At 37.5% G+C, this 136,947-nt stretch overlaps 2 long non-coding RNA genes across 3 annotated transcripts; one reads left to right on the top strand and one right to left on the bottom strand.

Annotated features, from left to right (window-relative positions):
• Positions 1–36,990: 36,990 nt before the first annotated feature.
• On the bottom strand, positions 36,991–122,968 carry LOC134484758 (uncharacterized). 2 transcript variants are annotated; one of them, XR_010062511.1, is made up of 3 exons: positions 122,835–122,968; positions 37,625–37,726; positions 36,991–37,380 (listed from the first exon to the last, which is right to left on the bottom strand). It is a non-coding gene; the product is annotated as an uncharacterized LOC134484758 (long non-coding RNA). The 2 variants fall into 2 exon arrangements; XR_010062510.1 differs by lacking the exon at positions 122,835–122,968 and adding an exon at positions 38,184–38,634.
• On the top strand, positions 79,015–93,236 carry LOC134484754 (uncharacterized). The gene is made up of 3 exons (XR_010062506.1): positions 79,015–79,147; positions 89,965–90,091; positions 93,130–93,236. It is a non-coding gene; the product is annotated as an uncharacterized LOC134484754 (long non-coding RNA).
• Positions 122,969–136,947: the final 13,979 nt, after the last annotated feature.

The raw sequence follows: 136,947 nt of genomic DNA, 5'->3' as shown, positions 1-136,947 counted from the left end.
TTATGCCTTCCTTGTAGAGCTGGTACATAGATAAATACAAGTAAGCAAAGGCTTTGGAAAGATCCACAGAGAAGTACAGTTTAGTTGAGGGAGTAAAAAAATTGGAATAATTATGTAAATTCAGACAAAAACATTGTTCAGAGCCTCAAAAATAACATGTTTTAGTCATGGGGTTCTTTATGATGTGAGCAGCAGTTCACAGATCAGGCTACAGGTGCATTGCTTAACATAGGTGCAATTTGAGACCTCAAAAACAGAGGAAGCATGATGAGTCAACCTTGGAATGCAATTAAGAAGTCATGCTGTACTATGGAGAGGTATCCTGCGGAGGAAAGAGACAGACAGAGACAAAGACAGACAGACAGACAGACACAGACACACACACACACACACTCACACACACACACCCCAAAACAAAGCATCAGTCATGGGGACAAGTATGTTGTAGATCAATCATAAGGAGCTTCACCCATAGAATAAAAGTCAAATTCTTCTGTTGGGTGCCACATGTGACAACGTCTATACTCTTGAAAGGGTGTCACTACTACATTTCTGGAAAGCATCTATTAGAAACATACAGACAGGGAATGGTAAAGTAGGGTAGAGTCTAGGTATTATTAAACTATACATGTTTATTAAAGCCCCATGTAACCTTTGTCATGATGCTGGCAGTCTCAGCAAAGAGAAGCCAACCTATGGTCAGCCTGACATGCATTTCTTGAATATCTAAAAATTTTCTTTTTATACATGCGTATTGGGCTCTATGCTTGTTGGGGGTTGTTGAATATTCTGCATCTTCACAGTTGTTCTTGTCTAGTAGATTTGGATGTCAACTCTATTTCTAATTGTGGTTCTCCAGAGGACTCCAAGTTCAGATTACCCTGGGGTTTATGAGATAAGGAAGGGTATAAACTGGAAAGAAATACATTAACATTAGTAAAGACTGTTGTAGGATAGAGGAAAAAAATATAACAGAGAGGCAGAGAGAGAGACACATAGAGAGAATGAAAGAATATGCCTTAAGTACATGAAGCCAGAAAAGAATTTGTGAATCTAGAAAACAAGGTATGATAGACTGCCTGTAAATCCCAGTAACTAAGAAAGGACCTTGGATCCAGTTTTGATATTGAGGCTTCATACAGCTTGGCCTTTGCCAATGTGAGACACACGATTTCAATGAGCAAATCCATAGACTGGAAAATGTAGTTATGGTGGTCCAGAAAAAAAAAACACAGAATTGTCCCCTCTGTCTGCTTCTCATTACTCTGGTCTCCCATGTCACAGGATGCTGAATGGTCTTCCACATACCTTCAGATGCTGCTCACAAGGAAGAGCAAATTTCTTCAACAGTACTTCATCTGAGCCTACCCTTTGCTTGTGGATGGTACTCAGGAAGTGAACTGATAGGTTATACTTTTCCTAGCTGGGTGTTAAAGTTCAGACTTGAGCATCCCACTCTGTGATATTTCAACAGTTACATGTATCCATTGGGATGGCAGTGTCACAATGACTGCAACTGTCTTGTCACGCCTTTCACATGCTTCATGTGACTGAGTTGAAAGTCTGTCTTAGCTTATTTACAGATCCACGGGATGCAGCTTGGCTTCAAAGGCCACAAGTGTGACCACAGAAAACAAGAAAACAATGACACAGTACACAGTTATAATGTAGACATGTCGGGGTATTTCCTCCAAATTTTGTTTAAAAGCAGATTTTTTTTCTTTATTATCTTGAGTATTTCTTATTTACATTTCAATTGTTATTCCCTTTCCCGGTTTACTGGCCAACATTCCCCTAACCCTGCTTTCTTACCCCAAAACCCCTTTGTATATGGGTGTTTCCATCCCTATCCTCCCCCCATTACCGCACTCCCCCCAACAATCACGTTCACTGGGGTTTCAGTGTTAGTAGGACCAAGGGTTTGCCCTTCCACTGGTGCTCATACAAGGTTATTCATTGCTCCCTATGAGGTGGGAGCCCAGGATCAGTCCACGTATAGTCTTTAGGTAGTGGCATAGTACCTGGAAGCTCTGGTTCCTTGGCATTGTTGTTCATATGGGGTCTCAAGCCCCTTCAAGCCTTTCCAATCCTGTCTCTCATTCCTTCAACAGGATTCTCGTTCTCAGTTTAGTGGTTTGCTGCTGGCATTTGCCTGTGTATTTGCTGTATTTCGCCTGTGTCTCTCAGGAGAGATCTACATCAAGTTCCTGTCTGTCTGCACTTCTTTGTCAAGCATATTCTTTTACTGAAGCTTATGCTACTCTTTCTAGAAGGCCACTTTATGGCAGAACATTTGTATTATGCCCCATCCACACTTTATAGATTTCTTACATAGACTTCTTTCAGTGACAAGGTTTCTGTAAATTGCATACAAACTAACCATTTAAGGACACAAACACAAACACATACACACAAAAGATACACAGGTACACAATGACACACACACACACACAGTGTGCAGGGATAATAGAGATGTGCATGTTTAAAAAGTTAGGACAGTGGATCTAGAATATAAAATGTTAAGGGTTCCACTAAAATCTAAGACCATAGGATGGAGGATGGGAAAAATTGTGAGGTGTGCTTTCCCTACAACTTGAATACATTAGCAATGAAATATGAGGCATCAGAACTGCATGGTCAAACAAAGACCAGAAATATACACAGTCAAAAGAATGCAAATACAGCTCATCTCTCTGATCTCTAATGGAAGAGTTCAGGTGTTTCCCACACATCTCCTGCATAGTATTTATTTGCAGTCCAATTCTAGAACACCAAAGGATATTCAAGAACATATAAAGAGCTGAAGCCAGAATGTCAGCATTCCCAGAGATCAGAAGAGAAGGGAGTTCTGTTTTCCTCTGCTTCCCTTAACTATGCTTCAGAAAACCAAGGAGACAGCCTCCTCAGGCATATGCACATCTGCAGAGGTTGTAATTTGGCTTTAGAACATCTTAGCCTGTAATTACACAAGCCAGGATGAAAACTACAAACTCCATCAGCATACAGTTGATGTGCCCAGGATCACTCCTAAGTCTCTCTAGACCTACAAGTGTAGATAAACATGCCTTATAGGAATAGAACATGGTTGTTTAGTTCCCTCAATTACTGTTCAGGACAGGTACAGAAGACAGGAAGGAGCCAGTCCCTCTTCTATTTCTCTAATTGATATTTCTTCAATGTAGTATAAAACTGCCTGCCAAGGAGACTGTCTTTAGGACAAAACAGCAGGGAAAAGATTGGGAAAAGTTCTACACCAGTCCTACATCTGACAGAGGGCTATTACCTAATAAAAACAAAGAACTAAAGAAATAATGATTCAGAGAGAAAATAATCCTATTAAAATTGTGCTACAGGACTAAGCAAAGATTTCTCAACTGAGGAATTTCAAATATCTGAGATGGATCTAAAGAAATGTTCATCATATTTAGTCATTAAGGAAATGTAAATGAAAACAACTCTGAGATTCCACCACATACATGTAAGTATTGCTGAAATAAAAATTCAGGAGACAGCAGAAGTTGATAAGGATCTCAAGTGAGAGGAATGCTCCTTTTTTTGGTGGCACAAAGAACTGGTTCAACCACTCCTGAAATCAGTCTGGAGATTCCTCAAAAAATTGGAAATTGCAGTGCTTGAGGAACCAGATATACATCTTTTGGCATATAACCAAAAGATGCTCCAACATACAAAAAGACACATCCTCAATTATGTTCATAGCTGCCTTATTTATAATACCCAGAAGCTAGAAGAAACCCTAATGGCATTCATCAGAGGAATTGTTATGGAAAATGTGGTACATTTACACAATGGTGTACTATTCGGCTATCAAAACCAATTATCTCAAGAAAGTCATAGACAAATGGAATGATCTAGAAAATATCATACTGATTGAGGTTACCCAATCACAGAATGGTATGAAATCACACATGTTATGAAATCACCGAAAGTGAATATTGGCACAAAAGCTCAAATTACCCAAGATGCGGTCCTCAGACAACTGGAAGCTCAAGAGAGGACATACAAAATGTGCATGCTCTACTCCTTTTTAAAAGGTGGAACAATAATATATATAAATTTAGAGCAGAGACTGAGGGAATCCCATTCAGAGCATGCCATACATGTGGAAAAATATATACACATCAGTCACCAAAACTAGAAAAGATTGATAGAGCTAAGAAGTGCATGCTGCCAGGGACTGTATATAGATCTTCCCTGTGAGACACAGCTAGAGTATATCAAATACAGAAGTGAATTCTAGAGGCAAATATGTGAACTGAAAACGGATAGTAAGGGGAGTTATAGAAAAAGAGGAGTGGGGCCGGTTAGGGATCATATGGGCAAGTAATAGGGAAAGGAAATAACATTTGAAATGTAAATATAGAAATACCCAAATAAAAAGGAATAAAATTTGCTAAAACTAAAAAAATTAAAGAAATTAAAGAAAATAACAGTGCCAGGTATTCACAGCTATTGACTCAGAAATGTAAAGCTCATTGTCACGGAATGATAGCAGAGTAATACTAGTGGAAAGACAGAGATGATGAAGACTCAAGTAGAAACACTTCTCTCTCCCAGATATCAGTGTCAGACACAAACTGCACTATAGGGATCCAAAGCATGGAAGAGTATACTCTGAGTGGAGTACACAATACTTGTCTTTCCCTTCTTTGTTAGGACCTTATTCTTCTTGACATAAAGAATAAAGGTTATGAGCTATCAGGAAATCAACTATGCTCTGCCCATCACTTGGTTTTGGAATACAAAAAAAAAAAAAAAAGGATATAAACACTCTGACTCCCAGGAACGATAAGAACAGGTAAGTCCAGATGCTTTTGAGCTCCCAGCTCCTGATTCCCATATGTGTAAGGCTCACATCAAGGCAAACTCTTTAAATATCCCACTCAATTACTACTAAGGACTCTCTGAGCTATCCCAAGTATAACATACTTCTTCCTTTTTTTATACAAAGACAGAAGGCCAGCTTCCTTCTCCCCTTCACTGTTGTCATTATCCTCTTTGTTCTCCCTCCCATATGGGTGTTTACTCTGAATTACAGGTCAATTAGTAAACCCTAGAGGTACTGCAGGAATATCTGAGAGGCAGTTGCAGCCACAACAACACTTGTGACATCGCAGAAGAAGTTAGGGGAGTCCAGGTTACAAGATATACTTGAGGGAGAGCCTAATAATGATGTCACTGTGAACTGCCATGTCCTACCTGCTAAACAGATTTCCTTACATTGATCAGATTTGGCGTGCCCTCTCCAGGTATCTCTCTTGTGACTCTGTGGAAACCTTTATGTTGTCCATCTCTCTAAAGCTATAGAAATCTCTTTGCTTCATTAGTGGTTACATGTTTTGAATGGAGAAAGTTATCCAGGGGCTTGGCATGGGTGTAAAAGATTTAGGAAGATGGAGTGGGGGAGATTCTTCTAGATAATAATTTTTCTCAGGATCATTCCTATGACATACAGAAAAATTTTGTAGGTTTTCTGTTTCCCAAAGGCCAGTATTCTCCCTACAGACATTTAATTGAATGAATATTGTGTTTCACTTTCTTACTGTACATTCCTTGATAGGGGACTTTATAAATATTCCAGAATGTGTACTCAAAAATTCTGTTTTACGATTCCATTTTTTTGCAATGATTTTGGCAACAAAGAGGGCCAAACATTAGAGTGAATATAACAGTGTAAATATTGTGTACCTACCTCAAATGATAAACTCCCAAATCCTTATTTTATCCAAAAATTAAGAGACATCAGTAAAGGAAAGGACAACATCTACTCTAAAATGTGGTTCTGTAGTCCCAAAAGATAATCAGTTCTCTGATATCTACATTCCTTATTTCCAAGGTACAGACTTGAGGGTTGAGAGTGTTTTGCCATGATTCTTTATTCAGGCCATACGTAATATTCAGGAGGATGGGCAGGGAGAGGAATGTCTTGAGGTCCAGGGAAAGCTTATCTTCAATAGTTTCATAAGTACAGAATGGAATCTTTTTGGCATTGTCAATTGTAGATTCTACATTCTTGACCTAGTTGTGTATAATCCATGTTAAAATTCCACCTAACCTCATAGGTGTAGGAGACACGAAAACTACATAAGATTGGTGAAGCTAAGAGGTGCATGCTGCCAAGAACTGGAGAAAGATCGTTCCAGAGAGACACAGTTAGAGCATGTTAAATACAGAAGTGAGTGCTAGTGGAAAACCAGATGTTCATGATGCTTCCCCACTTTTCGTCTATTAGTTTGAGTGTATCTGGTTTAATGTGGTGGTACTTGATCCAGTTGGACTAAAGGTTTCTACAAGGCAGTAAGAATGGATCAATTTGCCTTCTTCTACATAATGACCTCCAGTTGAACCAGCACCATATGCTGAAAATGCTATCTTTTTTTCCATTGGATGGTTTTGTCTCCTTTCTCAAAAATTAAGTGACCATGGGTGTATGGGTTCATTTCTGGTCTTTAGTTCAGTTTCACTGTTTTATTTGCCTGCCTCTGTCTCAATGCCACACAGTTTTTATCACTGTTGCTCTATAATACTGCTTAAGTTCAGGGATAGTGATTCCCAAGGAAGTCCTTTTATTGTTGAGGAGAGTTTTAGCTATTCTGTGTTTTTCTTATTCCAGATGAATTTATGAATTGTTCTGTCTAACTCTATGAAGAATTGGATTGGAAATTTGATGGGGATAGGAATGAATCCGTAGGTTGCTTTTGGTATTATGGCCATTTATACTGTATTAATCCTGCCAGTCCATGAGCATGGGAGATCTTTCCATCTTCTGAAATCTCCTTCAGTTTCTTCAGAGACTTGAAGTTCTGATCATATGCTCATATCTTTTACTTGCTTGGATAAAGTCACCCGAGTTATTTTGTATTATTTAGGGGTATTGTGAAGGGCGTCGTATCCCTAGTTTCTTTCTCCACTTGTTTAGCTTTTGTTCAGTGTTATATTTATACCCAGCAACTTTGCTGATATTGTTTATCAGGCTTAGTAATTCTCTGGTGGTACTTTTGAGGTCTCTAAGTATACTTTAATATCATCTAAAACAGTGCTATTTTGAATTCCTCCTTTCCAATCCAATCTAAGCAGACTCCTTTAGTGTATGCTTGCTCTGGCTAAGATGTCTAGAACCATATTGAATAAGTTGTGAGAGAGTGGGCAGCCTGTCTACTCCATGATTTCAGCGTGATTGCTTTAAGTTTCTCTCCACTTAGTTTAATGTTAGCTATGGATTTGCTGTATATGTTTAGGAATGGGCCTTAAATTCCTGTAATTTCCAGGACCTTTATCATGAAGGGGTGTTGAATTTTATCAAATGCCTTCTCAGCATCTAATGAAACGATCATTGGGTTTTTATCTTTGAGTGTGATTACATAATGGATTATGTTGATGGTTTCCATATACAAAATCATCCCTGCATGCCAGGGATAAAACATACTTGATCATGATGGATGATTATTTTGATGTGTTCTTGGATTCGGTTTGCAAGACTTATATAGTATTTTTGCATCGATATTCATAAGGGAAATTGGTCTGAAGTTTTCTTTCTTTGCTGGGTCTTTGTGTGGTTTAGGTATAAGAGTAATTGTGGCTTCATGAAAGGAATTAGGTAGTGCACTGTCCCATTTTTGTGGAATAGTTTGCAAAGTACTAGTATGAAATTTTCTATGAATTTTGGATAGATTTCTTCACTAAATCCATCTGATCCTGGACTCTTTTTGATTGGGAGGCATTTATTGATTTCTTCTATTTCTATAGAAGTTACTGGTTGTTTAAATGGTTTTTCTGTTCCTGGTTTAGCTTTGGTACCTGACATTCATCAAGAAAATTGTCATTTTCTCCAGATTTTCAAATTTTGTTGAAATTAGGATTTTGTAGGATGATCTGATGACTTTTTTAATTTGTTCTAATTCTGCTGTTCTGTCTCCCTTTTCATTTCTTATTTTGTTAATTTGGACAAACTCTGTGTGCCCTCTGATTAGTCTGGCTATGGGTTAATGTAATCAGTTGATTTTCTTAAAGATCCAGCTTTTAGTTCTGTTAATTCTTTGTATGATCCCCATTTTTCTACTTGGTTGATTTCACCTCTGAGTTTGATTATTTCCTGCCTTCTACTACTCCTGCATGTATTTGGATCTTTTTGTTCTAAAGGATTTAGGTGTACTGTCAAGCTGCTCTTGTATGCTCTCTCCAGTTTCTTTCTGCAGGCATTCAGAGGTATGAGTTTTCCTTTTAGCACAGCTTTCATTGTGTTCCAAAATTTTGGGTATATTGTACTTTCATTTTCATTAAATTCTAAGAAGTCTTTAATTTCTTTCTTCATTTCTTCCTTGACAAAGTTATCATTGAGTAGAGCATTGTTCAACTTTCATGTATATGTGGGTGTGCTCTCCTCATTGTTATTGAAGAACAGACTTAGCCCATGGTGGTCTCATAGAATGCATTGGATTATTTCTATCGTTCTGTATCATTTGAGGCCTGCTTTTTGACTGATTATATGATAAAATTTGGAGAAAATGCCATGAAGTGGTGAGAAGAAGTTATATCCTTTTGTTTTATGATAGAATTTTCTAAAGTATCTGTTAAGACCATTTGGTTTATAACTTCTGTTAGTCTGACTATGTCTCTGTTTAATTTCTCTTTCCATGATCTGTCTCGTGATGAGAGTAGGGAGTTGAAATCCCCTGCTATTATTATTTCCGGTGCCATATGTTCTTTGAGCTTTAGTAAGGTTTCTATGTAGGTGCCCTTGTATTTGGCGCATAGATATTTTAGTTTTTGAGCTCATCTTTGTGGATTTTTGCTTTGATGAATATGAAGTGTCCTTCCTTATGGTTTTGATGACATTTCATTGAAAGTCGATTTTATATGATATTAGAATGGCTACTCCAGCTTGTTTCTTGCGAAATTTTGCTTGGAAATTATTTTTCCATCCTTTTACTCTGAGGTAGTGTCTCTTTTTGTCTCTGAAGTGTGTTTCCTGTAGTGCAAAATGCTGTGTCCGCATTACATATCCAGTGTGTCAATCTGTGTATTTTTAGTGGGGAATTGAGTCCATTGATGTTGAGAGATATTAAGGAATAGCGATGATCACTTTCTCTTATTTTCATAATTGGAGGATAGTTAATGTTTGTGTCCTTCCCTTCTCTTTATTTTGTTGTGAAAAGATTAATTCTTGCTTTATGATTTTACTTGCCTCCTTTTTGGGGATTTTCCAGTTAGTGTCCTTGGAATTACTGGATATTTAGAAAGATATTGTGTAAATTTGGGTTTGTCATGGAATATCTTGGTTTCTCCATCTATGTTAATTGAGAATTTTGCTGGGTAAAGTAGCCTAGGAAGGCGTTTCTGTTCTCTTAGGGTCTGTATGATATCTGTCCAGGATCTTCCAGCTTTCATAGTCTCTAGTGAAAATTCTGGCGTAATTCTGATAGGTTTGCCTTTATATGTTATTTATACATATACTTACTGCTTTTAATATTTTTATTTGTTTTGTGTATTTACTGTTTTTACTATTATGTGATGGGAGGGTTTCCTTTTCTGGTCCAGTCTATTTGTAGTTCTGTAGGCTTTGTGTATGTTTATGGGCATCTCTTTCTTCGGATTAGGGAAGTTTTATTCTATAATTTTGTTGAAGATATTACTGTCCCTTGATGTTAGCAGTCTTCACCCTCTTCTATACCTGTTATCCTTAGGTTTGATCTTCTTGCTGTATCCTTGATTTCCTGTATGTTTTGGGCTAGGAGTTTTTTTTTTTTTTTCTTTTTTACATTATCTTTGACAGTTGTGTCAATGTTTTCTAAGGAATCTTCTGCAACTTAGATTATGTCTTCCATCTCTTTTATCCTGTTGGTGACGCTCACATCTATGACTCCTGGTCTCTTTTTTAGGTTTTCCATCTCCAGGGTTGTCTTCCTTTGTGCTTACCTTATAGTTTCTTTTCCATTTTTAACTCCTGGATTTTTTGTTCATTTTCTTCTCCTGTTTTTTTTTTTTCATTAGTTCTTTAAGGTAATTTTGTGTTCCCTCTTTCTGGGATTCTACTTGTTTACTTCTGAATTTTCTGTTGTCCTGCATTTTCTTAAGGGAGTTAATTATGACCTCCTTAACATCCTCCATGATCATGATAAAATGTGAACTTAAATCTAGATCTTGCTTTTCTGGTGTGTTTGGATATCCAGTGTTTGCATTGTTGGGAGATTTGGACTCTGATGAGCCCAAGTATTCTTGATTTCTGTTGTTTGAATTCCTGTTATTGCCTCTAGCCATCAGGTTGTCTCTGGAGTTAGCGTGTCTTACTCTTTCTGACAGTGGCTTGACCGTCCTGTAGGCTCATGTGTCAGGACTGCTGTAGACATGTTTTCCTATTTTGTTTTTACCCAGTTATGGGAACAGAGTATTCTTACCTCATGCATGCAGTTTTTCCTGTCCACTGGCTTCCAGCTGTCCCTGTGGGCTGGAACCAGAAGGAACTTCACATATTTCTCTTATATCCTTCTGTGGGGGGTAGGGAGGACAGAAGGCACAAGGTTTTTTCCTATTGAGTCAGGAATCTGGGCAGAGAGTAGTCTCCTCTGGTTTCCCAGGAATGCCTGCTCCTCTGAAGTTCTAGTTCTTCCACCTTCAGGATTTGTGTGCAGGGAGCTGTTTAATCAGTTCTGTTCAGATCCAAGCACAGTCTGGAACATGGTGCTCCTGCAGTTTTACTCCTCCTATATTCCTGGGTCCAGAGGCACTATGCTGTTTTGCCTTGGGCCAGAGATATGGGTAATGGTGGGCAGAAGTTGCGGTCTCTGTGCCTTGTATGCTCAGTATTGCCCAGACTCCTGGGTGATCAGCTCTCTCTCCCACATCGTCTAGGAGCAGGGAGCTCTGGGCCAGGATCAGCAAGGTTCAGGAGCCAGCTAGAAACTGGAAGTGCCTGGTCCCAGAGGAGTTTGCTTTTGCATGTCCTGAATCCACTAGTCAGGTCACTTAGTGCAGAATAGTTGTATTCACCTCTGGTCTCAGACCTGAACTTGCTTCTTGGGCAGCCATTCAGCTCTCAATGAGAGTTGCAACCAGAAATGTCTACTAGGTCACTATGAACAGGAGGCCCAGATGGAGCTAGGTGTTTTTTTTTTTTGTTTTTTTTTTGTTTTTGTTTTTTGTCAGGAATGTGAGCAGAGTTCTCAGGAGTTTCTGCCCTTCTGATGGTCTAAGTGTTCCCCACCCCACAGAAGATTTGTGTGTAGGATATTGTTTGGACCAGTTCCGATCCATATGCCATTTGTACTGCGGGACTCCTACAGCTTGACTGCTCCTATATTCATGTGTCCAGCGGCACTATGCTGTTTCCTCTTGGGCTAGGGATGTGGGCACAGGTGGGCAGAAGTGGCAGTCTCTCCATCCCAGAAGTCTAAGTACAGCACAGTCTTCTGGGTGATCAGCTATCTGTCCGACAGAGTTTCCAAAGGAGTTTCAAATGTTCATTCCCTATCCTACAGGTTTCCAGTCTTTTCAATTCTCCTCCAAATGTTTTGGAGAAGACATCTATTGTCAAGGCGAGGTACAACAGGCCCCATCAGACAAAGAGGGCTGTAAAATTTCTACTTTTAAAGGTAATCTCAATGATTTCTCATATTCCACAAATAGATTAAGTCCTGCCCCCTCTCCACATGTGACTTTAATACCTTCGCCAGCTGCAAAACATGGGAGAAAGCTATGTCCACTCACAAAGACAGACAAAGATGTCCCCCATCTCCACCAAAGTGCCTTATGCAAACTGCTTCACCAACAAAACTAGATAAAAATGATGAAGCATAGAATTGCATGATTAGAAGAAAGGGATATAAGTCTTTCCTGAGAGACACAGCTAGAGCATGTCAAATACAGAAGTGAATAGTAGTGGCAAACCAGTGAACTGAAAAACAGATCTCTTGTTGGTAGATTTTGAGAAAGAATAACAAGAGCTGAAGGAGCTTTCAATCTGATAAGAAAAACAATGCCAACGAACCAGAGTTCCCTGGTACTATACGAATATTCAAAGATTGTTCTTGGATAGACCTATGGCTACAACTGCATGTGTAGCAGAGAATGGCCTTTTGGCCACCAATGGAAGGAGATTCCCTTGGTCTAAACTAGGTTTCATTACCAAATCAAGGGAATGTCAAAGGGCAGTAAGGGGGATTATACAAGAAAGGTAGAGGGACTGTTTAGGGATCTTATAGGCAGGAAACTGGGAAAGGCAAAAATATTTGAAATGTAAATATGGAAAAATCAAACTAATAAAGCAAAAAAATTGCTAAAAAGCAAAAAAAAAAAATAAGGTAAAGATAAGACTGCCATCTATTCACACACATTGACTGAGAAATATTAAGGGTCACTATCAGGCAAAGGGAGTCAGAGTACTACTAGTGGAAAGACTGATATGATGAGGTGATGAGATGATGGAGGTGATTTATTACTCTGGTTTGTGGGTTATAGGGAGTGTCTGTTTTTTTTTTTTTTTTTTTTTTTGGTTCTTTTTTTCGGAGCTGGGGACCGAACCCAGGGCCTTGTGCTTCCTATGTAAGCGCTCTACCACTGAGCTAAATCCCCAGTTCCGGGGTTGGGAATAGCTCAGTGGTAGAGCGCTTGCCTAGCAAGCACAAGGCCCTGGGTTCAGTCCCCTGCTCCGAAAAAAAAGAGAAAAAAAAAGATCAGTTCCCAGAAAACAAATAATGTCTCACATCCATCTATCCTGGGACTCAGTGACTTCTTCTTGCATGCAGGTGTTCATGCAAATAGAGAACTCATTTATATAAAATAAATACATCTTTTAAAAAAGGAAAAAAAAGAAAAAATGACTCCATAAGTTCTGGCTATAAGATTTTTTTATTCTTTTCTGAGACAGGATTTCTAATAAATGCAAACTCTTTGAATGGGTAAGCTGACTGCCTAGCTAACTCTGTGGATCTAGATGTTTCTACTCTATTGACACTGAGGTTGCAAATGTGCACTCTGAGCCTAGCTTTTTCATCATTGATGGAAATAAAAAAAAAGTTATGTGGTTTTTCGAGACACCAAATTCAGAATGTCTCTTCTCTGAAAGTCTTTGTGATTTTCTTATTTAGATCTGAATAAACTCAATGAAATACTTCCACCAGGAGTGGTGGAACATGAAATGCAAACACTAGTGGCTGTAGCATCCTTGATATCTGAGGAAATTGATTCCTTGTTTTCCATTTGTGCAAAAGAATGCATATGACCTCTGCAGGTTTCACAGGGGACTATTTGAACTTCCTTATCTCCTCAAGATCAGGCCATCTTCCCCAAATACAGAAGATGCTACGCACTCTTCCAAATATGAACAAATGGTTGCCAGTCCTTTTTTATACCCAAAATCGGGCCCAAAACATCTGCAAAGTACATCAAAGACTTTGGATTTTACCTTATATTCTGAAGGGGCCTTGGACCCTGTTTTGCCTACCAGTCAGGCTTTGGAATCTGCCACTTCTACACAGAACTCTATTTCCACTTCTCCAGCAGAAGAAATTTTTTTGGAACTTCCTCAATTACACAAAAATATCTAGAAACATCCTTATCTGATCATGAGGCTCTCAACCCTCTCACATATGTCCATGATGCTCTAGGAGAGGTCACATCTTCTGAGGTAGTTCTAATACCTACCCCCCATTCTGATATCACAGTCAGCATTTCTAAACATATACACAGTACATTAAGACCTTCCTCATCTGAGAAGGATGTCTTAGGATCTACTGCATCTGAAAACCATGCTTTACAACTATCTCCATCTACCCAAGTAGATTTATTTCACATGTCCACTCTGGGGAGAAATAGTCAACATTCTCCCTCTACCAAAATGGACCACAGGCATCCAGTTTCTAGAAACAAAGGGTTAAGATTTGAACCTTCTGATGGACTCTTGAGAAATTTCTCCTCTAAGGAAGACAGTTTCAACATTACCCCTTCTGCCAAAAGGGATCCTTTGCCATCTTCTGCTGCCAAAGAGACACCAAAAGCTAGAATATTCCTCCCGTGAGTCCCACCCGTTCTCCATCTGTCCAAAGGGTCTTGAAATTTTCCAAAAATGATGAAGGAATTGTGGAAAGCTGCCAATCCTTACAAGGGCATGCTGGATATACCATATTGTCCCAGGATGCTCAAGTACCTCCGCCTTATACCAAAAAGGCGTGTTCACCAATCTGCCCTAGGGTTTCAGGGAATTTCTTCACCCCTCTCTAGGGTTCCAGAAAGTGTTCTCCGTCCTCAAAGTAATTTGTCATTGTGAAAATTATACTCCAAAATACAATAACACTTTTTATATTTCCAAAGGAATGATGGAAAGTCCACATCGAAAAAAAATCATTTAGACCTTGTGCCATTAGCCCAAGTATATCAGAAAAATTCCATGTCCTCTAAAGCATCAAAAAAATCAATCTGGTTCTATGACTCTTCCTGGGAAACATTTACCATCAGCAATAGAATCCCCAGGACCATCAAAATCTAAAAAGGGGTATCTAGAATATTTATCATCTGCCCAAAGGTCTTTAGGATGTTCAGCAACTTCTCCATGAGCTTGGTTAACCCATAGAACAAAAGAACTAAAGCCATCATCCCAGGGTGTTTTCACAAGAACCACATAGTTTTTCTTTTCTTTTATGCCAAGACATAAGGCCAGCTTCCTTCTCCCCATCTCTGTTCTCTTTACCCTCTTTCTTCTCCCTCCCAAATGGCTGTTTACTCTAAATTAGAGGCCAATTAGTAAACCCTAGAGGTACTGAAGGAATATCCGAGAGACAGTTGCTGTCAGGACAATGCTAGAAACATCACAGAACCAGTTAGGGCTCTCCAGGATACAAGAATATTTCAGGCAGGACCCAGTGATGATGTCAGTGAGAACTTCCATTGCCTACCTGTTAAACAGCTTTCCTTACATTGACCAATTTCGAGGGTGTCTTTTCCATGACTGTCTCCTGTGACACAGTGGAAACCTTTACATACTACATCTCTCCAATGCTAAGTACTTCAATTGTTTCATTAGGGGTTACATTCTCTGAATGGAGAAAGTTAGTTAGGGGATTGGCATGGGAAGAAAAGATCTAGGAACATGGAGTGGAGGAGATTCTTCTGGATAATAATTTTATTCCCAGGTCCATTCCTGTGACATACACTTCAATTTCCTAGGTTTTCTCTGTATCTCCAAAGCAAGTATTTTACCTACAGACCTTCAATTGAATAAATATTGTATTAACTATTTTGTCTACATTCCTTGAGAGGGGACGTTATACATATTCCTGAATGTGTACTCAAAAATTCTGTTTTCCAATTCAATATTGGCAATGACTTTGTCAACAAAGGGGGCACAGCTAGAGAGTGAGTATAAGAGTGTAAATACTGTGTACCTTCTTCAAATGATAAACTCCCAAAAACTTATTTTATCCAAATTTACCAGACATCATTAAAGCAAAGGAAAGCATGGACTATAGAATTTGGTTCCCTTGTCCCATTTGATCTCAGTTCTGCATTATCTACCTTACTATGTTCCCATGACAAGACTTGAAGGTTTTTGATGTTTTACCCTGATCCTTTCTTCAGGCCAAACATAAGATTCAGGAGGATGTGCAGGATGAGGAATAGAGTGTGGTCCAGTGAAACCTCAGCTTCATTAGGTTCATAAGAACAGGAGAGAGTCTATATAGAACTGTCATTTGTGGATTCTACTTTCTTGATCTTGTATCCCAGAATCCATGTTAAAATTCCATCTAACTTCGTAGCTATAATTTACATATATATATATATATATATATATATGTGTGTGTGTGTGTGTGTGTGTATACATATACATGTGTGTATATAGATGATATAGATATATATTTGTATATATAGATGATATGTAGATATATAGATATATAGATAAACAGATATACCGATATAGATATATAGATATATAGTTATATAGATATATGGATATATAGATATATAGATATATAGATATACAGATCATAGATATGGATATAGATATAGATATAGATAGATATATTAGCCACCAAAATAGATAAGATGGATGAATCTTAGAATTGCATGATTAGAAGAAACAGATATAGGTCTTTCCTGAGAGACACAGTTAGAGCATGTCAAATACAGAAGTGAATGTTAGTGGCAAACCAGTAAACTGAAAACGCATTTGTTGTTGGTAGATTTTGTGAAGGGTTACAACAGCTGAAGGGCCTTTTAATCCTATAAGGAAAACCATGCCATCGAACCAGAGTTTTCTGGTTGTATACAAATATTCAAAGATTGTACATGGATAGAACTATGGCTCCCACTTCATATGTAGCGGAGAATGGTTTTGTTGTGCACCAATGGAAGGAGATGCCCTTGGTCTAAACTAGGTTTTATTACCAATTCAAGGGAATTTCAAAGAGCAATAAGAGGGATTATACAAGAAGGGTAGGGGGACTGGTTAGGGATCTTATGGACAGGAAACTGGGAAAGGCAAACATATTTGAAATGTAAATATGGAAAATCAAATTAAAAAAGCAAAAAAATCTTGCTAAAAATAATAAATATTAAATAAGTTAAAGATAAGGAAACTGCCTTCTAATCATACATATTGAATGAGAAATCTAAAGGGTCACAATCAGGCAATGGCAGTCAGAGTAATCCTAGTGGAAAGACTGATATGATGTACTATAAACATGTCTAACTCCCAAATACCAGTATCAGACACAAACTGCACCATAGGTAATCCAATAATTAAGGAGTTTACTCTGAGCTGAGGACACAATAATTTTCTTTCACTTCTTCCTTAGGACCCTTTTCTTTTGGGCAAAAATATAAAAGGCATGAGCACTAAGGAAAAGGACAGTGCCCTACTCAACACCTGGCTTTTGTGATAAATATATTAATGATATAAACTCTCTGAGTTCAAGGAATCACTAGAAGCAGGGAAGTCCAGTTAGTTTTGACAGGTTCTAAGCTCCTGAACCCATGTGTGGAAGGATCACATCAGGTGTATCTCTTCAACGTACCTACTCAACTCCTACCAAAGACTCAGTGAGATTTCCCAGGGTCGACATATTTCTTCCTTTTTCTTATACCAAGACAGAAGGCCATATTCTTTCTCCCCATCTCTGAGCTTTTCATCCTCTTTGTTCTCACTACCAAAATGCTGTTTGCTCTGAACTAGAGGCCAATTACTAAATCCTATAGGTACTGAAGGAATATATGAGAGGCATTGCAGAAATGACAACATGATATTACAGGAGAAACTAGGGATCTCCAGGATACAAGAGATTTTTTCATGGAGGGCCTAATGATGATGTAACTGAGAATTTCCATGGCCTACCTCTAAACAGCTTTCTTTACATTGAGCAGTTTCGAGAGTGCCATTTCCAGGTATGTCTCCTGTGACACAGGGGAAAACTTTATTACTCCATCTCTATAAAGCTAGAGACTTCTCTTTTCTTCCATAGTGGTTACATGCTCTGAATGGAGAAAGTTAGTCAGGGTCCTGGTATTGGTAGAAATGATCTGGGAACTTGGAGAGGAGGACTTAATTCCAGGTCCATTCCTGTGATATACTGTTCAATTTTCTAGTTTTCTCTGCCTTGTATAGCCCAGTATATTCCCTACAGACCTTTAGGTGATTGAATATTGTATTTCACTTATCATTTGTACATTCCTTGATAGGGGACTTTATAAATATTCCTGAATGTGTACTCAAAAATCCTGTTTTACTATGCCATTTTCTGCAATGATTTTGGCAATGACGTGGGCCCAGCTATAGAGTGAGTATAACAGTGCAAATACTGTGTACCTATTTCAAATGATAAAGTCCCAAATCCTTATTTTATCCAAAGAGTACCAGACAACAATAAAGCAAATGTGCACATGGACTATACATTTCTGTTCTCTAGTCATATTTGATATCGGTACTACACGATCTACCTTACTGTGTTCCCATGGCCAGACTTGAAGGCTGTAGATGTGTTATCATGATTCTTTCTTAAGGCAAAATATAAGAAACAGGAGCATGGAGGAGTTTACTCTGAGCAAGAGACACAATACTTTTCCTTCCTTTCTTCCTTAGGTCCTTTTTCTTCTTGTGAAAAAGAATAAAGGTCATTTGCTCTCAGGAAAACAACAGTGCCCTTCCCATCACTTGGCTTTTCCAATAAAGAAATGAATGATATAAACTCTCTGAATTCCAGGAACCATAAGAACAGAGAAGTCCGGATGCTTCTGAGAGGACCCCAGTTCCTGATTCCCATATGTGGGAGGCTCAGATCGATGCTATCTGTTAAGCAATACCATTCAAAACCTACCGTGGCATCAATGGGCTTTCCCAAGCACACATATTTCTTTCTTTTTTTTTTTTTGAACAAGACAGAAGGGCAGCTTTCTTCTCCCCATTTCTGATCTCTTCATCCTCTTTGTTCTAACTCCCAGATGGCTGTTTACTTTGAATTAGATGCCAATTACTAAACCCTAGAGGTACTGAAGGAATACCTGAGAGGCAGATGCAGACTTGACAACACTAGAGACATCAAAGAAGAAGATAAAGCTCTCCAGGTTACAAGAGATTTTTCAGGCAGGGCCTAATGATGATGTCTCTGAGAACTGCCATGGCCTACCTGCTAAACAGCTTTCCTTACATTGATCAGATTTGAGGGTGCCCTTTCCTGTTATGTCTCCTGAGATTCAGTGGAAATCTTTATGTACTCCATCTCTCTAAAGCTAGACACTTCTCTTTGCTTTATTAGTGGATACATGCTCTGAATGGAAAAAGTTAGTCAAGGGCTTGGAATGGGTAGAAAAGATTTTGTAACATGGAGTGGAGGAGATTCTTCTGGATATTAACTTTATTCCCAGGTACAATCTTTGAAATACAGTACAATTTTGTAGGTTTTCTCTATTTCCCAAAGGCCAGTATTTTCCCTACAGACCTTCAATTGAATGAATATTGTATTTCACTTTCTTAATGTACATTTATCGATATGGGACTTAATAAATATTGCTGAATGTGTACTCAAAAATTGTTTTCCAATTCCATTTTCTGCAAAGATTTCGGCAAGAAAGGTGGCCCAGTTATAGAATGAGTATAACAGTGTAAATATTGTGTAGCTACTTGAAATGATCAACTCCCAAGTCCTTATTTTATCCCAAAATTACCAGATATCAGTAAAGCGAAGGCCAACATGGACTATAGAATTAGGTTCTCAAGTCCCATTTGATATCTGTTCTGTATTATCTACCCCACTGTTTTCCCATGGCCAGACTAGAGGGTTGTGGATGTTTTACCATGATTTTTTCTTGAGGAATAATAAGATAGAAGAGGAAGGACTGTGAGAGGAATGGCTTGAGGTCCAGTGAAACCTCAAATTCAATAGGTTCATAAGAACAGGAGGGAATCTATTTGGCATTGTCCTTTGTGGATTCTACATTCTTGACTTAGTTACACAGAATCCATATGAAAATTCCCCCTACCCAAGCAGCAGAAAGAGCCATCTACATATATATCACCAAAACCTGATAAGATTGATGAATCTAAGAAGTGCTTTCTGCCAGGAAACAAATATAGATTTTTCCTCAGAAACACAGCTAGAGCATATTATATACGGAAGTGACTGTATTCTTGTAAAACTATAAAAATAAAAAGTAAATATTTGTTTTATCCTGCTAACTCTGGCACCGAAGTGTCTGAAATTCTCTGCTAGATATCTTGGCATAAACACCTTCCCACTCCTCAGCTACACAGTGTTTCATGCCGTCACACACTCTCCCATACTCAAACCCTCACATAAAAAACACACAGCACAATAATCTTTGATTTAGTTGATTAGATATAATTGCCCACTTAAACACACCACGTAGGGTACTACCCATCCCTTATGAATATTAAAAACGACTTGTAAATACACAGAGCAGAATCTTAAATTCACCTGCCATGGCTTCTCACTCTGTCATATTACAATCCTCTTTTTTCCTCTAGTGTCCTCCCCTTCCTTCAAACATCTCTACTGACCATTCTTCCTTCTCCTCACAAATTAACCCTCCTTCTGTCCTGTTCCTGCCACTCACTTATACTTTACACATTCAATGGGGAGGTAGTTCTTGTGAAGTAACCTGAGTTCTGAGTACAGGACTATGCACCTGACTTTGAGGCAGTTGAATTAGCATCAAACACAGAAAACTGCAGGGAGAACTACAAAATGAACCCTAGTGGCAAACCAGTGAACTGAAAACGAACTTCTTGTTGGTAGATTTTGAGAAAGGATTAGAAGAGTTGAAGGTGCTTTCAAACCCATAAGAACAACAATGCCAATGAAACAGAGCTTTCTGGTAGTAGACCAATATTTAAAGAATGAACATGAACAATCCTATGGCTCTTACTGCATATGTTGCAGAGGATGGCCTTGTTGGGTGATAATGGAAGGAGAACCCGTGGTTCTGCCTAGTTTTGACTCCCAGTTCAAGGGAATATCCAGGGGCAGTAAGGGTGGTTATAAGAGAAGTGTAGGAGGACCGGTAAGGGATCTTTCAGTCAGAAAACTGGGAATGGAAATATTTTAAATGAAAATTTAGATATATCCAATTAAAAAAGCAATAAAATTAGTTAAAAATTTAAAAAAAAATGAAAGACATGAAAGAAAAGAAATCTTCCAGCTATTCACACCTATTGACTCAGAATTTTAAGGGGTCACTGTCAGGGAATGATAGTCAGAGTATTACTAGTTGAAAGACTTATATGATGAAGTCTCATCTAGAAGCACTTCTCCCTTCCAGCTATTAGTGCCAGACACAAACTGCATTATTAGAATACAATGCATGGAGGAATTTACTCTGTGCAGAAGACAAAATACTTGCCTTACCTTTTCTGTTAGGATCTTTTCCTTTTTGACAAAAGGATAAAAGCTATGAGCTCTCAGGAAAAACTAGAGTGCCCTTCCCAAAACCTGGCTTTGGGGATAAAGAAATGAATTATATAAACTAACTGACTACCAAGAAAAATAACAAGCAGGGAAGTCCAGATGCTTCTGAGGGGCTCCCAGCTCCTGATTCCCATATGTGGAAAGCTCAGATCAAGGCTATCTCTTCAGTGAACCTATTCAACACCTACCCAAGACTCAAGGATCTTTCCCATTGACCACGTGTTTCTTCCCTTTATACCTAGACAGAAGGTCACCTTCTACACCCCATGTCTGATCACTTCATCCTCTATGTTTGCCCTCCCAAATGGCTATTTACAATGCATTAGATGCCAATTTGAAGACCCAAAGGTACTGAAGCAATATCTGATAGGCAGTTGCAGTCAGTACAACAATGGTGACATCACAGAAGAAGCGAGGTCTCTCCAGGATACAAGAGATTTTTCTGGGAGTCCTAATGATGATGTCACTGAGAACTGCCATGGCCTACCTGCTAAACAGCTTTCCCTACATTGAACAGATTTGGAGTGCAATTTCCAGGAGTTTTTCCTGTCTAACAGTGGAAACCTTTACATACTCCATCTCTTTAAAACTAGAGATTTCTCTTTGCTTCATTAGAGGTTATATATTCTGAATGGACAAAGTTAGTCAGGGGCTTAGCATGGCTTGAAACGAATTAGGAATATAGAGTGGAGGAGATACTTCTAGATAATTTTTGTTTCCCAGGTTCATTCCTGTGATACACAGTTCATATCCCAGGATTTCTCTATTTCCCAAAGGCCAGAATTTTGCCTACAGACCTTAACTGAATGAATATTGTATTTCTTTTTCTCATTGTACATTCAATGATAAGATACTTTATTAATATTCCTGTATGTGTACTCAAAACTTCTGTGTCCAATTTAATTTTCAAAAAAGCAAAGGACAAAACAACTATGGAATTCAGTTTCTAGTACTTTTTAATATCGGTACTACACGATCTACCTTTTTGTGTTCCCATTGCTAGACTTGAGGGTCATACATTTTACCATTATTTCTCTGAAGGCCAAACATAAGATACTGGAGGATGGGCAGAAAGAAGAATGGCTTGAGAGCAAGTGAAACCTCAACTTCAATTGGTTCATAAGAACAGGAGGGAGTTTATTTGGCACTGTCGTTTCTGAACTCTATATTCTTGACCTAGTTGCTCAGAATCCATGTTGCCTCCACCCAACCACATAGTTCTTGGAGCCACCTAAAAGAGGATATATGTATATGTATATATCCTCCAAAACTAGATAAGATTGATGTCGCTAAAAAGTGCAATCTGCCAGCAACTGGACATAGATATTTCCTGAGAGACACAGGTAGATCATGTCACCTACAGAAGTTAATGCTAGAGCAAACCAGTGAACTGAAACAGACTTCTTGCTGGCCGATTTTGAGAAAGGATTACAAGAGGTGAAAGAGCTTAAAATCCCGTAAGAACAACAATGTCAATGAACCAGAGCTTTCTGATACTAGACCAACATTCAGTGAATGTACACAGACAGATCTATGGATCAAACTGCATGTGGCAGAGGATGACTTTGTTCATCATGAATGGAAGCCGAAGCTATTGGTCCTCTCTAGGTTTGTCTCCAAGTTCAAGGGAATGTGAAGGCACAGTTGGGGGGGGGGTTAGAGAAGAAAGGGGAAGGACACGGGTAGGAACCTTTTGGGTAGGAAAATGGGAAATGAAATAACATTAAATGTAAATATAGAAATATCAAGTAAAAAAAGCAATAAAATTGCTAAAACATAAAAAAAATGAAAGAAATAAAAGAAGAAAAAACTGACAGCTAATCATACCTATTGACTCAGAAAAGTAAAGTGGTGGTCAGTGGAAATATTAGTGGGAAGACTGAGATGATGATGTGTCACCTAATAGCAATGCTGCTTCTCAGACTGCACTATAGATATGCAAACATGGAGGTGTTTATTCTGAGCTAGAGACACTATATCTGTCTCTACATTTTTCCTTAGGACTTTTTTCTTCTTGTCAAAAAGAGTAAAGGCCATGAGCTGTCAGGAAAACAACTGTGCCCTTCACAACACTTGGCCTATTGAATAAAGAAATTAATGATATAAACTCTCTGACTTCCAGGAACAATAAAAACAGGCAAGTCCAGATGCTTCTGAGAGGCTCCCAACTCCTGATTCCCATAGGTGGGAGGCTCAGATCAAGGCAGTCTCTTTCTCAATCCCACTAAATTCCTACCAAGTACTCACTGAGCTGTTCCAAGGACCACTTATTTCTTTTCTTTTTTTTATACCAAGACAGAAGGCCAGCTTCCTTTTTTCTTCCCATATCAGATCTTTTCATCCTCTTTGTTCTCCCTCCCAAAAGGCTGTTTACTCTGAATTAGAGGCCAATTAGTAAACCCTAGAGGTACTGAAGGAATATCTGAGAGGCAGTTGCAGACACAACAACACTTGTGACATCACAGGAGAAGATAGGGATCTCCTGGTTACAAGAGATTTTGGAGGGAGGGATTAATGATGATGTCACTGAGAACTGCCGTGGCGTACCTGCTAAACAGCTTTCTAACACTGACCAGTTTTGAGAGTGCCTTTTCCAGAAGTGTCTCCTATGACACAGGGGAATGTTTTATGTACTCTATCTCTTTAAAGCTACAGACTTCTTTTTCCTACATTAGTGTTTTCATGCTTTGAATGGAGAAAGTTAGTCAGGCACATGGCATGGGTAGAAATGATCTAGGAACATGGGGTGGAGGAGTTTATTCTGGATAAGAATTCTATTTCCAGGTCCATTCCTGTGACATACACTCAATTTCCTAGGATTTCTCTGTTTCCCAAAGGCCATTATTTTCCCTACAGACCTTTAATTGATTGAGCATTGTATTTTATTTTCGTATTGTACTTTCCTTTATAGGAGAATTTATATATACATACATACATATATATATATATATATATATATATATATATATATATATATATATACACACACATAGTTGTAGAAGACACCATATATATATATATATATATATATATATATATATATATATATATATATATATATATATATATATATATTCCTGAATGTGTACTCAATAATTCCGTTTTGCAATTTCATTTTTTGCAATAAATTAGCAACAAAGCTTGATAAGTTATAGAGTGAATATAACTGTCAATATTGTGTTCCTACTTCAAATAATACTCCCAAATCCTTATTTTATCCAAAAACGATGAGACATCAGTAAAGCACAGGCCATCATGTACTATAGAAGGCAGATCTCTACTCCTATTAGATATCAGTTCTATAACATGTACCTTCCTGTGTTCCCAGGGCCAGACAAAAGGGTATAGGAGGTTTTACCACTATTCTTTCTCAGGTGAAACACAAGACTCAGAAGGAATGACAGAAAGAGGAAAGGCTTGATGTCCAGAGAAACCTCAACTTCAATAGGTCCATAATAACAGAAAGGAATTTGATTGGCATTTCTACATTTTTGACCTAGTTCTACAGAATCCATCCTAAAATTCCACCAAACCACATAGCTGTAGGAGCCACCAAATATATACATATATACATATATACATATATATATATACATACATACATACATATATTTATATATATTTAGATAGTTATATATATATTTAGATATATAGATATATATAGATATAGATATAGATATGGATATATATAGATAAAGATATATAAATATAAATATAGATAAAGATATACATAAAGATATAGATATAGATAACAAGAGACAGATATAGAGGTAGATAGATAGATAGATGATAGATAGATAGATAGATAGATAGATAGATAGATAGATAGATAGATAGATCTGCCACAAAACTACATAAGATTGATGACGCTAAGAAGTGCATGCTGCCAGGAAATGGATATAGATCTTTCCTGAGAGACCCAGTAGACCATGCCAATTACAGATGTGAAGGTTATTGGCACACCAGTGGAATGCAAACAAACCTCTTGTTTGTAAATTTGGAGAAAGGATTACCAGGACTGAATGGGCTTTCAAGCCCATAACAACAATGCCAACGACCCATAGCTTTCTGGTACTAAACCAATATTCAAAGACTGTACATGGACAGAACTATGGCTTCAAATGTATATGTAGTAGAGGATGGCTTTGTTGGATATCAATGGAAGGAGAGGCTCTTAGGCCTACCAAAGCTGGAACCCCCAGTGTAGGGGAATGTCACGGGTGCTGGGAAAGTGAGTGGTTGGTGAGGGGAACACCTTTATAGAAGAACTGGTTTGGGAAAGGATAGGAGTCTTATGACTGGAAAACTAGAAAAGTGAATAATATTTGAAATTAAACAAAATATTCCATTTTTATAAAAGGAAAAATAAAATTTTAACCAACTGAACAGCCAAAGAGGAATCTCAATCCCACTTGAAAGGGAGAAGAAATGAACCTCAGGAGGGAAGAGTGAGGGGCCTGTGTGAGAAAGGAGTCAGTAAGGGAGAGGGGAACATGTTCAAGTGTTGGTGGGGAGTTTGACTGAAGTCTTGAGTGCCAGCAGAATGAATGAAAAGAGTCAACCTCATGAACTAAAAGTTTGGAGGTGGGGGTGGCTCTAGAATATTCCAGAGACCTGAGATGTAAGAGACTATCAGGACTCAGTGAAATGTCCAGGAGTAGGTAGAGGGAACTTGTAGAGGCTAACTCCATGACGAAGAGAGAGCATCAAGTGAGGGATAAGGTTGCCATCCACAAATCAAAACTCTGACCCATATTTGTTGCTGTCTGAAAGAATTTAAGGGACAAAACCAGAGAGGAGCCTGAGTAAAAGGAATTCCAGTGTCCCGCGATATCTGGGAACCAGATTAAGTAGAGGCCCCCAAGGCCTGACACAATTACTCATGCTTTGTCATGTTCACAAAACGGACCTGACATGACTGCATTAGCAAAGAAAAAACAAGCAGCTGAAAGAGTCAGATGCAGACATTTACACTCAGCCAATGAACAGAAGCTGCTAAGCCCTGTGGTTGAATTGGGGAAAAGCTGAGGAAGCTGAGTAGGGGAGCAACGCAGTCGGAGGACCAGCAGTGTTAACTAACCTGGACCTCAGTGATTTTTCAGACACTGAGCCATCAATGCGGCATCATGCACCAGCTAATATGAGGCCTCTAAGATTGGAGTGCTGGTTCTGGACACAACAAGAGAAGATGCACTTAACCCTCAAGACACTTGAGTTCCCAGGTAGTGGAGAGGTCTGGTAGACTGAGGGTGGAGTGGGAGACAGCTTCATTCAGTTGGGAATGTGGGGAGAAGGTATGGGATGTAGAACAGAATATGGGCTTTGAGAGGAATGAAATCTGAACTCTAAAATTTTATTAAGTAAAATTTTAAAAGAGAAAATATAAACTATAATAAACACTTTCTTCCCCAACTTGCTTTTTTTCCTCCTTCGTCATGGTATTTCATAAAAGTAATGGAAACTCTGGCTAAGACACAGTATTATGGGCAAAATTGTGCAAATGCTAGTTAGAGAAGTATGACATCTCTGTGGAGTCAAGTTAGTTTATCTGATTCAAACTTCCTTATTCAGAGATAGCAACTAACAGAGAATTTCTAAGACTAAGTTTATTATCATGCCGTAGTGAACATTTTTAACCAAACCATTATGGGATCTGTGATATCCAAAAAGAAATCAAGAGACTAGGAATACTAAAAGGAATGAATCTTGTTTAAACATTCTTGGAAGAAATGAAATTCATATCTATTAGATTACCATAAAGGGATTGATGCTTTGGATTGTGGCCTGCTACCAAACACAATCCATATTCTCTTTTATTACTTTCAAAGTAATAATAGTTTAATTAAAAGATGTGAACTTAACTCCAAAGATATTACTGTATGTATGGGTGTATTTTGTTTACTACATTTATTATAAAAATAATTTGTGTAAGAATGTCAATTGGAATTGCTTGGAAAAGTTCCTTGAGTTTACAGATATGGTTTTACTTAAATGAGATTTTCTCTAGCAGTGAATTCCATTTGTTTATATCATGGTTCCTTCTACATATACTGATGGAAAAGACAATAGTTAGATTATTTCAGAAACACCTGGATAAAATTTCACTTACCTAAGGAAATGATTATTGAAGAAGTGCAGCAATTTTCTTTCTCACTACTGATGTACTTTCTTCATGTACATTGCTATTGGCTTCTGGAAAAAGAAAGCAAAATTCATTTTTTAATGTCTCAAGTTACCAAAGTACTTTAGAAAAAAGTCTATCTTGTCTTATAAAGGAGATATTTATCTAATGCTAAATAAGATTAAAAAGAATAGCTTTTGGGTTCTTTTTTAACTGTCCTACAAGAAATAAAATAAAATGCTTTTAATATACCATTTTTTATATTGCTCAGCATCTCTGGTGTGTGTCTCTCACTCCCTCTCTTATCCAGATCTCTTTTAGTTTATGGAGCTGAGATGCCATACATAGTAAACATCTTCATTCTCTCTCCCACCAGGCTCCAAACCTCCTGCTTATTACCAGTGTTGAAAAAAACTTTATATTCACTGATATATGCAGGACCAGAAAATACCTGTCTTTTTGCGGTTAACTTGGCATTCTCAGGGTCCTTCCATGCAGGATACACCAAATGCTTGAGTGATATTACACCCCAAGGAGAGCCCACAGCTGATATCTCTTCAAACTAAAACTTTGTTTTTTCCAAATATCAATATTTGCTGATGCCTCTTAAAAGCTTTAACATCCTTTGTAGCCCTCCTCCCACCCAAGGTAAAAAAAGAAGGATGGAAGCATTGGGTTTAGTGGTGGTGGCCCTGTTTAAAAAGGTTCATTGGAGCAACACCCATCTGTGTTGTCTGGATAGCAGAATTACATTACACAGTTTAGCAGTGGCAGCTTGTTCCATTAGCAAACAAGTCATGAATACACTAGTAGTTCAATTTTGCAGAGTTGTCATAACAAACAGGAAACAGCAGCAGTGGCAGAACCTAGTAGAACAGCCAGGCTCCTGTAAGTAGCCTGGACAGAAAGAAGTTCTATGCTGTGATTCTCTCAGGGAATTGAAATCAGCAGAGACTCAAGATCCACAAACATTGTTGCTGCTGCTTCATTTGTTTGCCATAGTCTGTGTAGCCAACTTTCCCTTGGAAAAAATAGCATATGTTTGAAATGTTTGCTGCTGCTACAAATACATTACTGTAGCTGAGTAATCCTGTACATTATTTTATCTTCAGAGTGATTAACACTATCCAAATCCTTTACAGTTATTGCTGCTAATTTTGAAACGGGTAATCCAATATGTGATCAGTTGAGAAAATTCAAAACAGTGTACCTGCTTTGACCATGTTTCCAATATAAAAATTTAAAAACACTTACAACCTATGAGCTGTAATGGTACTGGAAACCCTTAACAACCATCTCAATAGCAGTTACATATTCTTACTCTTGTACAAAAAATAGAATTAATTGTCAAAAGGTGATAACAATTTGTTTTTGAATGGGCTAGCCTGTCGGTGATTTTGGTCAAGATGATAATTATCAAAAGCATGATTTCAAGCAAGTTTATAAAATAATGTGTTTAAGATATGGAGCTCATTTTGCAAATTTTCCTATCCTGTTTGGCCAAATGCACATGCCATCTAGTTGTAGGGATTAATCTGGTTTATATTGTAGAAACTCAACCTAAATATAAATGTTTTTTCATGCATCTACCAGCAGGGTCACAAACCCACAGTTTTATTTCAATTGTCATCTATAAAATTCCATCCGTTACAAACAACTGTCCCATGGTTGTTGGGAATCGGTGGTAGAGTTTGTTTTTTTTTAGTTCTATGTTAAATGTAAAGATATGAAAGGTAATAAGTGTGTGGAAAAACAATTTGGAATTGTATCTAAATAATATATTTCCCTTCGATTTTACTTTGTTTTATGTTTTATTAAGAAAATTATTGAACTTGGTGACTCAAGACAGCAAGTATAATACATTTTTTTTCTATTTTCTTTTTTTCGGAGCTGGGGACCGAACCAAGGGCCTTCCGCTTGCTAGGCAAGTGCTCTACTACTGAGCTAAATTCCCAACCCCATATAATACATTTATAAAAATAATTTTAAGCAATATATTATGTGAATTTGAATTTTAACTCCAGTACTCCTGATTCTCAAGGGGACTTTTTCACACTTTTCTTTCTTGAATTTGAAAAATGAAGTGTACTTATACCTAAATCGAGTTTTAGAGGAGCAAAATGATATAATTTGAAGGAAATACTTAGAGTAGATTATAGGATTAATAAATAATGATATTTGACTATATCCTCCCTAGATGGTGAAGCCCTTGAAGGAAAGCAGAAACTTCATTTTTTTATAATCCTATTTTCTAGACATGTACTGGAAACATAATAAGTAATCACTTATTTTTGGAGTAAGAGTTTGAATGAGTTAGAGTAGTACATATAATCTCCAATTACAAAAAGTCAGATTTGTAGAACCATCATCATGTTAAAAAAGAAGAAATGAATACTCAAACAGAGTCATTTGACAATAACATCATTTTTCTCTTATTTGACTAAACCATATACATTATGCCTAGGCAATTTCTTTCAAGAGCAAAGTTTTTGGTTAGTAAAGAATGTATGTATGTATATATGTATATGTGTATACATTTGTATATGTGTATGTGTACATAGGGACACACAAACACACACACACACACACACACATATATATATGTATATATATATATAATTGTGTATGTATAAGGGCATATGTATATATGTTTATATGTATATATGTATATACGTGTAGGTGGACACATTTATATATATATATATATATATATATATATATTTGTTTGTATGTGTATATGTGTTTATATATATATTTATGTAACATAAAATGCACTCTACTTTCTAACTTTATGAAACTTTTCACAGCTATACATTAGTACTCAAGATTTTTAAAAGCTGTTTCATAAATTTTGATTCATTGTAAAGTTACAGTTCAGAAAAGAGATTCAAGGTAGGTAATTAATTTTTATAATATCAAATTTCCTCATCTATTTCATAAAACACAAAGATTTAGTTTGGTAATGTGACTGTATATGGGTTTTAGCATGAGACATATCTAATTAACTTTTCCATCATGTGATGTAATTTCAGGATACTAAAGGACCTATGTGAGTTAGAAAATATAACAAATGGACTGCTATATGTGATAGATCAGAATGATAGAAAGATACATACATACATACATATTTACATACATGAAAGATCACAGATAATAAGTAGATTAATATCACATACTCAGAATCATCAATCATGAAATAATTATTAAATGTGAAATATCTTCTTATATGAAGCACAATTTTAAATGTGAATTATGTTCATATCTTAATACCTAAAGGAACTTTATCAGCCGTAATTTTAAAATAAAATGTCTATTTAACACTTCCACTCAGGTAATTAACAGAGATGAAATACTTAGATTCCTTTACATTAATCTGTCAAATTCTCCCATCATCTCGTCTTTGTTACTTAAAGGCATAACATCATACTTTGTCTCTATTTGCAAATCTTCAGCTACTTTCCACCCTGCTCTGCATTCTACCTCAAATCTTATCACTATATTTAAGTCTCTAAGAGATCCTCATGTGCTATCATGAAATTTAATCATGATCCATCATTTTTTATCTTTACTAACATTGCTCTCATATAGGTAATTATTATTCTCTGTCACAAATGAGATCACTACCGCTTCCGTGTTTTCAGTACTATTTTCAACATCAACCATTTTATAATTGCTCTTTAAATGAGATAATAAAATGATCTATTTTCCCCCAATAAATGTTCCACCAACAGTTTGTTCCATTGAATCTTTAGACAAGAAAAACAAAGTTGTTACAAAGTTCTAGTTCTACTCAGATTTAAAACAGAAAGCTGGCTATGTGACAAGAATCATAGGAAGAATACTTCTGGAAGAGAAAGCAGAGCTTGGAGAAGACCTCATGCAGAGAAGTGCTTCATGCAATTTTAAACAAAAAGTGTGAAAGACCTGAACTTGCATATTGAATATTATTGTTGAAGAATATTTACAAGTGATTCTGAGTGGACTACATAAGCATGTTTATTTATAAATCCATGGTAAATGCTAAAAAAAAAATGACATCGACGTGTAATAGAGCAGAAAAGGAAATAAAGTGGAAATTTGGTACAGGTTACATTATGGATGTTATCAGTTTAAACATGCTGATTTCATGTGATGAATATCACAGATATACTAACAGTATTGCATGACTCTATAGTGAAATTACACAGAGTGAGAACACTAACAATAACCTGTGACAAAAATGGCTATATTCTTTAATATTTCTTTTTGAAAACATTCATTTCAATTAAGAAAATTCAATAAAGGAACCAAAGATAACTCTTTTCATCTTTTGCATATCCAATCTTTAAACAGACAGGAGTATACTGGATGAATTTTCTTCAAGCATTTTGCTACTCCAGTTATTATTAATTTAAAACAATATGCAGATCAGGGTGTCATACTTGTGGGTATTGGTTACTAAGACCCAATAATCTCCTCAGAAGGACATCCATATAAAGGAATCTAAAATAATTTCCATTTAAATATTAAAAATCTTAAATATGAAGACTGCTTATCATTTTCACAATACATACACCATTTGTAATTACTTCATTTTTACGTATCAGTATCAGTCACTCTACCTCTCTTATTTTGATATATGACAAGCTTAACAAAGAGCAGAACCTATGTTTCTCAGCATGCCTCACATTTCACCCATTTTCCACTGCATCTGGGCCATATTACAATCAATATAATTAATATTTTCAAGTAAATGATAATGGGATACAAATGCATATTTTGATATTTCCTACAGTAAAACAAGTAAAAAGATCCAATAAAAGAATAGGTACAGAATTTGTTTATATGAAAACAGTAGGTTAATAATACCTTATAATATCCACCCTAATTCATATTGAGTCAGTGCTGAAGTATATGTGTCAATGTTTATGAAAAGATTAAATATCTTTTATGTATCTTTCTAAAAACAATTGGACATAGTCAATAAAAAAGTGTCAGGCTCAGATAAGGTTTAGAAATAATTAAAATAAGTTCCAAAAAATATTCTAAAAGACAGTTATACAACATATAAGTTTAATTCTCAGGCTCCATAACTAGATAATATAGTACTGAGCAATTGTATTCAATTTGCACATACAATTTTAATTTACATAGGAAATAAATGTTTAAAATCTCAAAAGCTATATTTATTCAACAGTAAGATTTCAGAAGTGTAAGTTTATTCTTTTTTTTCATTTTCATTAAATAGGGTATTTCTCATTTGTATTTCAAATGTTTTTATCTTTCCTGGGTTCCTCTTCATCACCCCTAGTCTCTCCCACTCCCTCATTTTAGTGATTGTCTCCTCCACATGGACACTCCCTTCCTTACTGTCCCAGACAACCAAATATCCAAACTTTTAAAATGGTTTAGAGAGCTAAACCAAGAATCCTTAACTGATGTAACTCAATATCTGAGAAACATATCAAGAAATGTTCAACATCCAGAGTTATGAGAAAAAAGGAAATCAAAATGAACCAGAGATTCTACATTACACCAATCAGAATGACTAAGATAAAAAACTGATGCAGTAGCAGAGTGGTCTAGGATGTAGACAAAGTGGAACACTACTCCACTGCTGGTGGGATTAGTAGCTCTATAGCCACTTTGGATATCAAGGTGGAGGGTCAGAGAAAATTGCAAATAGCTTTACTGAAGACCCAGCTTTACCACTCACTTCAACACATATACCCACACTTGATCCACATATAACAAGGACATGTGCTTGAACATGTTCAAAGCAGTCTTACTCATATTAGTCAAATGCTGGAACCAATCGTGAAATATGTCATCCCCACTGAGGAATAAATAGAGAACGTGTGCTATAATAAAACAAAGGAACACGACTCAGGTATTAAAAATGAGGACACCAAGAACACTGTACACAAAGGGAAGAAACTGGAAAATAGTGAAGTAACAGAGTACAAAAAGGTCATATCATGGAATGTACTTAGGGACAATTGGATGTTAGCCACAAAGTTAAGAATACCCAGTATTCAAATCCTTTATCACATGGAGGGTAACATGAAAGAAATCCAATTATGGATGCTTGCAACAAACTTAGAAGGCAGAGGGATGAAGGGACCTAGGTAGAGGTAGAGGATAGACAAAGTGGGGAGGGGGATAGCAACAATGAAAAGAGACAAGAGAGAAATCCAGAGAAAAAGTTGAATAAATAACAATAATCATCAATGGTGGGTGGTGAACTTGGGTATCCCCAGGAAAGTCCCAGGTTTCAAAAATGCAAAAGGCTCCTATACACCTACTGGGATGATAGTAGTTTAAATACTAAGCAGCAAAGAGATAGAACAACTAGAGACTGCCTCTTGTAGCTACAAATGACCTAAGTGAAGGGATGGTGCTACCCATGCAGCTCAAAATTTTTAACCTATAAATATGCAAGGCCTAAAAAAAGTAAAAGAAAAGAGCAGAGAATGAAGAAAGCCCCTTCAGAGACTACCTCACCATAAGAATCATTTCATCCACAGACCTTAAATCCTCTAACTATTCCTGATGTCAAGATGTGCTTGCAGATAAGACCCTAATATGTCTGTCCTCTGAGGGGCTCTGCCATCATATGACTGAGACAGATGCTGATACAGCTAAACATTTGACAGAAAACTGACAGCCACATAGGATGAGTTAGTCTAATGCCTAAAAAATCTTAAGGGGATTGGAAACAAATATGAAACACAAGAGTATCAATTAAGTTTATCCTTCAGAGTCTCAGGAAATTTACCAACGAGAGTATACTTGGCCAGTACATGGTTACTGCTATATAGATAGCAAAGCATATGGAGAAGACAACTGTCCAATCTTTAATCTCTGGAAAGGAAGGCAATCGGTCTTGTGGAAATGTCATATCCCAGAGAAGGGGGATGTTAGATGGCTAAAGTGAAGTGGGCATGTAGATGGAGGAGCACCATCATAGAAATAAACAGCATCGGAAAGGCTTGGGGGATTCAAGAAAGAAAGAAGAGTTTGGGAAATGACTTTGAAATGTAAACAAATACATAGATTATTTTGCACTTCCAATGTTTATAATATAAGATATGTATGTTTCCAACAGAGATGTTCACATCTCTCTCCTTAATAAATATACAGTCAGTATTTGTAACATAGGTTTACTGAAAGTTGAAATGCAAAATTGTTGTGACTTACTTATTATTCGAATTTCACATAGATAAACCCATTCAATATTTTATCTTCTGCCCATGTAACTATAGCAAATATTTAGTTACTTGATAGAAAATTTAAAAAAAAATTGTCTTTCTACTCCATTAGTTTTCCATTCAATGCCTCAAATGTCTCTCAATTTAACTGTATGTACTACATTCCCTTCATTGTTGCTCTTTTCCCTGTCTCTTCACAGTTGATATTCCTGTTCCTGACTGTGTCCTTCAGCAATACATAAGTACACTTGCACTTCTCAAAATATATACAGTCTGTTTCACTAGACTCTTACACAAAATGATCATACAGATACACAGTTTAGAGAATTAACATTCAGATTAAAGTGAATATGTAACTCATTTTTTACTTTTTGATCTGGATTAACTCATCTAGGATGGCATTCACAAGAGGAATTCTGATTTATTTTCATTGATATTGGGTTTAAAATACTTGTGCATTATATACTTCCTACCTTGGATTAGTCCGGCATACCACACACAGAACAGAACAAATCAATTAATTGTAGGATATGTGCATGTATGTGTCTAGGTCTTTCCACAGTAACTCATGCTAAATGTTTGAGAAGCAAATCTGTTCAAAGATAGAATGACCTCCCTTTTTTGCATGTTTCTTAAACATACCAAATCACCTCACATTGCACCAATTATTTATACCTCTGGGCTACAGATTAAATTCATTATATCTACCATTAATCTCTCCATAGGGATTAAGAGCTTATTGATAAATAATTTTGTAGTCTTTAGATTAGAATTTTGTCCCAAAACTCATTAAGTATTTATTGTTCTGTAAATTCAAACCTAAGTGGTATTTCAGAAATTTGAGTTTCATGGTCAGACTTCGTCAGCTAAATGCACTCTGTCCATTGTTGGCAAGTTCAAGCTATGCTTCCTGAATATCATGTTTGCTGTGACTACCTAGTTGTACAGTCATGGGGTACGCAAGTGAGTTCTCATATAGTTTTCTCAATACTAAATTGATCTGATCAGAATCTGTGAAGTGACGAATCAATCTCTTTGTGCTGAATGTAGGTTGCCAAACTCCCTCTGGATAATTTTTGAATAGCATCTTGTACTTATGCATATGCTTTTTAGGTGGTTTCTCATTATCTATTAACACTCCACATAGATCTGGAGCATTATATTATTGTAAGTTTCCAAGCCAAGTGATTACCTGTCCTGGATTAGAATCGTCTGTGAGTTTCTAGATCAATGTGTGTAATCCTAAGGGATTCTTCTTGATATATTATCATCTATGGATGGTGTAATATCTACAACGTTTGATACACAGACTTTGATACACCTTCCTTCTGCTGTGTAAAATAAAATTATTTACAGCAATGGGATCCTGTAATATTTAGGCTACTACATGAATCCTTTAGTAAAATATATCTATGCATGTTTATTCATGCCCAAAAAGATCCATGGGGAGACCAACCTGGCTAAAAATGTCAATTGCTACTCAGATGTCCACTATGTATACAGTCTGAGGAAGAGTCAGTTCAGTTCAGGTGTGGAACTGAAGAATACTCAGCCATTTTCCAAACGAAAAAAAAAATCAAGTGACTAAGATAAGGATTGTGGGAATGCTTTCATCTATGTAGAACATTAATTTTAGACTCACATACAAATGTGTGATGTGCAGTATTATCAACACTTTATTTCAGTAGGAATTATATACTTTTGGGTATGGTCTCTCTGGACTATTGTATGATATCAATATAGTTTGCTGTGACAGATTTTCAAGTAAATATGAAATATGAGGACTCCAGCAGAGTAACTCTTGCTCAAGTAATACCCTTCATGTTATTTGTGACCCTCACTGGGAACACTTACTGCTATGTATCAGAGTTGCGATTCAATTTTAAGTCTTTTTTTTGTTCTCATGCTAACTTTTGATGTTTCCTTTCTCCAATAGAATAGTTAGTCAATGAGCCTGTATACCAGACATCAGATGCAATATCAAGCATTGGTTGCAGCTTGCCCCTCTGCTGAATTCACAGCTATAAGGAAGTGTTTCTTATGAGAAGTAATTGATCTCTACAATGTAGATTATTGTGTCTGTGTTTTCTCTGACTTCCTCAGTACTCTTAAGGGTCATATGAGGGAAGAAATCACAATGAGAGTGAGAAGCGATCTTTCTGGATCCCAGGATAGACAAAATACACCAAAGTTTCCTTGCAAGATATAAGAACATAGTGGACAGGGTTTGTATTCAACTTAGTCAATGAAATGCTCTCCCTTTATACCCTGTATATGTACAAATATTTACACAATTGGATTGGCTTGTTAGCTATGCCTACTTACCCAGCCTGCCCAGTTGTCAGGCTGTGAAGAGGAGACTTTGTTCTCAGCAAGGGATCAGGTGGTGGACAAACATCTTACTCTTGCTCACAGTTTCCCTGTTCCTCCAAGTTAAGCAGCTTCTTTCAAATGGATCTCCATTGTCCATATTATCCCTGACTTCAGGTCTGAAGCTATGAGCCCAGTCAACAAGAAAATCTCCATAGCTAAGAAAAAGTAAAATTTTTCATTTTTTAATGCTGAGGTCGAGGGGCAGATATTATGGTGACTTTCTTTATTCTAAGATCTTCTTCAAACAGGGAAGGGGGAAGAGCATTAGAGGAGGGTAAGTTTTGATCTATCTAGGGTTGCTTAACAATAATAGTAATAATAATAATAATAATAATAATAATAATAATAATAATAATAAGTAGTAGTAGTAGTAGTAGTAGTAGTAGTAGTAGTAGTAGTAGTAGTGGTAGTAGTAGTAGTTTAGACTAGGAAGTTTATTCAGCATTTAAGAACACTGCCTGTCTTTCCAAATGTCATGAGTTCAATTCCAAGTGTACTCATCGTGGCATCCAACCATTCATAATGACAGGTGAGTCTGGTGAGTCTGACAGGTACAGTATACTCATAAAAATCAAATAAAATAAATCTTTAAAATAAATAAAAAAACAAAAGTTTACTTATCTAAGTTTAAGTTACTGTGCTTCTGTAGCTGACCAACTTTCTGTGTTCCTCTGAGGACAGAAAATGCATCTCTCTCTATTAAAATCCAGGATGAGAGCTCACACACTGCTTGCCATATCTCGTCTGTTATTCAAACACAGCTTCTGCTTTTCTGAGAAATGAAATAGCTTCCATTACACTCCTATCCTACCTTCAAGTTCTACTTTTGAGAGGCACATCAGAAAAGTGTGTTTGTGCATGAGGACGTTGGAGTTGCAGTTTCTTCTGATGTGAGAATTCTGGGTTTAACACAGAGGGGTCAAGACGATCAAGGAATGACTGGGTGTAATAACTATCTTTTGTTCAAATTCTGCTGATGCCATGGGTCAGTATTCCTGGAAGATTACCCAACTCACAGGTTTTCTTCTTGAGCTCAATAGTCAATTTCTCCTACTTCTTAATCTGCTGAACTTGCTCATTGATGGTGGAAGGTTGGCATGATGCCTTCCCAGCAGACCCTGTAGATAAACACAAGGGAACATGCATATTAATGGCCCAGTCACAGGAGAGACCATTCTGAGTCCCCCAACAAAGCATGAGGAAAGGGGAAATCTACAGACACTTTGAAGCACTGAGAGAGTAAGAAAGCTCTTTTCAAGTTGGACCTATTAGCTACTCTCCTGCCTCCAACGATGATTGCTAGACATATGCAGGTAAGTTCTGTAGTCCATAGTTCTTAGGACAACCAAGCCCTAATCATGTATGTTCAAGAAAAATGAGTCTGAAATCTTGATACATTTCCAGGGGAGTATCCCTCTCTCTCTCTTCTTGTCACAACATGTCAATGACTTGTACAATAATTGTCTGTAGATGAAGTCCTATACTCTACCCTGAGAGTAGAAGATTTATCTGTGTGGCTCCTATTGGATATCTTTCTCATTCAGAGTGAAATTAAGGAACTCATAGCAAACTAACTGCATGCTTGTCAATTTCTGGCTGTCTGCCAAATATTCATCAGATATTCTTGACGCTTGGTCCCTTCTTTAAAAGTCCAGATGTTTCAGACCATAAGTCCTGCTCCTAGAAGGTCTGACCCAAGCACAGCTTCTCCAGGAAGTTCCCCAGTACTGGCTCAGGGCTTACTCTCTCTGCTTTACACCAGATTATTTATTTTGCATATTTATAACAAGAAAGAAGTCCTAATATCATTTTTTCTCTCTCATCTCTCAATGCACTCTGTTTTTCCTGTAAATAACTCGATAATCCTAGAAAACATGTCTGTGTCTAAAACAATAAGCATTAACAAAATACCACAAGGGCAGCTTCTGTTTCCATAACACTAGTGACATCACAAAGAATACCATGGAATTCCAGGCATGCAATAGTGTACCAGAGGAGTGTCCCCTTCAACAGTACATAACTATCCATTAACCAGATATTCTGCAAATCAACAAGCCAAGTTGGCCTTTCCAGTACCTTTGCTGAGACACAAGGGAAGACTTTCCATCACTCTACCTTCTAAAAATGGAGATATGACTGATTAATTGAATTTTTTCCTACCTTCATGTACAGATACTGAAGCCTAAACTTGCAAACAAAGCTCAGAAATTGTTCATCCCGACCTTACTATGCACACTGAAAATGACAATGAAGAAAGGAAGTTGAGAACTTAGGTCAGTATGATTGTCATTTATGCAACGATTCTAAACAGTTAATCACTCTAAGCGGACATCTTCTTTAGCTAAATGATCATTTTACCCAATTTCCTCATCCATTGCTCCTCCTAACTAATTCTGGAGAGTTGGGATTATGCCTTCCTTGTAGAGCTGGTACATAGATAAATACAAGTAAGCAAAGACTTTGGAAAGATCCACAGAAAAGTACAGTTTAGTTGAGGGAGTAAAAAAATTGGAATAATTATGTAAATGCAGGCAAAAACATTGTTCAGAGCCTCAAAAATAACATGTTTAGTCATGGGGTTCTTTATGATGTGAGCAGCAGTTCACAGATCAGGCTACAGGTGCATTGCTTAACATAGGTGCAATTTGAGACCTCAAAAACAGAGGAAGCATGATGAGTCAACCTTGGAATGCAATTAAGAAGTCATGCTGTACTATGGAGAGGTATCCTGCGGAGGAAAGAGACAGACAGAGACAAAGACAGACAGACAGACAGACACAGACACAGACACAGACACACACACACACTCACAAACACACACACACACACACACACAAAAACAAAGCATCAGTCATGGGGACAAGTATGTTGTAGATCAATCATAAGGAGCTTCACCCATAGAATAAAAGTCAAATTCTTCTGTTGGGTGCCACATGTGACAACGTCTATACTCTTGAAAGGGTGTAACTACTACATTTCTGGAAAGCATCTATTAGAAACATACAGACAGGGAATGGTAAAGTAGGGTAGAGTCTAGGTATTATTAAACTATACATGTTTATTAAAGCCCCATGTAACCTTTGTCATGATGCTGGCAGTCTCAGCAAAGAGAAGCCTGACATGCATTTCTTGAATATCTAAAAATTTTCTTTTTATACATGTGTATTGGACTCTATGCTTGTTGGGGGTTGTTGAATATTCTGCATCTTCACAGTTGTTCTTTTCTAGTAGATTTGGATGTCAACTCTATTTCTAATTGTGGTTCTCCAGAGGACTCCAAGTTCAGATTACCCTGGGGTTTATGAGATAAGGAAGGGCATAAACTGTCAAGAAATACATTAACATTAGTAAAGACTGTTGTAGGATAGAGGAAAAAATTATGACAGAGAGGAAGAGAGAGAGAGACACACAGAGAGAATGAAAGAATATGCCTTATGTACATGAAGCCAGAAAAGAATTTGTGAATCTAGAAGACAAGGTATGATAGACTGCCTGTAAATCCCAGTAACTAAGAAAGGACCTTGGATCCAGTTTTGATATTGAGGCTTCATACAGCTTGGCCTTTGCCAATGTGAGACACACGATTTCAATGAGCAAATCCATAACCTGGAAAATGTAGTTATGGTGGTCCAGAAAAAAAAAACAACACAGAATTGTCCCCTCTGTCTGCTTCTCATTACTCTGGTCTCCCGTGTCACAGGAGGCTTAATGGTCTTCCACATACCCTCAGATGCTGCTCACAAGGAAGAGCAAATTTCTTCAACAGTACTTCATCTGAGCCTACCCTTTACTTGTGGATGGTACTCAGGAAGTGAACTGATAAGTTATACTTTTCCTAGCTGGGTGTTACAGTTCAGACTTGAGCATCCCACTCTGTGATTTTTCAACAGTTACATGTATCCATTGGGATGGCAGTGTCACAATGACTGCAACTGTCTTGTCACGCCTTTCACATGCTTCATGTGACCGAGTTGAAAGTCTGTCTTAGCTTATTTACAGATCCACGGGATGCAGCTTGGCTTCAAAGGCCACAAGTCTGACCACAGAAAACAAGAAAACAATGTCACAGTTCACAGTTATAATGTAGACATGTCGGGGTATTTCCTCCAAATTTTGTTTAAAAGCGGATTTTTTTTCTTTATTATCTTGAGCATTTCTTATTTACATTTCAATTGTTATTCCCTTTCCCGGTTTCCTGGCCAACATTCCCCTATCCCTGCTTTTTTACCCCTAAACCCCTTTGTATATGGGTGTTCCCATCCCTATCCTCCCCCCATTACCGCCCTCCCCCCAACAATCACGTTCACTGGGGGTTCAGTGTTAGCAGGAACAAGGGTTTGCCTTTCCACTGGTGCTCATACAAGGTTATTCATTGCTCCCTATGAGGTGGCAGCCCAGGATCAGTCCACGTATTGTCTTTAGGGAGTGGCTTAGTACCTGGAAGCTATGGTTCCTTGGCATTGTTGTTCATATAGGGTCTCAAGCCCCTTCAAGCCTTTCCAAGCCTGTCTCTCATTCCTTCAACGGGATTCTCGTTCTCAGTTTAGTGGTTTGCTGCTGGCATTCGCCTATGTATTTGCTGTATTTTGGCTGTGTCTCTCAGGAGAGATCTACATCAAGTTCCTTTCAGTCTGCACTTCTTTGTCAAGCATATTCTTTTACTGAAGATTATGCTACTCTTTCTAGAAGGCCACTTTATGGCAGAACATTTGGATTATGCCCCATCCACACTTTATAGATTTCTTACATAGACTTCTTTCAGTGACAAGGTTTCTGTAAATTGCATACAAACTAACCATTTAAGGACACAAACACAAACACATACACACAAAAGATACAGAGGTACACAATGACACACACACACACAGTGTGCAGGAATAATAGAGATGTGCTTGTTTAAAAAGTTAGGACAGTGGATCTAGAATATAAAATGTGAAGGGTTCCACTAAAATCTAAGACCATAGGATGGAGGATGGGAAAAAATTGTGAGGTGTGCTTTCCCTACAACTTGAATACATTAGCAATGAAATATGAGGCATCAGAACTGCATGGTCAAACAAAGACCAGAAATATACACAGTCAAATGAATGCAAATACAGCTCATCTCTCTGATCTCTAATGGAAGAGTTCAGGTGTTTCCCACACATCTCCTGCATAGTATTTATTTGCAGTCCAATTCTAGACCACCAAAGGATATTCAAGAACATATAAAGAGCTGAAGCCAGAATGTCAGCATTCCCAGAGATCAGAAGAGAAGGGAGTACTGTTTTCCTCTGCTTCCCTTAACTATGCTTCAGAAAACCAAGGAGACAGCCTCCTCAGGCATATGCACATCTGCAGAGGTTGTAATTTGGCTTTAGAACATCTTAGCCTGTAGTTACACAAGCCAGGATGAAAACTACAAACTCCATCAGCATACAGTTGATGTGCCCAGGATCACTCCTAAGTCTCTCTAGACCTACAAGTGTAGATAAACATGCCTTATAGGAATAGAACATGGTTGTTTAGTTCCCTCAATTACTGTTCAGGACAGGTACAGAAGACAGGAAGGAGCCAGTCCCTCTTCTATTTCTCTAATTGATATTTCTTCAATGTAGTATAAAACTGCCTGCCATGGAGACTGTCTTTAGGACAAAACAGCAGGAAACAGATGGGGAAAAGTTCTACACCAATCCTACATCTGACAGAGGGCTATTACCTAATAAAAACAAAGAACTAAAGAAATAATGATTCAGAGAGAAAATAATCCTATTAAAATTGTGCTACAGGACTAAGCAAAGATTTCTCAACTGAGGAATATCAAATATCTGAGAAGGATCTAAAGAAATGTTCATCATATTTAGTCATTAAGGAAATGTAAATGAAAACAACTCTGAGATTCCACCACATACATGTAAGTATTGCTGAAATAAAAATTCAGGAGACAGCAGAAGTTGATAAGGATCTCAAGTGAGAGGAATGCTCCTTTTTTTGGTGGCACAAAGAACTGGTTCAACCACTTCTGAAATCAGTCTGGAGATTCCTCAAAAAATTGGAAATTGCAGTGCTTGAGGAACAGATATACATCTTTTGGCATATAACCAAAAGATGCTCCAACATACAAAAAGACACATCCTCAATTATGTTCATAGCTGCCTTATTTATAATACCCAGAAGCTAGAAGAAATCCTAATGGCATTCATCAGAGTAATTGTTATGGAAAATGTGGTACATTTACACCATGGTGTACTACTCGGCTATCAAAACCAATTATCTCAAGAAAGTCATAGACAAATGGAATGATCTAGAAAATATCATACTGATTGAGGTTACCCAATCACAGAATGGTATGAAATCACACATGGTCTGAAATCACCGAAAGTGAATATAGGCACAAAAGCTCAAATTACCCAAGATGCGGTCCTCAGACAACTGGAAGCTCAAGAGAGGACATACAAAATGTGCATGCTCTACTCCTTTTTAAAAGGTGGAACAATAATATATATAAATTTAGAGCAGAGACTGAGGGAATCCCATTCAGAGCATGCCATACATGTGGAAAAATATATACACATCAGTCACCAAAACTAGAAAAGATTGATAGAGCTAAGAAGTGCATGCCGCCAGGGACTGTATATAGATCTTCCCTGTGAGACACAGCTAGAGTATATCAAATACAGAAGTGAATTCTAGAGGCAAATATGTGAACTGAAAACGGATAGTAAGGGGAGTTATAGAAAAAGAGGAGTGGGGCCGGTTAGGGATCATATGGGCAAGTAATAGGGAAAGGAAATAACATTTGAAATGTAAATATAGAAATACCCAAATAAAAAGGAATAAAATTTGCTAAAACTAAAAAAATTAAAGAAATTAAAGAAAATAACACTGCCAGGTATTCACAGCTATTGACTCAGAAATGTAAAGCTCATTGTCAGGGAATGATAGCAGAGTAATACTAGTGGAAAGACAGAGATGATGAAGACTCAAGTAGAAACACTTCTCTCTCCCAGATATCAGTGTCAGACACAAACTGCACTATAGGGATCCAAAGCATGGAAGAGTATACTCTGAGTGGAGTACACAATACTTGTCTTTCCCTTCTTTGTTAGGACCTTATTCTTCTTGACATAAAGAATAAAGGTTATGAGCTATCAGGAAATCAACTATGCTCTGCCCATCACTTGGTTTTGGAATACAAAAAAAAAAAAAAAAAGGATATAAACACTCTGACTCCCAGGAACGATAAGAACAGGGAAGTCCAGATGCTTTTGAGCTCCCAGCTCCTGATTCCCATATGTGTAAGGCTCACATCAAGGCAAACTCTTTAAATATCCCACTCAATTCCTACTAAGGACTCTCTGAGCTATCCCAAGTATAACATACTTCTTCCTTTTTTTATACAAAGACAGAAGGCCAGCTTCCTTCTCCCCTTCACTGTTGTCATTATCCTCTTTGTTCTCCCTCCCATATGGGTGTTTACTCTGAATTACAGGTCAATTAGTAAACCCTAGAGGTACTGCAGGAATATCTGAGAGGCAGTTGCAGCCACAACAACACTTGTGACATCGCAGAAGAAGTTAGGGGAGTCCAGGTTACAAGATATACTTGAGGGAGAGCCTAATAATGATGTCACTGTGAACTGCCATATCCTACCTGCTAAACAGATTTCATTACATTGATCAGATTTGGCGTGCCCTCTCCAGGTATCTCTCTTGTGACTCTGTGGAAACCTTTATGTTGTCCATCTCTCTAAAGCTATAGAAATCTCTTTGCTTCATTAGTGGTTACATGCTTTGAATGGAGAAAGTTAGCCAGGGGCTTGGCATGGGTATAAAAGATTTAGGAAGATGGAGTGGGGGAGATTCTTCTAGATAATAATTTTTCCCAGGATCATTCCTGTGACATACAGAAAAATTTTGTAGGTTTTCTGTTTCCCAAAGGCCAGTATTCTCCCTACAGGCATTTAATTGAATGAATATTGTGTTTCACTTTCTTACTGTACATTCCTTGATAGGGGACTTTATAAATATTCCAGAATGTGTACTCAAAAATTCTGTTTTACGATTCCATTTATTTGCAATGATTTTGGCAACAAAGAGGGCCCAACATTAGAGTGAATATAACAGTGTAAATATTGTGTACCTACCTCAAATGATAAACTCCCAAATCCTTATTTTATCCAAAAATTAAGAGACATCAGTAAAGGAAAGGACAACATCTACTCTAGAATGTGGTTCTGTAGTCCCAAAAGATAATCAGTTCTCTGATATCTACATTCCTTATTTCCAAGGTTCAGACTTGAGGGTTGAGAGTGTTTTGCCATGATTCTTTATTCAGGCCATACGTAATATTCAGGAGGATGGGCAGGGAGAGGAATGTCTTGAGGTCCAGGGAAAGCTTATCTTCAATAGTTTCATAAGTACAGAATGGAATCTTTTTGGCATTGTCAATTTTAGATTCTACATTCTTGACCTAGTTGTGTATAATCCATGTTAAAATTCCACCTAACCTCATAGGTGTAGGAGACACGAAAACTACATAAGATTGGTGAAGCTAAGAGGTGCATGCTGCCAAGAACTGGAGAAAGATCGTTCCAGAGAGACACAGTTAAAGCATGTTAAATACAGAAGTGAGTGCTAGTGGAAAACCAGATGTTCATGATGCTTCCCCACTTTTCGTCTATTAGTTTGAGTGTATCTGGTTTAATGTGGTGATACTTGATCCAGTTGGACTAAAGGTTTCTACAAGGCAGTAAGAATGGATCAATTTGCCTTCTTCTACATAATGACCTCCAGTTGAACCAGCACCATATGCCGAAAATGCTATCTTTTTTTCCATTTGATGGTTTTGTCTTTTTTCTCAAAAATTAAGTGACCATGGGTGTATGGGTTCATTTCTGGTCTTTAGTTCAGTTTCACTGTTTTATTTGCCTGCCTCTGTCTCAATGCCACACAGTTTTTATCACTGTTGCTCTGTAATACTCCTTAAGTTCAGGGATAGTGATTCCCAAGGAAGTCCTTTTATTGTTGAGGAGAGTTTTAGCTATTCTGAGTTTTTCTTATTCCAGATGAATTTATGAATTGTTCTGTCTAACTCTATGAAGAATTGGATTGGAAATTTGATGGGGATAGGAATGAATCCGTAGGTTGCTTTTGGTATTATGGCCATTTTTACTGTATTAATCCTGCCAGTCCATGAGCATGGAAGATCTTTCCATCTTCTGAAATCTCCTTCAGTTTCTTCAGAGACTTGAAGTTCTGCTCATATGCTCATATCTTTTACTTGCTTGGATAAAGTCACCCGAGTTATTTTGTATTATTTAGGGGTATTGTGAAGGGCGTTGTATCCCTAGTTTCTTTCTCCACTTGTTTAGCTTTTGTTCAGTGTTATATTTATACCCAGCCACTTTGCTGATATTGTTTATCAGGCTTAGTAATTCTCTGGTGGTACTTTTGAGGTCTCTAAGTATACTTTCACATCGTCTAAAACAGTGCTATTTTGAATTCCTCCTTTCCAATCCAATCTAAGCAGACTCCTTTAGTGTATGCTTGCTCTGGCTAAGATGTCTAGAACCATATTGAATAAGTTGTGAGAGAGTGGGCAGCCTGTCTACTCCATGGTTTCAGTGTGATTGCTTTAAGTTTCTCTCCACTTAGTTTAATGTTAGCTATGGATTTGCTGTATATGTTTAGGAATGGGCCTTTAATTCCTGTACTTTCCAGGACCTTTATCATGAAGGGGTGTTGAATTTTATCAAATGCCTTCTCAGCATCTAATGAAACGATCATTGGGTTTTTATCTTTGAGTGTGATTACATAATGGATTACGTTGATGGTTTCCATATACAAAATCATCCCTGCATGCCTGGGATAAAACATATTTGATCATGATGGATGATTATTTTGATGTGTTCTTGGATTCAGTTTGCAAGACTTATATAGTATTTTTGCATCGATATTCATAAGGGAAATTGGTCTGAAGTTTTCTTTCTTTGCTGGGTCTTTGTGTGGTTTAGGTATAAGAGTAATTGTGGCTTCATGAAAGGAATTAGGTAGTGCACTGTCTCATTTTTGTGGAATAGTTTGCAAAGTACTAGTATGAAATTTTCTATGAATTTTGGATAGATTTCTTCACTAAATCCATCTGATCCTGGACTCTTTTTGATTGGGAGGCGTTTATTGATTTCTTCTATTTCTATAGAAGTTACTGGTTGTTTAAATGGTTTTTCTGTTCCTGGTTTAGCTTTGGTACCTGACATTCATCAAGAAAATTGTCCTTTTCTCCAGATTTTCAAATTTTGTTGAAATTAGGATTTTGTAGGATGATCTGATGACTTTTTTAATTTGTTCTAATTCTGCTGTTCTGTCTCCCTTTTCATTTCTTATTTTGTTAATTTGGACAAACTCTGTGTGCCCTCTGATTAGTCTGGCTATGGGTTAATGTAATCAGTTGATTTTCTTAAAGATCCAACTTTTAGTTCTGTTCATTCTTTGTATGATCCCCATTTTTCTACTTGGTTGATTTCACCTCTGAGTTTGATTATTTCCTGCCTTCTACTACTCCTGCATGTATTTGGTTCTTTTTGTTCTAAAGGATTTAGGTGTACTGTCAATCTGCTCTTGTATGCTCTCTCCAGTTTCTTTCTGCAGGCATTCAGAGGTATGAGTTTTCCTTTTAGCACAGCTTTCATTGTGTTCCAAAATTTTGGGTATATTGTACTTTCATTTTCATTAAATTCTAAGAAGTCTTTAATTTCTTTCTTCATTTCTTCCTTGACAAAGTTATCATTGAGTAGAGCATTGTTCAACTTTCATGTATATGTGGGTGTGCTCTCCTCATTGTTATTGAAGAACAGACTTAGCCCATGGTGGTCTCATAGAATGCATTGGATTATTTCTATCGTTCTGTATCATTTGAGGCCTGCTTTTTGACTGATTATATGATAAAATTTGGAGAAAATGCCATGAAGTGGTGAGAAGAAGTTATATCCTTTTGTTTTATGATAGAATTTTCTAAAGTATCTGTTAAGACCATTTGGTTTATAACTTCTGTTAGTCTGACTATGTCTCTGTTTAATTTCTCTTTCCATGATCTGTCTCGTGATGAGAGTAGGGAGTTGAAATCCCCTGCTATTATTATTTCCGGTGCCATATGTTCTTTGAGCTTTAGTAAGGTTTCTATGTAGGTGCCCTTGTATTTGGCGCATAGATATTTTAGTTTCGAGCTCATCTTTGTGGATTTTTGCTTTGATGAATATGAAGTGTCCTTCCTTATGGTTTTTGATGACATTTCATTGAAAGTCGATTTTATATGATATTAGAATGGCTACTCCAGCTTGTTACTTGCGAAATTTTGCTTGGAAATTATTTTTCCATCCTTTTACTCTGAGGTAGTGTCTCTTTTTGTCTCTGAAGTGTGTTTCCTGTAGTGCAAAATGCTGTGTCCGCATTACATATCCAGTGTGTCAATCTGTGTATTTTTAGTGGGGAATTGAGTCCATTGATGTTGAGAGATATTAAGGAATAGCGATGATCACTTTCTCTTATTTTCATAATTGGAGGATAGTTAATGTTTGTGTGCTTCCCTTCTCTTTATTTTGTTGTGAAAAGATTAATTCTTGCTTTATGATTTTACTTGCCTCCTTTTTGGGGATTTTCCAGTTAGTGTCCTTGGAATTACTGGATATTTAGAAAGATATTGTGTAAATTTGGGTTTGTCATGGAATATCTTGGTTTCTCCATCTACGTTAATTGAGAATTTTGCTGGATAAAGTAGCCTAGGAAGGCGTTTCTGTTCTCTTAGGGTCTGTATGATATCTGTCCAGGATCTTCCAGCTTTCATAGTCTCTAGTGAAAATTCTGGCGTAATTCTGATAGGTTTGCCTTTATATGTTATTTATACATATACTTACTGCTTTTAATATTTTTATTTGTTTTGTGTATTTACTGTTTTTACTATTATGTGATGGGAGGGTTTCCTTTTCTGGTCCAGTCTATTTGTAGTTCTGTAGGCTTTGTGTATGTTTATGGGCATCTCTTTCTTCGGATTAGGGAAGTTTTATTCTATAATTTTGTTGAAGATATTACTGTCCCTTGATGTTAGCAGTCTTCACCCTCTTCTATACCTGTTATCCTTAGGTTTGATCTTCTTGCTGTATCCTTGATTTCCTGTATGTTTTGGGCTAGGAGTTTTTTTTTTTCTTTTTTACATTACCTTTGACAGTTGTTTCAATGTTTTCTAAGGAATCTTCTGCTCCTTAGATTATGTCTTCCATCTCTTTTATCCTGAGGTGACGCTCACATCTATGACTCCTGGTTTCTTTTTTAGGTTTTCCATCTCCATCGTTGTCTTCCTTTGTGCTTACCTTATAGTTACTTTTCCATTTTTAACTCCTGGATTTTTTGTTCACTTTCTTCTCCTGCTTTTTTTTTTCATTAGTTCTTTAAGGTACTTTTGTGTTCCCTCTTTCTGGGATTCTACTTGTTTACTTCTGAATTTTCTGTTGTCCTGTATTTTCTTATGGGAGTTACTTATGACCTCCTTAACATCCTCCATGATCATGATAAAATGTGAACTTAAATCTATATCTTGCTTTTCTGGTGTGTTTGGATATCCAGTGTTTGCATTGTTGGGAGATTTGGACTCTGATGAGCCCAAATAGTCTTGATTTCTGTTGTTTGAATTCCTGTTTTTGCCTCTAGCCATCAGGTTGTCTCTGGAGTTAGCGTGTCTTACTCTTTCTGACAGTGGCTTGACCGTCCTGTAGGCTCATGTGTCAGGACTGCTGTAGACATGTTTTCCTATTTTGTTTTTACCCAGTTATGGGAACAGAGTATTCTTACCTCATGCATGCAGTTTTTCCTGTCCACTGGCTTCCAGCTGTCCCTGTGGGCTGGAACCAGAAGGAACTTCACATATTTCTCTTATATCCTTCTGTGGGGGGGGGGAGGGAGGACAGAAGGCACAAGGTGTTTTCCTATTGAGTCAGGAATCTGGGCAGAGAGTAGTCTCCTCTGGTTTCCCAGGAATGCCCGCTCCTCTGAAATTCTAGTTCTTCCACCTTCAGGATTTGTGTGCAGGGAGCTGTTTAATCAGTTCTGTTCAGATCCAGGCACAGTCTGGAACATGGTGCTCCTGCAGTTTTAATCCTCCTATATTCCTGGGTCCAGAGGCACTATGCTGTTTTGCCTTGGGCCAGAGATATGGGTAATGGTGGGCAGAAGTTGCGGTCTCTGTGCCTTGTATGCTCAGTATTGCCCAGACCCTTGGGTGATCAGCTCTCTCTCCCACATCGTCTAGGAGCAGGGAGCTCTGGGCCAGGATCAGCAAGGTTCAGGAGCCAGCTAAAAACTGGAAGTGCCTGGTCCCAGAGGAGTTCTGCTTTTGTATGTCCTGAATCCACTAGTCAGGTCACTTAGTGCAGAATAGTTGTATTCACCTCTGGTCTCAGACCTGAAGTTGCTTCTTGGGCAGCCATTCAGCTCTCAATGAGAGTTGCAACCAGAAATGTCTACTAGGTCACTATGAACAGGAGGCCCAGATGGAGCTAGTTGTTTTTTTTTTTTGTTTTGTTTTTTTTGTTTTTTTTTGTCAGGAATGTGAGCAGAGTTCTCAGGAGTTTCTGCCCTTCTGATGGTCTAAGTGTTCCCCACCCCACAGAAGATTTGTGTGTAGGATATTGTTTGGACCAGTTCCGATCCATATGCCATTTGTACTGCAGGACTCCTACAGCTTGACTGCCCCTATATTCATGTGTCCAGCGGCACTATGCAGTTTCCTCTTGGGCTAGGGATGTGGGCACAGGTGGGCAGAAGTGGCAGTCTCTCCATCCCTGAAGTCTAAGTACAGCCCAGTCTTCTGGGTGATCAGCTATCTGTCCGACAGAGTTTCCAAAGGAGTTTCAAATGTTCATTCCCTATCCTACAGGTTTCCAGTCTTTTCAATTCTCCTCCAAATGTTTTGGAGAAGACATCTATTGTCAAGGTGAGGTACAACAGGCCCCATCAGACAATGAGGGCTGTAAAATTTCTACTTTTAAAGGTAATCACAATGATTTCTCATATTCCACAAATAGATTAAGTCCTGCCCCCTCTCCACATGTGACTTTAATACCTTCGCCAGCTGCAAAACATGGGAGAAAGCTATGTCCACTCACAAAGACAGACAAAGATGTCCCCCATCTCCACCAAAGTGCCTTATGCAAACTGCTTCACCAACAAAACTAGATAAAAATGATGAAGCATAGAATTGCATGATTAGAAGAAAGGGATATAAGTCTTTCCTGAGAGACACAGCTAGAGCATGTCAAATACAGAAGTGAATAGTAGTGGCAAACCAGTGAACTGAAAAACAGATGTCTTGTTGGTAGATTTTGAGAAAGAATGACAAGAGCTGAAGGAGCTTTCAATCTGATAAGAAAAACAATGCCAACGAACCAGAGTTCCCTGGTACTATACGAATATTCAAAGATTGTTCTTGGATAGACCTATGGCTACATCTGCATATGTAGCAGAGAACGGCCTTATTGGCCACCAATGGAAGGAGATTCCCTTGGTCTAAACTAGGTTTCATTACCAAATCAAGGGAATGTCAAAGGGCAGTAAGGAGGATTATACAAGAAAGGTAGGGGGATTGTTTAGGGATCTTATAGGCAGGAAACTGGGAAAGGCAAAAATATTTGAAATGTAAATATGGAAAAATCAAATTAATAAAGCAAAAAAATTGCTAAAAACAAAAAAATAAGGTAAATATAAGACTGCCATCTATTCACACACATTGACTGAGAAATATTAAGGGTCACTATCAGGCAAAGGGAGTCAGAGTACTACTAGTGGAAAGACTGATATGATGAAATAAAAACATGTCTCTCTCCTAAACACTGGTATCAGACACAAACTGTACGATAGGTATCTAAATAATCAAGGAGTTTATTCTGAGCTGTGGACACAATACTTGTCATTAACTTCTTCCTTAGGACCTATTTCTTCTGGGCAAAAAAAAATAAAAGCCATGAGCTCTAAGGAAAGAACAGTGCCCTTCCAAACACCTGCACTTTGGGATAAAGATATTAATGATATAAACTCTCTGACTTACAGGATCCACTAGAAGCAGGGAAGTCCAGATGCTTCTGACAGGCTCTGAGCTCCTGATTCCAGGTGTGGAAGGTTCAGATCAATTCTATCTCTTCAACTTACCTACTCAACACCTACCAAGGACTCAATGACATTCCCTAGGGTTGCCATATTTCTTCCTTTTTTTTTTTTACGAAGACAGAAGGCCATCTTCGTTCTCAACATCTTTGAGCTTTACATTCTCTTTGGTCTCAATCCCAAATTGATGTTTCCTCTGAACTAGAGGCCAATTAGTAAACCCTATATTATACTGAATGAATATACAAGAGGCATTTGCAGACACGACAACATTTGTGACAACACAGGAGAAAATAGGGCTCTCCAGGATACAAGAGATTTTTCATGGAAGGCCTAATGATGATATCACTGAGAACCGCCATGGCCTACCTACAAACAGCTTTCTTTACACTGACCAGATGTGAGAGTGCCTTTTCCAGGTATGTCTCCTGTGACACAGGAAAACCTTTATGTACTCCATCTCTCGAAAAATAGAGACTTCTCTTCGCTTCAACAGTGTTTACATGCTCTGAATGGAGAAAGTTATTCAGGGTCCTGGCATGGGTAGAAATGATCTAGGACGTGGAGAAGAGAAGATTCTTCTGGATAATATTTTTATTCCCAGGTCCAATCCTGTGACATACCGTTCAATTTTCTAGGTTTTCTCTCTCTTGTAAAGGCCAGTATTTTCCTTTCAGACCTTTAGATGAAGGAATATTGTATTTCTCTGTTTTATTGTACATTCTTTGATAGGTGACTTTATAAATATTCCTGAATATGTACTCAAAAATTATGTTTCGAATTCTATTTTCTGCTATGTTTTTGGCAACAAATGGGCCCCAGCTATAGAGAGAGTATAACAGTGTAAATACTGTGTACCTACTTCAAATGATAAACTCCCAAATCCTTATTTTATCCAAAGATTACCAGACATCAATAAAGCAAAGGACACATGACTATACATTTCAGTAATCTAGTCTTATTTGATATCTGTACGACACTATCCTCCTTCCTGAATTCTCATGACCTGACTTAAAGATTTAGATGTGTTTCTGTGATTGTTTCTTAAGGCCAAATATAAGAAACAGGAGGATGGGCAGGGAGAAGAAAGACTTGAGGAATGGTGAATCCTCAACTTCAATACCTTTATAAGTACAGGGGGGAATCTATTTGACATTGTCATTTCTAAATTCTACATTCTTGACCTATTTGTGCAGAATCCATGTTAACATTCAACCTAACCACCTAAGCAAATAGTTGTGGGAGCTACCAAAATACATTATATATATATATATATATATATATATATATATATATATATGTTCATATATATATGTTCATATATATATGTTCATACACACACACACACACACACACACACACACACACACACACACACATCAGCCGCCAAAACTAGATAAGTGTGATGAAGCTAAGAAGTGCATTCTGCCAGGAATCAGATATAGGTATATCCTGAGAGACACACCTAGATCATGTCAAATAAAGAAGTGTATGTTAGTGGCAATCCAGTGAACTGTAAAGGACCTCTTGTTTGTAGATTCTGAGAAAGGATAACAAGAGCAGAAGGGGCTTTTAACCCCATAAGAACAACAGTCAATGAACCAGAGCTTTCTGGTACTAAACCAATATTCAAAGACTGTACTTTGACAGACCTATGCATCCAACTGCATATATAGCAGAGGAAGGCCTTGTTGGTCATTAATGGAAGTAGAAGCCCTTGGTTTGACTCCCAGTTAACGAAAATGTGAAGGCAGAGAAGAAATGGAGAGGGATCAGTTCGGAATCTTATGGGAGGAAACTCTTAAAGGAAATAATATTTTAATATGAATATAGAAATTAGTTTGTTTAATAAAACAAATAAAATTTGTAATATATATATATGTATATATATATATATATATGTATATATATGAAGTAAATTAAAAAAATGCCAGCTAAAAACAGCTGTTTACTCAGTAATGTAATGTGTCACTGTCAGAAAATGGTAGTCAGAGATATAATAGTGGAAACAGTGAGATGGTGATGTCTCAACTAGAAGCACTTCTCACTTGCAGATATCACTGTCAGACACAAACTGCACAATAGATATCTAAAGCATGGAGGAGTTTACTCTGAGCTACGGATATAATACTTGTCCTTCCTTTCTTCCTTAGGGCCTTTTTCTTCTTGTCAAAAAGAATAAAGGCCATGTGCTCTCAGGAAAACAACTGTGCCCTTCCCATTACTTGGCATTTGGAATAATGAAATGAATGGTGTAAACTCTCTGACTTCCAGAAACCATAAGAACAGAGAAGTCCAGAAGCTTCTGAGAGGACCCCAGCTCCTGATTCCCATATGTGGAAGGCTCAGATCAATGCTGTATGTTCAGCAGTACCACTCAGCCCCTACCAAGGAGTCACTGAACTTTCACAAGCACAAATATTTCTTCCTTTTTTTAGACAAGGACAGAAGGGCCTCTTCCTTATCCACACTTCTGATCTCATCATCCTCTTTGTTCTCACTCCCAATAGCTGTTTTCTCTGAATTAGATGCCAATTACTAAACACTAGAGGTACTAAAAGAATACCTGAGAGGAAATGCAGTCATGACAACACTTGTGACATCAAAGAAGAAGATGAAGCTCTCCCGGTTACAAGAGATTTTTCAGGCAGGACCTCGTGTTGATGTTACTGAGAAATGTCATGGCCTCCCTGCTAAACAGCTTTCCTTACATTGACCAGATTTGAGCTTGCCCTTTCCACGTATGTCTCCTGTGATTCATTGGAAACCTTTATGTACTCCATCTCTCTAAATCTAGAGACTTCTCTTTGCTTTATTAGTGGTTACATGCTCTGAATGGAAAAAAAGTTAGTCAAGGGCTGAGAATGGGTAGAAAAGTTCTTGTAACATGGAGTGGAAGACATTCTTCTGGATATTAATTTTATTCTCAGGTACATTTCATGAAATACAGTTCAATTTTGTAGGTTTTCTCTGTTTCCCAAAGGTCAGTATTTACCCTACAGATCTTCATTCGAATGAAAATTGTATTTCACTTTCTTATTGTGCATTCCTCAATATGGGACTTTGCAAATATTGCTGAATGTGTACTCAAAAATTCTGTTTTCCAATTCCATTTTCTGCAATGATTTTGGCAACAAATGTGCCCAGCTATAGAATGAGTATAACAATGTAAATATGGTGTACCTACTTGAAATGATAAACACACAGATCCTTACTTCATCCCAAAATTACCAGACATCAGCAATGCAAAGGACAACATGGACTATGGAATTCACTGATTCTCTAATCCCATTTGATATCAGTTTGGATTATCTACCTTATTGTGTTCCAGTAAAGAGACTTGAGGGTTTTGGATGTTTTACCATGATTCTTTCTTCAGGCCAAACATAAGATTCAGGAGGATGTGGAGGATGAGGAATAGCTTGAGGTCCAGTGAAACCTCAGCTTCATTAGGTTCATAAGAACTAGAGAGAGTCTATTTGGCACTGCCATTTGTGGATTCTACTTTCTTGACCTTGTTTCCCAGAACCCATGTTAAAATTCCATCTAAGCTCATAGCTATAGAATATATATATATATATATATATATATATATATATGTATATATATAGATAGATAGATAGAGATATACATATATACATATATACATATATACATATATACATATATACATATATACATATATACATATATACATATATACATATATACATATATACATATATACATATATACATATATACATATATACATATATACATATATACATATATACATATATACATATATACATATATACATATACATATACATATACATATACATATACATATACATATACATATACATATACATATACATATACATATACATATACATATACATATACATATACATATACATATACATATACATATACATATACATATACATATACATATACATATACATATACATATACATATACATATACATATACATATACATATACATATACATATACATATACATATACATATACATATACATATACATATACATATACATATACATATACATATACATATACATATACATATACATATACATATACATATACATATACATATACATAGATATATTAGCCACCAAAACTAGATAAGATTGAGGAATCTTAGAAGTGCATGATTAGAAGAAACATATATAGGTATTTCCTGAGAGACACAGCCAGAGCATGTCAAATACGGGATTGAATGATCGTGGCAAAGCAGTGAACTGAAAACAGATCTCTTGTTGGTAGATTTTGGGGAAGGATAACAAGAGCTGAAGGGGCTTTTAATCTGATAAGAAAAACAATGCCAAAAAACCAGTTTTCTGGTACTAAATGAATATTGAAAGATTGTACATGGATCGCCTATGGCTCCAACTGCATCTGTAGCAGAGAATGGCCTTGTTGGGCACCAATGGAACGAGATGTCCTTGGTCTGTACTAGGTTTTAGTACCAATTCAAGGGAATGTCAAAGGGCAGTAACGGGGATTATACAGAAGAGTAGGGGAACCGGTTAGGGATCTTATGGACAGGAAACTGGGAAAGGCAAAAATATTTGTAATGTAAATATGCAAAAATCAAATAAAAATTGCTAAAAAATAAAACAAATAAGTTATAGATAAGAAAAGTGCCATATAATCAAACCTATTGACTAAGAAATCTAAAGGGTCACAATCAGGCAATGGGATTCAGCAATACTATCGGAAAGACTGATATGATGAACTAGAAACACGTCTCTCTCCTAAATACCAGTATCAGACACAAACTGCACTATAGGTATCCAAATAATCAAGGAGTTTACCCTGAGATGAGTACAGAATACTTATCTTTCACTTCTTCCTTAGGACCTTTTTCTTCTGAGCAAAAAAAATAAAAGTCATGAGTTCTAAGGAAAAGAACAGTGCCCTTCCCAACACCTGGCTTTTGGAATTAAGATATTAATGATATAAACTCTCTGACTTACAGGAACCACTAGAAGCAGTGGGGTCCAGATGCTTCTGACAGTCTCTGAGCTCCTTATTCCATGTGTGGAAGGCTCACATTAATTTTATTTCTTCTAAGTACCTACTCAACTCCTACCAAGGACTCAATGAGATTTCTTGGTGTTCACATATTTTTTTCCTTTTTTTTATACCAAGACATGGCTGAGTTTTACATCCCCTTCATTCTCACTCCCAAATGGCTGTTTGCTGTGAACTAGAGGCCAATTAGTAAACCCTGTAGGTACTGAAGGAATATCTGAGAGTTATTTGCAGATAGGACAACACTTGTGACATCACAGGAGAGGCTAGGGCCCTCCAGGATACAAGAGATTTTTCATGGAAGGCCTAATGATGATGTCTGTGAGAACTGCAATGGCCTACCTGCAAACAGCTTTCCTTACATTGACCAGTATCTAGAGTGCTTTTTCCAGGTATGTCTCCTGTGACACAGGGGAAATCTTTATGTACTCCTTCTCTTTAAGCTAGAGACTTCTCTTTACTTCACTTGTGGTTACATGCTCTGAATGGAGAAAGTTCGTCAGGTTCCTGGCATGGGTAGAAATGATCTAGGAACTTGAAGTGGAGGAGATTCTTCTCTATAATATTTTTATTCCCAGGTTCATTCCCATGACATACATTTCAATTTTCTAGGTTTTCTCTGATTTGTAAAGGCCAGAATTTTCCGACCTGTCCTTTTTGTAAATGAATATGGTATTCCACTTTCTTATTGTATATTCCTTGATAGAAGACTTTGTAAATATTCCTGAATGTGTACTCAAAAATTCTGTTTTCCAATTCCACTTCCTGCTATGATTTTGGCATCAAAGGGGGCCAACCAATAGAATGAGTATAAAAGTGTAAATACTGTGTACCTATTTCAAATGATAAACTCCGTAATCCTTATTTTATCCAAAGATTACCAGACCTCATTAAAGCAAAGGACCACATGGACTATACATTTCTGTTCTCTAGTCACATTTGATATCTCTACTACACTATCTACCTTTCTGTGTTACCATGGCCAGACTTGAAAACTTTAGATGTGTGACCATGATTCTCTCTTAAGACAAATATAAGAAGCAGGAAGTTGGGCAGAGAGATAAAAGGCTTGAAGAGTGAATCCTCAACTTTCAATACCTTCATAAATACAGGAGGGAGTCTATTTGACATTGTTATTTGTAAATTTTACATTTCTGACCTAGATGCGTAGAATCCATGTTAACATTCCACCTAACCAAACCAAATAGCTCTAGGAGGCACCAAAAGTATATATATATGCACATACTTATGTGTGTATGTACACACAAACACACACACACACAAACACACACACACACACACATATATATATATACATATGTATATATATATATATATATATATATGTATATATATATATGTATATCAGCCACCAAAACTAGATAAGAGTGATGAAGCTAAGAAGTGCAGAATTTCTCTGTTTCCCAAAGGCCAATATTTTCCCTACAGATCTTTAATTGATTGAATATTGTACTTCATTTTTGTATTGTACTTTTCTTTATAGGAGACATTATATTTATATATTCCTGAATATGTACTCAAAAATTCTGTTTTGCAATTCCATTTTTTTGCAATGAATTAGCAATAAAGCCTGCCCAGCTATAGAGGGAATATAACAGTATAAATATTGTGTACAAAATTCAAATGATAATTCCCAAATCCTTATTTTATCCAGATATTATGAGACATCAGTAAACAAAGGACATCATGGACTATATAATGCAGATACCTAGTCCCATTAGATATCAGTTTTATAATATCTACCTTCCTGTGTTCTCAGCACCAGACTTAATGGTTTTGGAGTTTTTACCAGGATTCTTTCTTCATGCCAAACACAAGAATCAGGAGGATGGGCAGGAAGAGTAATGGCTTGATGGCCAGAGAATCCTCAACTTCAATATGTTCATAATAACAGGAGGGAGTCTGGCTGGAATTGACATTTCCTGATTCCACTTTTTTTTTACCTAGTTTCACAGAATCCATCCTAAAATTCAACCTAACCACATAGCTGTAGGAACCACCAAATACATACAAATTATATATATATATATATATATATATATATATATATATATATATATATATAGAGAGAGAGAGAGAGAGAGAGAGAGATAAATAGACAAATTGATAGATTAAGATAGAAAGATGGGGATAGAGATACATAGATAGATAGATAGATAGATAGATAGATAGATAGATAGATAGGTAGATAGGTAGATAGATAGAAAGAACAATCTGCCACAAAACTACATAACACTGATGACGCTAAGAAGTGCATGCTACCAGGAAATGGATCTAGATCTTTTTTGAGAGACCCAGGTAGAGCATGCCAATTACAGAAGTGAAGGTTATTGGCAAACCAGTGGAATGCAAACGAACCTCTTGTTAGTAAATTTGGAGAAAGGATTACCAGGACTGAATGGGCTTCAAGCACATAAGAACAACAATGCCAATGACCTATAATTTTCGGTTGCTAAACCAATAATCAAAGAATGTACATGGACACAACTATTGGGCCAACTGCATATGTAGCAGAGAATGGTCTGGTTATACGTCAATGGGAGGAGAAGCTCTGAGGCCTACCAAAGCTGGAACCCCAGGGGAGGGGAATGTCAGGGGGTGATGGAAAAGAGATGGTTATGAGGGGGAACACCTTTATAGAAGAACTGGTGGGGAAAGGAATAGGTTTCTTATGACTGGAAAACTGGGAAAGTGAATAATATTTGAAATGTAAACAAACATATCTAATTTTTATAAAAGGAAAAATAAAAGTTTTACAAGCTGAACAGCAAAAGTGAGGAATGTCAATCCCACTTTAGAGGGAGAAGAAATGAACCTCCGGAGGGAAGAGTGAGGGACCTGGGTGATAAAGGAGACAGTAATGGAAAGAGGGGAACATGGTCAGTTATTGGTGGAGAGTAGGACTGAAACCCTGAGTGTCAGCAGAATGAATGGAAACAGGCAACCTCAGGAGCTCAGGTGTTGGAGGTAGGTGGTGGCTCTAGAATATTCTAGAGACCTGAGAGGTAAGAGACTATCAGGACTCAGTGAAATGTCCGGGAGTGGGTAGAGGGAACTTGAAGAGTCTACCTCCATGAGGAAATGAGGTCATCAAGTGAGGGATAAGGTGGCCATCCACAAATCAATTCTCTGACACATATTTGTTCCTGTCTGAAAGAGCTTCAGGGACAAAACCAGAGAAGAGCCTGAGTAAAAGGAATCCCAGTGACCAGCCATATATGGGAACCAAATTAAGTAGAGTCCCCTAAGGCCTGACACTATTACTCATGCTTTGCCATGTTCACAAAATGGGACTGACATGACTACCTTCTGAAATACCTAACAAGCAGCTGAAAGAGTCAGATGCAGACAATTACACTCAGTCAATGAACACAAGCTGCCAAGCCCTGTGGTCAAACTAGGGAAAAGCTCGAGGAAGCTGAGGAAGGGAGCAACCCTGTAGGAAGACCAGCAGTGTTAACTAACCTGGACCACAGTGTTTTTTTTTTCAGACACTGTGCCATCAATGAGGCATCATGCACCAGCTAATATGAGGCCTCTAAGAAAGGAGTTCTGTTTCTGGACACAATAAGAGAAGATGCACATAACAGTCAATAGACTTGAGTTCCCAGGGAGTATAGAGGGCTGGTAGACTAGGGGTGGAGTGGGAAACATCTTCATTCAGATGGGCTTGTGGGTAGTAGGTATGGGATGTAGAACAGTCAGAATATGTGCTGGGAGAGGGATGAGATCTGGATTGTAAAATTCTATTAAATAAATTTTAAAAAAGAAAAGGTAAACTAAAATAAACACTTTCTTTCCAAACTTTTTTTTTTCCTTTTGGTCATGGTATTTCATAACAGCAATAGAAACTCTGGCTAAGACATGGCATTTTGGACAAAAGTGTGCAAATGCTAACTAGAGAAGAATGACATCTCTGTGGCGTCAAGTTGCATGATCTGATTAAAACATCCTTATTCAGAGGTAGCAACTAACAGGGAATTTCTAAGGCTAAGTTTCCTATCATGACAGTGAATCCTTTTTAATCCAACCATTATGGGATCCGTGATATCTGGAAACAAATCAAAAGACTGGGAATATTAAAAGGGAAGTATCTTGGTGAAACATTCATGGAAGATTACCACAAACTGGTTGATACTTATAAGTTCTTGTTATATGAGATAATAAAATGATCTTTTTTTTTTCGGAACTGTGGACCAAACACAGGGCCTTGCGCTTGCTAGGCAACCACTCTACCAATGAGCTAAATTCCCAAACCCAAAATTATCTATTTTTGCCTTAATAAATTGTGTGCCAACAGTTTGTTCCAATGAAACTTTAGATAAGAAAAACAAAGTTGTTACAAAGTGCTAGTTCTACTCAGATCTAAAATTGAAAGCTGTCTATGTGACAGAAAGCATAGGAGGAAAACTTGTGAAAAAGAAAGGAGAGTTTGTAGAAGACCTCATGCAGGGAAGTGCTTCATGCATTTGTAAAAAAAAAAAGTGTAAAGGTCCTGAACTTTCATATTGAGTGAAAGTTGTTGAAGAATATTTACAAGTGACTCTGAGTGGATTACATAAGCAGGTTTATTTAAAAATCCATGGTAAATACTAGAAAAAATGGCACCAAAGTGTAATAGAGAAGAAAAGAAAATAAAGTTGAATTTTGGTACAGGTTACAATATGGATATTTTTAACTTGAACATTCTGAAGGTTATTGGATGATTTAATGTGATGAATGACTCAGATAAACTAACAATATTGCACGACTCTGTAATGAAATTGCTCTATACTGAGAACACAACAATTATCTGTGACAAAAATCTATTCAATTATGGTTATATTCTTTAATATTTCTTTTTGAAAACATTCATTTAATTAAATAAAATTCAATAAGGAAGCAAAGATAACCCTTTTCATCTCTGACATATCCAATCTCTAAACAGGGGTATAGTGCATGAAACTTCATACAGCATTTGCCTACTCCAGGTATCATTAATTTAAAATAATAAGCATAGCAGTGTATCATATTTGTAGTCATTTGTTACTAAGATCTAATAATCTTCTCAGAAAGACCTCCAATAAAACAATCTAAAATAACTTGCCCATGTAAATATTAAAAATCTTAAATATGAAGCTTGCTTATCTTTTTCACAACATATAAACCATTTGTTATTATTTCATTTTTACATATGACTTTTAGTCACTCTACCCTTCTGATTTTGATATATGCCAAGCTTCACAAGGAGGAGACTGAACGCTTCTCAGCAGTCCTCATTTTTCCTCCCATTTTCCACTGCATCTGGGCCATATTACAATCAATGAAATTAATATTTTAAATAAATGATAATGGGATGCAAATGTAGATTTTGATATTTCATACAATGAAACAAATAAAAAGAGGCAATAAACAACCAGGTGCAGATTTTGCTTTTATATGAAATCAATAAGTTAATAATACCTTATAATATCAACACTAATTCATATTGAGTCAATGCTGAAATATATGTGACAATTTTTGTGAAAAGATTAAGTAACTTTTTTGTATCTTTGTAAAAACAATTGGACATATTCAACAAAGAAGTGTAGGCTCAGTTATTTTGTAGAAATAATTAAAAAAAACACTCCTCAAAATATTCTAATAGGTAGATCTAGAACACAAGTTTAATTCTCAGGCTCCAGATAACCAGCTCACATAGTGCTGAGCACTAGCCTTCCCTGTGCATATACAATTTTAATTTCCATAGGAAATAATTTTTTTAAAATCACAAAAGCTATATTTACTTAACAGTAAGATTGTAGAAGAGGAAGATTGCTTTTTCCATTTTTATTAAATTGGGTATTTATTTGCATTTCAATTGTTTTTATCTTTCCTGTCCACACACCTAACCTCTTCCCCTCACCTTTTATTGTGGTTGTCCCCTACATATTGTTATCCCCTTCCTTACTGTCCCAGACAACCAAATATCCAAACTTTTATAATTGGGTAGAGAGCCAAATCAAGAATTCTCAACTGAGGTATCTCAATAGCTGAGAAAGACATCAAGAAATGTTCAGCATCCATAGTTCTCAGAAAAAGGCAAATCAAAATGAGCCAGAGATTCTATATTACACAAATCAGAATGACTAAGATAAAAAAAAAAAACTGATGCAGTAGCACAGTAGGCTACGATGTAGACAAAGTGGAACACTACTCCACTTGGATATAAATGTGGAGGTTCAGAGAAAATTGCATATAGCTTTACCTGAAAACCCAGCTTTACCACTCACTTCAACACATATACACAAACTTGATCCACATACAACAAGGACATGTGGTTGAAGAGGTACACAACAGCCTTACTTAAAATAGTCGAATGCTGGAAACAAGCGTGATTTACCTCAACTCCACTGAGGAATAAATAGAGAAAACAAATGTGCTTTTTTTAAACAAAGGAACACTACTCAGGTATTAAAAATGAGGACACCAAGTACTTTGTAGGCAAAGGGATGTAGCTGGAAATTAGTGAAGTAACAGAGATCGAAAAGGAAATAACATGGGATGAACTTAGTGACAAGTCGATTTTAACCCCATATCTCAGAAGGCCTACTATACAGAGCATTTATCATATGAAGGGTAACATGTTAGAAGGTCAAATTGTGGATGCTTGCAACCAACTTAGAAGGGAGAACAAAATAATCATGAAAGGCAGAGGGATGGCGGGTAGAGAATGATGAACAAAGTTAGGTTAGTTGCAACAATGAAAAGAGAAACGAGAGGATTCCAGAGGAAAAGTGGAATAAATGACAATAAGCATCAGTGGTGGGTGGTGAACTTGGGTATCCCCAGGAAAGTCCCAGGTGCCAGAAATGCAAGAGGTTCCCATAAACCTAATGGGATAATGGTAGTTGAAATACCAAGCAGCAAAGAGGTAGAATCACTAGAGACTGCCTCCTATAGCTAGACATGCACACCTGTGAAGGAATGGTGTTGCACACACAGTTCAAAATCTTTATCCTATAAATATCCAAGGCCTACAAAAATGAAAATACAAAAACAGAGCAAAGACTGAAGGGAAGAGCCTTAGGAGACCTCCCCACCATAAGAACCATTTAATCCACAGACTCTAAATCCTGGCCTTATTACTGATTTCAAGATGTGCTTGCAGATAATACCCTAATATGTATGTCCTCGGAGGGGCTCCACCATCACCTGACCGTGACAGATGTAGATACAGCTAACCTTTTGAAAGAACCTGATAGCCAGAATTGAAGAGTAACGGGAATGTCTGAAGGATCTGAAGGGGATTGAGCCTAAAATGAATAACAACAGGATCATTAAGTTTACACTTTCGGGGCTCAGGAAATTTATTACCAAATAGAATATACTTGGGTCAGTCAAAGGGTTCTGCTACATAGGTCGTAGAGCATATGGAGAAGACAACTGCCTCATTTGCCATATCTGGGAAGGGAGTCAATTGGTCCTGTGGAGACATCATATCCCAGAGAAGGGGGATGTTGGAGGGCTAAAATGAAGTGGCAAGGAGATGGGGGAGCACCATATTAGAAATGCAAAGGATCAGATTGGGGATTCAAGAAAAATACCAGTTTGAGCAATGACATTCAAAATATAAAAAAACGAAGAGATTATTTTACACACATACTGTTTATAATATAAGATATTTATGTTTACAATAGAGATGTTCACATCTGTTCTCCTTAAGGATTATATATTCATTATCTGTACTGTTTCAGGTTTACTGAAAGTTGAAATCCATAATTTTCATAAATTACTTAGTATTGACATTTCACAAAGATAAACAAAATTAAAGTTTTATCTTTTGTCCTTATAGCTATAAATCTTTAGTTACCTCGATGTTAAATTAAAAAAAAAAACAAACAAACATATTTTGTATTTCTGTCCCATTAGGTTTCCATTCCATGCCTCAAATGTCTCTCAGTCTTTGCTGTACTTCTCTATATTCCCTCCATTGGCGCCCTCTGTTTCTTCACATTTGACATTCCTGTTCCTGACTGTGTCCCTCAGCAATCCATAAGTACATTTGTACTTCCCAAAATGGAGACAGTCTGGACCATGTCCCTTGACACTTACACTAAACTGTTCATACACATACACAGTTTGGAGAATTAACATTCAGATTATAGCGAATTTGTATCCCATTTTTCTTTTTGATCTGGATTACCTCATCTATGATGACTTTTACAAGATCCATTCCTGTCCTGAAAATTCCATGCTTTCTTTTTTCTGATCTGTAAAAGCATCCGTTATCTTTATGTCTTCATTTGTTAAGGAAGAACTTGAATATTTTCAAATTATGAAGGGTCTATATACTAGGATGAATCAACATTTGCATTTATACCCTCGAGTTATATCATTAGGCGTATCCATTTCCATATTCCTGAAGAAACATCATATTGATTTCAAAAGTTGTTATAGAATTTTGCCTTCCCACCAGGATAATAGGAATGCTCCCCTCTCTCCATAATACAGTAAAGATCACTTGGCTCATGTGTTATTAACCAAGGTTTTCTGAAGGGGATGAAAAAATCTCAGAATAATTTTGATTTGCATTTCCATAATGTATAAGGATAATACATATTTGCCATTAGATTCTTATTGATTTGAGTTCTTCAATTGTGAATTTTTTGTTTAGATATGTAGCCCAATTTAATTATTTTTCCTTGATATATAGTTCTTTAGTTTTTTATTTTGGTTTATAGAAGCTCATTGCTCAACGTGTACATGTAAACAATGCTTAGTATTTTTGAAAATAGACACTTTAGTTTAAATTTGCTAAGGTCAAATCATATAATGTGCTCCCATTAAACTCACAGAATTGGCAGATTTGTTGTAGCTTAGAAAATTCATTAAGGTCACTTTATGAAACATTCCTATATCATAAAACATACTCTATGTACATATAATTGTAGAATATGCTTTAATTGTTTAAATTTTTGAGAATTTCCACCAAAGTATTTTGAGGACAATTTACCCATTTATTTTGTCAACATCACTCTATTTCTTTGAATCCTACTTTTCTGTAACTTCTACATTAAAATACTGTTTAATAATCCCATGATAATCCCTTACAAAAAATTTTTCAATCCTCCAACAAAAGCCACTAACTGTCCACAGTGTGTCAGTTAGGAGTAACAGCTTTCAGGCATTTATACTGCATTCTGGACTGTTGACTGGCTTGAAGATGTGCAGGAAACCACAGGTGCTATGTGAAATGAGAGTATCACTTCTTGTATCCAGACGACGCTCTTTATGTCTGATCCCACCCACAATTTGGGCACCTACAGTCTCTTAGCACCTTGTTTCAGGATGGCTTTTTAGTCTTGGGGTATAACATGCATATCCAACTCATTATGGCTGAAATCAATAAAATGTAGACAACTATATAATGAATGAAAGGAAGAGGTCACTCCTGGAAAGTATTAACAAGATTTTCATAACCTCTGGCCATGTTAGGTAATGAAAGGTTTGAATTAATAAAATGAAAGACAATATAGGAAACATGAAGAAAACACAGATTATTTAGATTATAGTCCAAAATCTAGAATATATTTTAAAGCATTAGTGATTAACTGTGGGGAGTGGGTGTAGTGGCAATCCCAAGATGGAGCCCGGGACTGCTGCCCAGTCAAGACTAGCACCTGTAATTAAGCCACGCCCAATCGTGAGAGCTGCCCAGGCTCACGATGAGGATAGATCAGGCCATGTGACGTGGACCTATGAATGGAGGTTACGCAGACTGGACGGTTGAGGTGGTTGAGGGAGGATATAAGGGACTGGGCTCGGGGCTGGATGGAGGCATGGTTCATGCTTGCAGACAAAAGGGTTCCTGAATAAACTGCTTTGAGAAGAATGTGGGGTGTCAGTCCTTTCCTGCTGGTCGGGGTTGGAAGTGACAATAAATACTAGATGTATTCGATTTATCAATATTAAATCAGCTCATTTTTTATAATGTAAACAGCTCTATACTAAACAATTACATAGATTAGGTATTTAATTTCTCCCACCTCAAATATCATAGGACCACATGTATTCAGTTGAAAAGAAATGAATATACATTTAAATAGCATTTAAAGTGTCTAAGACTATTTCATAAAGTAGAGAAAAGGATTGAATACATTAAAATTATATTTTTGAATCTGGTTTTATCTAACAATGACAGAGAAAATAAGGAGAGAGAGTGAGACAGGGGGACAATGAGGCAAAAGGGAAGGTAATGAAGAGGGAGAAAAAGTTACAGACGACTGACACAAAGAGAGGAAGAGAGAGTATTACACACTAATTTACACCTATACACACATATTCTCAATAAAATACTTGTGAACAGATTCAAGTCAACATTAAAAATAATCTTCAACCAGATAAGCTTTCTTCAAATCCCAGACATACAAGTTTGATTAGTCCTGGGGAAGTTGTAGGTATGGAGGATATAGTTCAACATAATAAAGGCAAGGTACAAGAAGCCAACCAAAATCATCTTGCTAAAGAGAGAAAAATCAAATGCAGTTCCACTACAAGCAGGAGAAGACAAGAATATACACTGGTTTCATACCTATGTATTAAAGTATTTGTAATTTTAGTTAGAACAATATTACAACTGAAGAAGATCCAGGGAATACAAATGAAAAACGAAGGAATCAAAATGTTCAAATTTGCAGATGTTGTGATACCATTTTAAACACTCTAAAAATGTATCAGTCTCTTAAGACTGAGAAATAGGGTCATAAAAGCAGAACATCATACGAACACACAAAATTCCTTAGCTTTACTTTTTGCCAATACAAACCATACTGTGAGAAAATATGGGTAAAATTCTCCTCACAATAATCTGAAAATATAAAATTAAATATTGTGGATAAAAATATTTAAAATGCAAAGACCACTATGAATTAGATAGAAGTGATCCTGAATAGAGACAATTGTTCTCTAAAAGATTAAGTTTCTTAAAGTTGAAAATACATTCATAAATAGTAGAATTCAAAGTGATTACTCAGAACACATTATCTTTCCTATTTTCCAATTTCAAGCAATGGGAGAAAAATCAGGGAAATATTCCACTTGAAACACTCTTAAAATATATAACAAAATACCCTGGATTAGCAAAGTTATAAAGCATACTATTAGTTAGAAGACATATGAAGTAATGATGATCCATCCAGAATATATATGGAAATGTTCCAGCTGATGATCTAAAGGACCTTAAAGACTTGAATAAATCAAAGCTTTTATAGTTTTAAGTATAAGTAGATAATATAATAATGTCAATTGTTAATTAATTAATAAAGCTAATGCAATAAATATTTATTAGAAAATTTTACTACAATAAATCACCCACTTATATGAAACTCAAGAATTTGACTATAATTATTCTACTATGGGACAGAGGAGAACTTTAAAGTGCTAAGTGCTAGCATGATTAGGGAGATAATTTTAAAGAGAAACAAAGAGGGAGGAAAAATATCATGAGATTAAAAAAATGTAAGGGTTACATACACAGTGTGATGTTGTTGTCAGAGTGAATATTTCAAAGGATTGGAGCGTCCAGGATTTATTTATTGATTTAAAAGGTGAGGTTACATAGCAACAGGAGTCTAGACTATCAGATCAGATCTCCAGAAAATGCCAAATGTTTCTGATAGTAATACTAATTTATAGTAATCATAAAAATGCCAAGGTGGGAAATTGAAGGTTTTTTTTTCACCTCACAAGTTACAGTTCATAATGGAATACAAGAAAAGGACACACGGAAGCAGCATGAAAATTAAGAGGAACTCTGCTTACTAATGTGCTCAGCTACCTTTTCTCTATAACCTCCTCAGCTTACTAATGTTGGTACCATCCACAGTGGGCAATGTATCCATACATCATCTAGCCATCAAGAAAATGCAAAATACTGATACCTACAAGCCAATCTGATGGAGTCAGTTGCTCAATAATGCATCATTTAGACAGCCACAATAAGCAATCACAGCAAGCCATAAAAGGAAAATAGAAAACTTAGCCAACAAAAGAGTACCCCTTCATGAATGGAATTTGAGATCAAAAGTGAAGTTCTATATGAGGAAAAATTAGACGGATTATGCCAGAAATCACACTTTATTTAAAATAAAAAATGACAACAAGACAAAGCCACAAATAAAATATTGTGAAGTTTGACATTTTGAAACCTCTTCTGGAGATTGCAGGGTAGACTCAGGACATGGTTTTTGGTTGGCAACAACATTGACGATCCAGTGTTTTGGTGGAGGATTTTCCATCAGATGCCTTAGCTTTACTACAAATGCTAGGTCCAAATTACAAATCATAGTCAGTCAAGTTTTTGCCACATCTTGTGCTCCAAAGAAAAGGAGCAGTTCATTTAGTGATGATTTTGTGATGACTCTAACTCATATCAGAGTCATAGATATTGCCAGCATATAGAAAACCACAAGACCCGTTGTCAAACACATATTCTCCGCATTGCCCACAGTCACCATAGTAATATGAGTGGTGAGCTGTACAGTATGATTTGTTTCTGTTTTCTGTTTTTGCATCGTATAAACCTTGTTTCTTTGAACGACAGAGAAGTTTCAAATAAAATAATGAATAATTTTTGCATTGAAAGCTATTGGTGGCTTGTAGTTGTAGTTGAAAATGAGAACCTCAAACAATCTTCACTCGATCCTCTTTTTTTAGAAATGGGGTTGATTTGCTTTTGCTTTTGCTTTTTGTTACATTTTGTTGATTTTTTATTTTATTTTGTTTTCTTTTTCTTCTTTTCTACATGCAGAGATCAATAATTGGTCGAAAGAATTTCAAGTACAAATTCAGATGGCCGGAAAAAGCCCAGCCTTTCTGACAGGTCCACATTGTTGGCTGTAGTATGTTTTTTGTTTGTTTGTTTTTGTTTTTGTTTTGTCTTTTGCCTTTAATGTTACCCATTTACACTTTCTTGGATCCTTTTTTCCTGGCATAATTAATACTACATATATATTATAATTATTTGAATTTCAACTCTGAAATTTTAACTGCTCTATGTCCCTTCCAAAACCGGAGACATGTATTGAGTCTTGTATGGTCTTGTTTTGATTCTTAGATCAGGAATCATCCTGCAAACACTGAAGGTCCTGTTTCCAAATTGTTTCTGTATAGTTCAATAAAGATGCTCTTGGCCAAGCAGTTGTGTGTCTACTAACCTGCCTGCAGGTTAGTAGACACAAGGGTGAGGAAAGGATTTAGTACTTCAGATGGAGTAAGAGCTACCAGTCATGTGAGACCTAGTATGGAGTGGCAATTGATGTAGCAGGCAGGATGTTAGAAACACAGTAAGATTAGAGCATACTTGGGGTGGTGAGCAATGACTAATGTCAACTGAGCAACTGAGCTAGGGCAGATTTAGAGGTGTTGAGTAGGGAGTAAAAAGGGTAGCCTGCTGTTTGGTAGAGGCTTAAAAAAAACTGAAAATAGAGCTAAAGCACATCAAAAGTTCCTCAGCGTATGTGGCTTTCAAGTGCATTCTAAGGGAACTTGATCAGCTCTGGTGGCTTGGTCTTCCTGGACCTTAAAATGAGGCAGTAGGAACAACCTTCTGCAGAGTCTTATGAGAGCAATCCATGACCATAATGAGCGTGTCCAAAGTCACCTAGACCATGAGAGTTAGAGCTGAACCACATGTATCTTTTGATTATAACCATTTCTTCTTTGTGATCTTTTAGTGTTCCATTTGCTCAAAACTATTAGTGAAGAGGGTAAAATGATTCTAAAGGCTATTCTTGGTTGTCAACTATTCATCTGAGATTAATTAAACTTCAACGACAAAGGGAATATGTGTCGAATTTCTGCATAAGGGCAAGGTCAAATGTACTTCTTATATGGATCTTTGGAGTAGGATGTTGCATCTTTAACCTAGAACTTTATCAAGATCTAATTGTTATATATATTTTTTCAGGCATCTGCAGATACATTCATTTGAGGAATGAATCCTTCTCACTGGAGACCATAGAGGGGACCTGCATATCAATAATAAACGTCACTTCAAGATATCAAAGCAAATTATCAAAGTGAGAATGGAATAAATTTATTAGGACAGTGTTTTGCAAACAACTTCTTTCACAAACAGCCTTGGAAGGAGAGTTCTGAAATTTTAAATTTCATATTTGGCTTTGCTGGTACTCTGACAGAATCAACTCACAACTGTTTGGGACCTTATGGGCAATTAAACACTACAAACAGAGCTGAATGCATCATATGCTCTGCCGTCTGTGTTAATATGGGTACAGTGAAGAACAACTATAATAAATCTATTCATATGTTTTTCAAACAGCATCCTCATACAATTGTGGACTTCTGTGGGTTGTAGGATGGCTGAGAGCTGCAAATGCAGAAGTGGGATGGTACATGCTTTGGGTGTGAAAGGCCTGTGTGTAGATCATAAACAACTTCACAATATTAATTCCTTTAATAATTACTAGGAAGTGGACTTCTGTAAAATGACTTCAGCAGATCAGCATGGTAGAGAAACAGTAACTGATTCTCTGTAGATTTAAATGCATTGGATTGTGGAACATAGACTTAGAGTTAAAGACATGTCAGCACATGAAGACTGAATAATCAAACCTCTGTTGCCCCTTAAATTTCCCTACCACAATTTTTGAGGCAAACAGCAACCGATTTTTGCACTGAGTAATAGAATAAAAGCCAATTTGTTGAAAATGTCAATCATAAGAAAATGCTGACATCTTCTGTGATGCACATCAACTCTCTGCCTGGCTTCAGGATGGCTGAATGTCTCCTGTCAGCATGGGCTTTTACTGCCACTCCTTTTATAAGTGCAGAGCTCCAATCTGCTTCAGGCACATCATCAGCTCCCCATTCTGTTGCAGGTAGATTAGATCACTGTGTCTGCCTATGCATTCTTTCTCTACATATAAAGAACCAAGGAACTATTCTCACTCCAGTGAGCTTTTGTAAGTAATCTTGAATCCCATTGGTGTTGTTAGTAGATGTAATGTCTTCAAATCTCAGAAGACCATGATTGCAAAGGAGTTGATTGAGGAAGTCTTGGATATTTCTGTAAGAGGGGCAATTGGGATTGATGAACAGGACTGCCTTCCCACACAAGATCTTGCAGTTCACATACACATGAGCCAAGCTGACAAAGTGCATCTTCCCAGAAAAGAATGTTTAGTTGAAGATACTGGTCTGTTTGAAAATGGCAATCCCTATGTATTCTTAACCATGCATTCTATTTGAATCCCCATAGAAAACATGGAAGAAAGAAGCTTTTACCTTTCCTGCTTGCAGTCACATTGCTACCAAACCCTCACAGACATTAGAACCTACATACTGAAGATTGATCCATATACCAATGACCAGATGAGACATCTAGCCTATTGGACTAATAAACTAATGAAACATTCTAGGACTATACAAATAGTCAGCCATTGTTAAATTATGTGGTCCATAGTCTGTGATCATTGTGACTAGTCTGATTCCTCTGTAGAGAGATATTCATCCTTTAGTATCTGTTGGGGAACAACAACTACTACACCAGGTATCTATAGAAGACCTTCTACAACAGTTTGTCTCTAGTAAGAGTTTCAGCTCAGTTACAAATTTCCAATGGCCACATTGCCTTAGTCTGATTTTCGTATGATGCTTTGATACAGTCATTCTTATTTTCTATAGTTCTTGGCAAGAGAATTAAAATAGCAATAATAACCTATCAATGAAATGCACAGTAATTTATTTGCATGAGTGCATCAGAGAGAAGGATTATAGGATAAACAAGAATTGGAAAACAAGATGTCTTTCCTTCTGAGGACCAAGACCATGAAACCTGAACTAAATAAAATCTGAGAAAAGTCTGAAGTTTGGTCTTTCCTTCAATCATGGGGCTCCTAGTGAAGGAGCTCAGGTCTCAAGTGTTGGCAAAAATTACCTTTATTGCTGAGTCAGGTCAACTGCTGAATACCTCATTCATAGACCTGAAGAAACTCGTTATCCATCCTGTTATAATGTGTATATATCTATGTATCATTCCTAGAATGGACACTTTACGGTTTGTTTGAAAGCAACAGTTTGTCCCTGGAGAGACACAGATTTCTTCTTTAACACATTATTTCACAGGCTAATTGTGGGTCTCATAAGTTCATTCCGGGAGTTGCTTTACAATAATCATTCATTTATCTGGAAGAAACACTTTTTAATGTTGTGAGATCTACTAGAACAATATCAACCATAATTTTTCCTTCCCAGTTTAGTACTGAATCATACTCCACTAAAGGTTTGTGGTCTCTGATGAAGGCAGCATCTCCCCAGACTAGTCTGAATATTGCTCTTGGCACTGCATTTATGATACATCAATGTGATTTCCTTACCACTTTCATCATCAGGAGAGTTTTTTAATTCTTCATTTCATCTAATGGGTCTAATCTACATCGTCACCCAGGATGAGATTTGAGAGTTTTGCTAAAAAAATATTTAAAAAATTAAAGAAATAAAAGAAAGGAAAACTGCAAGCTTATCTCACCAATTGACTGAGAAATCTAAAGGGTTAGTCAGTGTAAATAGTAGTGGAAAGGCTGAGATGTTGAAATCTCAACTAGAAGCACTTCTTTCTCCCAGACATTAGTATAAGAAACAAACTGCACTATTGGCATCAAAAGCATAGAGAAGTTTACACTGACCAGAGGACACAATACTTGTCTTCCCCTTCTTACTTAGGACTTTTTTATAATTGACAGAATGAATGAATGCCATGAGCTCTCAAGAAAACATCTGTTATCTTTCAAACACTTGGCTTTTGGAATAAAGAAATGAATGATATAAAATCTCTGACTTCCAGAAGCCATAAGACCTGAGAAGTCTTGATGCTTCTGAGAGGCTTGCAGCTCTTGATGTGGAAGACTCAGGTCAAGGCTATCTCTTCCGCATTCCCATTCAATCTATACCAAGGTCTCACTGAGTTTTCCCATGGACCATGTATTTCTTCCTTTTTTTTAGACCAAGACAGAAGACCAACTTCCTTCTCCCATTCTCTTATCTTTTCATGTTCTTTGTTATCCCTCTCAAATGGCTGTTTACTCTGAATTACAGGATTATTTGTAAACGCTAGAGGTCCTGAAGGAATATCTGAAAGGGAGTTTCATTCACAACAACACTTGGGACATCACAGAAAAAGCTAGGGATCTCCAGGTTAAAATAGAGTATTCAAGGAGGGCGTAATGATGATGTCACTGACACCATCCATAGCCTAAATGCTGAACAGCTTTCCTTACATGGACCAGATACAAGGGTGACATTTCCTGGTATGTCTCCTGTGACACATTGGAAACCTTTAGGAACTCCATCTCTCTAAAGCTGCAAACTGTTCTTTGCTTCATTATTGGTTACATGCTCTGAATGGTGAAATTTGGTCAGGGACTTGGCATGGATAGAAAAGATTTAGGAACATGGGATATTAGAGATTCTCCTAGATAATATTTTGTTCCCAGGTTAATTACTATGAAATAAAGTTCAATTTCTATGATTTCTCTGTCCTCCAAAGGTCAGTATTTTCTCTACAGACCCTTAGTTGAATGAATATTGTATTTCACTTCTTATTGTATATTCCTTGATAGGTGATTTTATAAATGTTGCTGAATGTGTACTCAAAAATTCGAATTTCCACTTCCATTTTTTTGCAATGATTTCTCAACAAAGGCGCACAGCTACAGACTGAGTATAACAGTGTAAATATGGTGTACCGACATGAAATGATAAACTTTGAAATCCTATTCTATCCAAAATTTCCAGATATCAGTAAAGCAAAGGACCACATGGAGCATAGAATTCTCTTCTTTAGTTGTTTCGATATCATCTGCAATATCTACATTCCAGTGTCTCACGGTCATATTTAAGGGTTTAGGATGTTTTACCATGATCCTTTCTTAAGACCAAACATAAGATAGAGGAGGATTGGCAGAAAGAAGAATGGCTTCTGGACCTGTGAAACCTCAACTTCAATAGGTTCATAAGAACAGGAGAGAGTCTATTTTGCAATGCCTCTGTGGATTCTACCTTCTTCACCTAGTTGTGCATAATCCATGTTAAAATTCCACCTAACTTCATACTGTAGGAGTCACCAAAAATACAATATATATATATATATATATATATATATATATATATATATATATATATATATATATATATATATATATATATCACCAAAACTAGAAAAGATTGATGAAGCTAAGAAGTGCATTCTACCAGAAACCGGATGTAGATACATCCTGAGAGACACAGCTAGAGCATGTCAAATACAGAAGTGAATGCTAGTTGTAAACCAGTGAACTGAAAACCGCCCTCTTGTTGGTAGATTTTGAGAAATGATTGCAAGCGTTGAAGGTGCTTTCAACACCATAAGAACAACTTTGCCAATGAACCAGTGCTTCCTGGTACTAGAACAATATTCAAAGACTTTACATGGACAGACCAATTGCCCTAAATGAATATGTGGCAGAGAATGGCATTAATGGGCACCAATGGAAGGAGAAGCCCTTGATCCAACCTAGGATTATCTTCTAGTTCATGGGATTTTCAAGGGACAGAAAGTGTGGTTAAAGAAGGGATAGTGAATATGTAGGGATGCTATGTGAAAGAAAATGAGAAAGAAAATATTATTTTACATGTAAATATCGAAATATCCAGTTTAAGAAACCACTAAAATTTCCCAAAAAGTAAATAAAAGAATGATATAAATGATAAGAATACTGTCAACTAATCATGCCTATTGACTCAGAAATCTAAAGTGTTATTCAGAGTAATACTAGTGGAAAGACAGAGATGATGAAGTCTCAACTAGAAGCACTTCTCTCTCCCAAATATCAGAGTCAGATAGATACTGCACTTTTGGAATCCAAAGCATGGAGGAGTTTACTCTGAGCTGAGGACACAATACTTCCCTTTCCATTCTTCTGTGGGACCTTTTTCATTTGGACAAAAAGAATGAAGGCCATGAGCTCTCAGGGAAAATCTGTGCCATTCCCAACACTTTCCCTTTGGAATAAAGAAATGAATAATGTAAACACTATGCCTTCCAGGAACCATAAGAACAGAGATATCCAGATGCTTCTGAGAGGACCCCAGCTCCTGAATCCCATATGTGGAAGGCTAAGATCAATGTTTTTTGTTCAGCGATACCACTCAACCCTTACCAAGGAGTCACTGAGCTTTCCCAAGCACACATCTTTCTTCCTTTTTTTAGACAAACACAGAAAGGCATCTTCCTTCTCCCCATTTCTGATCTCTTCATCCTCTTTGTTTTCACTCCCTAATAGCTGTTTACTCTGAATTAAATGACAATTACTAAACCTTAGAGGTTCTAAAAGAATACCTGAGAGGCAGATGCAATCATGACAAAACGTGTGACATCACAGAAGAAGATAAAGCTCTCCAGCTTGCAAGAGATTTTTCAGGCAGATCCTCATCATGATGTCACTGAGAACTGCCATGCCCTACTGGCTAATCAGCTTTCCTTACATTGACTAGATTTGAGGGTGCCCTTTCCTGGTATGTCTCCCGTGATTCAGTGGAAACCTTTATGTTCTCCATCTCTCTAAGGAATATGTTATTCAAGGGCTTGGAATGGATAGAAAAGATCTTGTAACATGGAGTAGAGGAGATTCTTCTGAATAATAATTTTATTCCCAGGTACTTTTCATGAAATACAGTTCAATTTTGTAGGTTTTCTCTGTTTTCCAATGGCAAGTTTTTCCCAACAGACCTTCAACTGAATGAATACTGTATTTTACTTTCTTATTGTACATTCCTTGGTATGGGACTTTATAAATATTCCTGAATGTGTACTCAAAATTTCTTTTTTCCAATTCCATTTTCTGCAATGATTTTGGCAACAAATGTTGTCCAGCTATAGAATGAATATAACAGTCCAAATATTATGTACCTACTTGAAATGATAAACACCTAAATCCCTATTTAATCCCAAAGTTACCAGACATCAGTAAAGCAGAGGACAACATGAACTATAGAATACAGTTCTCTAACTATTTGATATCAGTTCTGCTTTATCTACCATACGGTGTTCCCGTGGCCAGACTTGAATGTTGTGGATCTTATACTATGATTCATTCTTCAGGAATAATAAGATCCTAGATGAAGACAGGGAGAGGTATGGCTTGAGCTCCAGGGAAACCTCAACATCAATATGTTCACAAGAACAGGAGGGAGTCTATTTGTTATTGTCCTTTGTGGATTCTACACTCTTGACTTAGTTGTGCAGAATCCATGTGAAAATCCACGTAGCGGTAGGATCCACCCAAAGGGTATATATATCACAAAAATTAGGTAAGTTTGATGAAGCTAAGAAGTGCATTCTGCCAGGAACCAGATATTGATATTTCCTGAGAGACACAGCTAGAGCATATTACATACAGAAGTGAATGTGTTCTTGTAAAATATAAAAATAAAAAATAAATTTTCTTTTACCCTGCTAACTCTGGCACCAAATTGTCTCAGATTCTCTGCTAGATATCTTGGCAGAAACACCTCACTCCTCGGCTGCGCAATGTTTCATGCCACCGCACATTTTCCAATACTCAAACCTTCACATAAAAAAACACACAACACAATACTCTTTGATCCAGTTGATTCGATATAATTGTCCAATTAAACATACAAACCAGGTACTATCCATTCCTTAGGAACATTAATAATGACCTGTAATTAAACAAAGCACAATCTTAAATTCTCCTAACATTGCTTCTCACTCTGTCATCTTCCTTTCACTCTTTTTTTTTTCCTCTAGTCTCCTCCTCTCCCTTCAAACTTCTCTCTCGCTCATTCTGCCTTCTCCTCCCATGATAACCCTCCTTCTATCTTGTTCCTGACACTCACATATACTTTACAAATTCAATGGAGTCGTGGTTCTGCTGAAGTAACCTTAGTTCTGAGTACAGGACTATGCAACTGACCTTTGGGCAGTGGAATTAGCATCAACAGATAACTTCAGGGCAAACCACAACATGAACAATTGTGTCAAACCAGTGAACTGAAAACAGACTTATTTTGGTAGATGTTGTGAAAGGATTAGAAGAGTTGAAGGTGCTTTTAACCCTGTAAGAACAACAATGCCAATGAAACAGAGCCTTCTAGTAGTAGACCAATATTCAAAGAATGTACATGAACAGACCTATGTCTCCAACTGCATATGTTGTAGAGGATGGCCTTGTTGGGTAACAATGGAAATAGAACCCTTGGTCCTTTCTAGGTTTGACTCCCAGTTCAAGTGAATGTCCAGTGGCAGAAAGAGGGGTTATAATGAAAATTTTAAGGGGACTGGTAAGAGATATTATAGTCAGGAAACTGGGAAAGGAATTAATATTTTAAATGTAAATTTAGAAATATCCATTAAAAAAGCAATAAAATTTGTTAAAAATAAAAAAAAATTATGAAAGAAATAAAAGAAAAGAAATCTTCCGGTTAATCACAACTATTGACTCAGAATTTTAAGGGGTTACTGTCAGGTAATGGTTTTCAGAGTAATACTAGTGGAAAGACTGATATGATGAAGTCTCATCTAGAATCACTTGTTCCTCCCAGATATTAGTGACAGACACAAACTACATTATTAGAATTCAATGCATGGAGGTGTTTTCTCTGTGCTGAGGACACAATACTTGACTTATCTTTCTTCCTTAGGACGTTTTCCTTCAAGGTAAAATGGTAAAAGCTATGAGCTCTCAGGAAAAATTATAGTGCCCTTCCCAACACCTGGCTTTTGGGATAAAGAAATGAATTATATAAAGTATCTGACTTCCAAGAAAAATAACAAGTTATTTTTCAGATCTTCTGAGAAGCATCTCAGATGCTTCTGAGAGACTCCGAGCTCCTGATTCCATATGTGGAAATCTCAGATCAAGGCTATATCTTCAGTGAACCTACTCGACCTCTACCCAAGACTCAAGGACCTTTCCCACTGACCACGTATTTCTTCCATTTTTATAACAAGACAGAAGGCCAGCTTCATATTCCCCATGTCTGATCACTACATCCTCTGTTTCTCCCTCCCAAATTGCTGTATACAATGCATTAAAGGACAATTAATAAACCCTAGATGTACTGAAGGGATATCTAAGAGGAAGTTGCAGTCAGGACAACACTTGTGACATCACAGAAGAAGCTCGGGCTTCCAGAATACAAGAGATTTTTCAAGGAGGGCCTAATGATGATGTCACTGAGAACTGCCGTAGACTACCTGCTGTACAGATTTCCTTACATTGACCAGATTTGAGGGTGACACTTTCAGAAGAGTCTCCTGTTTAAGAGTGGAAACCTTTACATACTAAATCTCTCTAAAGGTAGAGACTTCTCTTTGTTTCATTAGGGTTTACATGCTCTCAATGGACAAAGTTAGTTAGGGGTTTAGCATGGCTAGAAAAGATTTAGCAACATAGAGAGAAGAAGATTCTTATAGATAATATTTTATTCCCAGGTTCATTCCTGTGACATAGAGTTCAATATCCCAGGTTTCCTCTATTTCCAAAGGCCAGTATTTTGCTTACAGACCTTAATTGAATGAATATTGTATTTCACTTTCTCATTGTCCATTCCATGATAAGAGATTTTATTAATATTCCTGTATGTGTACTCAAAAATTCTGTTTCCAGTTTTATTTTCAGCAAAGCAAATGACATAATGACTATAGAATTCAGTTCTCTAGTCCTATTTGATATCAGTACTATACTATCTACTTTCCTGTGCTCCCATTGCTAGACTTGAGGGTTGGATGTTTTACAATGATTCTCACTGAAAGCCAAACATAAGATAACGGAGGATGGGCAGAAAGAAGGATGGCTTGAGGACCAGTGAAAGCTCAACTTCAATAGGTTCATAATAACTTGAGGGAGTCTATTTGGCACTGTCATTTCTGAACTCTACATTCTTGACCTACTTCCTCAGAATCCATGTCACAATTCCACCTAACCACATAGCTGTAGGAGCCACAAAAGTATATATATACATCAGCCACCAAAACTAGATAATATTGATGTAGCTAAAAAGTGCCTTCTGCCAGCAACCTGATATAGATATTTCCTGAGAGACACAGGTAGATCATGTCAACTACAGAAATTAATGCTAGTGGCAAATCAGTGAACTGAAACAGACCTCTTGTTGGCAGATTTTGAGAAAGGAATTCAAGAGGTGAAGGAGCTTTCAATCCCATAAGAACAACAATGTCAATGACCCAGAGCTTTCTGGTACTAGACCAATATTCAATGAATGTAGATGGACAGAGCTATGGTTCAAACTGCATGTGGCAGAGGATGACCTTGTTCATCACAAATGGAGGCAGAAGCTATTGGCCCACTCTAGGTTTGTCTCCCAGTTCAAGGGAATGTGAATGCACAGTCAGAGGGGTTAAAGTAGAAGGGGAAGGATATGGGTAGGAATCTTATGGGCAGTTAAATGGGAAACGAAATAACATTAAATGTAAATATAGAAACATCAAGTTAAAAAAATCAATACAAATAAAGCTAAAACATAAAAAAAGAAAGGAATAAACAAAGAGAAAACTGACAGCTAATCATACCTAGTGACTCAGAGAAGTAAAATGGTAATCAGTGGAAATATTAGTGGAAAGAATGAGATGATGAAATCTCAACTAATAGCACTGCTGCTTCCCAGACTGCACTATAGATATCCAAATCATGGAGGAATTTACTCTGAGCTAGGGACACAATACCTGTCTCTCCCTTTTACCTTAGGACATGTTTCTTCTTATCAAAAAGAGTAAACGTCATGAGCTCTCAGGAAATCAACTGTGCCCTTCCCAACACTTGACTTTTGGAATAAAGAAATTAATGATATAAACTCTGATTTCCAGGAACCATAAAAACAGGGAAGTCCAGATTCTTCTGAGAGGATCCCATCTCCTGATTCCCATAGGTGGGAGGCTCAGATAAAGGCTATCTCTTTAGCATTCCCACTAAATCACTACCAAGTACTCACTGAGCTATACCGAGGACCATGTATTCCTTCCTTTTTTGTACCAAGACAGATGGCCAGCTTCCTTCGTTCTCCCCATATCTGATCTTTTCATCCTTTTTATTCTCCCTCCCAAATGGCTGTTTACTCTGAATTAGAGGCCAATTAGTAAGTACTAGAGGTACTGAAGGAATATATGAGAGGCAATTGCAGTCACGACAACACTTGTGACAACACAGAAGAAGATAGGGATCTCCAGGTTGCAAGATATTTTTCAGGCAGGGCCTAATGATGATGTCTCTGAGAACTGCCATGGCCTACCTTCTGAACAGATTTCCTTACATTGACCAGATTTGAGAGTGCCTTTTCCAGGTATCTCTCCTGTAACACAGGGGAAACCTTTATGTATTCCATCTCCAAACCTAGTGAGTTTTTTTCCTTCATTAATGGTTTCATGCTCTGAATGGAGAAAGTTAATCAGGCATTTGGCATGGGTAGAAAAGGTCTAGGAACATGGAGTGGAAGAGATTATTCTGGATAATAATTCTATTCCAAGGTCCATTCCTGTGACATACACTTCAGTTTCCTAGGTTTTCTTTGTTTCCCAAAGACCAGTATTTTCCCTCCAGACCTTTAATTGATTGAGTATTGTATTTCATTTTCGTATTGTACTTTCCTTATAGGAGACTTTATATATATATATATATATATATATATATATTCCAGATTGTGTACACAAAAATTCTGTTTTGCAATTCCATTTTTGCAATTAATAAGCAACAAAGCATGCCAATATATAGAGTGAATATAACAGTGTAAATATTGTATACCTACTTGAAATGATGAAGTCCAAAATCCTTATGAAGTCCAAAAATTAGGAGACAGCATTAAAGCAAAAGGACATCATAGATTATAGAATGTGGATGTCTAGTCCCATTAGATGTCAGTTCTATAATATCTACCTTCCTGTTCCCAGGGCCAAACTTAAGGGTTTTGGAGGTTTTACCATGATTCTTTATTCAGGCCAAACACAAGACTCAGCAGGATGGGCAGGAAGAAGAATGTCTTGATGTCCAGAGATACCTCAACTACAATAGGTTCAAAAATAACAGGAGGGAGTCTGATTGGCATTGGCCTTTGCTAATTCTACATTTTTGAACTAGTTGCACAGAATCTATCCTAAAATTCCAACTAACCACATAGCTGTAGGAGCCACCAAATATATACATAAATACATATATATATATATATATATATATATATATATATATATATATATATATATGTGTGTGTGTGTGTGTGTATGTATATATGTATAAGTATGTATATGTATATATATATATATATATGATAGAGATAGATAGATAGATAGATAGATAGATAGATAGATAGATAGAGAGATCTGCCACAAACTACATAAGATTGATGATGCTAAGAAGTGCATGCTGCCAGGAAACAGATATAGATCTTTCCTGAGAGACACAGGTAGAGCATGCCAATTATAGAAATGAAGGTTATTGGCAGACCAGTGGAATGTAAACGAATCTCTTGTTAGTAAATTTGGAGAAAGGATTACCAGAAGTGAATGGGCTTTCAATCCCATAAAAACAACAATACCAATGACCCATAGCTTTTTGGTACTAAAACAATATTCAAAGACTGTACATAGACAGAACTATGTCTGCAGCTGCATATGTAGCCTTGTTGGACATCAATGGGGGGAGAAGCTCTTAACCTACCAAAGCTAGTACCCCAGTGTAGGGGAATGTCAGGGTGTGCTGGGAAAGGGAGTGGTTGGTGAGGGGGAACACCTTTATAGAAGAACTGGTGGGGAAAGTGATAGGACTCTTATGACCGGAAAACTGGGAAAGTGAATAATATTTGAAATGTAAACAAAAATATCTAATATTTATAAAAGAAATAATAAAAGTTTAACAAGTTGAACAGCCAAAGTGAAGAGTCTCAATCCCACTAGAGAGGGAGAAGAAATGAACCTCAGGAGGGAAGAGTGAGGGACCTGGGTGAGAAAGGAGACAGTAAGGGAAAGAGGGGAACATGGACAGTTATTGGTGGGGAGTAAGACTGAAACCCTGAGTTTCAGCAGAATTAATGGAAACAGGCAATCTCAGGAGCTAAAATGTTGGAGGTAGTTGGTGGCTCTAGAATATTGCAGAGACCTGAGAGGTATGAGACTATCAGGACTCAGTAAAATGCTGGGAGTGTGTAGAGGGACCTTGTAGAGACTACCTCCATGTGGAAGAGAGAGTATGGGTCTTCTTAGTGGGGAATTGAGTCCATTGAAGTTGAGAGATATTAAGGATTAGTGATGGTCACTTTCTCTTATTTTCATAATTGGAGGTTAGTTTATGCTTGTGTGCTTCTGTTTCTTTTGTTGTAAAGATTAATTTCTTGCTTTATCTATGATTTTACTTGCCTCCTTGTGTTGGGGCTTGCCAGTTAGTGTCCTTTTTATTAATGGATATGCAGAAAATTATTTTATATCAGAAAAATTCCATGTCTTCTAAAACATCTAAAAATCAGTCTGACTCTCAAACTCTTCCTGGGAAACATTTACCATCAGTCATGCAATCCCCAGGACCATCGAAATCTAAAAAGGGGTATCTAGAAACTTAACCATTGGCCCAAAGGTCTTTAGGATGTTCAGCAATTTCTCCAAGAGCTTGGTGCACCTAGAGAACAAAAGAAGTAAAGCCATCTTCCCAGGGTGTTTTCCCAAGAACCACATATTTCTTCTTTCCTTTTATACCAAGACAGAAGCCCAGCTTCCTTTTCCACATCTCTGATCTCTTCATCCTATTTGTTCTCCCTCCAAAATGGCTGTTTACTCTGAATTATAGGCCAATTAGCAAACCCTAGATATAAGGAAGGAATATCTGTGAGGCATTTGCTGTCAAGACGACACTTGTGACATCACAGAAGAAACTAGGGCTCTCCAGGATACAAGAGATTTTTCAGGCATGGCCTAATGATGATGTCACTTAGAACTGACATGGCTACCTTCTGAACAGCTTTCCTTATATTGACCAGATTCAAGGGTGTCCTTTCCGGGCGTGTCTCCTGTGACACAGTAGAAACTTTTATTTGCTACATCTCTTTAAAGTTACAGACTTCTCTCTGCTTCACTAGTGGTTACATGATCTGAATGGAGAAAGCTAGTCAAGGGCTTAGAAAGATCTAGGAACTCAGAGAGAAGGAGATTCTTCTGGAGATTAATTTTATTCCCAGGTCCAATCCCGTGACATAAAGTTCAATTCCCAAGGTGTTCTCTGTTTCCCAGGTGCCAGTATTTTCCCTACAGACCATTAATTGAGTGAAAATTGTGCTACATTTTTTGATTTTACATTCATTGATAGGGGACATTACATATGTTCCTGCATGTGTACTCAAAATTTTCATTTTTCCAATTCAATTTTTTGCAATAAAAATTTTTGGCTACAAATTTGGCCGAGTTATATAGTGAATATAACAGTGTAAATATTGTGTACCTTTTTCAAATGTTGAACTTCCAAATACTTATTTTGTCCATAAATTAACAGACATCAGTTAAGCAAAGGACAACATGGACTATAGAATGCGGTTTTGTAGTTCTTTTAGATCAATTCTCTAATATCGACCTGCCTGTGGTCCCAGGGCAAGACTTGAGGGTTTTGGTTGTATTAACACGATTCTTTCTTCAGGCCAAACATCAATTTCGGGTGATGGTCAGCAAGAAGATTGGCTTGAGGTCCAGTGAAACCTCAACTTCCATAGGTTATAAGAACAGGAGTGAGTCTATTTGGCATTGTCATTTGTGAATCCTATATTCTTGACCTAGTTACACAGAATCTAAGTATATCTTCCATCAAAATACTTAGTAGTAGAAGCCACCAAAAGTATATATATATATATATATATATATATATATATATATATATATATATATATATATATATATATATATATATATATATATATCTGGCACCAAAACTAGATGGATTTTTGAAGCTAAGAAGAGAATGCTGCCAGCAACTGGACATAGATTTTTACTGAGAGACACAGCTAGAGCACATCAAATACAGAAGTGAGTGCTAGTGGAAAACCAGAGAACTGAAAATGGACCTCATGTTTGTAGATGTTTAGAAAAGATTACAAGAACTGAATGGACTTTCAACCCCATAAGAACAACAATTCAACTAAGCAGAGCTTTCTGGTACTAAACCAATATTCAAAGACTGTGTACGGACAGACCTATGCCTCCAACTGCATAGGTAGCAGAGAATGGCCTTGTTGGGCCGCAATGGAAGGAGAAGCCCTTCCTGCTCCTTAGGTTTGACTACAAGTTCAAGGGAATGTCAACGTGCAGTAACGGGGGTTATAGAAGTAGGTTAGTGGCACTGCTTAGGAATCTCATGGACAGGAACCTGGGAAATAATATTTGAAATGTAAATATAAAAATATACAATTAGAAAAAGTAATAAATATTGCTAAAAATAAAAAAGAGAGAGAAAAAGAAAAGTTAACTGCAAGCAAATCACACCTATTGACTCAGAAATCTAAAGGGTAACTTTCAGGGAATGGTAGTCAGAGTAATACTAGTGGAAAGACTGAGATGATCAAGTCTCAAATAGAAGCACTTCTCTCTCCCAGATATCACTGTCTAACACATACTGCACTATAGGAATCCAAAGCAAGGAGGAGTGTACTCTGAGCTGAGGACACAATATTTGTCTTTCCCTCCTTCCTTAGGATCTTTCTCTTCTCGGAAAATTTATAAAAGCCATGAGCTCTCAGGAAACAACTGGGCCCTTTCCAATACCTGGCTTTTGGAATAAAGAAATTAATGATATAAACTCTCTGATTTCAAGGAGCAGGGAAGTCCAGATTTTTCTGGGAGACTCTCAGTTCTTAAGTCCTATATGTTGAAGGCTGAGATAGAGGATATCTCTTCAGCAAACCCACTCAACCCCTAACCAGGAAACACTGAGCTTTCCAATGGACCAAGTGTTTCTTCCTTTTTTAGACAAATACAGAAGGCGAACTTCTTTCTCCCCATCACTGTTCTTTTTACCCTCTTTCTTCTCACTCCCAAATGATTATTGACTCTGAATTAGAGTTAGTAAACCCTAGAGGTACTGAAGGAATATCTGAGCGGCAGTTGCAGACACAACAACACTTGTGACATCACAGAAGAAGATAGGGATCTCCAGGATAGAAGAGATTTTTCAGGCATGGCCTAATGGTGATGTCACTGAGAGCTGCATGGACTACCTGCTAAACAGCTTTCCTTACATTGAACAGATTCGAAAGTGGCTTTTCAAGGAGTTTCTCCTGAGGCACAGTGGAAAACTTTACATACTACATCTCTCTAATGCTAGATACTTCTCTTTGCTTCATTAGTGGTTACGTTGTCTGAATGGAGAAAGTTAGTCAGGGACTTTGAATGGGAGAAAAGGTCTAGGAACATGGAGAAGAGGAGATTCTTTGAATAATAATTTTATTCCCAGGTCCATTCCTGTGACATACACTTCAATTTCCCAGGTTTTCTCTGTTTTCTAAGGCAAGTATTTTCCCTACAGACCTTCAATTGATGAAATATTGTATTAATATTTTTTCTACATTCCTTGAGAGGGGAAATATATATTCCTGAATGTGTACTCAAAAATTGTTTTCCAATTCAATTTTTTGCAATGATTTTGGCAAAAAAGGGGCATAGGTACAGAGTGAGTAAAACAGTGTAAGTATTGTGTACCTACTTCAAATAGTAAACTCCCAAGTCCTTATTTATTTCAAAAATTTTCAGACATCAGTAAATCAAAGGACCACATGGAGTATCAAATTTGTTTCTCTAGAACTTTTTGATATCAGTACTACAGTATCAACCTTCCAGTGTCCCAGTGACAGATTTGAGGGTTTTGGATGCTTTTCTATGATTCATTCTTCAGGCCAAACAGAAGATTCAGGAGGATGGGCAGGGAGAAGAATGACTGAAGTCCAGGGAACACTGTACTTCAGGAGGTTCATAAGGAAAGGAGTGACTCTATTTTCCATTTTCATTTGTGTTTTCTACATTCTTTTTTTTCTTCTTCTTTCAGAGCTGGGGACCGAACACAGGTCCTTGGGCTTACTAGACAAGCGCTCTTCCACTGAGCCAAATCCCCTACCCGGATTCTACATTCTTGACCTAGTTGAGCAGAATCCATGTTAAAATTCAACCTTACTTCCTCACTGCAGGAGCCATCGAACTGTATATATATTGTATATATATGAATGCCACAAAAACTCGATAATATTGATGAAGCTAAGAAGTGCATTCTGTCAGTAACCAGATATAGATCTTTCCTTAGAAAAAATTCATAAATGAGTGCTAGTGGCAAACCAGTGAACTTAAAATGGACCTCTTGTTGGTAGATTTTGGGGAAGTATTACAGGAGGTGAAGGGGTTTAACCTCATATGAAAAACAATGCAAATGAATCAGTGCTCTCTGGTACTAAACCAATATTCAATGTAGGTACAGAGACACAACTATGGCTGGTTATGTCCTCCTTAAGCATCAATGGAAGGACAACCCATTTGTTCTCCCTGGGTTAGACTCACAGTTCATTGGAACGTAAAGGGGCAGTATGGGGCATAATAGAACAAGAGCAGGAGCATGGTTAGGGATCTTATGGGCAGAAAACTGGGAAACAAAATAACATTTCAATATAAATATAGAAATATCCAATTAATAATAAGGAATAAAATATGGTAAAAAATAAAAAAATTAAAGAAATTAAAGAAAAGAGTACAACCAACTAATAACACCTATTTACTCAGAAATCTAAAAAGTCATTGACAGGGAATGGTAGGCAGAGAAATACTAGTGAAAAGACGGGGACAATGAAGTGGCGAATAGGATCACTTCTCTCTCCCAGATAACAGGGTCAGACACAAACTGCACTACATGAATCCAAATCATGGAGTAATTTACTGTGAGCTGAGGACACAATACCTGTATTTCCCTCTTCCTTAGAAACTTTTTCCTCTGTGACAAAAAGAATATGTGTCATGAGCTCTCAGGTAAACAACTATTCCCTTCCTAACTCTTGAATTTTGTAAGAAATTAATGGTATAAACTCTCTGATGTACAGGAACCATAACAAGCAGGGAAGTCCAGATGCTTCTGAGAGGCTCCCAACTACTAATACCCATATGTGGAAGGCTCAGGTCAAGGATATGTCTTCAGCGAATCCACTAAACACCTGCGCAGGACTCACGGAGCTTTCCTATAGACCACATATTTCTTCCATTTTTTATACAAAGACAGAAGGGCAGCTTCCTCCTCCCCATCCCTGATATCATCTTCCTCTTTGTTCTCCTTTGCAAATAGCTCTTTACTCTGAATTTGGAGCGAATTAGTAAACCCTAGAGGTACTGAAGGAATATCATCAATTCAATTGCAGTCAGGACAACACTCGTGACATCACAAAAGAAGCTAGGCCTCTGCAGGATAAAAGAGCTTTTTCAGGGAAGGCCTAATGATGATATCAGTGAGAATTGCAATAGCCTACCTGCTGAACACCTTTCCTTACATTGACCAGATTCGAGTTTGCACTTTCCTGGTATGTCTCCTGTTACACAGTAAAAACCTATACATAACCCATCTCTCTAAAGCTAGAGACTTCTCTCTGCTTCACTAGTGGTTACATGCTTTCAATGGAGAAAATTAGACAGGGACTTGGCATGGGTAGAAAAGATTTAGGAACATGGAGTGTAGGAGATAATTCTAGATAATATTTTTATTCCCAGTTTCATTCCTGTGATATACAGTTCAATTTTCTCTGTTTTCTCTGTCTGCCAAAGGCCAGTATTTTCCCTACAGACCTTTAATTGAATGAATATTGTATTTCAATTAATTATGGTTAATTCCTTGATGGGGGGTATTGTAAATATTCCTCAATGTGTACTCGATAATTCTGTTTTCCAATTCCATTTTCTGCAATGATTTTGGTCACAAAGGGTGCCCAGCTATAGAGTGAGCATAACAGTGTAAATACTGTGTACCTCCTTCAAACGATAAACTCCCAAATCCTTATTTTAACAAAAAATTACCAGACATCAGGAAAGCAAAGGACATCATGGATTATTGGATTTGGTTATCTAGTCCCATTTGATATCAGTACTACGCGATCTGTCTTCCAGTGTTCCCATGGTCAGACTTGAGGGTTTAGGATGTTTTACCATGATTCTTTATTAAAACCAAAAGGAAGATACCAGATGATGGGCAGGAAGAAGAATGGATTGAGGACCAGTTATACGACTACTTCAATAGGTTCATATAAACATGGCGGAGTCTATTTGCGTTGGCATTTTTTAATTCTACATTCTTGACATAGTTGGGCAAAATCCATGTGAACATTCCACTTGACGAAAGAGGTGTAAGACCCACCAAATCTATATTTGTACTCTTCAGACAACCAAACTAGATAGGAATGATGAAGGTAAGAAGTGCATTCTTCCAGGAGCCAGATATAAATATTTACTGAGAGACACAGATACAGCATGTCAAATACAGAAGTGAATGCTGGGACCAAACCAGTGATCTGAAAACGGACCTCTTGTTGGTAAATTTTGAAAAAGGATTCGAAGAGCTGAGGTGCTTTCAACACTAGAAGAACAACAATGCCAGTGAACCAGCGCTTTCTCATAACAGACCAATATAAAAAGAAAGTACATGGACTAACCTATGCCTTCAAATGCATATGTGGCAGAAGATGGCCATTTTGGGCAACATTGGAAAGAGAAGCCCTTGTATTCCCTACTTTGTCTCCAAGTTCAAGGGAATGCATTGCGGCAGAAAGGCTGATTTGAAAGAAGGAAATGGATTGGGTAGTAACCTTATGGGCAGGAAACTGGGAAAAGAAATAATATTTTAAAAGTAAGTATAGAAACATTCAGTTAAAAAATCAAATTTTGGTAAAAAATAAAAAAGAATGATATAAAAGAAAGAGAGTTGCCAAGTAAGACATATTCATGCAGAAATCTGAAGTGTTATTCAGAATAATACAAGTGGAAAGACTGAGATGATGAAGTCTCAACTACAAGTACTTCCCTTTCCCATATATCAGTGTCAGACACAAACTGCATTATAGGTATCCAAAGCATGGAGGAGTTTACTCCGAGCTAGATACTTCTTTTTCACTTCTTCCTTAGGACCTTTTATACTTGACAAAAAGAGTGAAGGTCATGATGCCTAATGATGATGTCACTGAAAACTCTCATGGACTACCTGATGAACAACTTTCCTTACATTGACAAGATTCAAGTTTGCACTTTAAAGGTATGTCTCCTGTGACACAGTGGAAACCATTATATATTCCTTCTCTCTAAAGCTAGAGACTTCTTGCTGCTTCACTAGTGGTTACATGCTGTGGCGCTTGACATGGTTGAAAAAGATTTAGGAACATGGAGAGTAGGAGATTCTCCTAGATAATACTTTTATTCCTAGGTTCATTCTTGTGACATACAGTTGAATTTTCTAGGTTTTCTCTGTTTCCCAATGACCAGTATTTTCCCTACAGACGTAAAATTGAATGAATATTGATTGTATTTCAATTTCTTTTTTTTTTATTAACTTGAGTATTTCTTGTATAAATTTCCAGTGTTATTCCTTTTTCCGGTTTCCGGGCAAACATCCCCCTCCCCCTACCCTTCTTAATGGGTGCTCCCCTTCCCATCCTCACCCCATTGCCGCCATCCCCCCAACAATCTAGTTCACTGGGGGTTCAATCTTAGCAGGACCCAGGGTTTCCCCTTCCACTGGTGCTCTTACCAGCTCTGGAAAAAAAAAAGAACTTAAATATCCTGTATTTCAATTTCTTATTGTAAATTCCTTGTTAGGGGATTTTGTAAATATTTCTCAATACACACAAAAATTCTGTTTTCAATACCATTTTCTGCAATGATATGGTCACAAATGGGGCCCAGCTATATAGTAACTATAATAGTGTAAATTCTGTGTACTTACTTCAAATGCTAATCTCCCAAATTCTTATTTTATCGAAAAATTACGAGACATCAGGAAAGCAAAGGACAACATGGACTATTGAATTCTGTTTCTTGTCCCATTTGATATCTGTACTACCCTATCTAGCTTCCAATGTTCCCATGGCCAGACATGAGGGTTTAGGATGATTTAAATGATTCTTTCTTCAGGACAAACGTAACATACCATGTGATATGCAGGGAAAAGGATGGCTTGAGGACCAGTTATACGTCTGCTTCAGGGTTGTGGATTTAGCTCAGTGGTAGAGCGCTTGCCTAGCAATACAAGGCCCTGGGTTCAGTTCCCAGCTCCGAAAAAAGGAGAAAAAATAAAGTCTACTTCAGTAGGTTCATAAAAACAAGGGGAGTCTCTTTGAAATTGTCATTTTTGAATTCTATATTCTTGACATAGTTGTTCAGAATCCATGTTAACTTTCCAATTAACTTCATAGGTTTAAGAGGAACCAAATACATATGTATACATCAGACAAAAAAACTAGATAAGATTGATGAAGGTAGGAAATACATTCTGCAAGGAACTGGGTACAGATATTTACTGAGAGACATAGATACAGCATGTCAAATACAGAAGTGAATGCTAGTAGCAAACCAGTGATCTGAAAACGGACCTCTTGTTGGTAAATGTTGAAAAAGGATTAGAAGAGCTGAAGGTGCTTTCAACCCCATAAGAACAACGATGCCAGTGAACCAGAGTTTTTAATACTAGACCAATGTACATAGAAAGTACATGGACTGACTTATGGATACAAATGCATATGTTGCATAGGATGGCCTTTTTCGGCAACATTGGAAAGAGAAGCTCTTGTCATCCCTAGTTTGTCTCCCAGTTCAAGGCAATATCATGAGGCAGAAAGGTTGGTTAGAGTAGAAGGAAATGGAAAAGTTAGCAATCTTATGTGCAGGAAACTGGGAAGGGAAATAATATTCAAAATGTATATATAGAAACATCTCGGAAATCTGAAGTGGTAGTCAGAGTAATAGTAGTGGAACGACTGAGTTATTGAAGTCTCCACTAGAATCACTTCTCTCTCTCAAATATCAGTGTCAGACCCAAACTTCACTATAGGTATCCAAAGCATGGAGGAGTTTACCTTGAGTTAGGGACACAATACTTGTTTTTCCCTTCTTCCTTAGGAACTTTTCTTCATGAAAAAAAGAGAGGAAGCCCCGGGTCCTGCTTATATTGATCCCCCAGTGAAATAGATTGTTGGGGGGTGGGCTGCAATGGAGGAAAGATGGGGAGGGGAACACCCATAAAGAAGGGGAGGGGGAGGGGTTAGGGGGATGTTTGCCAGAAACCGGAAAAGGGAATAACAATCGAAATGTATATAAGAAATAGTCAAGTTAAAAAAAAAGAAAGAAAAAAGAAAAAAAGAAAAGAAAAAGAAGTAAAGAAGAGTAAAGGTCATGACCTCTCAGGAAAACAACCGTGCCCTTCACAACACTTGGGTTTGGAATAAAGGAATGAAGGATATAAACTCTCTAATTTCCAGGAACCTTAAGAACAGCGAAGTTCATTTGCTTCTGAGAGCCTCACAGTTCCTTAGTCCCTTATGTAGAATGCTCAGATCAAGGCTATCTCTTCAGCGATACCACTCAACCCTTACCAAGGACTAACTGAGCTTTCCAAAGGACCATGTATTTCTTCCCTGTTTTTTATACCAAGATAGAAGGCCAGCTTCCTCCCCATTTTGAATCTCTTCATCCTCTTCATTCTTCCTCCGACACTAAGATTTACGGAACCAACGAGGATAAACAAGGAGAAAGGGCAAAGAAAAATGCTTGAATTTCACTCAGAAGGAGGAATAAACTAATTAGAGGAGGCAGATGGAAGGAAAGGATTGGGTGCCTAAGGGGATGGGAAGGGAAATGTGGTTTGAGAATCATTTCTTGGAAGAGACGAGCAAGAGGGACAGAGGGCCAAGAGAATAAAGAGAAATCAGTGACAGTCCAGGGTGGGCGCTATCTCTGATTTACCAGCAATCTGGGATGGGTGAGGCTACACTGGTGTCCATGAGGGTGACTTTAGCTGAGACTTGTAACAGTGGGGATACAGATACTGAAATGATCACTTTCTGTAGCCACAGAGGACCCAAGGTGGAAGGATAAGGACCCAAACCCACCCCCAAAATTTTGACCCAGAAATTGCCCTCTGTGTAAGAAACACAGGGACTGAGATGGAAGAGGAAATGAGGGAATGGCCAAAGGATAAATGGCCGGATGTGAGGCTTATCCTATGAGCAAACGACAAACACTGACATTATTAATGGTCCTTTCTTATGTTTGCATTTTATGTTTATTGTCCTCTGCGAGGCTCCACCAAGGGACGACTGACACTGAAGCAGACGCGCACGGTCAAATATCAAATGGAGCTCAGTGAGTCTCACTGAAGAGCTGAGGGAAGGACTGAGAGAGGCAGAGGAGCACAATGGTCCCCACGTGGGTTCACTAAACCCGTTGCCAGTCTGTGGATCCTGTTCTCCTACCCGGGCTGCGTTTTCAGGACCTGCTGGGAGACAATGAATCTAGTCTTGCATAGACTTGATGTGCCCGGGGTGGAGATGTATCCAGAGTGGTCCTCTGCTCATTCAGTGTAGAATGGGAGAGGATAGGAGGAGGTACTATAAATGGTGGGTGCCTGGAGGAGTGTGGTTGACAGGGCAGCATTCAGAATTTTACCTGGTGAATATGTACAAACACTTTAGCAAGGGGCAAAGGCATGACATCATGGGGACGGGGGCATGGCATCATGGGGGTTTGGCATGACATCATAGGTTTGGGGCATGATATCATAGGGGTGTGTGAATGACATCATTGTGGTCGAGGCATGATATCATGAAGCTTAAGAGAAAATAGATGAAACTAGAAAAAACATCAGCCCAAGGCGGAACTGAGACCTAGAGACACTAACATGGAAGGCCTTTACCTATGCATAGTATCAGCTGTGAGATTAATCATATTATATCTACAATCCACAAATGCAGAGAGAACAAAGGAAAGGAGAAGGCCCGTGAGGGGAAAAGCATAGACCTATCTGAAAGGAAAACTGGAACAGATTATGTGAGTGAGTGACGGCGACTGAGGACAGAAGCGGAGGGTCAGCGGGGAAGATGGAGGGAAAGCGCGGTGCAGAGAGGAACAGCCAGAAATAGAGAACATACGAGTTAATGTGGAAACTCGATGAAAACACTGGTTAATTCATGGTGTCTAGAGGGCCACGTTCCTGAGGATTTAATCTGACAGAGAATGCAGAGTACGAACCTGCAATCCTTTGAAATCGAGCAAGTAGGACTTCAGGGTCGGGGATGGGGCACATTCAGTGGAGTCAATTTCTGAGGAGGTAAAATGGAGATCCCTGAACAACAGACTGATGCTGGGAAAGAGATTATAAAGATATAGCAAATGAGGGATTCCTGGTACTTTAAACCTGCAACTGATGTAAATGCACAGGAAAACCCTTCCTGCACTCTAAGGTTTGTTTAGCCATTGTTCACCCTGAGAAATTATACACACAATGATAGTGTGTCCCTGAATACCTTCTAACAGAACTGTGACACTGAAATCCTTGGAAGAAACCATAATTTACTTTCACGCAGACCAATCTTCTGCTGGCTGACTGTTTCCTGGGTCCACTCCATCCTTTCACACTTTGTGCACCTGGACACTCTAGGAAGGAGACAAGAGATGAGTGTATGTGTGTGTGTGTGTGTGTGTGTTTGTGTGTGTGTGTATCTGTATATTGGTTATCGTCTGTGTGTCTGTATTTGTGTATATGTGTGTATGTGTGTGTGTGTGTCTCTGTGTGTGTCTGTATGTGTTTTTGTGTCTCTCCGTGTGTGTATATGAGTATGTGTCTGTGTGTTTATGTATGTGTGTGTGTCTGTGTCTGTGTGTTTGTCTGTGTCTGTCTGTGTCTGTGTGTATGTCAGTTTGTCTGTCTATGTCTCTTTCTGTGTTTCTCTGTGTATCTGTGTGTGTTGCATGTGTGTGTGTGTGTTTGTGTGTGTGTGTGTGTGTGTGTGTGTGTGTGTGTGTGTGTGTCCGTCATCCATAAGCTAACCATCCTCACACAGACTGTTTGGATTGCTTTTATTTTTAGGAGGTTGGCGAATGTTTCTCTTGTCCTAAAAGACCACTCTGGTTCTCAACTCTCTCTGTGAAGCCATGACAGGTTGAGTAATTTTCATGTGTGAGGAGTCTGTCCTATTGAAACTTGCTTTCTTGGATACAATATCACTTGAAAAACACATCTCAACATTTACTATCCTTATTCCGTGATCCCTTGAGGGGATTATTCCATTATTATTATTATTATTATTATTATTATTATTATTATTACAGGATTATTCCTTCATATTGCTCTCTGCATTGTTACCAGTGTGCTAAAGTTCATTGACGTCAGGAACAAAGATTTTGTTTCATATGGGTCACATTGGATGGCCATGTCTTTGTTCTTGGAACTGAAAGATTTATTTGCATGCTCCCAAGATCAAATACATTAAAGTACAGAAATTTCCTTGGTCTTCTACATGAGAGTGACACCAAGTTATGGAGGAATAAGACAGTTTTCCACAATGTTTCAGGCTTTGGGGATTGGTAGACATTACATAGCCATCTTTTTATTCATAGCAAGAATAGTCAAAATTATTAATAGAAGGCAGAAAATTTTAACAACATATTTTTGCTGGCTAATTTAAATTCCTGTATTGTATCTCTAAAACATTATACATTCTCTTTCAGGTTCTTCTTGAAATTGTTTGAAGAAGTGAAAACTGGTATGTGTTTATTTGTTCACATTCATAAAGATGGCCATTGCTCTAGTGATGGACAGATGGCACAACTTTCAAGAGGCAAACTGACTTTCTTGCCAAAGAAATAAATCAACTTCATGGAGGCAGTTTCATTCTTAGGTACAAATGTTTAAAATCCCCTGAGAATGCTTCCTACAGCTATCATTTCCTGTATATTGTAATATCCTAGGAAATGGGTTTTCTCTTTGCATTTTGTTTCAAGTATTAAGATCTACAAGAAAGTTTTGATTGCATGTACCATTTGGAGATGTTGTCTTTTTTTCTTTCCTATAGATGGACTCTGGGTTGTAGACTCTCAGGCATTTTATGATCCATCTCTCACAATAGGGGCTGCAAATGAGATGACTCTTCATCAGGAATAAAGGAAAGAAGACAGGTAAAGTAATAGAGATCTCCCTGATGTATTTATCGCCTCTGAGTATGACTGTTGTCATCAACCTGTATATATAAAATTTAACTTTGAAACAAAGTACACTCCCATGAGTTTAAGCCTTTGTACTTTTCATTGTGTAAATATTTGCAATAAAGAGAACATTAAAAGTAATAAAGTTGTGTGATGTGTATAACTCTTTTAACAGTTTCCCTTGTATAACTTAATAGAATATAAATGGTTTTCCTTCATGGTAAATGTAATGAAGACAATGTCTCTTCTAACAATATATGTAGTAATTTTGACCTCTATAAAATTTAATATGTGCATAACTTGCCTACACATCCACCGAAAATACTTATGGGATATTTCCTATACTTACTCAGTGTTTTTTCCTAAATATTGTGTTAAAACGCATTTAGCAGAATAGATATTGTGGTGGATGTAGGGAGGAAGGAAACTGAATGGGAGGGGAAATAGAGAAAGTAATGGGTAGGAGGAAATAGGTATAGTGGTTTTGCAGGAATCAGGTATAGTGGGTTTGGAGGGATTAGGTAGAGTGAATCCAGGGAAAAGGGAATGGAAAACACAAGTGTTGGGTGGGCATCTCTAGGAAGTGCCAGAGACTTGGGAAAGGCAAATCCCCAGGGTGTCTATTGATGTGACTCTAGCACTGGGGATACAGATCCTTAATATGCCACTTCTGTAGCCAGGCATGACTCCCAGTGGTGTGACAAGGAAAAAAACACCCACAAAACCTTCAATCCACCATGAACACAGCCTACAACATCTTCAGAGACAAAGATAGATACAGCAGACATAGAAGGAACATTCAACCAATGATTAGCACAGATTGAGACCTACCCCGTGGGCAAGCACTGATCCCTGACACATTAAAGATACTCTATCATGCTTACAGACAGATTCCTAGCATAACTGTCCTCTGAGTGACTCCACCCAACAGCTGAGAGAAAGAAGTGTAAAGATTCACCACCAAACATTAGCTGGAGCTTGGGGAGTCTTTAAAAAAATAAAAAACAGGTGAAGAATTGATGCCCAGTTAATATGAGCGACTCAACAGAAAGACCATTAGAGTCAACTCACCGGGACTCTTGGGGATTGCCAAAGACTGAACCACCAACCAGAGAGTGAACATGGACTGACATTGAGCACCCAGGACATAGGTAGGAAATGTGTAGCTTTGTCTTTTCACGGGTTTTCCCGACAATGGGTGTTGGCGTACCTGGAAGATGGAGCACCGATATTGGGATGTAAAGTGAGTAAATAAATAAATGAATTTTAAAGGCACAGATATCCTATCTACAGACAACATGTTTTGGGAAAGCCCAATTCTAGTTGTTCGGTACCCACATGAAGACAAAGCCTATGGAGTGCCATGCCCTTAGAGTCCATAATCCTTTTCATTCTCTTCTTCCATCAGAGTCCCCGAGCTCAACCTGTGGTTTTGCTAGTGGATGTCTGCTTCTGTCTGAGTCAGCAGCTTAGTGGAGTCTCTCAGAGGGAAGCCATGATAGTCTCCTTTCTCCAAGCATAACAGAGTGTCTTTAATAGTGTCACGAATTGGTGCTCATCCATGGGGTGGGCCTTAATCTGCACTAACCATTGGATTATCATTCCTCACTCTGTGCTCTATGCACGGCCCTTTCATTTCTTGTGGTCAGAATAAATTTTGGTCCAAAAGTTGGTGTCTCTATCACTCCATTTTGTTTGCTCTCTGGCTACAGGAGATGACTTCTGCAGGTCCATATCACTGAGGCGTTGAGTCTCAGCTAAGGAAACACCCATTGATTCATGGGCATCTCTTACCCCAGCTCTCTGCCTCTTTCTGGATATTACCTCTACCTCCCCACCCCTATCCATCTAGGCTGCTCTGTCTGGCCTCAGATTCAGATGATGTGATTACAGAGACTAGATATGCATGGTGAGGAGATACCAGAGGGTTCCCCTCCTGCTCAGAGGAGAAAGTGCTGGGGAAAGAATTGTGAGAGGGTTGAATTGGGGGGGGGCAGTGTGCAACATGTAAAGTGAATAAATAAACAAATTAAAGTGAAAATAACTAAATCTACTTGAAGATAAGAAGCAGGTGTGTGTGTGTGTGTGTGTGTGTGTGTGTAAGAAAGTAAGTAAGTGTGTAAGTAAACTTGAAGGTAAGAGCAGTTGTGCATGTGTCTCTGTGTGTAACTGTGTGTGTGATTTTGTGTGTATGTGTGTTTGTGTGAATATATATATATATATATATATATATATATATATATATATGAAGGTAAGAAGCAAGTGGATGTGTGTTTAATATTAAATTATCACATTTGAGAAAACAGTTGTCTATGCAGAAGACAGGACACCTTAGGCACTATATTTACAAAGAAATGGTGTTTGCTGAAAATTAAGAAACGATTCGGTGATTAATAGCACTATCTGTTCTTCCAGAGAACCCAGGACCGAACCCTAGCTCCCGAGTGACAGTTCACAAGTGGCTGTAATTTCTGCATCACAGAATCTCACAACCTCTTCAACCTCCTGGACATTAGGCATGGATGTGTTGCACACGGGAAAAAGCAGGTAAACCTCTTACATTTGTACAACAAAAAATAGAAAACAGAAGAGCAGTTCCTGGTTCACATAATTTGATTTTGTTGAATATTCATAGTGATAATCACAGTCAAAAAAACACTTTATTGATCAGTAATGCATTAAAAGTCACTAAAGTTAATGATCACATGAGTAGCCTAAAATCTATTTAAAAATTTGCAATAAAAATTTGCAGTCATTAAATTAATATTTTGTTAATATACAAATTAATAAACATTAATATTCTCATATAGAGCTGAAAATAATACTTCCACATATTTGTTTGGCCTTTATAAATATTGCAGCTTCTAGTTAGTTTGTTGTTGGTTTTCGTAGGATTTCATTTCCAGGTGTTAGCACATAAACTCTATAAACTCATACAGAATATACTACAGGAACTTATGCCCTCTTGTGTTGAATCCAGGAAGGTTGCTATCTGTTTTCCTTTTTGTCTGATCAATTTTCTCTACGTACATTACAAGGATATTTTTGTTCTTGGATTCTTCCAGTTTTGTCAAGCCGATAGCTGATGACTTGGGAATATTTAATTTTTGAATATCATTTATGATGCTATTTCCTGATGTCTGCATTATCACTGTTGTAGATTTTCAAATGGATGGCCACATGAACAGGTATTCGGGGACTGAACATGCCTTATAACTACTGTTTTTTGACTTTTTGAAAGAAGAAATCAGAAAGGCATGGTGTTTTGGGTAAGGTACTCTGTGGGGGAAAACAGGAAGGAGGACTGAATTTGAGACATAAATAAATTAATAAAATAAATAAATACAAAAATAAAGCAGAATTCAAACTATACAGGAAAATCGGATTTAATTGACAGGAAACAGTGTGGTTTTATATAGAAACCTAATTACTAAATTTTATATACGTTAATCAATCTAATGACTAATTCTCAAAAAATTAGAAAATTGACAAAAATGTTAAAAGTAACTTTGTAGGTTTACCAAATCATAGCAATAATGTTTCTAGAACTGTACACTTTCTATGCAATTATCCAAATCAGAAATCCAGTTGACATTTAGTTATTACATATCTTATGTCATTCTATTCTGTGATAATTCATTACTTTTTTATCTTCTGTGGCCACACCTTTGAAGATAAATAAAAACTTTGCTAGAATATCTCTAAATTTGGATTTGCCTAGTGGTTTTTCTCTTTTAGGTTGAGATTATACGTACTTGACACAGATACCAAAAAGTGTTTCTTGCTTTGTTTAACGCAGTTAAACATTAGGAGGATGCCTGTCATCTTATCAACACCCAAATATGGAGCAATGAAATTATTTTAAATTATTTTCCTTTCATAGTTAAAATGTTTTAATATATTTTTCTTTTGTATTTCCTTTTAAAGTAATAGAAGTTAAAAGAGAATAACTTAATGCCTATGGAAATACTGTGTCTCTCTTCAATACTTTATGCATTGCTTTCAACTTCTCGTCATTTTTTTACCAACATTTTGACCTGAGTGGTCCTTACTGCATGTAAGTAGACTCAGAATAATGAGTCAGAGGAGAATATAATTATTGTCTTTCTATTTGGGTGACTCATGCCTAAAACAATACTGTAGTTTTAGTGTCATGGTAATTTTTTAAAGACTTCCATATTTTCAGCACACTGAAAGGGAATTATATTTTTCTTTAATTATATTCATAAGACTCAATATTATAATTTTATACTATTTTATTTTCTTCTTAAATAGCTACCGGAATCTAATTATCTAACACTAGCTAACTTTTATATTTGCATTCTGTCACTTGTAAACCCACAGAATGCTATATTTACATTTGAATTTGTGCAATAAAAATGATTCATGGGAAATCCTGAGGTTTCACAAAAAAAACCTTACTAAAGCTAAAAGCACACATTGCACCTGACATGATAATAGTAGAAGATTTCAACAACCCACCCTCGTTTTCGGAGAGATCTTGGAATCAGAAATTAAGCAGAGATGTAGAGGAAGTAATAGAAGTTATGAACCCAATGGATTTAACAGATATTTAAAGAACATTCCATCCTAAAATATAAGGATATACATTCTTTTCATAACCTCAGGGAACCTTCTTTAAAATTATACACATAATCGGCCCCTCAACAAACCTTAACAGATTCAGGAAGATAGAAATAATCCCATGCATTCTATCAGATCACCACACACTAAGACTGGTCTTCAACAATAACGATAATAACAGAAAGCTCACATATACATTGAAGTTTAAAAATGCTTTACTCCATGACAACTTGGTCAAGGAAGAAATAAAGAATTAAAGATTTCTTAGAAATTAATGAAAATGAAGATACAACATTCCCAAACATATGTGACATAATGAAAGCAGAGCTAAGAGGAAAACTTATAGACCTAAGTGCTAGTGAAAAGAAACTGGAGAGAGCATATGTCAGGAGCTTGATAGCACATGTAAAAGCTCTAGAAAAAAAGAACTAATTAAAGCCAAGACGGGTAGAAATCAGGAAATTATCAAACTCAGATCTGAAATCAAGGAAGTAGAAATGAAAGGACAATACAAAGAATCAACAAAACCAGGAGCTGTTTCTTTGAGAAAAACAATAAGATAGATAAACACTTAGCCAAACTTATCAGAGTTCAAAGAGAATGTATCCAAATAAAAAAAAAATCAGAAATGAAAAGGGAGACATAACAGAATGTGAAGAAATATAAAAAAATCAGATTCTACTATAAAAAATCAGATTCTACAAAAGTGTAAAATATAGAGGAAATGGACAATTTTGTAGACAGATACTAGGTAACAAAGTTAAATCAGGAAGAAATAAACTATCTAATTAACTCCATAACTCCTGAAGAAATAGAAACAGATATTAAAATCTCCCAACCAAACAAAGCCCAGGTCAAGATGGGTTTAGTCCAGAATTCTATCAGACCTTCTTAGAAGATCTCATACTAATATTGTCCAAATTATTCCACAAAATTGGAGAGACTGAGCACTATCACATTCCTTATATGAATCCTCAATTACTCTTATACCAAAACCCCACAAAAAATCATCACAGAAAGAGGACTTCTGACCAATTTCCTTTATGAATATTGAAGAAATAATACTCAATAAAATTCTTGCAAACCAAATCTAATTACACATAAAAAAAATCATCCAACAGGATCAAGTAGACTTGAACCCAGGGATGGAGGGATGGTTTAATATAGGAAAATTCATAAATGTAATCCATCATGTAAACATACTCAAAGATAAGGAGCACATGATCATTTCATTAGATGGTGAGAAAGCATTTGAAAAAAATTTAACAACCCTTGTGGATAAAAGTTTTGGAAAAATCACGAATTGAAGGCTCATTTAAAACATACTGTAAAAAATATACAGCAAACCTGTAGCTAACGTCAAACTAAATGGAAAGAAACATAAACCAATCCAACTAAAATCAGGGACTAGACAAGCATGCCCAACTCTCTTCCTACTTATTCAATACTGGACTCCATGTCATAGTCAGAGAAACCAGACAACAAAAGGGAGTCAAACGGATACAAATTGGAAGGGAAGATATGAAAATATCACTATTTGCAGATGATAGGATAGTATATACTTAAGTAATCCCAAAAGTTCCACCAGAGAACTTCTTAACCTGATAAATAACTTCAGCAAAGTGTCAGAATATAAAATTAACTCAAACATACCAGGAGCCTTCCTCTCCTCAATGGATAAACAGGCTGAGAAAGAAAATAATGAAATCACATGCTCCACAAAAATTTCAAATAATATATAGTGTCTTGGTGTAAGTTTAACCAAGCAAGTAAATGATCTGTATGACAAGAAGTTCAAATGTCTGAAGAAAGAAACTGACGAAGATCTCAGAAGATAGATAGAGCTTCCATGCTCATGGATTGACAGGATTAATATAGTAAAGATGACCATTTTGCCAAATGCAATGTACACATTCAATGCAATCTCCATCAAAATTCCTACTCACTTCTTTAATAGAGATAGAAAGAGCAATTTGCAAATTCATTCAGAATAAGAAAAAGCCAGGATAGCTAAAACTATCCTCAACAATAAAAGAACTCCTGGGGGAATCATCACCCCTGGACCCAAGCAGTATTACAGAGCAATAGTGGTAAAAACTACATGGTATTGGTACAGAGTCAGATGGATAGACCAGTGGAATAGAATTGAAGACCCAGAAATGAACCCACATACCTATCATTTGATATTTGACAAAGGAGATAAAACCATCCAAAGGAAGAAACATAGCATTTTCCAAAAATAGTGCTGGTTCAACTAGAAGTCATCATGTAGAAGAATGCAAATTATCCCATTTTTATGACCATGTACAAAGCTTAAGTACAAGTGAATCCAGGACCTACACATCAAACCAGATACACTCAAACTAACAGAAGAAAAGGTGGGGAAGAGTCTTGAACACATTGCCACTGGAGACAATTTGCTGAAAAATTACCATTAACTTATGCTCTAAGATCAAGAATTGACAAATAGGACCTCATAAACCAGCAAAATTTCTGTAAGCCAAAAGACACTGTGATTAGGACAAAACTGTAACCAAAATATTGGGAAAAAAATTTTACCAATCCTATAACTGAGAGTGTTAATATCCAAAATATAAAATGAACTTCAGAAGTTAGACACTAGAAAGCAAAAATATCCTATTAAAAATGGGGTACAGTGAGTTAGAAAACATTCTCAGCTGAATGTTATCGAATGGCCAAGAAACAACTAAATAAATATTCAACATACTTAGTCTTCAGGGAAATTCAAATCAAAACAAATCTGAGAATCCACCTTACACGAGTCAGAATGGCTAACATATAAATCTCAGGTGACAGCAGATGATGGCAAGGATATGGAGGAAGAGTAAGACTCCTCCATTGTTGGTGGAATTGCAGACTGGTACAACCCTTTGGTAAATCAGTCTGAAGGTTCCTCAGAATATTTGACATTCCATGAACTTAGGACCCAGCTATACCTCTCTTGGGCATATACCCAAAAGATGGTCCAACATACAACAGAGAAATATATTCAACTATGTTCATAGCAGTCTTATTTAACATAGCCAGAATCTGGAAAGAACCCAGATGCCCTTCAACAGAGTAATGGATACAGAAATGTGGTGCATCTACACTACAGAATATTACTCAGCTGTCAAAACAATGACTTCATGAAATTCATAGGCAAATGGAATGAACTAGAAAATATCATCCTGAGTGAGATTCTTCAATCACGAAAAACACACTTGGATGCTTTCATTGATTAGTAGATATTATCCAAAAACCTTGAATTACCCATCATGTAATACGCAGACCACATGAAACTCAAGAAGGATGAGTAAAATGCAGATGCTTCACTCCTTCTTTAAAAGGGGAACCAAAATTCCCGTGGGAGGGGATAAGGAGGGAAAGTTTATAACAGAAACTGAAGGAACTGCCATTCAGTGCCTGGCCCATATATAGCTCATACATATAGAGCACCAAATGTAGATAAGATGGATGAAGCTAAGAAGTGCAGGCTGACAATGACTGGATATTGATCCCTCCTGAGAGACACAGCCAGAATATGTCAAATACAGAGGCAATGCATCACCAAACCACTGAACCAAGAATCAGACCCCAGTTGGAGGAATTAGAGAAAGGATTGAAAGTCCTGAAGGGATTTGCAACCCCATAATAATGACAATGCTAACTAACCTGAGCTTCCAGGGACCAAACCACAACAGAAAGACTATACATGGTTGTCCAATGGTTCCAACTGCATGTAGCAAAGGATGGTCTTGCTGAAAAACAATTGAATGAGAAACACTTTTTTCTGACAAGGTTGGAATACTAGTGTAGGGGAAAGTGGGGAGGTGTGGGGAGGCCGTGGGTGGAGGTGTGTACTCCCTTATAGAAGGGTAGGGGGAAAGGTTAAAGGGCTTATGGACTGGAAACCTGGAAAAGGGAATAACATTCGAAATGTAAACAGGAAATATCCAACAAAGAGACAGAGAGAGAGAGAAAGAGAGAGAGAGAGAGGAAGAGAGAGAGAGAAAGAGAGAGAGAGAGAGAGAGAGAGAGAGAGAGAGAGGTGGAGGAGGAGGAGGAGGGGGAGGAGGAAGAGGAGGAGGAATTGAAATAGAAAGAAAACTAAACTTCCATTCTTCCCCATTCCCTCTCTTCCTCAACTGTTGTTTAGGCAGTCATGTTAGTGAGATGCTATAAGTGTAATTTCTGGTGTTACTTTGAGACACCATCTCATAGTAAACTTTAGTCTCTTACAATCTTCTTGCCCCCTCTTCTGTAATGTTCCTCAAACTTGAATCAAGTGACATTTTGTAGATAGAGCCATTGAGACTGGGCTTGAAATTTCTATCCTGCATTTTGAATGGCTGAGATTTTTACTGTGATCTTTGTTTCAGAGACTGTAATTAATTCTGTATATAAGGACACATGGCTTTGATTGTTGTTAGGTATGATACTGGCTTAAGTAAGTAAAGGGCTGTACATTCTCCCCCATAACCACAGCTTCAATAGCCTTATATATGTGGGTAAATTACCAGTACCATCCATGTTCATTGATCAGGACTTAAGCAAAATTAGATAGCTGTTGGCTATCATCAAGCTATTTGTGCCACTGCACTGCCATTATGGTTATCCTGACATGTTGTTCATTTTGTTTTACAGGCATGATATTAACAATTACTTGAAAATGACAAGACTGGTGATTGTAATTACATGATATACTAGAAATTTGACCTGTGCCTGGCACATCTTCTTGTATATGAATGTTGACTTTCTGATAGGCAGGAGGATGTAAAAGTTAAATTTAGTCTTAACTAAAAAAAGGAAATTAAAATTTTCCTGCTATAGCACGTTTAATTAATTGAAGCAAAACAAAATCTATTTAGTTGACGTTGGGGAAATATCATTTAACAATATAATCCTAAAACCTTTTAAGTCATTAAATGTCACAGATAGTTATTAGCTGTCATACTACGTAAAATTGGCATCAGGATTGTAATGATGAAATATTCTCTGTTTTATGCAAATGCATAGTAATAATGAACAAAGTTATGTACCAAACTTCATGCTTCAGGTAACTAATTGCATGTATTAAATTGTATCTAAGATAATTTCATATTACCTAGGTATCAAGTGCATAATAATTATGAGTAAATTATTAATTAAATATTAAAATAAGAATACTAGAGTTACCAAATGGACATGGAAAATAAAATATATTAGAATAATGAAATATATTTATTAAAAGCCAAATGATGAAAACATTGTGTATATAAAAGCAGCCTGGAGCTATATGTCACCTTAAAGTGTTATATTGTGTTCCCGTGAGGTGGTTTAGCAGATAAAATTTCATGCAATAAAGAAGCAAGGACTTAATTTGATACCTACACGTAAATGTTTGGAAGACTCCTATATTTACTGCATGACCAGAACACATAAAAGCTTACACAGAATATCAATAATGAGACTAATGAGAACAATTATAATAGAAAAAAGAAAAAAACAAAACTCTAGGAACATTTTAAAGAAATAATGTATTGACCTTAAAATAGAAAATTCAACACATTTTCTTAGTACATTAACTACTCAAAGAAAAACTAAAAGGCTTTTACTTCATTCTATATGAAAGCAAAAACACAGCAGATAGATTGTGTAAAGAAAGAGAGAACTGCAAACTGTAAAATTAATATAGTCATTCCAGAGGAAAGAAACAGACACTAACCCAACGTTCTATTAGTAAACATTTGAAGGATTTAGTGCATAATAATAACATATTTTATCGAACACATCTTACGATGATAAAGAAAAGAAAGCTGCAAAAATAATTCCTGAATGTATTTATATCAATTAAAATGTGGCAAGATGTCTCAAATTCAAAGATACCCTGAAATACATCACACAATTATAAATAATTTGATTTTACTATGGAATAAGTAATGTGTATTTGCTTAGTGTTTAAGAGCACTTACTGCTCTTAAGAGCAAACACGTTCAGTTTCCAACATCGATCAAGCCACTTCCAACCTGCTGTGAAAGCAGCTCCAGGGGATCTGACATCTTCTGGTCTCACCAGGTGCCTGTGTTCATGTGCACAAATCTATACATAGACATTCACACATAACATACTATTAAAGTAAAAAGATTCATATATGTATTTTCTGCACAAATTATGAATAGTAAGCCTCCTATATATGCAAACACAATTGTTGCAATGTAATAAGAAAGGAGAAAATTCGCAAATAGGATGAAGAGTAAATTTACCATTAATGCTTACACAGTTCAGTAAGCAAAAACACTAAACATCACGATTGAAATGCAATGTATATGTTAAAAAGAATCTAGCATTTGAATTTATGAGTGAAACTATTTATTATATATATATATATATATTCCTTCCATTGTACACTCTCCTGGTCCCCTCCCACCGTTCATCATCCCATTCCACCCCTTCTTTCCCTGACTCCAAGAGGATGTTCCCCAGATCCTGCCAGGCACCATAATCCCTGTGGCCTCAATTCTCTCAAGGATTAGGCCAGATCAGGCAGTCCTGTATTCTATATGTGTTAGGGCATCACACCAGCTTGTGTATGCTGCCTGGTTGGTGGCTCAGTGTCTGGGAGATCTCAGTGGTAGGGATTAGTTTAGAATACTGGTCTTCCTACAGAGGTTGCCCTCTGCTTCAACTTCATCAATCCTTCCCCTAATTCAACAACTGACAGAAGTCAGAGACTGATGCCGTTTTAAAATATATGTATCATTTAATTTTGAATGGTATACAATGGCTCCTTTCATATAAAAATGATGGCAATATGTACTTATTATAGTCTTCTGAGATGGACATTTGACAGTATTTATACAAGCATTACATTACTTAACAGCCTTGACATCATTCCAACAACGTGTTTTGTAATTCATAAAAAATATAATGTAAATAATTACCACTGAATACAGTGCCTGAGTCAGTGTCCATGCTGATTTTCTGTAGCGAAGTTTAGTTAATGAAAATGAAAATAATCTGAATGCCACGATTAGATTATTATTTAAACAAACGATTATACTACCATTTGCTAAATGCATGGTGTTCCATGAAGAAATTGCCCATGTACATGTATTCAAGATTTATTATTAAATGAAAAACAAATGACAGAATATTGCATTATGATATCAAACTTCCTAATCTGAAGATTTACATATATTCTATAATTGTGTCAATGTAGAGTAAACCTGCTACAAGAGCATGGGAGGCAGTAGACAGAACACTGGGAGTTCTAGGTCAATTTGAGCTCCACAAAGAGACCCAATTTTAAAAAAAAATAGATCAGATTTGAAAGAATGTCTGCCAAACTCTACTTAGTGTTTACATTTGGAAGTTATAAGAAACCAAGTTATTCTTTGACAATTCCATACATGACAGCACATGTATGGAAGCCCTCTACACTCCCAATCTCCTATCTGCCCCAACCAACATAACTTTTTGAACAAATCCCCTTAGCTCGTGCATGGATTTTATCTTTTTGCTTCATGACCCTCTGGATTTAACCTGAGCCTCTTCTGTGAACATGAGCATGAAGCTATACACGTAACCACTGGTAAGAAACCCGTGGCAACATCAATTTCTATTCTCCAGCACTGTGCTTAGTTCCTTTGAATAGGCAGGATCAATATTATATAGAGTCTGTTCAGATAGATGTAACTATTGTGAGTTCCTGAGTGGCACAAATGTATCATGCTCAAAGGACAGCATCTCACAGATCTCCTTACCTATTAATTAGCCCTTGAAAGAGGCCAAGCCCTGAATATCACTTTATCTCTAAACTGGAAGTTATCTCCAATGGATAATCATTTGAAAATGAAAACTTAGTTTTCTCCAAGGGAATCTCACTGGTTACATAAACTAATTTAAGGGTAGACTGCATATAACGCACTAAAGGACCTGAACATCATCTTTTGGGTATCCTAGTTTCATAATGGGTCAGGACTTTTTCTTCAGATTGTCTTTTTCTCTTTGTTATTTGCTTATTTATTTATTAATCTTTACCCTGTTTGTTTTGTGTATATATTTTTCCTGGTTTTATGATTCCATGGAATTCCTGAGTGTGTGAATGGAAGTCTGGGTCTCTCTGTCTGTACCTGATTCTTGTACCTTGTATTGGCTCTTTTCTATCTGCTTGTTTTGTTCTACTCCAGTTCATTAATTTTCATTTTATTTTTATCCCTTAGATGACTGTTTGTTTTCTAGTAAGAGTCAGAAGAATGTAGATACAGATGACAGGAGGGGAATAGAAGAAGTGGGGGAATATAGGGAAGGGAAATCATAATTCAAATATATTGCATGAAAAAGTCTAATTTTAAGAAAATAATTTTAAAAACATACTTTCTAGGACCTGTCTGCTCCCTTTTCACAAAGTTCTAACTAGTTTCATATCAAAAGTTAATTAAAATATTTAAACCATTTCCAAGGCACAGAAAATTATTTGTTTAGAGCCAATCTGGAACTGCCACTATGGGAGTGAAGCTTCTGTAGAGTTGTAATAATGTAGTAGGAGATTCTTTAAATGCTTTCAGAGACATCAATCCACTGATATTCATTGGGAGTTTCACATGATGGATGTTACAAATGTTGAATTGGAACATATACATTTTCGATACTTCAGTTTTCATGAAACTCTTCAAGATCAAATTAATAATTGTATGGGATACAATCATGGCATAGATGTGTTCCTTTGTAATGTTCAAAATTAAACCAAATAATACTAAAATATCATTAATAAATCCTAAGCCCATATCAACATGACAATTAAGAAATAGAAGTAGATGCGTATTAGTGGATAAAAGCTGTTTATGGAGAGGCACTATTCTATTTCTGGGACAATTTCACTTCGTTGGTAGATGGGTTAAATCAAAGTCTGATAATGAAGGCCTTGCTGTAAAAGACCATTATCTCACTAAGGGACTCTCAAACCCCGTTGTATAGGGCATTTCAATAAATCATCTGAAGCAACTTTTGCAATGACTTTATAACATTAAAATGACTGTACAGGGCCTAGTGTTCATCAATAGATCTTCTTTAAGCAGAATACTTCTCATTTCATTCTTTGGTGAATCAAAATTGCAAATTCAATGTCATGTAAATTAGATGATGAAGATGATGATGATGTTGATGATGGTGGTGGTGGTGGTGGTGGTGGTGGTGGTGGTGGTGGTAGTGGTGGTGGTGGTGGTGGTGGTGGTAGTGGTGGTGGTGGTGGTGGTGGTGGTAGTGGTGAAGATGATGAAGAAGAGGTCACAAAGCACATACTATTTTTAGTGTTTTTCCTTTCTTTAGTTGTCTAGGATCGACAGTGAGAAATAATCTATTGTAAGTGCTATGTTGGGAAGGAGAGGTTTAAGCTCATCTATAGCTCACAAAACACCAGAAAAGAAAGCAAAATTTGTCATGAGAAATTTATATATATTCTCACAAGAAATCCTTATCATAACCATAGCAATGAATCAATTTAATTTTGTGAGGCAGCAAATTGCCTTTCAGAGTTTAGTTTATTAATATAAAGTGATCATGTACAGAGTTCAATTCCTGGCTGTCAGGACCAAAGCCCATGGATTTTAGATCATGATGTCCTAGGATTTTAAATATTAATGACATAATTGATGGCAATGCACAACCCTGAAAGTCTTACCATATAAGTCACAAAGACACCATAATATATGCTGGGCATCAGGTTAGAACTTTTATGTTTAAATGTATTCAGAGTTTCAAAAAGTGAAATGGTTGAGTTTAAGAAAGGCCATTTTTCGGTTTGCATTTATATCTCCAGTGTGCAGTTTGATTTTGGTGGATCATTACACAGTTTTTCATTTTAATTTATTTGAACAGGTGATATAAGTTAACTGTACAGATTAATGAGCCTCAGTTTGATATATCCATAATGGAGACAGCATGCACTGACTAATGTAACTACATTCTTACACTGACTTTTTTGCAATTTACTACAAGTTAGGATACTCTATTCTACTTTTAGGGAAAAATGACTTACATAGGATATAAAAATCCATAATATATTTTCAGAACTGTTTTCTTATTTTGGGATTTTAATTTATTATTCACACATGTATATAATGTACCTTGATCACACCGATCATTAACTTTGTTCTACTCTCTCTGGATAAATTCCCTTTCTAGCTTCATGTTCTTTATATTTTCCTGTTTTATTTTCTTTATAATCCATTGGTTCACTGAGTACTGCCTGCTGGGATCTTCCCTAATTCATTGTCTTAATTGTGTACAAGACTTGTGCATTCTACTGTAGATGCAGTGAGTCCATAGTTCCAATAACTGTGTCATGACTAGATGTCATGATTGCATCCTCTCTCCTCAAGTTCTGTCTTCTCCTTTTCTGCAATGTTTCCCCAGCCTTATGCTCAGCTTTCTTCTTCTCACGGTCTTAGCACTAATACCAGTTCCACAGATCTACAGTAATTGCTGCCCAGTACACCTATACATTTCTCTGACCACAGCCCATAAAAGCAGTAATGTATGGACAAAAACAATGAGAATTGGAACGCAGTTTGACAACATGGCCATTTAGCAAAACAGGAGTAGTAGGATCCTCTCTATGACCATGTGAGCCATGTGAAAACTGTCAGTGTTTATAACATGACATCTGACTTTCCTTCTATAGAAGAGGCTTCAAATTCAAACAAACAGCAGTTGACCACTTTCATAAAATTTAGATAATTGTCTTCATACTTCTGAATTTTCAACTTGCAAAATGATGTCTAGTTTCATCAATATCCATGCCAATGATAAAATTATGCTATTTGATGATTAAATAAAGGTCTAGTGCCTATATAATTTATTTATCCAATTTTGTAACATGGATATTGTGAACAGTGAGAAGGTAAAGACATTTATGGAGTTATAACTGGAATAGACAGATTCCATCAACGACATATTCCTTCGGTGGTACTATTGAATCACAAATAATTTCACTGTCATTTGTATTTGTACTTCACCAACGATTTGTGGGTTTAGTATTTAGTATTTTACATGTAATTTTTGATAATTACTGTGCCATTATTTTAAGCATTTATTCAAATATATAGCATATTTAATTCCATTACTTTATTTCTGATGAATAAGGTATTTTGTGTCTTATAGATATGATCCATGTCATATAAAGAGCCAGTAAAGTTTTCTTTTCTCCATCGTTATTAACTTAGTATCTCTTAATGACACTAAATTGTGTAGATATACCATATTTCCTGTATCCATTCCTCTGTTGAAAAGCTTCTGGGTTCTTTCCACCTTCTGGCTATAATAAATGAGGCTGCTATGAATATAGTGGATCATGTGTCTTTGTTATATGTTGGGGCATCTTTTGGGTATATGCCCAAGAGAGGAGTAGCTGGGACTTCAGATAACTCAATGTCCAATTTTCTGAGGAACCTCAAGACTGATTTTCAGAATGGTTGTACCAGTCTGCAATCCAACCAACAATGGAGGGGTGTTCCTTTTTCTCCACATCCTCACCAGCATGTGGCCTGATTTTTGCTGTCACATGAGTTTTTGATCTTAGCCTTTCTGACTGGTGTGAGGTGAAATCTCAAGGTTGTTTTGGTTTGCATTTCCCTTATGACTATAGATGTTGAACAGTTCTTTAAGTGTTTCACTGCCATTCGATTGTGAATTCTTTGTTTGGCTCTGAACCCCATTTTTCAATATGGTTATTTGTCTCCCTGTAGTCTAACTTCATGATTTCTTTGTATATTTTAGATATTGGCCCTCTATCTGTTTTAGGATTGGTAAAGATCTTTTCCCAATCTGTTGGTTGCCACTTTGTCCTAACAACAGTGTCCTCTGCCATACAGATGCTCTGGAGTTTTGTGAGTTAGCATTTGTTGATTCTTGATCTTAGAGCATGAGCCATTCCTGTTTTGTTAAGGAAAATTTCTCCACTGGCCATGTGTTCTAGATGCTTTCGCACTTTTTCTTTTGTTAGTATGCGTTTACCTGGTTTGATGTGGAGGTCCTTGATCCAGTTGTACTTCAGCTTTCTACAGGGCAGTAAGAATGGATGAATTTGCCTTCTTCTACATGCTGACCTCCAGTTGAACCAGCACCATTTGCTGAAAATGCTCTTTTTTTTCCCATTGTATGGTTTTGTCTCCTTTCTCAAAAATTAAGTGACCAAGGGTGTATGGGTTCATTTCTGGGTCTTCAGTTCTATTCCACTGGTTTATTTGCTGATTCTGTCTCAATATCATACAGTTTTTTTTATCACCGTTGCTCTGTAATACTTCTTAAGTAAAGGAATTGTGATTCCTAGGAAAGTCCTTTTATTGTTGGGGACAGTTTTAGCTATTATGTGTTTTTTGTTATTCAAAATGAATTTATGAATTGTTCTGTCTAACTCTATGAAGAATTGGATTGGAATTTTGATGGGATTGGAATGAATCTGTAGGTTGCTCTTGGTGCAATGGCCGTTTCTACTTTATTAATCCTTTTTTTTTCTTTTTTTCCGAAGCTGGGGACCGAACCCAGGGCCTTGCACTTCCTAGGCAAGCGTTCTACCACTGAGCTAAATCCCCAACCCCCTTGTCTTACTTTTTAATATTTGATTTTGTTAATTTTACACTTTCTGTATCCACTGGTGAGTCTGGCTATGGGTTAATGTATCTTGTTTATTTTCTCACAGAACCAGGTATTGGTTGTGTTGATTCTTTGTATAGTCCCTTTTTTCTACTTGGTAGAATTCAGCTCTGAGTTTGATTATTTCCTACCTACTACTAGTCCTGCAGTTATTTGCTTCTTTTTGTTCTATATGATTTAGGTTTGCTCTCAAGCTGCTGATGTATGCTCTCTCCTATTTCTTTCTGCAGGCACTCAGAGCTATGAGTTTTTGTCTTAGCACAGCTTTCATTGTGTTCCAAGAGTTTTGGGTATGTTGTACCTTCATTTTCATTGAATTCTAAGAACTCTTTAATTTTTTCCTTGACCAAGTTATCATTGAGAAGAGCATTGTTCAACTTCCATGTATATGTGGGTGTTCTTTCCTAATTGTTATTGAAGAACAGCCTTAGCCCATGGTGGTGTGAAAGATGCCTTGCATTATTTCTATCTTTCTGTGTCATTTGTGGACTGCTTTTTGACTGATTGTATGATCAATGTTGGAGAATGTGCCAAGAGATGGTGAGAAGGAGGTATATCATTTTGTTTTAGGATAGAATGTTCTCTAAATAAGTCCATTTGGTTTATACCTTCTATTAGTCTGTCTATGACTCTTTTTAATTTCTGTTTCTGTTATCTGTCTAGTGATGAGAATATGGAGTTGAAATCTACTGCTATTATTGTTTGAGGTGCAATATTTTCTTTGAGCTTTAGTAAGGTTTCTTTTTTGTATGTAGGTACCCCTGTATTTGGAGCATAAATATTTATAATTTCAAGTTCATTTTGGTGGATTTTTCCTTTGATGATTATGAAGTGTCCTTCCTTATGATTTGTGATAACTTTGGATGAAAGTGGATTTTATATGATATTAGAATGGCTTCTCCCACTTGCTTCTTCAGATCATTTGCTTGAAAAGTTTTTAACAAGCCTTTTACTCTGCGGTAGTTTCTATCTTTGTTTCTGAAATGAGTTTCCTGTAGTGCAAAATGTGGGGTCCTCATTACATATCCAGTGTGTCAGTCTGTGTTTTTTTAGTGGGGAATTGAGTCCATTGATATTGAGAGATCTTAAGGAATAGTGATGATAACTTTGTCTTATTTTCATAACTGGAGGTTAGTTTATGTTTGTGTGCTTCTCTTCTCTTTGTTTTGTTGTGAAAAGATTAATTTCTTGCTTTATCTATGATTTTACTTGCCTCCTTATGTTGGGTTTTTCCAGTTAATGTCCTTTGTATGACTGGATATGTAGAAAGATATTGTGTAAATTTGGTTTAATCATGGAATATCTTGGTTTCTCCATCAACGTTAGTAGAGAGTTTTGCTGGATACAGTAGTGTGGGCTGGCATTTTTGTTACCTTAATGTCTGTATGACATCTGTCCAGGATCTTTTGGCTTTCATAGTCTCTTTTGAGAATTCTGGTGTAATTCTGATACGTTTGTCTTTATATGTTACTTGACCTTTTCCCTTACTGCTTTTAATATTTTTATTTGTTTTTCACATTTGGTGTTTTGATTATTATGTGATGGGAGGATCTCCTTTTCTGGTCCAATCTATTTGGAGTTCTGTAGGCTTTGAATATGTTTATGGGCGTCTCTTTCTTTAGATTATAAAAGTTTTATTCTATACTTTTGTTGAAGATATTACTGTCCCTAGATTTGGCAGTCTTCACCCTCTTCTATATCTGTTAAGCTTAGGTTTGACCTTCTCATTGTGTCCTGGATTTCCTGTATGTTTTGGGCTAGGTGCTTTTCAGTTTTACATTATATTTGACAGTTGTGTCAATGATTTCTATGCAAACTTCTGCTCCTTAGATTATGTCTTCTATATCTTTTATCCTGTTGGTGATTCTCACATCTATGACTCCTGGTCTCTTTACTAGGTTTTTCATTTCCAGGGTTGTCTTCCTTTGTGCTTCCTTAATTGTTTCTATTTCCATTTTTAATTCCTGGATGGTTTTGTTCATTTCCTTTTCATGTTTTGCTGTTCTTCCCGTAGTTCTTTAAGGTAGTTTTGTGTCTCGCTTTATGGGATTCTACTTGTTTACTTCTGTATTTTCTGTTGTCCTGTATTTTCTTAAGGGAGTTATTTATGACCTTCCTAACATCCTCTTTCGTCATGATAAAATGTGAATTTAAAACTAGATCTTCCTTTTCTGGTGTGTTTAGATATCCAGTGTGTGTTTTGTTGGGAGAATGGGGTTCTGATGACTCCAAGTAGTCTTGATTTCTGTTGCTTGTGATTCTGTGCTTGCCTCTAGCCATCAGGTTGTCTCAGGAGTTAGACTGGCTTGTTCTTTCTGACAGTGGCTTGACTGTCTTGTAGGCTCATGGGTCCGTACTGCTGTAGACCTGTTTTCCTGTTTTCTTGTACCCAGTTATGAGAACAGTGTATTCTGATCTAGGCATGTAATTGCTCCTTTCCAGTAACTTTCAGCTGTCCCTGTGGGCTAGAACCAGAGCGAAATTCCCATACTTCTCCTAGGTCCCTCTGTTGGGGGAGGGGGAACAGATGGCACAAGATGTTTTCCTCTTGAGTCAGGATTTTGGGCAGAGAGTAGTCTCCTCTGGTTTCCCAGGAGTGTCTGCTTCTCTGAAGGTCTAGTTGCCCCAACTTCAGGATTTGGGTACAGCGAGCTGTTTGACCAGTTCTGTTCAGATTCAGGCACTGTCTGGAACATGGTGCTCCAGTAGCTTTCCTCTTCCTATATTCCTGTGTCCAGAAGCACTATGCAGTTTTGTCTTGGGCCAGAGACCTGGGCAATGCTAGGCAGAGGTTGCTGTCTCTGTGCCTACATTCAAGAGCCAGCTAAAAACTGGAAATTCCTGATCCCGGAGTACTTCTGCCTTTGCGTGTCCTGAGTCCACCAGTCAGCTCACCTCGAGCAGAAATGTTGAATTCACCTCTTGTCTCAGGCCTGAGCTCACTTTTTGTGCTGACTTTCAGCTTACCATGAGGGCTGCAACCAGAAATGTCCTTCCCCTACTGCTCCTAGGTACCTAGCACAGGAGGCCCAGATGGAGCTAGGTTTTTTTTTCTTGAGTCATAATGTGAGCAGAGATCTCAGGGGTTTCTGCCCCTCTGATGGTCTTAGCAGGGCACAGAGCTATGTCCACTCACAAAGAAACTCAAAGATGTCCCCACTCTCCAACAAAGTGCCTTATGCAATCTGCTTTGGGTAAAATGAGTTTGAAAACTGTTTCTGATGACAAAGGGGTTTTCAGAACTTCCATATCAAACCAAAAGGGCCTTCAAAGTCCTCCACTATTAAAAATGGGCTTAAATCATCACTATGTTCAAAGGGGACAAAATACAATCAAAATTCCACAAACTGAATCTCATAACACACATACCAGCCCAAGTAAGACAAAACTTTCTTCCTGTACACCATTAGATTAAGGACCATTTACAGTTTCAGAAGGGGTTCTTGAGAGTTCCACACCCATGCAAGATGTGGTAGAAAATTCTGAATCTAACCAATTGACTCTTGAGCCTTCTGCACATAAATATTGTGATCTTGCACCCTCACCATCTCCCCCAGTGGTTCCTATGTCCCTATACATCAGAAGTTACTCAAATATCCTCTATCACACAAAAGGACCCCCTGACTTGTCATAAGCACCAAAACAACCAAGTTTATCACAAGACACAGTCAATGAGCCATGCAGGCTCCATATTTGTACAATTTCCAGAGAAGATAAAACATCCCTTTCCCCTTCAGGGGACTCTAGGTTGTTCTGTCCTGAAAGATGAGGCTCCAAAATTTTCCACATATACATCAGAGATGCTAGAATTTCCCAAAACTGAGCAGGATTCTCCGAGTAGTACTCTATCTCATAAAGGGACTGTGGGGCAAGAAACATCTACAAAAGTAGTCCTACCCACAGCCACATCTTTAGACATGGCTTATGGATGTGACACATGTACAAAAGATGTTCTAGGACATATTCCATCTGTAGAGAAGGTTATGGATACAACCATATGTGAATGAGGGGTGGGGGAACATGATATGCAAACACCAGTGTCTGTAGCATCCTCGTTATCTGAGGAAAGAGATTCCTTGGATTCCATTTGTGCAAAAGAATGCATATGACCTCAGCAAACTTCACAGGAGGCTATAGGAACTTCTTTATCTCCTCAAGATAAGCCATTTTCCCCAACTACAGAAGATGCTACACACTCTTCCAAATATGCACAAATGGTTGTGAGTCCTTCTTTATACCCACAAGCAGACCCAGAACATCTGCCAAATACCTCAAAGGCTTTGGATTTTACTATATCTTCTGAAGGGGTCTTGGAACCTGTTTTGCCTATCAAGCAACCTAGGAAACCTGACACTTCTATTCAAAAGTCTGTTTTCACTTCTCCAGCCTAAGAATTTTTTTTGGAACTTCCACAATTACACAACAATATCTAGAAACATCCTTATCTGCTCATGAGTCTCTCAGACCTCTCACATTTGTCTAGGATGCTCTAGGAGAGGTCACATTTTCAGAGGTAGTTCTAATACCTTCCCCCCATTATGACGTTGCATTCAGGATTTCCACACATATACACTGTACATTAAGACCTTCCTCATCTGAGAAGGATGTCTTAGGATCTACTGCAGCTGATCAGCATGCTTTACAACTATCCCCATCTACCTAAGTAGATTTATTTACATTTCCACTCTGAGGAGAAATAGTCGACATTCTCCCTCCACCACAGTAGACCACAGGCACCCAGTTTCTAGAAACAAAGTCTTATGATTTGATTATTCTGATACAGTCTTGAGAAATTTCTCCTCAAAGGAAGACAGTTTCAACCTTCTCCCTTCTGCCAAAAGGGATCTTGTGCCATCTTCTGCTGCCAAAGAGACAACAAATGTTACAACTATTCCTCAGGTGAGACCCACACCTTCTCCATCTGTCCAAAGGGACCTGGAATTTTCCAAAAATGACCAAGGAATTGTGGAAAGTTGCCATTCCTTACAAGGGCATGCTGGCCATTCCATATTGTCCCAAGATGATCAAGTAAATCCTTTTTATACCAAAAAGGCATGTTCCTCGTCTTCCCAGGGTTTCAGGGAATTTCTTCACCCCTCTCTAGTGTCATCTCCACGAGGAGTAAATAGAGAAAGTGTGCTATAATTAAACAAAGAACATTACTCAGGTATTAAAAATGAGGAGACCAAGAACACTGTAGGCAAAGAGATGGAACTGGAAAATAGTGAATTAACAGAGATTGAAAAGGTCCTATCATGGGATGTACTTAGGGACATTTGGATGTTAGCCACAAAGTACAGAATACCCACAATTAAAATCCTTCATCACATGCATGGTAACATGAAGGAAAACCAATTGTGGATGCTTGCAACAAACTTAGAAGGAGGAGGGAAAATGGGACCTAGCTACAGGTACAGAAGGATAGACAAAGTCGGGGGAGCAGCAACAATGAAAAGACAGAAGAGAGAAATCCAGAGGAAAAGTGGAATAAATAAAAATAATCATCAATGATGGGTGGTGAACTTGGGTATTTCCAGGGAAATCCCCGATTTCAAGAATCCAAAAGGTTCCCATACACCTACTGGGATGATGTTAGTTGAAATACAAAGCAGCAAAGAGATAAAACGACTACAGCCTGCCCCTTGTAGCTAAACATGACCCTATTGAAGGGATGGTGCTGCCACGCAGCTCAAAATTTTAACGTATAAATATCCAAGGCTTAAAAAATGTAAAAAGAAAGAGCAGAGAATGAAGAAAGGCCCTTCAGAGACCACCACACCATAAGAATCATTTCATCCACAGACCGTAAATCCTCGCACTATTCCTGATGTCAAGATGTGCTTGCAGATTAGACCCTAATATGTCTGTCCTCTGAGGGGCTCTGCCATCACCTGACTGAGACAGATGGTGATACAGCTAAACATTTGAAAAAAAAATGACAGCCACATAAGATGAGTTAGTCGAATGCCTAAAGGATCTTAAAGGGATTGGAAACCAATATGAAAAACAACAGTATCAATTAAGTTTACCTTTCACAGTCTCACAAAGTTTACCAACAAGAGTATACTTGGCCAGTACATGGGTACTGCTATGTAGACAGTAAAGCATAGGGAGAAGAAAACTGCCTCATCTGCCATCTCTGGAAAGGAAGGCAATTGGTTTTGTGGAAATGTCATAACCCAGAGAAGGAGGGTGTTAGATGGTTAAAGTGGAAGTGGCCATGTAGATGGAGGAGCACCATCATAGAAACAAAGAGATTCGGAAAGGCTTGGAGGATTCAAGAAAGAAAGAAGAGTTTGGGAAATGTCTTTGAAATGTAAATAAATACATAGATTATTTTACACTTCCAATGTTTATAATATAAGATATGTATGTTTCCAACAGAGATGTTAAAATATCTCTCCTTAATGACTACAGTCATTATTTGTAACATAGGTTTACTAAAATTGAAATCCAAAATTGTTGTGACTTACTTATTATTTGAATTTCACATAGATAAACCCATTCAATATTTTATCTTCTGCCCTTGTAACTATAGCAAATGTTTAATTACTTGATAAAAATTTTAAAAAAATTTTTCTACTCCATTAGTTTTCCATTCAATACCTCAAATGTCTCTCAATTTAACTGTATGTACTACATTCCCTTCCTTGTTGCTCTTTTCCCTGTCTCTTCACATTTGATATTCCTGTTCCTGACTGTGTCTTTCAGCAATACATAAGTACACTTGAACTTCTAAAAATAAGGACGGTCTGGTTCATACTAGACACTTACACAAAACTGATCATACAGATACACAGTTTAGAGAATTAACATTTAGATTAAAGTGAATATATAACTCATTTTTTCCTTTTTGATCTGGATTAACTCATCTAGGATGGCATTCACAAGAGGAATTCTGATTTCTTTTCATTGATATTGGGTTTAAAATACTTGTGCATTATATACTTCCTACCTTGGATTAGTCTGGCATACCACACACAGCACAGAACAAATCAATTAATTGTAGGATATGTGCATGTATGTGTCTAGGTCATTCCACAGTAACTCGTGCTACATGTTTTAGAAGCAAATCTGTTCAAGGATAGCCTGAACTCCTTTGTTTTGCATGTTTCTTTAACATATCAAATCACTTCAAATTGCACCAATTATTTATACCTCTGGGGTACAGATTAAATTCATTATTTCTACAATTAATCTCTCCATAGGGATTAAGAGCGGGTTGATAAATAATTTTTGGAGTTTTTAGAATAGAATTTTGCCCCAAAACTCATTAAGTATTTATTGTTCTGCAAATTCAAACCTAACTGGTATTTTGGAAATTTGAGTTTCATGGTCAGACCTCATCAGCTAAATGCACTTCATCCATTGTTGGCAAGTTCAGGCTATGCTTCCTGATTGTCATGTCTGTTGAGACTACCTAGTTGTACAGTCATGTGATAACCAAGTGAGTTCTCATATAGCTTTCTCAATATTCAATTTACCTGATCAGAATCTATGAAGTGAAGAATCAATCATTTTGTGCTGAAAGTAGGTTGCCAAACTGCCTCTGGATAAATTTTGAATAGCATCTTGTACATATGCCTGTGCTTTTTAGGTGGTTTTTCATTATCTATTAACACTCCACATAGCTCCGCAGCACCATATTATTGTAAGTTTCCAAGCCAAGTGATTTCTTGTTCTGTATTAGAATCATGTGGGAGTATCTAGATCAATCAGTGTAATCCTAAGGGATTCTCCTTGGTATATTATCATCTACAGATGGTGTAATATCTACAACGTTTGATATTGAGCCTTTGATACACCTTCCTTCACCTGTGTAAAAGAAAATTATTTGCAACAGAAGGATCCTGTAATATTTAGGCTACTACATGAATCCCTTGGCTAAAATATGGCTATACATGCTTATTCATGCCTAAAAGACCCTTGGGGAGACCCACCTGGCTAAAAATGTCAATTACTACTCAGATGTCCACTATGTGTACAGTCTGAGGAAGTGTCACTTCAGTTCATTTTTGGAACTGAAGAATACTCAGCCATTTTCCAAACGGAAAAAAAAAACAAGTTACTTAGATAAGGATTGAGAGAATGCTTTTATCTAGGTAGAACATTAATTTTAGCCTTACATACAAATGTGTGATGTGCAGTATTTTCAACACTGTATTTCAGAAGGAATTATATACTTTTGGGTATGGTCTCTCGGACTAGCATATGATATCAATATAGTTTGCTGTGACAGATTTTCAAGTACATATGAAATGTGAGGACTCCAACAGAGTAACTCTAGCTCAAACATATATCCTTCATGTTATTTGTGACCCACACTGGGAACACTTACTAAATGTATCAGAGTTCTGACTCATTTTAGTATTTTTTTTTGGTCTCATGCTAACTTTTGATGCTTCCTTTCTCCAATAGAACAGTTAGTCAATGAGTCTGTATACCAGATATCAGCTGCATTATCAAGCGTTGGCTGCAATTTCCCTCTGCTGAATTCACAGCCATGAGGAAGTGTTTCTTATGAGATGGCCTTGATCTCTACAATGTAGATTATTGTTGTCTGTGTCTTTCTCTGACTCTCTCAGTTCTCTTAAGGGTCCTACCAGGGAAAAATGGCAATGATAGTGAGAAGTGATCTTTGTGGACCCGAGGATAGTCAAAATCCACCAAAGTTTCCTTTCATGTGATAAGAAAATAGTGGAGAGTGTTTATATTCAACTTAGTCAATGAAATGCTCTCCCTTTATACCCTGTATAAACTGGACTGGCTTTTTAACTATGCCTGTTTACCCAGCTTGCCCAGTTTTCAGGCTGAGAAGAGGAGACTTTTTTCTCAGCAAGGCATCAGGTGGTGGACCAACATCTTACAATTGCTCACTGTTACCCAGTTCCTCCAACGTAGCAGCTTCTTCCAAAAGGATCTACATTGTCCATAGTATGCCTGACTTCAAGTCTGAAGCTATGAGCCCAGTCATCAAGAAAATTTCCATAGCTAAGGAAAAGTAAAATTTTTCTTTATTTAGTGCTGAGGTGGAGGGGCAGATATTATTGTGACTTTCCTTATTGAAGTTCTTGAAACAGGAAGGGGAAGAGCACTGGAGGAGGGTTAATTTTGATCTACTTGGGGTTGCTTAATAATAATAATAGTAACAATAATAATAATAATAATAATAAGAAGAAGAAGAAGAAGAAAAAAGAGGAGGAGGAGGAGAAGAAGAAGAAGGAGGAGGAGGAGGAGGAGAAGAAGAAGAAGAAGAAGAAGAAGAAGAAGAAGAAGAAGAAGAAGAAGAAGAAGAAGAAGAAGAGGAAGAAGAGGAAGAAGAGGAAGAAGAGGAAGGAGAAATAGTTTAGGCTGGGAAGATTATTCAGCAATTAAGAGTACTGCCTGTTTTTTCCAAAGGTCATGAGTTCAATTCCAAGTATACACATCATGGCATACAATCATCTATAATGTCATTTGATGCCCTCTTCTGGTGTGTCTGACAAGTAAAGTATACTCTTAAAAATAAAATAAAATAAATCTTTAAAATAAATAAAAATCAAAAGTTTTCTTATCTAAGTCTAAGTTACTATGCTTCTGTAGCTTACCAGCTTTCTGTGTTCCTCTGAGGACAGAAAATCCATTCTTTTTCTATTAAAATCCAGGATGAGAGCTCACACATTGCTTGCCATATCTCGACTGTTATTCAAACACACCTTCTTCTTTTCTGGAAATAAAATAGCTTCCCATTACACTCCTATCCTACCTTCAAGTTCTGCTTTTGAGAGGCACATCAGAAAAATGAGTTTGTGCATAAGGATGCTGGCGTTGTAGTTGCTTCTGATGTGAGAATACTGGGGTTAACACAGAGGGGTCAAGACGGTCAACAAATGACTGAATGTAATGACTATCTTTTGTTGAAATTCTGTGGATGCAATGGGTCAGTATTCCTGGAAGTTACCCAACTCACAGGTTTTCTTCTCGAGCTCAATAGTCAGTTTCTCCAACTTCTTAATGTGCTGTACTTTCTCACTGATGGGGGAAGGTTGGCATGATGCCTTCCCAGCAAACCCAGTAGATAAACACAAGGGAACATGCATATTAATGGCCCAGTCACAGGAGAGACCATGCTTTGTCCCCCAACAAAGCATGAGGAAGGGGGAACTCTACAGACACTTTGAAGCACTGAAAGAGTAAGAAAGCTCTTTTCAAGATGGACCTATTAGCTACTCTCCTACCTAAAACCATGATTCCTAGATATATGCAGGTAAGTTCTGTAGTCCATACTGCTTATGACCACAAAGCCCTAAACATGTATGTTCAAGAAAAATGAGTCTGAGATTTTGATACATGTCCGGGGCAGTATCTCTCTCTATTATCACAACATGTCAATGACATGTACAGGAATCCTGTGAAGATGAAGTCCAATACTCTACCCTGAGTGGCGAAGCTTTATCTATGTGGCTCCTATTGGATATCTTTCTCATTCGGAGTGAAAATAAGGAACTCATAGCAAACCAACAGCATGCTTGTCAATTACTGGTGGTCTGCCCAACATTCATCAGATATTCTTGACGCTTGGTCCCTTCTTTTAGAATCTAGAGGTTTCAGACCATAAGTCCTGCTCCTAAGAGGTCTGACCCAAGCACAGCTTCTCGAGGAAGCTCCCCAGCAGTGGCTCAGGGCTTACTCTCTCTGCTTTACACCAGATTATTTATTTTGCACTTTTATAACAAGAAAGAAGTCCTAATTTTTTTGTCTCTCTCTCATCTCACCATGCATTCTGTTTTCCCTGTAAATAACTTGATAATCCTAAAAAATATGTCTGTGTGTAAACCAATATGCACTAACTAAATACCACAAGGGCAGCTTCTGTTTCCATAACACTAGTAATATCACAGAGAATACCACGGAATTTCAGGTATACAATAGTGTATCCAGAGGAGTGTCCCCTTCAACATCACATAACTACCCATTAACTAGATCTTCTCCAAATCAACAAGCCAAGTTGCCCTTTCCAGTACCTTTGCCTGAGACACAAGCGAAGACTTTCCATCACTCTCCCTTCTAAAATGGAGATATGACTGATTTATTGAATTCTTTCCCACCATCATGTACAGATATTGAAGCCTAAATTTTCAAACAAAGCCCAGAATTTGTCTTCCCCACCTTATGTTGCAGGCTGAAAATGACAAGGAAGAAAGGAAGTTGAGAACTTAGGTCAGGATGATTTTTCGTTGATGCAACGATTCTACACAGTTAATCCCTCTAAGAGGACATCTTCTGGAGCTAAATGATCATTTTTTCCAATTTCCTCATCCATTGCTCCTCCTAACTAATGCTGGAGAGTTGGGATTATGCCTTCTTTGTAGCGTTGGCACGTAGATAAATACAAGTAACCAAAGACTTTGGAAAGATCCACAGAGTAGTACAGTTTGGGTGGGGGAGTAAAAAACTAGGAATAATTGTGTAAATTTGGACAAAAACATTGTTCAGAGCCTCAAAAATAACATGTTTTAGACATGGGGCTGTTTATGATGTGAGCAGCAGTTCACAGGTCAGGCTGCAGGTGCATTGGTTAACATAGGTGCAATTTGAGACCTCAAAAACAGTCAGAGAAAGCATGGTGGGTCAACCTGGAACGAGCAATTAAGAAGCCATGCTATACTATGGAGAGTTATTATATGAAGGAAAGAGACAGACAGAGAAAAAGACAGACAGACAGACAGAGAGACAGACACACACACACACACACACACACTAAAACAAAGCATCAGTCATGGGGACAAATATGTAGATCAATGATAAGGAGCTTCAACCAGGGAAGGAAAATCAAATTCTTCTGTTGGGTGCCACATGTGACAACGTCTATACTCCTGAAAGGGTGTCACTACTACATTTATGGACATCATCCATTAGAAACCTACAGACAGGGAATGGTAAAGTAAGTGTAGAGTCTAGGTATTATTAAACTATACATGTTTATTAAAGCCCCATGTAACTTTTGCCATGATCCTGGCAGTCCCAGCAAAGAGAAGCAAGCCCATGGTCAGCCTGCCATGCACTTCTTGGATCTCTGAAAATTTACCTTCCATACATGCTTATTGGGCCCTAAGCTTGTTGGGAGTTGTTGAATATTCTGCATCTTCACAGGTGTTTAAGTTCTAGTCTAGTACAGTTGGATGTCAGCTCTATTTCTAATTGTGGTTCTCCAGAGGACACCTAGTTCAGAACACACTAGGGTTTATAAGATAAGGATGTGCTTAAACTGGCAAGAAATATGTTATCATTAGTAAAGACTGTTCTAGGATAGAGGAAAAAATATGACAGAGACGCAGAGAGAAACACACACACACAGAGAATGAAAGAATATGCCTTATGTACATGAAGCCAGAAAAGAATTTGTGAATCTAGAAGACAAGGTATGAAGGACTACCTGTAAATCCCAGTAACTAAGAAAGAACCTTGGACCAGTTTTGATATTGAGGCTTCATACAGCTTGGCCTTTACCAATGTGAGACACTACATTTCCATGAGCAAATCCTTAGCCTGGAAAACGTAGTTATGGTGGCCCCCCAAAAAACAAAACAAAACAAAACACAGGATTGTCCCCTTTGTCTGTTTCTCATTACTCTGATCTCCCATGTCCCAAGAGGCTGAGTGGTCTTACACATACCCTCACATGCAGCTCACAAGGAACAGCACCTATCTTCATCAGTACTTCATCTGAGCCTACCCTTGGCCTTTGGATGGTTCTCAGGAACTGAACTGACAGGTTACATATTCCTAGCTGGGTGTCAAACTTCAGACATGAGAATCCCACTCTGTGATTGTCAACAGTTCCATTTATTCATTGGGATGGCAGTGTCACAATGGCTGCACCTGTCTTTTCATGCATTTCACATGCTTTATGTGTCCGAGTTGAAAGTCTCTCTCAGATTATTTACAGATCCACAGGATGCAGCTTGGCTTCAAAGGCCACATGTCTGACTACAGAAGCCACGAAAACAATGTCACAGTTCACAGCTATAATGTAGACATGTCAGGGTATTTCCTCCAAGTTTTGCTTTGAAGCATATTCTTTTTCTTTTTCTTTATTAACTTGAGTATGTCTTATTTACATTTCAATTGTTATTGCCTTTCCCGGTTTCTGGGCCAACATCTCCCTAACCCCACTCTCTAACCCCTAAGCCCATTGTATATGGTTGTTCCCATCCCCATCCTCCCCCCATTACCACCCTTGCCCCAAAAATCACATTCACTGGGGATTCAATGTTAGCAGGACCAAGGGATTGCCCTTCCACTGGTGCTCCTACTAGGCTATTCATTGTTCCCTATGAGGTTGGAGCCCACGATCAGTCCATGTATAATCTTTAGGGACTGGCTTAGTCCCTGGAACCTCTAGTTCCTTGGCATTGTTGTTCATATGGTTTCTCAAGCCCCTTCAAGTACTTCCAGTCCTGTCTCTGTTTCCTTCAACGGGGGTCCCGTTCTCAGTTCAATGGTTTGCTGCTGGCATTCCCCTATGTATTTGCTGTATTCTGGCTGTGTCTCTCTGGTGAAATCTACATCCAGTTCCTGTCACACTGCCCTTACTTGTCAAGCGTATTCTTTTATTACAGATAATGCTAATCTTTCTAGAAGGCCACATTGTGGGAGACCATTTGGATTATGCCCCATCCACAGTTTATAGATTTTTTACAGAGACTTCTTTCAGTGAAAATGGTTTCTGTAAATTGCATACAAACTAACCATTTAAGGACACAAACACACACACACATAGACACAAAAGGTACACAGATACACACAGACACACACAGACACAAACAGACACACACAGTGTGCAGGGATAATAGAGATGTGTATGTTAAAAAAAGTTAGGATAGTGTATCGATAATATAAAATATGAAGGGTTACACTAAAATCTAAGACACTAGGATGGAGGATGGGAACCAATTGTGAGGTGTGCTTTCCCACAACTTGGACACATGAAAAATGAAGTAGGAGACATCAGAACTGCATTGTCAAACAAAGACAAGAAACGTACACAATCAATTGAATGCAAATACTGCTCATCTTGCTGATCTCTAATGGAAGAGTTCAAGTGTTTCCCACACCTCTCCAGCATAGTATTTCATTGCAGTGCAATGCTAGAACACCAAAGGATATTCAAGAACATATAAGGAGATGAAGCCAGAATGTCAGCATTCCCAGAGATCAGTTGAGCAGGGAGTTCTGTTTTCCTATGTCTACCTTAGCTATGCTTCAGAAAACCAAGGAGACAGTCTCCTCAAGCATATACATCTGTACTGGGTGTAATTTGTCTTCAGAACATCTTTGGCTGTAGTTACAGAAGCCAGGATGAAAACTACAAACTATGTCAGCATAAAGTTGATGTGCATATGCCCAGGATCACTGCTAAGTCTCTCTAGACCTATGAGTGTAGATAGACATGCCTTATAGGAATAGAACATGGTTGTTTAGTTCCCCCAATTACTGTTCAGGACACGTACAGAAGTCAGGAAGGAACCAGTCCCTCTTCTATTTCACTAATTGATATTTCTTCAATATAGTAGAAAACTGTCTGCCAAAGACACTGTCATTAGGACAAAACAGAAGGAAACAGATTGAGAAAAGGTCTACACCAATCCTACATCTGACAGAGGGCTATTACCTAGTACATACAAAGAACTCAAGAAATTACGCTTAAGAGAGACAAATAACCCTATTAAAATTGTGGTACAGAACTAAGTAAAGATTTCTCAACTGAGGAATATCAAATATCTGAGAAGCATCTAAATAAATGTTAATCATATTTAGTCATCAAGGAAATGTAAATGAAAACAACCCTGAGATTCCACCTCACACATGTAAGAATGGCTAAAATAAAAACTCAGGAGAGAACAGATGTTGATAAGAATGTCAAGTGAGAGAAAAGCTCCATCTTTGTTGGTGGCATAACGAACTGGTTAAACCACTCTGGAAATCAGTCTGGAGATTCTTCAGAAAATTGGAAATTTCATTACTTGAGGACCTAGATATACCTCTCCTGGGTATATAACCAAAAGATGCTCCAACATGCAAAAAAGACATATCCTCAAATATGTTCATAGCTGCCTTATTATAATACCCAGGAGCTAGAAGAAATGCTAATGGAATTCATCAGAGGAATGGATACAGAAAATATGGTACATCTACACAATGGTGTACTACTAGGTTATCAAAACCAATGATCTCAAAAAAGGCAGAGACAAATGGAATGAATTAGAAAATATCACACTGATTGAGGTAACCCAATTACAGAAAAACACATATGGTATGAAACCATCGAAAGTGAATATTGGCAAAAAAGCTCAAGTTACCCAAGATGCAGTCCACAGACAACTGGAAGCTCAAGAAAAGAACACACAAAATGTTCATGCTTCACTCCTTTTTAAAAGGTGGAACAATACTATCTATGAATTTAGAGCAGAGACTGACGGAATCCCATTCAGATCATGCCGTACATGTGGCAGAAATACATATACATCAGTCACCAAAATAGATAAGATTGATGAAGCTTAGAAGTGCATGCTGACAGGAACTGTATATAGATCTTCCATGTGAGACACAGCTAGAGCATATCAAATACAGAAGTGCATTCTAGTGGCAAATCAGTGAACTGAAAACAGACAGTAATGGGGGTTGTAGAAGAGGCGGGGTACCAGTTTGGGATCTTATGGTCAGGAAATTGGGAGGGGAAATAAGATTTGAAATGTACATATAAAATATCCAATTAGAAAAAATGAATAAAATTTGCATAAAAATTAAAAAATGAAAGAGTTAAAAGAGAAGATAACTGCCATGTAATCACAGCTATTGACTCAGAAATCTAAAGGTCGTTTTCAGGGAATGATAGAAAAAGTAATACTAGTGGAATGCCAGAGATAATGAAATCTCAACTAGAATCACTTCTCTCTCCCAGATAATGGTGCCAGACACAAACTGCACTATATGAATCCAAAGAATGGAGGAGTTTACTTTGAGGGGATGACACAATACTTGTCTTTCCCTTCTTCCTTATTTCCTTTTTCTTTTTGACCAAAAGAAGAAAGGCCATGAGCTCTCAGGAAACAACTATGCCCTGCTGAACACTTGGCTTTTGGAATAAAGAATTAATAATATAAATTCTCTGACTTACAGGAACCAAACAACAGGGAAGTCCATATGTTTCTGAGAGGCTCCAAGCTCCTTATTCCCATATGTGGTAGTGTCAAATCAAGGCTATCTCTTCAGAGATCCCATTCAATCACTACTAAGGTCTCTTTGTGCTATCCCAAGTATCACATATTTCTTCCTTTTTTGTTATACCAAGACAGAAGTCCAGCATTCTTTTCCCCATCACTGATATCTTCATCCTCTTTATTCTTCCTCCCTGTTTATTTGAATTAGAGGCCAATTAGTATACCCCAGAGGTACTGCAGGAATATCTGAGAGGCAGTTGCAGGCACGACAACACTTGTGACATCACAGAAGAAGACAGGGACCTCCAGGTTACAAGAGATATTTCAGGGAGGGACTAATGATGACGTCACTGAGACCTGCCATGGCCTAATACCTAAACAGTTTTCCTTACACTGATCAGATTTGGAGTGCCCTTTCCAGGTATGTCTCCTGTGACACAGTGGAAACCTTTACATACTCCATCTCTTTAAAGCTAGAGAAATCTCTTGCTTCATTAGTGGTTACATGTTCTGAATGGACAAAGGTAGTCAGGGTTTGGCATGGGTAGAAAAGATTTAGAAATATGGATTGGAGGAGATTCTTCTAGATAATAATTAATTCCCAAGTTCATTCCTGTGAACATATAGTTCAATTTTCTAGCTTTTCTCTGTTTCCCAAAGGCCAGTATTCTCCATACAAATATTTAATTGAATGAATATTGTATTTCACATTCTTATTGTACATTCCTTGATAGGGGACTTTATAAATATTCCTTAATGTGTACTCAAAAATTCTGTTTTATAATTCCATTTATTGCAATGATTTTGTCAACACACTTGGCCCAGCTACAAAGTCAATATAACAGTGTAAATATTTTGTACCGACTTCAAATGATAAACTCCCAAATTCTTATTCAAAATAGTTTTGGTATATATATATATATATATATATATATATATATATATATATATACATATATATATATGTGTGTGTGTGTGTGTGTGTGTGTGCGTGCTTGTGTGTGTGTGTGTGTGTGTGCATGCGTGTGTGTGTGTGTGTGTGTGTGTGTGTGTGCGCGCCACATGTCCAGCAGACTCTGAATGGCCATTCCTTCAGTCTCTGAAAAACAATGCCTCCCTACCCCTCTTATGGATATTTTATTTACCATTTTAAGGAAGGACTGAAACATCTGAATTTTGGTCCTCTGTCTTGAGTTTCATGTGGTCTGTGCATTGTATCATAGTTAATAAGAGAATTTGGGCTGATATCCAGTTATCAATGAGTGCAAACTTTGTGTGTTTTTCTGTGATTGGGTAACCTCATTCAGGATGATATTTTCTAGTTCCATCCACTTCCCTATGAATTTCATGCACTCATTGTTTTTGATAGCTGAGTAGTAGTCCATTGTGTGAATATAGGCCATTTCTGTATCCATTCCTCTGGTGAAGGGCACCTGGCTATGGAAGAAAGGTCAACCTGAAACATCTCTGGCTTTCTAGCATGCAGATGTTTTCACAATTTCTAAATCACATCAGTCACTGAAAATAACCAGGGGAAAAATCTCTGACAGAGGGATGGCAGCCATTACTGGAGAAGGAAATGGCTTTGATGTCCCTTAGAACAATCTGCTCATGCCATGGCCATTCAGTCAACCCAAGCATCATGGGATGAGGAGATGTAGATTTAGAGATTGAATGTTTTAAGTTTCCTTGGGAAAATTTACCCTGCTCACCATGGTTTACTGTTATCAGGAAATATTTGGAATGGTATACTATGCACCTATGAAAAATAAGGACATTGTGAATCTGCGGTCAACTAGATGGAACAAGGTGAGAAAACTGAAACTCCTCTTGGTGAGATCATTGAAGACCTTGAGAAAAAGGAACACTGGGCCTGGAACACTGAAGACACAGATGTCCATAGAAAATACAAGAGACATGACTGAGGAAAAAAACAGCTGTGTCTACTGGACTATGGAGCAATGGTTAGAGCCCATACAAGAGGAGATCTCTATTAACAGAAAATTTGATCCAGAAATACTGTTGAGGAAAGCTTGTTGGAATTTCCAAACCTAATGAGCCCATAAAGAAAACACACAATCTGGTTATTATAATTATAATCTATAAACGTGTATTGGGTAGATCTAACGTTATCATAACTTATTCCCAAACCATAAAACCCCTTGCTACATGTGCTTTCTCCAGGCCATATGGATTGTTTCCATCATTACTTCCTCCTCTTTTTCTTCAGCCTTCTCGCTTCTCCTCTTACTCTCTTCTGCATTTCTACATATCCCGACAGTCAAACCTCCAGTACCAACTTTCCCCTCTGGCTATCAGTAATAGGCTCTAGCATTTACTGACCATGTAAAATGGGAAGAAGGTTAATATGCGATTACCTGAGTCTATGATAGAGGCCTTGTCCGGGGGAAACCTCTTTTAGGAAGCAGATAAATATCAGGATACAAATAGAATTTGCTGGGGGAAGAGCAAATCCATATATGTTTAGCATATCTGTCCAGTGGATTCTGAGAAAATGGGAATATTCTTCCTAAAGACCCAGTTATACTACACCTGGCCTTATATCTGAGAAGACCTTTGCCATACCGCAAGGACATGTACTCCATCATTTTCCTAGTGGATTTCTTCATAGTGAACAGAAAATAGAAATAAGCCAGATGCCCCTAAAACAAATAATGGCTACAGATAATGTGGTTCATTTACACAATGGTATACTACACACATATGAAAAATAAGGACATTGAGAAGATACAGTCAAGTAGATGGAATGAGAAAGTATTGTCCTGAATGAGGTAACTGAGACCCAAAATAACATGTACACATTCACTTAAAAGAGGGTATTAGCCATAAAGTACAGAATTCACACACTATGATCTATGGAACCAAAGAGGCTAAGCACGAAGAAAGACCTAAGAAAATGCTTGAATTTCACTCAGAATAATGAATAAAATAATGACAGGAGGCAGATGGAAGGAAAGAATTGAGTGGCTGAGGGGATGGGAAGGGAAATGGGGTTTGAGGATCATTTCTTGGTAGAGACGGGCAAGAGGGGCAGAGGGCCAAGTGAATATACTGATTCAGTGACTGTCCAGGGTGGGTACTATCTGTATGATTTGCCAGCAATCTGTGATTTGTGAGGCTACCCTGGCTTCCTTGACGGTGACTTTAGCTGAGACTTGTTACAGTGGGGATACAGATTCTTAAATGGCCACTTTCAGTAGCCACAGAGGACCCAAGTTGGATGGATAAGTACCCAAACCCACCCCCACAATTTTGACCCAGAAATTGCCCCCTCTATAAGAAACACAGGAACAGAGATGGAACAGGAAATGAGGGAATGGCCAAAGGATAAGTGGCCGGATGTGAGACTTTTCCCCTGGGCAATCAGCAAAACTGACATTATTCACGGTCCTTTCTTGTGTTTGCAGATGGGAGGGTAGCGTTATTGTCCTCTGCAATGCTCCACCAAGCAGCCGACTGACACAGAAGCAGAGGCACAGGGCTTGATATCAGATGGAGCTCAGTGAGTCTCACTGAAAAGCTGAGGGAAGGACTGAGAGAGGCAGAGTTGCAAAATGGTCTTCATGTGGGTTCACTAAACCCGTCACCTGGCTGTGGATCCTGTTCTCCTACCCGGGCTGCGTTTTCAAGAGCTGGTAGGAGACGATGAATCTAGTCCTGCAGAGACTTGATGTGCCAGGGGAGAGGGTGTACCCAGAGGGGTCCTCCACTCTCTCAGAGAAGAAGGGGAGAGGTTAGAAGGAGGGACTGTAAATGGTGGGAGCCTGGAGGAGTGTGGTGCCAGGTCAGCATTCAGAATGTTACCTGATAAATAGATACAATCATTCTGGCAAGGAGGGGACCGGGAACATGACCTAACAGGATCAGGGTGTGACATCATTGGGGTGGGGCATGACATCATGGGGTGGGGCATGACATCATGGGGGCGGGGACATCACATAATGAGGTCTAGAATTGACATCATTGCATGGGGCATGACATCGTGAACCTTAAGAGAAAATATATGAAACTGTAAAAAAAAAAAAAAAAAACAGCTCGAGAGGGAACTGAGACCTAGAGACACAAACATGGCTGGCGTTTACCTATGCATGGTATCAGCTGTGCGATAAATCTTATTCCATCTACAATCTACAAATGCAGAGAGGACATAGGAAACAAGAACGCCCGTGAGGGGGAAAGCATCGACCTCTCTGAAAGGAAATCTGGAACAGATTCTGTGAGTGTTTGAGGGCGACTGAGGACAGGAGCAGAGGGTCGGTGGGGATGACGGAGAGATAGCTCAGTGCAGAGAGAACCGGCCAGAATTAGGGGACATACAGGTTAATGCAGAAATTCGATGGACTGGTTAATTCTTGGCATCTAGAGGGCGACCTTCCTGAGGATTTAATCTGGTGGAGAAAGTAGAGTCCGAAACTGAAATCCTTTGAACTCGAGCAAGCAAGACCTCAGGGGTGGGGATGGGGCACATTCAGTGGAGTCGATTTCTGAGGAGGTCAAACGGAGATCCCTGAACCACAGACTGAGGCTGGGACAGAGATTAAAGAAGGTCAACCAAAGGAGGTCTCCATCAATGTAAATGCACCCGAAAACCACGTCCTGGTCTCCAAGGTTTGTGTAGCCCTTTTTCACCCTGAGTAAGATATATGCACACCGCAAATCACCTAATACATTCGAAAAGAGCTGTGACACTGAATTCCTTGGAGGAACCCCTAACTCACTTGCAGGAGACCAAGATTCTGCTGACTGACAGTTTCCTGGGCCCACTTCATCCTTTCACAACTGGTGTGCACCTGGACACTCTAAGAAACAGAGATCAGAGATGTGTTTGTGTGTGTGTTTGTGTGTGTGTCTGAGTGTGTGTTTGTTTGTGTGTCTGTGTGCTTGTGTGTCGGTGTGCATGTGGGTGTGTGCGCATGTGTGTGCGTGGTGTGTGTGTGTGTGTGTGTGTGTGTGTGTTAGTCATGTATAAGCTAACCATCCTCACACAGACTGTCTGGATTGGTTTTCTTTTTGGAAGGTTGATGGATCTTTCTCTTTTCCTAAGAAAAGGCCACTCTGGTTCTCAACTCACTCTTGAAGCCGTGACAGGGTGAGTGATTATTATGTGTGAGGTAATTTAATTTCATGGATATAATATCCCTTGAAAAACAGGGCTCAACATTTACTTTCCTTAGTCTGTGATACCTCGAGGGCATTATTATTATTATTATTATTATTATTATTATTATTATTATTCCAGGATTATTCCTTTATATTATTGTCTGTGTTGTTACCAGTGTGCTAAAGTTCACTGATGGCAGAAAGAAAGATTTTTTTTCACGGGGATCCCATTGGACGGCCATGTTTTGTTGTTGGAACTGAAAGTTTTATTTACATGCTCACAAGAGCAAATAAATGCAAGTACGGAAAGTTCCTTGGTCCTCTACATGAGAGTGACATCCTCACGTAGTCCTCTGATCTACTTGAGAAACAGAGAATTTAGATGGGCAATGAAATGGATGCTGACCAAAGACCCACATAGGGAGAAATACAGTTTTTCACAGTGTTTCAGGCTTTCGGGATCGGTAGACATTACACAACCGTCTTATCATTTATAGAGGAATACTCAGAATTATTAAATAACAGAAAAAAGAAAATTTTAAAAACATATTTATGCTGGCTAATTTAAATTCCTGTTTTTGCCTCTGGAATATTATATATTCTCTTTCAGGTTCTTCTTGAAATTATGAAGAAGTGAAAATCGGTATGGGTTTATCTGATTACATTCTTTAACTTGAGTATTTCTTATTTACATTTCGACTGTTATTCCCCTTCCCGGTTTCCAGACCAACATCCCCCTAACCCTACCCTGTCCCCTTCTTTGGGTGTTCCCTTCCTCATCCTCCCCACATTACAGCCCTCCCCCCAACAATCACGTTCACTGGGGGTTCAGCCTTTGCAGGACCAAGGGCTACCCTTCCACTGGTGCTCTTACTAGGATATTCATTGCTACCTATGTGGTTGGAGCCCAGGTCAGACCATGTATAGTCTTTGGGTAGTGGCTTAGTCCCTGGAAGCTCTGGTTGGTTGGCATTGTTGTTCAAATGGGGTCCAGAGCCCCTTCCAGTCCTTTCTCTGATTCCTTCAGTGGTTTGCTCCTGGCATTTGCCTATGTATTTGCTGTATTCTGACTGTGTCTCTCAGGAGATATCTACATCTGACTCCTGTCGGCAAGCAGCTCTTTACTTCATCCACGTATCTAGTTTGGTGGCTGAATATGTATGGGCCACATGTGGCTCAGGCTCTGAATGGGCATTCCTACTACCTCTGTTCTAATCTTTGCCTCCCTATTAACTCCCAAGGGCATTCTTGTTACCCTTTTAAAGAAGGACTGAAGCATTCACATTTTGATCATCTGTCTTAAGTTTCATGTGTTCTGTGCATCTAGGGTAATTCGACAAGGTGGACTAATAGCCACTCATCAATGAGTGCATACCTTATGTGTTTTTCTGTCATTGGTTTACCTCACTCAGGATGATATTTTCCATTCCATCCATTTGCTTATGAACTTCATAAAGTCATTGCTCTTGATAGTTGAGTAATATTCCTTTGGGTAGACGTACCACATTTCTGCATTCATTCCTACGTTGAAGGGCATTTGGGTTCTTTCCAGCTTCTGGCTATTATGAATAAGAAATTCTGCACTAAAAACATCTCGACCCAGACTTTTTTCATTTGGGAGACCTTTAATGACTGCCTCTATTTCTTTAGGAGTTATGGGGATGTTTAAAAGGTTTATCTGTTCCTGATTTAATTTTGGCACCTGATATCTGTCTAGGAAATTGTCCATTTCCTGCAGATTTTTAAATTTTGTTGAATATAGGCTTTTGTAGTAAGATCTGATGTTTTTTTTTTATTTCCTCTGATTTTGTAGTTATGTCTCCCTTTTCATTTCTGACTTTGTTAATTTGGACACACTCTCTGTGTCCTCTCGTTAGTCTGGCTAAGGGTTTATCTATCTTGTTGATTTTTCAAAGAATCAACCTTTGGTTCTGTTGATTCTTTCTATGATTATCGTTGATTCTACTTGGTTGATTTCAGCTCTGAGTTTGATCATTTCTTGCCTTTTACTCTTCCTGGGTGTATTTCCTTCTTTTTGTTCTAGACTTTTTAGGTGTGCTGTCAAGATGCTGACATATTCTCTTTCCTGTTTCTTTCTGCAGGCACTCAGCACTATGAGTTTTCCCCTTAGAACAGGTTTCATTGTGTCCCATAAATTTGGGTACGCTGTACCTTCATTTTCATTAAATTCTAAGAAGTCTGTAATTTCTTTATTTTTTTTTTCCTTTACCAGGTTATCACTGAGTAGAGCATTGTTTAACTTCCACGTATATGTGGGCGTTCTTCCCTTATTGTCATTGAAGACCAGCTTTATCCCGTGGTGGACTGATATGATGCATGGGATTATTTCTATCTTTCTGTATCTGTTGAGGCCTGT

Source organism: Rattus norvegicus, assembly GCF_036323735.1.
Source record: "Rattus norvegicus strain BN/NHsdMcwi chromosome Y unlocalized genomic scaffold, GRCr8 chrY_unlocalized_5, whole genome shotgun sequence".
Taxonomy (NCBI): Eukaryota; Metazoa; Chordata; class Mammalia; order Rodentia; family Muridae; genus Rattus; species Rattus norvegicus.
The sequence above is the reverse complement of the archived record's forward strand: the minus strand, read 5'-3'. Positions and strand labels throughout refer to the sequence as shown.